Genomic DNA, 121,896 nt, shown 5'->3' on the forward strand with positions numbered 1-121,896 from the left:
ATTACTCTCCGAATATAAACTAGAAGTCCAAACACAAAAGCAATTGCTCACTCCCACACAGCACGTTGCCATTTAAATTGGTCCGCAGACAGCCTTGTCAACCAATAAAAAATAAAAAGTGCAAATACTTGCACCTGTGTCTACAGTACCACATCTAGCAAGAGCTGAGACGAATGGCCATCGAAAGGAGAGAGCTCAGTTGCACACAATCATGGATTGTGTGACCAGCATGGGGTGAAGCATGCAGGTAGACCTCTTCAATCGCCCCTCTCTACCAACTGACCTGTACATTAGAAGCTGCAAAAGTAAGATTCAAAATCACAAAACACTGGGGCACATGAGAGGCGGGGGGGGGGGGGGGGGCAGGGGGGGCCTGACATTCTCTACAGCCCCAGACTGTGCTCCGGAGAGTTGAGGATTGCCAACAAATTGCTTCTTAATTAGGCTCCGATCAGGCCGTATGTTGCAGGCCATCTCACCATGACTACAAAGCATATGGACTGCTTCATAGGAACTCCATGCCATATCACCTCCAGTGCCCTCCCCTTGACCCCCCCCCCGATTGCAGCTGCTGAATTGATAGACATTATAGTGCAACACTGCTTTTGTAATGCTTTTTGTTGACAGTGCTGTTCATTGTGCTGTGCTTGTTATATTATCTATGTTTCCATTTTCACTCTGAGCCATGAATGTGCCAAATCCAATTCCGGGCATGACCCAGTCGTGCTTGGCAAATAAAATGTTGCTGATGAATATCTAAGCTTGTATTCTGAACAATAAATAACTTTACTGCACAACAAATGACAAAGCATTTTTAGGGCTACAGCCCCCACCTCCTTAGGTCAATAATGTGCTTTGTCAGCAATCCAGTGGAGCTCAAGAGCGCATCTAACATTTTAAGGACACGTTCACATCATGAAACGCAGATGGCCATGCGTTCGGAATGCAACACGTACGAATGCACGCCATCTGTGTTTGCATGCGTGCTTGGCTGATCCCATTCACTGAAAGTGAAGGAGTCAGCCGCTCGTTTTGTTAAAAAATGCGTGCAGCATGCGTTGCGGACCGCACTGGTCCGGAACGCATGCAGTGTGAACATCAGACAATGTAGCCTATGCATTTTCTTATGTCATGCGTGTCTGCCTCCTGCACGCGTTGACGAAATCCGGACGGCAACGCGTGCAGTGTGAACGGGGCCTAAGATGCAACTGAAATTTTTTTGGGGCCTGACGAGCAAAAGTCTGGTAATTGCAGGCAGTGCACGGCAGTAGGAACGGTAAAATTGCCATGCGTTGCCTGCATACGGCAAAATGTACTAGCATTTTGTGCATCAGGCCCTTTGTAATCACTTATTAACCTCTTGATTACACAATTCTTGCTAGAAAAGTTGCAGTTCTGTATATAGTAAATTTTGTGTGTAATGGCGTTTTCTCATTTCCTTGAATCGACTAATTTCAAGTAATTATGGTTTCTATTAATTATTGTTTTTACTAAGATTTGTTTCCTAAAGCTATGTACAGATACCAATTTTTTTTAAATCACTGCTACTGTTTGGCACCTCCTGCCTGTCCTCCATTCACCATCCCTCTCCCCTCTGCATATAACAAGTGGCTGTTCAGCTGTAGCCAAGCAGAGGTCTGTACAAAAATTACCCCTAAAACTGTCATCTTCAACAATCACCAATGATCTTTACAGTAATTTAGCATTTGTACTGGCCTTTATTAAAAACTGATGCCTTTACCTGGTGTACAGGATCTTCTCAAAAAATTAGCATATTGTGATAAAGTTCATTATTTTCTGTAATGTACTGATAAACATTAAACTTTCATATATTTTAGATTCATTACACGCAACTGAAGTAGTTCAAGCCTTTTATTGCTTTAATATTGATGATTTTGGCATACAGCTCATGAAAACCCAAAATTCCTATCTCAAAAAATTAGCATATTTCATCCGACCAATAAAAGAAAAGTGTTTTTAAAACAAAAAAAGTCAACCTTCAAATAATTATGTTCAGTTATGCACTCAATACTTGGTCGGAAATACTTTTGCAGAAATGACTGCTTCAATGCGTCGTGGCATGGAGGCAATCAGCCTGTGGCACTGCTCAGGTGTTATGGAGGCCCAGGATGCTTCGATAGCGGCCTTAAGCTCATCCAGAGTGTTGGGTCTTGCATCTCTCAACTTTCTTTTCACAATATCCCACAGATTTTCTATGGGGTTCAGGTCAGGAGAGTTGGCAGGCCAATTGAGCACAGTAATACCATGGTCATTAAACCATTTACCAGTTTTTTTTTTCTAGAACTAAATACCTAGGAATAATAATTTCAAACAACTCTGCTGATTACTTCTCTGATAATATTCTTCCTCTAATGCAATACACTAAGAAGAGGCTCCTGGGGTGGCAGGGTCTCCCTCTCTCACTGATTGGGAGAATTAATCTGATTAAAATGAAGCTCCTCCCTAAATACCTATATTTACTCCGAAACTGCCCAATTTGGCTACATAAAAGCTTTTTCAGACAGCTTAATTCACTCTTATCGAGTTTCATATGGTATAATAAAACCCCGAAACTCAGCCTCAAAAAACTTCAGAGACCATGGACGGAAGGGGGCCTCGCTTTCCCAGACCTCTATAAATATTTTATCGCTAGCCAGCTTGTTACGGCCCATTGGTGGCTCGTGCAGGACAAGTCAAACGCTTCAATAGTATTAGATGCGGCTCTTCTGGGATCATATGAGGCACTTGCTCAAATACTATATAGAGGTGCGCGGGCGCCGTATCCTTTAACCATTAATATGAAAGTCGTTATACGGGCTTGGAGCATGGTTCAATCTTGGTTTTCCCCATCCCAAAATTCTTTCTCCCCGAAGATCCCACTCTGGAACAATCCCATCCTACCGCATTTCTTCAAGATCCCTGACCCAGTTATATGGATCAGGAAAGGGATAACTTGCCTAGAACACATAGTCCTGAATAGAGAATTAATGGACTTCAATACTCTAAAAACAACCTTCTCGCTACCAAATAACTACTTCTTTAGGTATCTGCAGCTGAGGCACGCATTTGCAGCGCAGTTTGGGCGAGAGCCGGTCAAGCTCCTTTCCTCTGCCATCGAGGACATAATTACAAACGAAAACCTCACAAAACCTCTTTCAGCAATCTATCAAAGCATAATTCTAATCACCGAACCCCACGTCACAGTCTATAAGCAACCTTGGCTCACAATGATACCCACATTAGATGACGAGGACTGGGAAGACACCTGGATTAAGCCATTTGAATACCTAATCTCCACAAGAGACAAATTAATCCAATTCAAAATCATCCACCAAGCTTACCTAACCCCATACAAATTAAGTAAATTTGACAAAGATGGCTCGAGCTCATGCTGGCGATGCGGTGCTGCCAGGGCTGACTTTAGTCATGTGTTCTGGGAATGTCCCTTGATTACAGATGCTTGGAAAGAAATCTGTACACTCGTGGGATCTATCATAAAGACTCATATTGCACCTGACCCTCTGACTTGTATTCTAGGCAATGTACACACTATTGCTTCCTCTAGACCTCAGAGATATTTAATTGGCCTCCTGTTATTTTATTATAGAAAAGCAATTGTGCTGCACTGGAAGCAACAGGCCCCTCCCACCTGCCAATACTGGAAAAAATTGGTTAATAACTCCCTCCACCTGTATAAGGTCGCCTACATAGCTAGGGGCTGCCCATCCAAGTTCCAAAAGGTGTGGGGGCCTTGGACCTCTAACAAAGATACTGTATAACTTTGCAAGAATGATTAGCAATTGCTGATCCCTGAGCAGACTGTACACTCTAGTCATTTAGGTTTCCACGCGATACAATTTGGAGACCTCCCTTTCACTAAGACATGACTACCCGCTTTTGACATGACCCTGATTAGACAGTTGGTACTGTTTTTGGCTCTTAATTGCTGTATATTTAAGATAAGAAATGAACTAAACTGGATCTATAGTCTATTTCCGGATTCCAATGGTGTCCTTTCTCATTGTAATAATATGTGACGTGTAAAATTATTATACATCCTTTCTTGTGGTGTTTCTTTCCCCTGTCTCCTCACCTGTGTGTGCTGGAGCTCAGGGTTGTTTTGTTTATGTTTGATATGTTTTGTTAAACTTGAAAATTTTCAATAAAAAGAATTTTCAAAAAAAACCAAACCATTTACCAGTGGTTTTGGCACTGTGAGCATGTGCCAGGCCGTGCTGAAAAATGAAATCTTCATCTCCATAAAGCTTTTCAGCAGATAGAAGCATGAAGTGCTCTAAAATCTCCTGATAGCTAGCTGCATTGACCCTGCCCTTGATAAAACACAGTGGACCAACACCAGCAGCTGACATGGCACCTCAGACCATCACTGGCTGTGGGTACTTGACACTGGACTTCAGGCATTTTGGCATTTCCCTTTCCCCAGTCTTCCTCCAGACTCTGGCACCTTGATTTCCGAATGTCATGCAAAAGTTGCTTTCATCCGAAAAAAGTACTTTGGACCACTGAGCAACAGTCCAGTGCTGCTTCTCTGTAGCCAGAGTCAGGCACTTCTGCCGCTGTTTCAAAATTGGGTTCATGCTTCCATCTGCTGAAAAGCTTTATGGAGATGAAGATTTCATTTTTCAGCACGACCTGGCACCTGCTCACAGTGCCAAAACCACTGGTAAATGGTTTACTGACCATGGTATTACTGTGCTCAATTGGCCTGCCAACTCTCCTGACCTGAACCCCATAGAGAATCTGTGGGATATTGTGAAGAGAAAGTTGAGAGACGCAAGAGCCAACACTCTGGATGAGCTTAAGGCCGCTATTGAAGCATCCTGGGCCTCCATAACTCCTGAGCAGTGCCACAGGCTGATTGCCTCCATGCCACGTCGCATTGAAGCAGTCATTTCTGCAAAAGGATTCCCGACCAAGTATTGAGTGCATAACTGAACATAATTATTTGAAGGTTGACTTTTTTTTGTTTTAAAAACACTTTTCTTTTATTGGTCGGATTAAATATGCTAATTTTTTGAGATAGGAATTTTGGGTTTTCATGAGCTGTATGCAAAAATCATCAATATTAAAACAATAAAAGGCTTGAACTACTTCAGTTGTGTGTATTTAAATCTAAAATATATGAAAGTCTAATGTTTATCAGTACATTGCAGAAAATAATGAACTTTATCACAATATGCTAATTTTTTGAGAAGATCCTGTATATGTAAATGTAATTTACAAAACACATTTCATTTTCAATATTTTATTGCAAAATCAACAACATGACATAAATTGGACATCAACATACAGATAGAAATACTGCACATAATAAAAATGCTAGTGTCCTTTTTTTTTAAATGACTGGTCATAAAAATACTCTAGACTTGTAATGTAGCAATTAACCAGTTATCTATCTAAAAAAGAAATAAGCAAGTTCTGAAATAAAAAGCAGACTTGCTAAGTGGTATTGTAGTCCCATTAGATAAAATACAGATGGCACACATGATATATGACACTTCTTAACACAACTACCTTACCATACCACGGTATTTTTCCCTTAAAAAAAAACAAAAAAAACACCAAATTCTAAATCATTACTTTTCCACAGAATTCCGTAAACTCTATTCAAAGTAAGGCATCTGGCAAATCTTCGCAGACCCTTAGTGGTCCCCATGATTGCTGTGACTACCACTAAGGAAAGCACATTAGTTTGTATGTTACAGTCACAAGTTGGTGAAAGGACATTTGTAATGAACAGTATATTGCTGCCTATAATTAACTGTTATATAGCAGTAGCCGCATAGAGCATTGGAGCTCTAGCCTACTGGATTTTCTTGAGACCTACCATAAAGTAATGCAATATATTTTATCAATGTTGACAGAGCTCAATAGAAAAGTACTATTAATTTTTAGGGGTATGTTTGATAATAATGAGACACTAAATTGAAAACTTTGAACACCAGAAGACTACTAACTTTCAAGCAGAGTTGAATGATCTCTGGCACAACTACACATGCAATAGTGACCTTACTATACGGAGTCAGTGCAGAAGGCTTTCTGAAGTCCCCACCAATGTAGGAAATTAGCATTGTCCCATTACGTCTTTTCCAACATCCATGTTGTACAATAAGCCAGAACTTTTAGTCATAGTATACACTGCTGTCTCTATTTTATTAGCATGGAATGTTAAAGTAAAGAGACCTTTAAGAATACATATATAGCCACCAATCCATTTAAAAATGAACCATGCACTAAGCTGCTTCATAACATCACCTTTGACACAAACTGTTTTTTTTAAAGTAAAAAATACTATGATTTTACATCAGCAGTCTACACTAGATTATTATCCATCTAATATAGACACATTTAGGACTAACAAATAAGTCAAGGAATGCTGTCAAAGAAAATAGAACATGACAAGCCTGTATGACATTTACTGAATTAAAAATGCTCTCATGAATTCACTTTGGACAATTTTCACTCCATAATTGAAGCTGTTAGACTATGGATTGCAGAGGACCAGGCAGCTACTGTATAACATGGGGCAATCCAACCAGGTGAAACATTACATTGTTGCCTCTATTAGCTGCAATGTGCTATTTTGTGTTTTCTGCAGTTCAATTAAGATCTTTAATTCTTTAAAGAGTAGCTATTGCGTTCAGAAGCACCAACATTAAAAGGAATGTATTTTTTTTACTCTTTATTTATTTATTAGGTTTGGAAATACAAATTCAATGTTTTAAAGCAATTTTCTCCATACACAGTAAGCACACAATCTCATCCTGCTGGGACTTAAATAAGGGAAATCCAGGTACAGAGGGATGTGGTCCATTCACACAATACGGCCACATCAGTAATCTGGGGACCTGACTTTCCTCTGGCAATGTTTAAAACCTATTTACTATAACAGTAAAGCAACAATCACTTCATCTCATAAAACATTAAGTGGAGGTGCCAGTGAAGCAATGATATAAAAAAATTAAAAGCTTATTTGAAATTTTTTATACTTATCAAATATTTTTTAAGTTTTTTTTTTAGTGCTAAACACAAGAAATAATTGAAAGAAATAAGGTCAAAATTCAAAGCACTCCAGAGTAAAAACTGCAAATTCTGAAAATATAGAGTGGAAAAATGTAACTGCAATTGGGGGTGGGGGGAGATAATGGCTGTAAACCCCCATTTCGTGCAGGGACACTGACATTCAGAAAGCATCAGAGGCCACTTAGAGGAAATCCAGTGAAAATAATGTAATAAAAAAGTGCTTCATTTTTACAAAAATTATGTATAAATGATTTAGTCAGTGCCTATTGTAAAAGCTTTCCTCTCCCTGATTTACATTCTGACATTTACCACATCGTGACATTTTTACTGCTGGCAGGTGACGTCAGTGGAAGGAGATGCTGCTTGATTTTTTGGCAATTTGCATTGAGGTTCACAGACAGGAAACTGTCAGGACCATGGTCCTCACATCACACTGTGGGAGGGGTTTCACCACAATATTAGCCATACAGAGCCCCCTGATGATCCGTTTGAGAAGAGGAAAAGATTTGTCAAGGGAAAAGGGATATCAGCTACTAATTGGGATGAAGTTCAATTTTTGGTAATACCTGTCACTAGTGACACAGGGCTAGATTGCTAGTACTTTGATGACTTTTATAGTGTGAAAAGGAATTACCGTACTCTAGCAATAGATGCAGACACTGCAGCTGGATGGTATTCAGGTGGCATGGTGCTTACAATATTACCCAATAAAAAACATATACATTTGGTGTTTACTTGCAAAAATCACAGCACCCAGTATTTATATGTTGTAAGTATATTTACCAGGACAGGTCAGATTTTATTTCTTTTATGTGTTTCTGTTTCACAAGACAACAATATACTGGTTTTACAACATGTCAATGAATGTTTAGCACAAATTACTTCTGAAACAATTATTTTTGCCAACCATGAACAGAAAGAACACTTCTGTTTAATGTTATACTTTAATTCTGTATAGAAAAAAATCAAAGCAAGAATATACACATTAGCATTTTTATCTACCAAGCTATACTGCCGTGTAGCTAAAACCCTGCTGCCTAAGTTGATTACTGCCTGCACTTCTGGGCAGTAAAACAGCCACTCATGTGATACTCTAGTCTGTACACAAACACAAAGGGGTGAGCATGGTCACATGCAGCAGGGGAATGTTGTTGCCCCCATTTCCTGGAGGGACATACTAGACCTCAGGGGAGAGGAGGTTTAGCAACACTGTAAGTAAAGATGGCTTCCTTTTTCTAAGAATTTTGTTTGTACCATAAGCTTTTGGTTACTTTGAGAATGACATCCTATGTTCCTAATAGCACGGAATTCTGCACTACAGATAAAATGCATTTGTAAAACAAGCAGTCTCATGAAAAAACGCATCTGAAGAAATTTCATCAAATATTTAAAAGAAATGTAACAAAATTCACAAATTTGTCATTGGATAAACATACACTTGATAAAGTGCAAGAGATTACATATATTATTTGCAAGTATTGATTTATTTTCAAATAGATTGGGTTTTTAACACCACATAAGCAGATATAGTTGTAGCCCTTTCTAAAATATAATTACAGCACTACCCACACTTTACAAATACATTACTGGGAACCATGGACTCACATTTTCAACACAACATTATATTTTTTTTAACAAAAATAAAATGTATTTAGCACCCATAAAATGCTACAAAATACTATAAACTGCTATAAACCGTGTAACAAAAAATAGTTATAAAAAAAAAATAGTGTCATTAAGTTGTAGTAAAACATTTGGTAAAGTAATCGTGATTTGGAAAACTATACCAAAAAGGTTTTGTACTCCCATAAATATGAGCAACATATTACAGGGATTAATGCTTAAAGAGTACCTGTAGTGAAAAAAAGTGCCCCTAGGAGATACTTACCCCGGAAAGCCTCTGGATACTAATGAGACTTCCCTTGTCCTCCTTAGCACCCCAGATCCAGCGCTGCCCACCTGGAAAGTTGTGCAGACCCACTATGGCTTCCACCACTGGGTCCCGCAAATAGTGCACTCCGTCGTTTAGGCTCTGGTGTAAATAGCCAAACCCAATCGAGTCTGTACAACTGATCAGGTGCTGCACCGGAAAGCAGCTACTGCGCTTGCATGAGACGCACAGATATTGTGGTGGCCGTTTCTCTGGGGGAGCCATCGCTGGATCGGGGCTGCTGAGAAGGATTTGGAAGTCACATTAGGCTCCAGAGGCATCCCCCTCCTGAGGTAAGTACCCACCAGGGGCAGTTTTTTCCCTACAGATTTAATTAACCTGTGATAATACTTTAGACTTCATAACTTAGTGCAGGCTTACAGATGGAATAATCAGCTTTTATAGCAGGCTACAAAGAAACTCAGGATGACATTATATAATTTATAAATACTTTCTATCTCATAACACTGGCTTCAATGGTCAAGCTGCATCATTCTTCCTGTATTCCTTATGGGCAAAGATTTCCTTAGAATGAGTAGCAGAGAAAATCATGTCCCAAGTGACACATAGGCAGGAATCTGTTTTTTCCCCTTCTGTACACTGATGTCTAAAGAAGAATTCTTCCCTTGCAGCTGGCACTTACTGCACATATTAGTTAGAAATAAAAGATGGAAGAAAATTCAGTGCCCTCCATCTACAGTTATGTATTAGTGGACCTGGGCAGAGGTAGGAAAATGTAGTTGTTAAAATCTGGCACAGACAATGGCACTGGGGGAAGAAAATCCATGTTTCTATCATGATCTCCACTTATTTCAAATTACACACCATATGTTTCCCTGACAAACTGTAATCATTATTTCGCTTAATGTTCTATAGTCCTTACCCTTTGACTGGGGGGAGGGGTATATATCAAGATGCATGCAAACTGCAGCAACATTTGCAACCACTTGAAAATTAGAATCTCTTTTTACATGCCTAGTGGTGATCAGAAGCATCAGGCATTTGCACGTGAAAGGGGCCAACCATTAAGTAACCACTTGTGTCCACTAGTTTTTCCTATCTATTGTTATTGGCAAAGTGCTGATAATGGCTAAATTGGCACTATTCAACTATTTCCTATGGCATTTGCTGCTATCAAAGGGAGGATCACATCTGCTCAACTTTTTTTAATCTAGTAATTGGGACAGTATAGTGGATAAATAACAGGAATTTTACAAATGACAAACCCTTCAAAATGAGGTACATTTTTTAACTTTTTGGCACTTTAATAAATGTGGCAAAAAGAAAAATACTTTTATGGTGAAGAAATGATGGCATTTTTCTGAAGAATGGTTTGCTTGTTCCTTTATAATAAGTCCCCATGGTATCTTCAAATTCAGCTCTATATTTGGAGTGAGTTTCTAAAAACATGTTTATCCATGAACTTATGGGAACACAAGTTCAGCAATTAAAAAACACCAAAAGTTTACACTAAATAAATAATTAGAGTTTATATTTCTGTTCTCTTTCAGATTTGAAAGTTTGCCAGGTCTGTGTCATTAATTAATAGCAGTTCCAGAAGTTTAACCAATCATCATAATAGTAAAGCTTTCCAAAAGTTTTTAGAGTGATACTGTACTGCTAGTTACAATAATATCACCATCATCAAAGAATTTCCCTGTTGACTTCTTCATCTTTCACCCTCCAATGGAAATTTTCTATAATAAACATGAAAGCAATCATAAAAGCCCCCTTTCATTCTATATGTGAATAGTAAATCTTTGAGTTATGTATATAATCATCAGTCATTTAACATCATCACAAATCTATCCACCTCTGCCACCATGTCACACCTGTCAGTTTCCCCACTTGCCAGTTGCCCCAATCAAACTTAGACAACCATCCAAATTCTGGTTGACTGGAACTGAAATATGAATTGGTGGAAGCAAAACTTTGCTTGGGTAAATTAGATTTGGAACCTCCTCAATTAACAGGCCACTGAGTAATTGATAGCTGTCCATAAATCATCAGTTTCTCAATCTGTTTTGCCAAGTTAAAAGCTTTGTTGCCTTAGATGCAAATTCTGGTTTTGGGTGAACTGGAGTTTGCATATTATGCAATAAATAATCATTGGTTAACAGCAAGCACCCTCAATGCATCGTGCACAGATGCAGTGTCCATCTACTCCTTCAGTTAACGCTTTGCCTTGCAACTGCCCTAGTATCCCTCATGAATATACTTTACAAAGAACGTGAGATGTCATTATGTAGTCGGATTCAATTCTATGTCAGTTTCAAACTTCACAAACCCCTTTTTTATGCAGTACCACATTTATATAAGCCACCTGTAAAGATGTGCCCAATATACATGAATAGATGATTAAAATATGATCTAAGCTGTTTTATTAATCAAAATGCCATTTATTTGTTAGCCTTTTTATCCAGATTTAGAACCACTTACATCATTATAAATGTGAGGTGAAATTGGTATAGATAGTCTTAAGCCCCATCTACACCATGGGACATTGTAGCGATCCGGCGGCTCGATTAGCCGCCGGATCGCCTCTTCCGTGTGCCTGCCGCATCCCGTGTGCGCCGCATTCGATTCCCCGCTCGTCCCCGCTTATCTCCCGCACGATTCCCTGCCATTGTCCCCTCGCGGGGATCGAGCAGGGAATTGGCGGTGCGGAGATCCGTCCTGTCGGATCTTATCAATCGAGCCGCATCAGCGGCTCGATTGATAAGGAGCATCGCGGCCGCATCTACGCGTGTAGATGTGGCTTTAGATTCTAAGAGTCACCTGAACTTTACCACAGCTCCTGAAGGTGGGGATAGATTTGATTGAAAGCAAGGCAACAACTGGTTGTGACCCCAGGGCAGGCCAAGGTGTTGCTCTCGCAATTTATAGCATAAGGAAAGTTTATCCATCAAGTTGAATATAATGGTATGCTTTAACCTACCTGGCAGACTCGGGTGGAAAAAAGCAGCCAGAAGCAGTAATCCTGAGTCTGACTTGGGATAGCGGCTGGAAGGTATAGGGAGACAGTGGCAGCATTTCGACTCATCTCCCTCAGGATCCAGATGCCAGCAGACATTCTTCTTCCAGTCCTCAGAGGCTCTGGATCCCTCAGGTGTGATCGCCATTTGTCGTCTGTGCCGACAGACGACAATCTCACTATAGGGTTACCCGGAGGAGAGAGGGAGAATTGGAGTGCTGGATCCCAGGGAGGTGAGTAGGTGCAGGGGTTGCTGCAGATCTCTCTGCGGTGTGATTTTTTCCTGTTTTTAGTGTCTAAAAGGTATTAGACCCTAAAATACAGCAAGGGAGGTCAAGTACTCCAGTACTTAGATGATCCACAACATTAGCACTGAACTTTATTGCCTGACATAAAGCCTTGTACTTACGGTAGTCTAAACTCAGCAGCGATAGCTGGTCAATGCTTTCTCTGCCGAGAATCCAGCGTGTGCAAATGCACCCTGAATAGACAGCAAAAGATGCAGAATGCTGGAACATTTCAGCCAAGCACATTGTTCCCCTCCTTACCCTGCCCACTGGAAGCTGCTTCATTGTGCACCGTTCTGTCTTCCTTCTACCCCCTCCATAGCAACAGAACTTGTTGCTAAGCTATAGCTTGAAATCCAATCCACTCAATCTCCTGAAGGATGGCATTTTGTAATCAGAAGAGGCCTCTCCTTTTTTTAGATTTTCTTACAATAGATGTTCCAATAGATGTCCATTAGATTCAATGTTTTTGTCTAACCTATTAAAAATTGAATAATGTATAGAACAATTAAAAACTTTAAAATAATAAGTCAATCAGAATCCCAACCTTAAGAGGCATGGAGCACCTCATGAGGGGACTTCAGAAGGGGGTGAATGGAAGAAGTGAGCATGCTCTGAGATTAAAGAAAGGAGTCTGGAAGGAAAAGGACAAAGAAGAGACAGTAGAAACTGAAGTCCCTCAGTTAGGAATCAGGAAGAAACCATGTATTGAATGGGGAGGATCAAATGTAGCAACAGAGTAATGCTAGGAATACACGGTTCGTTTCTGGTGCTCGATTCTCCTCTCGATCGTTTTTGCCGCTCGATTCTGCAGTCGATTCTCTTATCTTCCGCTCATTTTTCTTATCTTTTTCCGTTCACTTCTATCAGAAATCAAGCTGCAAAAGAATCGAAAGGGAGAGCGGACATGTCGGAAATTATCTATCAAACCATCTACTCACCTAAAAAACGAACCGTGTATTCCCAGCATAATATGCTCTATATTCTGTGTCACAACTATGACAATATAAATTACATGGTACAAAATCTTTATTTTACAGACAGATAACTGATAGAAGTTTTAACACTGTTATCTTAAAGAGGAACTGTATATAACTTATTTAATAAAACAACTTATTTTAACAATATTCATTTATAAATGTAGTCAATTGTTTTTTATTGTAAAACCTAACCCCGATTTACAGTCTTAAATCTTTATTGTAGGCAAGGTGAATCACTGGGGAATGTTTATTTCACCTCTGTGAACTGAGCAGGAACATCACATGATCAGAGTGCTCTAGAGGTCAAGCTGCATGACATCATAGCCCAGGCAGGTTACATGCCAATACACAGCAACATATAGATATAAGATACGATTCTGATGCTAACACCAAGATGATTAAGGTATAAATTGGCATCCTGAATAATTTATTATATTCTGATATATTTCATTATGGCTCTTCTTCAAGTATTTTGTAAAAGTTACATTCCCCATAGGCGTGGCTTGGTTGTCAGAAAAATTATATAGACGGAGGCATTTTATGCTTCTCAAAATCAAGAGTTTAGAGGATTTTTTAAATCCATGAAAAATAGGTGTTGTATGCCTTTAATACTTCTGAGTGTCTTTTTATTGTCTATTGAGTCTAATTTTTACACTATTGCCCATCATTAGTACTGCACACCCATATTGGCTCTCCTTTACAACATCAGCAGGTTTTACCCAGCAAACATTATTTATATCCTGAAATACTGAATACCTGAAAAATAAGTTCTCTGAGTTAATGATAATCTTAGTATTCATAGCACCCAATACAGCCTTGTTTACAGAGCTTCTCCTTGGGATTATGGGTTCACCTCCAGGCAGATGAACCATTGCTGTACTACCTTTCTCATATATTCCAATGCGTGTCAGTGTGATTATAGCGGCTTGACAGGTGACAATAATAAAGCTGTGCATGCAACAGCCAGTATCTCTGTAGGCTCACATTCAACTCCATTAATAAGGTAAGAACACTTGAAATTAAACACGTAAGGCGAGGAGGCATCAACTGCTCAAGATAAAAAACAGAATGCAGTTTATGGTCAATCTGCAAGTAAGTCAACTGGGCCCATATGCAATTAACGTTTTCTCCTAAGTTTTCTCTTAGGTGATATTTTTAAACTTGTCAATAAAATGCCCTATAAACCTCTAGCAATCAAGAAAATACTCTATTGTACTTTTCACCTACTTTTTAGTACTTTTTTTAGTTGAAAAGTGCTGGAAAGTTATTTTAAATCGAAAATTAAAAATTATCTCCTAGGAGAAAGTGAATTGCATATGGGCCCTGGAGTTTATTTTAAAGGGGACTACAGAAATAATTGCAATATCCAATACAAATCATTTCAGTGGACTCCCTGTTTGTACATAGGTCTGAGGCACTGCTTCTTTGAGACAAAGTGCAAGCATGCAGACACCTGGGGCCATATGCAATTCACTTTTTCGCCAAGTTGAAATTTTCACATCTTGTCAATAAAATGCCTTTAAGGCTGCTTTCACAGTGGGACGTTACAGGCGCACGTTAGAGCAGCCTGTAACGCACCCCCACCGCATAGCAATGAAAAATCAATGGGCTGTTCACAGTGCCACGTTGCGTTACATAGTAACGCTTCACGTCAAGACAACGTACTGCATGCAGTACTTTATACGCGGCTAAGCCACGTTAGACTGTTTGCACATGCTCAGTTCCGGTGTTTTTTTTTATTTTAGGGGCGGAGAGGAGGCTGGGAGAGGCCGCTACGTAGCCAGGCACATGGCTACTTGGCATTCACTGCACTTGCAGTGTTTACTCTTTGGTGTGGCCGCTGATTGGCTGGCGGGACCACGTGATGCGGAGAGCTCCGCTCACGTGGTCTCCGCAGCGCCTCCGACAGAGCAGGCGCACCAAGAGCTGCTTGTAACGTGGCTCTTGGTAGCGTCCTGCTCCAACACCACCAGGCGTTGCGTTAGGGGCACGTTATGTGCCCTATAAAGTCCCCTAAACGCAACGTCCTGGTGTGTAAGTATCCTTAAACCCCTAGCAAGAAAGAAAATTCTCAAAATCAACGTGATAGCACTTTTTCTACTACTTTTGGTACTTTTTTAATTGTGAAATGCTGGAAAGGTTATTTTAAATAGAAGATGAAAAAATATCACCTAGGAGAAAACTATAGTTTTCTCCTAGGTGATATTTTTAAACTTGTCAATAAAAAGCATTTAAAGCCACCAGAAAGGAAAAAAAATACTCAAAATAACTTTGATTGTACTTTTTTACCTACTTTTTAGGACTTTTTCAGTTGAAAAGTGCTGAAAAATTATTTAAAATGGAAGATAAAAAATTATCTCCAAGGAGAAAACTAAGGTGAAAAAGTGAATTGCATATGGGCCCTGGAGAGGATCAATCCATTCCATTCAGTAGATGTAGTCCGCACAAAAGGAATGACTCTTCAAATAAGATTTATTCCGAAGAATGCTTCTTTATGGTTTGACAATGAATACACATTAGTGTCTGAAACAGTAGCTGAGTCTGTTATGCTATAATTATTTGCTATGGAACATGCTTTTATGCTGACCCACTAACACTGTAAATACTGGCGATGGAAAAAGCATTTAATCGCTACCAGAAAAGTGTCCATATACTTTTCAAAGCACTTAAAGGACTTACGAGGCGAAAAAACGTAATTTTGGTCTTTACCTGTTTACTATGTGAATCCATAGGTGTGTTACAATGCGTCCTCCGTTGCATTCCGCCTCAAAAGTATCTTTTATATTCCCCCCAGGCTACGACCCGACCCCACAGCACGGGTCGTCTCCTATGCCACATTTAAGATGGCCGCCGCAAAGATCCACGGCTGCGCAGTACGCATGGCGGAGAGTGCGGCTGCGCAGCTCTCCACCCTCGCCCAGCCGCGTACTCGCTGTTAGCGTCATCCTACTGTGACAGCGGGCGCGCTCACAGCGAGGGCGGAGAGCTGCGCAGCCGCAGTCTCCGCCATGCGTACTGCGCAGCCGCGGATCTTTGCGGCGGCCATCTTGAATGTGGCATAGGAGACGACCCGTGCTGTGGGGTCGGGTCGTAGCCTGGGGGGAATATAAAAGATACTTTTGAGGCGGAATGCAACGGAGGACGCATTGTAACACACCTATGGATTCACATAGTAAACAGGTAAAGACCAAAATTACGTTTTTTCGCCTCGTAAGTCCTTTAAAGAGGAGTATGTGTGCTGGAGTGTGCCTGTCTGATTGGCAATGATAATGGGAATCGCTGTGCTGTGATGTTATGGGTGTCACAAGACTCGAGAACCACCGAGAACCACCGGAGCTGCTCTCATCAAACAAGGGATGTGTTGTGTGAAAGCTGAAAGACTAAAGGAACATAGAGCAAAAGGAACAGAGTGCACTCTTTTTTGACGCACACAGCGCCTTCCTCAGGTCAGGCTGTGCGTCATCAGACCAAGGTTCACGTAGTCAGCTACACAGAGGGAAACTTCACTTCACTCCAGGCGGTGACACGATCACACTATCCCGTTGGCCACGGTTGATTGAGGAGGTGGAAGGAATTCCCACCACTCAGCAGATAAGCCTAATACATTTTGAATCCTGTACATGCAACTCTTAGTGCATTAATTAAATTTAGGGTAATACACCAAGCAGCGCTCTGTTTCTTTTGTCTTTCCCTTTTTAACATGGGATCTTTTGGAACCTAATTTAATGATTCATTGCTTTTGTGCTGATTCAAGCTTACTGACAAATACTCCCTTATAAAATAATTTTAAGGGGCTGTTTGTGTCAACATCAGCTACTAAACCTGTAACCCTTTCCCACTGAGTACTGCCTAAATTAACAAACTTTGTCTCTCATCACTGCAATGTGATCCATCCTGGGTTGCGGGTTAGGGGGAAGGGGGAAACATGATTGGAGACCACCCTGATTAGCTCCAAATGCTGAGGCTACAAGCTTCAGTAACACCTTGGAGATTAGTGTCTGCACAACACCATGGAGGCACAGAAGGAAATGCCAATTACTCAACATCCCTTCAGCATAGCTTACTACTCTAGGAACATTAATTTATTGCTTAGTGGCCAGAAAGGATTAAAGCAGTGTGGTGTTTTAGAACTTCAGTAATCTCTCTTGAAAAATGTTTTTTTTTTGGATACAGAAATTTTTCGCTGCTGTTTATATTCCTAGTGAAAAAAAAAAGACTTTACTTCCAATTATATCACCAGACACAGAAGCAAAGGAATCTCCTGAAGGGAACCTTAACTGGGCAACAAAAAAAAGTTTCACTCACCTGGGGCTTCCACCAGCCCCATGCAGCCGTCCTGTGCCTGTGCCGACACTCCACGACACGGCTCAGTTTTGTTTTTAGCATCTGATCAGTTGCCAAGCAGTGCGCCTGCGTAGCCCTGGTCACGTGCGTCCTTGATCACTCCCGTCCCTGTGGCCGCCTTGCGCATGCGTAGTACGTGTGCTACGTATGTACATACGCGTAGATGGCCACAGTGGTGGGCACGCGATCGAGGACAGGGTTGCGCACATGCACTACGACAATGAAACTGAGCCACAGCAGGGGACCGGATGATCGTTGAGTGATGGCGCGGGCACAGGATGGCTGCAGGGCAGAGGGCTTGTGGAAGCCCGAGGTAAGTGAAACCTTTTTTTTTTGTAGCTCAGTTAAGGTTCCCTTTAAACCAAGTGATGTACAGCAATAAATGCTGTTTTGGAAAATGCTAGAAATTACCGTATGTCAGAGCTGCATTGCAGTCACTATCTCTATTTGTGGATTTAATTTACTTCTTGCGATACCATTGATTACAGGTAGTCAGGGGATTTTTTCAATTTAGAACAGACAGCAAAATAAGATTTTGCTGTAGCTCCACTTCAATGCTGTAAGATGTGTAAATTAGAAAATACAGAGTACATGGAATAACTGTCACAATGTACAATGGAGATACACGAGTCTGAGCTGAGAGCAGACATTACTAGAATTCTTCATTTAGATAAATAACTCTATAAATCTTCATTTAGACACTGCAAGAAAACACACATGTAATCCACGTGGAGGAGTAAAAGTCTAACCAAGCCTTTTTTTGACTAATAATGGGTGTTGTAACATTTGTGTCCCTTGCCGGTCTTTATTGCTGTGACTCTGGCAGGACTCTTTTTCCCACTGGAATCTACTAGGGGTAAGAGCCATGATAGCATGTAACGCTCCAGGCAGACTTCAGTTTTAGTTCCAAATCTACTTGTAACGCTATGACAACCAATGAGTATTATTAAAGACATTTACAAATACAGTTTGAAAGAATATAAATTGTTAATATGATATTCTTATTTCTGCATAGTCTAAATTTCTAAGAATGGTACTAAACAATACTGTATAAAGAAGGTGACTGCTGCTATTTCATGAATCCCATCACCGGTTTCTGTGTCTGTCCCACTACAATGCATACTATGTACTTATGATACATGTCTGTTCAGGCAATGCTACTGCTATCTAACCTACTAACAGTCTCTGTTTTTCTGTTTGCCAGCATGGAAACAACATAACCCACATATCCCCATGGTGACAGTACTAATCACAAAATGTTTACCTCTCTGGTTCCTTACATAATGCTGCCATATAAGTCTTAATTACTAGATTAAGAACCATGAAGGGAGGCAATCATCTCTCAAGATACCAGTCAGTAGCTCCTCAGGTAACATTAATCCTTGGTAGAATAAAACATCCAGCTTATAACCATTCCAGCCATGAAATGATAGAAAATGCATTAGGACAGTAAATGAACTCTTCCTTTCTAGACTGGATCATTTTAGTCTTGCCCCAAATGTCCTCCAGTGCAAATAGTGCTCCAGTTTCAAACGTCAATAAAAAATGCAACCCCCCCCCAAAAAAAATCAAAGTTTAAAAAGGCAGTTCCTGATTAAGTTGCTGGCTTTGTGATATAAACAAACATGAATGCATTGCCAAAGCCTACGAGGTAACAATAAAGGAAACTAATCCATTGCTTATCATTTACTTATGAATATTCCATGGAAGGTTTGAAAGGCTGTTTTGTAAAGGCTGCTGTGAGACAGGAGTTGTGGTTTCTTCCCATGCTACTTATGAGTATCAGTGTTATAACCCTCTGTGATAGGAGTGTCATACTGACAGAACAGCCCCTGATGTATGCGTTTCCGTGCCCAGATGCTTCCAGGGTTAATGGGATTGTCTCTAGTTGCGGCCTAACATATCTCCAGCATATTCTGGCTACCTTATGATGTATTTATATTTCTGCCTGCTGGCTTGTGGCACATAAAGGCTGATCTTAATTAAATTTGCAAACAACACTGTGGCTGGACTGGATTTTTTTTTTTTGTAGAAAAAATAATTTACTTTTTTTTTTAATTGTCAGTGCACATTTTAGAACAAAGGTCTTGTTTGTTTTTCCATGTAACATTTCTATGGTGACAAAGCATGGCACATCCATGTTTCCAAGAGTGGCATTACTGTAAACAGTCTGAAATCTGTAAGACATTTGGAATCAAAATCCAATTAAAGATGACTGTAATAAAAAAAAAAAACAACAACCCTCCCCTCTTGTGGAGCGTGAGAACTTCTTAGTGTTTCTGGCTCCATTACCCATCTGTTCCCTCAGCCAAGGAAAGTATGTCACGTTTGAAAAAAATAGAAAGACAAATGCCGCTGTAAAGATATGTCACTGCTATGAGCTGCAGTTCTGTGAGTCAGATGTAGCTGCTGGTGTCATGTACTGAGAGTACAGAGGAGCAGCAACGTCCTCTATGACTACTGTGGGAGTATAAGGTGGCGGTGCTTCATTCAGGCTGCAGACGTCATAGCTGTCTGTGATGCTCAAAGCCTGTGACTCAGGGTCATTTACTTCAGGAGCCAACTCGCTGTATGGTGGGGGCTTCAAATCATCTGCTGCAAAATCAACAGAAAAGGTTAGGAATGCATAATGTGGTAGACAGGTTAAAAATAGTAAACATACTGTATTAAAAGCTCAGAAATGTCCATAGGTTTCTAGACAGGACAGTGTTTATTAGATTATTCCTGCCCTTGTTAAAAAAAAGGACTTCATGAAGTGGCCCTGTATTGAGAATTCAATAGCAATAACATATATTAACTTTATTGTTTACATGTTTATGTCCTTCTCAATTTATCACCTGTGTTCTAGACAGCTGGTTGGCACCTATTTCAACGAGTCTGGAGATAACCAGAGACACAGATTGTTTGGATTATAGCAGTAAAGTTGCGTACACATGCAAGATAGAACTTGGCAGAGGTGGCCAGTCATGAGCCAGTCATCCCACCAGATGCCTTTTCCCGTCCATAACATGCAAACTATCGCAACCCCGAGTGCATTGTTTTCCTGCTATTCCCTCCCACCAGATGCCTCTTCCCGTCCATAACAGACTTGTTCTGCAGTAGCAGAGCAAGGTGTCTGTACAGTGTTTGGCCCACAAACTGTTTCCTGAAGAAGTGAACTGAACCCTTTGGGTTTTAACGGTTATGTGTATCTATGCACCTTAAAGAGAACCCGAGGTGGGAATTACTAATACTTTTGGGGCACAGAGGCTGGTTGCGCACACTAAGACCAGCCTCTGTTGCCCCATCGTGTGCCTCCATGTCTCCCCTGCTCGCCGCTATAGACCCCGCAGTGCTGGCGACACGCAGCGCGTCGCCAGCACAATGTTTACCTAAGCGCTGTCCGTCAGCGCCGCTACCCCGCATCGCCGCTACCCGCCCGCGTCACTTCCCTCCTATCAGCGGGAGGGAAGGGACACGGGCGGGTGCGCCGATGCGGAGGAGGCGGGGGAGCGGCGCTGACAGACAGCGCTAAGGTAAACATTGTGCTGGCGACACGCTGCGTGTCGCCAGCACTGCGGGGTCTATAGCGGCGAGCAGGGGGGACATGGAGGCACACGATGGGGCAACAGAGGCTGGTCTTAGTGTGCGCAACCAGCCTCTGTGCCCCAATAGTATTAGCAATTCCCACCTCGGGTTCTCTTTAAGGATGGGACAACACTACAGCTAAAATGAGTCTTTTGCACAGAACAGACCACAACAGAGGAACAGAGTTGTCAAGGAATCTTATGCTCTGGTTTGTCTGTTTTGTTGTGTCACAGAATGCTAAGTCCCATCCTGCACAACCAGTGGCGTAGCTAAGGAGCTGAGGGCCCCGATGCAAGTTTTACAATGGGGCCCCCCAAGCACTTTATACATAACAATTGATACGGCGCACCAAAACCTGCCAATGGCAACTACAGTGTCAGAGGCGCAAGAAGGGGATGGGGAACAGCTAGTAAATGATTACCACTATTCAAAGTATCTATAGAAGTGATTATTATGAGCAGAGGACCAATAGAGAGCTAATACTGCAGTTGAAGGAAGGCCACGTGGGGCCCCTCTGGCCCAAGGGCCCCGATGCGGTCGCAACCTCTGCACCCCCTATTGCTACGCCCCTGCGCACAACTTGTGTGGACCCCAGCAATGCTATTATGACATGTGCAATGCAACTGACAACTCTGAGAGTCTAATGCCAGGGATGCTGACAGTATAGGAGCTGTTACCAATTAAGGCACAAACCTACCTACCTAAAACCTAAGGAGAATTGGGTTTTGTTTAATTACTTTAGCCCACGGGTTGTCATCACCTTATGGACGAGAGGGATTTTCACATTTCAGCGCTTCTCCCTTTCATTCCACAATAACTTTATCACTACTTCTCACAACAAAATGATCTATACCTTGTTTTTTTCTCCACCAATTAGGCTTTCTTTGGGTGGTAATTTTTTTACTCTAAATGCATTTTAACCAGAATAATAAAAAAAAATTAAAAATTCGGCCATTACAGTTTTAAACTAAAACGTTCTAGTGTGGCTACAACCCACACATTTTATTTGCCTATTTGTCTCGGTTATTGCAACGTTTAAATTATGTCCCTAGTACAATGTAGGGTGACAATAATTTGGAAATAAAGGTACATTTTTTTCAGTGTTACGTCCATCACTAACTACAAGCCCATAATTGAATTGTGTGGGTCTTTTTTATTAAAATTAATGTATGTAGGTGTAATTTACTATTTGGCCACAAGATGTCCTCTTGCAGTATTTCCCATTAGCGTACTTTACGTACGCAAATAGGAAGTAATGCGTGGATGTGATACATTGGAAGTTACAAATGATCGTGGCATCTCATTGATGCCGGCGATCATTTACATGGGGACTTAGATTAATGAATCTAGTGTTCCCATTCGTTCATCTCCCCTCTAACGGGCGGCAGGAGTGCGCGGCGGCACGATCGTATGCACGTTGCCTACATCTAATGAGAATTATCACTGTTTTTGAACAAAAACAGTGATCATTCTCGCTGCACAAGCACGGATTGGCTCAGGGGACTTCTGTCCCTTGCCACCAATCCCCCATGTCTCCGTGACCATGGCCATTGCGCATTTCTGCACACATGATCGTGCCCACCCGTGCGAAATGCACGGACGTAAGTCTCATCTTCCTGCAGCTGTAGCAGCAGCAGCCGTCCGTGCGGCTAAAATCGTTAAAGACACAGAATATGAGGTAAATAAACCTCAGCCTGGAGGTCTGTTTAAAGTAATGCATGCCATGATACTTAGTGTTTTCAGTAGCGGAAATGCGGTTTTCAGTAATCCTTCCCAGAATAAATAGGAAATACCTTAATTTACCAACTAAATAAGTTCTTTAAGTGTTCAACTATGTATCCCCTTTTGATTCTGCATGTTTATAGTTGTGCTCTAACCACTTGTTAGCATACAGGATTTGGGTCTGATTAAGGCAGAATAACCGAGAGCTTACTCTTATTTTTTGTAAGTTAGTCAATATATGCTATCATCCTGATTCAAAACGTCTTGGTTTTACTGATGGCTAACATGGTATAACAATCTACTGCTACTACTATGTTCGAAGTCAAATAAAAAAATCAAACCTGCAGAGACGGCCTCATAAGGTGGCGGCACTTCAAGCTGGCTATAGGATGGTGCAGGAGGTAGGGATGCTGAAGGTTCTCCTATTGAGCTGTCATCTTGAACACCATACCAGTTGGCCCACACCGAAGTCTGTAAAATGATAACAGGAACAGAATACAGACAATTACAGGTTTGTTTGTGCTCTCTATTTTAAGAAACAGTTGCAGTTACAGTATGCAGTTCCAGCCAAAAGCAACTAATTTAATTCTGTTAAAGTAATGCTGCTGTGTAACATTAGTTCTTTTTGGAACTTTAATCAAATCCTAGCCCTAAGGAAGTATGATGGCACAATAACCGATCATCCAGCTGCAATTTTATTCAATTATATACCCAATATCCGCAATGGAGATCAGGAAAAGGATATTGTTAACCACATAAAACTTCCCAAATTATCCAGGGATGATTATGGCTATTAAACACTGAGATTAATTCAAAGATATTGCTATGATTAAACACTTAAGGGATGCAAGTTCCCTGGCTCACATGGCCTAAAGGTCATCATAACTGAAATGAAAAATTAATGGAGGAATAATATGTGTATAAACAGCACTTTGGATTCACTATACAGGCCTTACATATCAGCTAAACCTTGGTTTCCTGTTATGCAGACCGTTCCTGGACCCCCTTGAGAGGAAGTGGCCCTGACAAATTGTCTTCATCACTACAATAATACAGGCTGTTAGTGACTTGTGATATTCAGCCAATTGCCTTTAAGTCAGCGATAATTAATATTAATGAGGTGAATGGCAACAGAGCTCAACTTGCAGCCAGCATTTTTAAAAAAATTTTTTGTTATGTTTAGATTTGTAGTGTTCAAAAATTAACTAACTCGCCTTTTTTTTGCTAATAAATCTAAAAAGACATAACTTTCCATTAGAAATGGGCCTGATCATATGATCACTGCTAATTTATATAGCCACATCCAAGGGACATTCCAGAGCTATTGGCTATTTGAAATTATGGGAAACAAACACTGTGGAGGACTTGCCATCCCAAACCTAATACCAATTATAATGTACCCTCTTTGCTTAAACACAAGGAATTTGAGCTGCTACAATAGTTTTTACTAAATTAGGAATTGTACAGTAAAAACACTTGTCAAATCATGGATGCTAGTTTGTCTCTTACACACAGAGAGGGCTGACTTAACACCCAGGTTCAAGCAAGGCAAGTTTATTAATGATGCAATTTCTGGAATGGAAAGGAATAGGGTTACTTATTTGTTCTGTTTTGGCTCCTCGATACTTCCTGTATTGCAGGCACTCTTATTGTGATTTTTTCCCCCTCAAGGAGTGGTTTATTTGGTTATAACAATATTGCCTAAAGTAATAAAATATTTTGGAAAAGAAAACCTCAGGGTTCTACTGAAAACCACACTGTGCTTGTGTCCATCCCTACTACTACCTCCTACCCAAAAACTAAATCAGAGGAAAATAACCCTACCTTTGGCTCAAGTAAGACCTTCTTAGAAATGAAATGCTGCCTATATACAGCTTCTACAGTATATTTTATTTCTTCACATTTAGGACTTAAAGTGGTTCCGAGGTGAACTTTTACACATTGCATAATTGTGTTCCTTTCCTATTGTTTATAGGGCATTCCTCAAGCCAAATACTTTTTTGTTTTTGTTTTAATACTCTAATTTCCTATAAACTAAAAAAGCCACGCCCACAGGTTTTCAGAGAGCCTTGGCAGTAGCAAGGGCTCATGGGAGCTCAGTCTGGGCAGGAGGAGGGTGAGGTGTTACTAGCCATTGATTTCAGAGGCAGAGGGGAGGAGAAGAGGGGATTAGGCTGATGGCTCAAGATACAGATAAGCCTGCATCTGTGTAATGTTTACAAACAACATGGCTGCTGTCATTGTATCACAGGAATAAATAATCATATTCTATTAAAACTGTTTGCAGCTAGATTTGCTGTGTAAACCATCTAAACTTTAGATAAGATATATAGACAAGTTACTCGTTATAGTTAGTTTTTCATCTCGGATCCGCTTTAACAAATAATAAAGAACTAGACGTGCAAAATGGCACTTTACAGAATAGCTTCACCACCTTCAAGGTGTGTAACGTCTACGGTTTTAATGAACATCTGCTGATGAAGAAAAATAATTCTCTCTGCCCGATGGAGTATGACCTTAAACAACTATCAAATCCAACTCCCCTGGATAAATTAAACTGGTTATCTTAGAGAGCCTTTACAGACTTAAGTAAACTGCTTGCATTCCTGTTTTAGTACTTGAATAAAAGTCAAAACCTGATTGAGCAAGACTTTGTCAGATAATTTCTTTACAAGGATGCAAAATATAAATAAAAGATACCAGTGATAAACAGAAAAATGTCTCAGTCTGAAAGATTTATACTTGTAAAATAACAATGTTATATACAAACTGTAGAGGTAAAAAGACTTCTTCCACAATCACTAATTCAAAACTAAAATAACATTTTCAGGCCTCATTGATGACAAAACCTTTAGATGGAATGCAAACTGGTGGGACCCCTTCCATTCCACGAGAACCTGCTGGCCCACACTTCTTGCCACTACTTAGGCAGATGGCAGTCCTACTATTGATGTGAACCTTGTGCATGAAGATGGTCATTAATTGCTCCTGATTTTGTTTTGCACCAGTTAAACAAAACTGTTCAATGCAATGTATGAGTTTCTATGCAAAGAAATCTTGATTAATCTCTTCATCAGTCTGATCCCCATTGAGCTCCGACACTTTGCTGTTACGTAGTTATCTAGCCAGGTCAACATCTGCAAGGAGTTTGTATGTTCTCCCCATGTCTGTGTGGGTTTCCTCCGGGCACTCCGGTTTCCTCCCACATCCCAAAAACATACAGATAAGTTAATTGGCTTTCCCCTAAATTGGCCCTAGACTACAATACATACACTACACGATACATACACATAGGACATATGACTATGGTGGGGACTAGATTGTAAGCTCCTCTGAGGGACAGTCAGTGACAAGACAAAATATATACTATGCACAGTGCTGCGGAAGATGTTGGCGCTATATAAATACTAAATAATAATAATAATAATTATCTAGGTTAAAAAAAGACATGTGTCTATCAAGTTCAACCTCACTAACTATCAGCCTGGCTGGATCAAGGTTATGTAACACTTTTTCCCCACATATTGAAGCCTACTTGGGGGAATCCTTTATGTGCACGGTTGGCTTGCATTTGTATATTAAAAAAAGGGGAAAGGGGGGGGGGGGTTATTGCGTTTTTTGGTTACAATCGTTTTTTTCATAGTGGTTTATTGGAGGTGAAAGGAGTGTGTAATAAGCACTAATTGTTTAATGCAGAGACAAACAGGTATGTAGGAGAAAAGCTGATCATCTATTGATAAGAACTGTATATTTAATAAGAATAACATATGCTGTAACTCTTTAAATTTTTGGCTGATAATTAGATGTATGCTGTATCTCACTAAACATGTAAGGGCTCTACCCTAAGGAGATCTCTGGGAGGGCCGGTGCAGTAAGAGCGTAGCACTCTCAACTTTGGCTGGGGGGGGGGGGGTTTGCCGTGACGACGGGGAATAGGTTAAACACAGCGCATGGAGGAATCTCTAGTAAGCTACGCCCGTCACTAAGGCAACCCTGAGGGTTGTGACTGAAGCTGGTGGGTGGGGTCACCATGACGAGAGCATATCTATGGACATGCTCTGACGACTGCCCTCTGATGAATAGGAGGGAAGGGCGCCTGCGTGGCGACGTCACTCTCAGTAGGGAAGCGGAACTTCCAAGCAACCCGCACGGCCCATTGGAGGAATCTCGCCGTGGTATAAACATCCGTGTCAGGGGGGAGGGAAAGAGGGAGGAAATGGATCTCGGTAAAAGGTCTTTTAGGAGATCAGAAATTGGGCGCGCATGCTTCTGATGAGTCGCAGACAGCGGCGAAACTAGTCAAGCGCGCGGCAAATAACAGGAGACATTGAGACAGAGGGGGACGCGAGGGGAGGCAAATTTACCAGTGCAACCAAGCCCACCCAGCGGCCAACGAACGGGGTAGAGCCCAATAAAACTCTGTGCCAGTTAACCACGTCTACGCTTGTGAGTGCAAATTTCTTTTATTATTAAAAAGTTTTTACGGCTTTACGCTATGGTAGTCTCGATTATGATCTCTTTTGAGGTGTGATGATCCTATGAAAAGGTGGAAATAGAGGACAAAGATTGCTTTAAGAGGCAGGGGGCGGCCAGATGACCCCATAGGCGCTAGAGACCCATCTAACGGTGGGTCACATTAATGCGGTGAGTGTCCACTGCTTGGAGTGTGGTGGTGGTATCTCACTGAAGTGGAACTGTGCCAGCTAACTGCTGAAGCAAGATTGTTGAGTCTACAGAACACTGAGACAATTCCTGTTGTTTTATGAGAACTGTCTATCTATAGGAACATCAGTGCGCAGCTTTATTATGAAAAGTGTGGATACCATAGTTTTTGGGTAGCGCACCACCGGCTAATACACCATATTTTAATATCGGCGCAGTATTTGTTTCTTTTTGGATCAAGGTTATGCCTTCCCATGTCTAGTAGTCATAGCTGCAGATTTTGTTTGCAATTGACTACTTCCAGTGGTAAGATATTCCACATCTTAACCACTCGAAAGCTGCGTACATGCTCTATACTAAACTTGCCTGAGGTGGCCATTCGTGGCAGCCCTAACCAAGAATCCAGCATGTGTACAGGTGTCCCCCAGGGCTCATTTACAGACCCGGAATGCCAGATCTTTAAAATACAGTGATCCCTGAGTGCATTGTTCCCTTTTTACCCCTTCACCCTGATGCCAGTCCATAGAGCAACGCACCATCGCCATTACATTCTTAAAACTCAATCACTTGCGATTGCATTTTTCAGTTCTTAGTGTGAAAAGGTTGTTACGCTGCTAGCAATAAGGGCCAGTGATAGTCTAATTCAGGTGTCCCCAACCCTTGGTCCGCAGGACGCTGGAAGCCAGTTCACGGGCATGGCCTCTCTTTAGTTTCATTCATGCAAAGCAGTGCACAGTTGAGCGTCATCAGGTTGCACCGCCCTCTCATTACAGTTGTGCTGCCTCATCCTCAAAACAGCACTCGATGCTGACGCACTTCAGGATCCATACGAAGTATCTTGCAACACATCTAATGGCTGCAATGAGAGGATGGCAATTGTTGGGGTGGTTTGGGGAGACATCTTGGACCAGTTAAAATGTGCTTGTGTGTTGGGAGGCACAATTCCATGTCCCTGTGCCTCTTCTTAACCCTCAACTTTTTTACTTCCCAAACACCACCATCCCCCTTCTTCCTCAAGAAGCACCACTGCCCCAACACAAACACAGCCATTAAGATCACTCGCACACCACAAAGGTCCCCCCGAAAACCACCACAGCCCCTGAAATAAACACAGCTGTCTGAACCACCTGCCCCCCCCCCCCACACACACACACTGAAAAGCAGTCCTCTGGCCGAAAAAATGTGGGGACCCCGATCTAATGCATGCAAGTACAAATTTGGCTCTCCTGGCTATACAGAACAAAGAACAAACAAACCATGCTTCTGTGTAATAAACTGCTCTCAGGACTAAGACCCACTAGCAATCACGGTAAGCAATTGCAAACACTAAGAGCCTAAGGACACAGTGAGTGCCGGTTCACACTTGGAACGCAAAACGTGAATCACAATTTTGCATCGATTTGTGTTTTGATACCAGTTCAACAGAACAAGAGTCACAATGCAATTGCCCCCATCTGGACTGCATGCAGAATATTAAAAAAAATGACATGCTTTCCCCCGGTTTCCTCCCACATCCCAAAAACATACAGATAAGTTAATTGACTTCCCCCTAAATTGGCCCTAGACTACAACACATACACTACACGATACATACACATAGCAAATATGACTATGGTAGGGACTAGATTGTAAGCTCCTCTGAGGGACAGTCAGTGACAAGACAATATATACTATGCACAGTGCTGCGGACAGGGTCGGACTGGGACACTGGGGGCCCACCGAAGAAATTTCAACCTGGGGCCAACACATCCCATGATTGCGGTGAAAAAAGGGCGTGACCATGCACCGGAAGGTGGGCGTGGTCATGATGTATTATGGACAGGGCCAAATATACATGATTTTAGCAGCATTGTAATTCAGAGACATTGCTGCCCAGCAAAACTTTGCATAGAGTCCCCTCCTTCAATATAAAGTAATGTCCTTCTTTGCAGAGGTTGCGACGGCAGAGGTTGCGACCGCATCGGGCCCTTGGGCCAAAGGGGCCCCGAAGGGCCCTCCCTCAACTATAGTATTACCTCTCTATTGGACCTGTGCACATACTAATCACTTCTATAGATACTTTGAACAGTGGTAATCATTAACAAGCTATTTCCCATCCCCATCTTGCACCTCTGACACTGTAGTTGCTATTGGCAGGTTTTGGTGCATCATATAAATTGTTATGTATAGAGTGCTTGCTGGACCCCATTGTAAAATTTGATAAGAATAACATATGCTGTAAATCTCCAAATTTTTGGCTGATAATTAGATGTATGCTGTATCTCACTAAACATGTAAGGGCTCTACCCTAAGGAGGTCTCTGAAAGGGCTGGTGCAGTAAGAGCGTAGCGCTCTCAACTTTACCTGGGGGGGGGGGGGTGTTGCCGTGACGACGGGGAATAGGTTAAACACAGCGCATGGAGGAATCTCTAGTAAGCTACGCCCGTCACTAAGGCAACCCTGAGGGGTGTGACTGAGGCTGGTGGGCGGGGTCACCATGACGAGAGCATATCTATGGACATGCTCTGACGACCGCCCTCTGATGAATAGGAGGGAAACACCACCATCCCCCTTCTACCTCAAGAAGCACCACTGCCCCAACACAAACACAGCCATTAAGATCACTCGCACACCACAAAGATCCCCCCGAAAACCACCACAGCCCCTGAAATAAACACAGCCGTCTAAACCACCTGCCCCCCCTCCCCCCCCCCCCACACACTGAAAAGCAGTCCTCTGGCTGAAAAAATGTGGGGACCCCGATCTAATGCATGCAAGTACAAATTTGGCTCTCCTGGCTATACAGAACAAAGAACAAACAAACTTCTGTGTAATAAACTGCTCTCAGGACTAAGACCCACTAGCAATCACGGTTAGCAATTGCAAACACTAAGAGCCTAAGGACACAGTGAGAGCCGGTTCACACTTGGAACGCAAATCGTGAATCACAATTTTGCATCGATTTGTGTTTTGATACCAGTTCAACAGAACAAGAGTCACAATGCAATTGCCCCCATCTGGACTGCATCCAGAATATTAAAAAAATGACACGCCTTCCCCTTCCTTCTAAACCAGCCTCTTTAAACCTCCATTTCCCCCCTACCCTGGTACTTCCAGAAGAGCTGAGCTGTCCACCATGGGGCTTCACCATTCAGACACCACCAGTTAACATAGTTCTTGTAGAAGGGGGGTGCTCTGCGAGTGAATATTGTAGAACCAACAATTTCCGTTTTTTTGGAGGTGTTATGTGTAGCCCCTGATTTCATGTGCATTTAAAGTGAGCTGAGCACCATTGTTCAGCACCCAGGGCATCTTAATCGCACATTAAGAATGAATGCCAACAATGTTTCTCATCATCTCATCATTATTACCTTTTTTTTTACATTGAAAAGTTTAGCAGAGGTTTTATTAGCCTACTTTCAACCACAGAAATTTCAGGCACCTACGGACTAATGTAATTGTTGTATTGCAAACCTTAGCAAGAGTAAACAATACCTTTCATCAATAGAGGGTTGTGAGTAATTAGAACAACTGCTCCAAGGAGTTTACAGAAGTCACAGATTTTCACATTTCCCCTCTGGATAAAAAGGGCAGCTAAATGGATCGGTGGGGGCAGCTCCTATAGCTATTAGAAACCAGGAGAAATTCCGTTGGAGAAAAGGGTGCTTTGTTCCCTTTAGGTCAAATGAAACTAACTTTTTTTCCTGAGTTTTCTACTAGGTGATAATTTCACAGCTTGTCAATAAAATGTGTTTTAAATCACCCACAAGCCAGGAAATATTAAAAATAATTTTGATAGTACTTTTCACCTACTTCAGTGTTCTCCCAAGGCTCTTTTAACTGGGTGTTCCACCCGGCTAGTTTTGGTGAGCACCCGGCTGTCATCAACTCACCTCCTCTATTCTGTGAGCAGAGTTGCGCAGAGAAGCACCGGCCCAGCATTCTCGCACTCGGCTACTTTTTCATGCTACACGACTACTTTTTCATGTTACCCGGCTGGAAATAATTTCTGGGGAGAACACTACTTTAAAATAACTTTTCAGAACTTTGCAATTGAAAAAGTACTATAAAGAGAAGTTGAAAAAATACAGGATCCTCTCAAAAAATTTGCATATTGGGATAAAGTTCATTATTTTCTGTAATGCACTGATAAACTTTAGACTTTGATATATTTTAGATTCATTACACACAACTGAAGTAGTTCAAAGCCTTTTATTGTTTTAATATTGATGATTTTGGCATACAGCTCATGAAAACCCAAAATTCCTATCTCAAAAAATTAGCATATCACGAAAAGGTTCTCTAAACGAGCTATTAACCTAATCATCTGAATCAACTAATTAACTCTAAACACCTGCAAAAGATTCCTGATGCTTTTAAAACTCCCAGCCTAATTCATTGCTCAAAACCGCAATCATGGGTAAGACTGCCGACCTGACTGCTGTCCAGAAGGCCATCACTGACACCCTCAAGCAAGAGGATAAGACACAGAAAGAAATTTCTGAACGAATAGGCTGTTCCCAGAGTGCTGTATCAAGGCACCTCAGTGGGAAGTCTGTGGGAAGGAAAAAGTGTGGCAGAAAACGCTGCACAACGAGAAGAGGTGACCGAACCCTGAGGAAGATTGTGGAGAAGGACCATTTTCAGACCTTGGGGGACCTGCGGAAGCAGTGGACTAAGTCTGGAGTAGAAACATCCAAAGCCACCATGTACAGGTGTGTGCAGGAAATGGGCTACAGGTGCCACATTCCCCAGGTCAAGCCACTTTTGAACCAGAAACAGCGGCAGAAGTGCCTGCCCTGGGCTACAGAGAAGCAGCACTGGACTGTTGCTCAGTGGTCCAAAGTACTTTTTTCGGATGAAAGCAGCATTTGCACGTCATTCGGAAATCAAGGTGCCAGAGTCTGGAGGAAGACTGGGGAGAGGAAAATGCCAAAATGTCTGAAGTCCAGTGTCAAGTACAGGTCAGGCGCTTCTGCCGCTGTTTCTGGTTCAAAAGTGGCTTTATCTGGGGAATGCGGCACCTGTAGCCCATTTCCTGTACATGCCTGTACACAGTGGCTCTGGATGTTTCTACTCCAGACTCAGTCCACTGCTTCCACAGGTCCCCCAAGGTCTGGAATCGGTCTATCTCTGCAATGTTCCTCAGAGTCCGGAAATGGTCCTTCTCCACAATCTTCCTCAGGGTTCGGTCACCTCTTCTCGTTGTGCAGCGTTTTCTGCCACACTTTTTCCTTCCCACAGACTTCTCACTGAGGTGCCTTGATACAGCACTCTGGGAACAGCCTATTCGTTCATAAATTTCTTTCTGTGTCTTACCCTCTTGCTTGAGGGTGTCAATGATGGCCTTCTGGACAGCAGTCAGGTCGGCAGTCTTGCGCCCATGATTGCGGTTTAGAGTAATGAACCAGGCTGGAAATTTTTAAAAGCCTCAGGAATCTTTTGCAGGTGTTTAGAGTTAATTAGTTGATTCAGATGATTAGGTTAATAGCTCGTTTAGAGAACCTTTTCATGATATGCTAATTTTTTGAGATAGGAATTTTGGGTTTTCATGAGCTGTATGCCAAAATCATCAATATTAAAACAATAAAAGGCCTTGAACTACTTCAGTTGTGTGTAATGAATCTAAAATATATGAAAGTCTAAAGTTTATCAGTACCTTACAGAAAATAATGAACTTTATCACAATATGCTAATTTTTTTAGAAGATCCTGTATATCCTAGGAGAAAACTAAGGCGAAAAAGTGAATTGCATATGGGCCTAAGTCTCTTTAAAAGTTTGATAGTTTGACATTTGAATTTGCCACTGGGGATTATCAATTGTCTGTAGATCTGACTGATGAGAATCCTAAGTAGGATCCAGATCAATGTATCATTGTAGAGCCCCAGTGGAACCCATGGGGTAGTACTACATTGCTAAAAGATAAACATGAAAAAGCCTGATTCCAATGTGTTCAAATGTATATTACCACAGTGCTTCAAGGAGAAAGTCTTATAAACTATATATAAAATGACACAAAACTGCAGCTTTTTGGCAAGTCATGTCTGCCATAGGTCTTAAGACGAACAAATTAAGTTTTCAAAGGAAAGTAAACCTACTGTAAACATTGGTTATTTTGTGGGACTGATGCTGGGCATACACAGCTTGATTTTGCTGCTCGATTCTCCCACTCAATCGTTTCGCCGCTCGATTCTACAGGCAATTCTCTTATCTTCCGCTTGTTTTTCTTATCTTTTTCCATTTACTTCAATCCGGAATCGAGCGGCGAAACGATCGGGCGGGAGATCGGACATGTCAGAAATTATCATGGCTCAAAATCGAGCCGTGTATTCCCAGCAAAACAATGAAATCTCAAGACTATAACTACACAGGGCCGGGCCAAGGCAGAGACGAGGGAGGCTCCAGCCTCAGGGGACAGTGTAGGAGGGGGGGGGGGGGGGGGTGCACAACACACTCAGCTATCATTCCCCTATTGTATTTGAAACAGAGAGGAATAAGAAAAGGGGATACATGGCAGTGACTGCAAGGCAGATTGAGGTGTGTGTGTGTGTGTGTGTGTGTGTGTGTGTGTGGGGGGGGGGTTGGGGCGCCTCTTAGTCTAATAGCAATCAGTAGTGATGGCTGGGGTGGGAGGGATGGAGGGGCGCACTTTGGTGACTCGGCTTTGGGTGCTGGAGGACCTTGTCCCAGCTCGGTCACTACATTCTTAAGGCGAAATATACCATGCAGTGATAGAAAGATCTCTCTCTGTTACAGGTCATGGAACTAAAATCATTCAAGAATGGCTAGGGACAAACATTGGTCTGTTCTATATGAACTTTTATGACTTCTGATCGGAATCCTATTGAACTGCTTTGAAAAGAACTGAAACACGCTGTCTGGAGAAGTCACCCTTCAAACCTGACACAGCTGGAGCAATTTGCCCAGGAAGGGAGGGTCAAACTAGCTCTGTTGACAGGTGCAGAAGTCTAAATGAGGACTACAGGAATCACTTACAGTATATGCAGTGACGACTATGCAATGAAATATTAGGTTACTCATTCGCCCGTCAGCAGTTTTAAGTTGTGGTGCGACTGACTGGTATAGATTTCCTGATTTATTTCGTATCTTCACATATGCTGTATGCAGTTTAGTACAAAATGATTTATTTTTATTGTTATTTGTTACATGACTGAATATTTTTAGGCACTAACGAACAGGGTTGACTCCTGGCTAAAATGCGGTCAGCACTGTTTTGTATGCTCTAGGGCACTATTTCTCAACATTTCATTGGTATGTACCCCTTTTAAAACCTTGTACTCACCATGTACCCCCTAGCATAGTAAACATTCTCACAAGTACCCTCTGATAAATATATATTTAATCATAATACATGATAATTGGTTCTAAACAATTTCCAAGCATTTACTATTGCTTTTAAATTTGCTAAACACTAATTTGGTGTTGTTTAAATAAGATTTATTATTTTCTAAAACTCTAAATTTGTTATTCTTTGTTATGTGCATCAAGCCCGAGTAACCCCTGGAACCATCAGAAGTACCCCCTGGGGTACGCGTACCACAGGTTGAGAACCTAGGCTCTAGGGTACATTTTAAATATTTTTCATGAGCTAGGGAGTTGTCTCAATATCTATGAACACTGTTAACTTTCTGATACATTTTGTTAGTCTTTCTGTTTGTTAAGCAGCCAATTTGTTTTGTTGTGCATAGATTTTACAATTAAAATGTCAGCTTTACTAAGCAAACATAGATCATATTGTACATGACTAAGCCCAAATAACTCTAGTTATAGAAACAAATAAACTTTATGAATCATCCTGGGACTGACCTCTAAATTCCAGAGATTTTTGTTTTAGTATATATTCAATATTTACAAGAAACAAAGTTATAGCGCTACAAAAGCAGTCATTACAAAAGGCATTTTATGAGATATATTTAAGAAACTCAGGAAGCACATTTATTCTTATAAGGAAAGTCTTCCTTTGTAAGGTTGATGAAGTACACCTAGATTCTGTAATGAATAGCGGAGATGCCGCCGCGCGGTCTGGCGGCAGGGCGGCTGTCTCCGCGTTCAGACCGGCGGTTTGTGTCTGGTTTGCCTGGGCCTTCTAGTGCACACAGATGGAGAGCTGCGCGCGCCAGAAGACAGGACCTTTATGCCAGCAGGAGAGGTATCAGCTGATCAGGACGATCAGCTGATCCCAGCGGAACTCCTGATTGGCTGAGTGGCTGGGTGCGGCGCTGCGGAGCACTGTAGTATATATAGATCTTGCTTGTCAGTTGCTGGTTGTCTGCCGTTGCGAATACTTACGTGTGAGCACTCAGACCTCAGTCAGATCCTACAGTGTGTTAGAACCAGTTGGAACTGGGAATTCACACTTAGCCAGATTCCGCTCTTGATGTTTACTTTGTCATCACTGTGTTATACTTTAGACCAGTTCCAGGGTGTTGAGACCAAGGACCTCACACCCAAGCATAGGATTACTGTGTTATACTTTAGACCAGTTCCAGGGTGTTGAGACCAAGGACCTCACACCCAAGCATAGGATTACTGTGTTATTACTGTGTTATACTTTAGACCAGTTCCAGGGTGTTGAGACCAAGGACCTCACACCCAAGCATAGGATACTGTGTTATTCTTTAGACTAGTTCCCGGGTGTCGAGACCAAGGACCTCACACCTCAGACTAGGATTGTGCTTGATATCTGTTATGATCTCTGGCTCTGTTGACCTCTCTCTTGCTTTCTGATTCGGTACCTTTGCCTATCTGTCTACCAGTTGCCAACCTTGCCTGTACCCGGTTACCGAATCAGCCTTCTGTCTCTGTACCTTATCTGCTCGTGTGTTGCCGACCTGGCCTGTCTGACCCTTCTGACTGTCACTCATCCCTCGAGTGATCAGTCTGTCTGTACTACCCGTGACACTAATCCACCAGGTGTCAGTTAGCTGCAAGGACCTCCTGCTCCTCAGAGAGTCCTTCCTGCAGTTCAGCCAGTGGCCTCTACCCCATAGGAGTCCACTGGCTGCAGTACAGTCTGATTCCCAATCCATCTGGGAATCCTTGGCTGCAGTACAGTCTGATTTCCAGTCCATTAGGGAATCACTGGCTGCAAGATTATCTCTATCTCCTCCTCTTAAAGAGATAGTCCCTGCACAGCCAGAGGCCACCTGCTCCTCAGGTGGTCACTGGCTGTAGTAGTATCTGTGTCTCTCGCTCCACGGGAGATAGCCTTACAGTTGCACCAAGCACTTACACTTCATTAGGTGTCCAGAGGTTAGTCATACTTGTATTATTGGTGATTCTGCAGATCATCCATAATCAGGTATACATCTGTATTGTTGGTGATACTGCAGATCATCAATATTAAGATACTCCCTGTGTGCTGACACCATTCGTTACAGATTCATTATTTAATATGAAATGGGAAATATGTCATTGTCCTGTTAAATGTGGAACCATGCAATGCATTTTGGTAAACAACCTGCTTTCATTTAAAGTGTATCTACCGGCAAAACTAAAAAACTGCCTGTATGGAAAATGTTACACTCATGAAACTAGCAGTGATCCTGAAGGCGCATGGTCCTTTTTATCCTTTGTTCTTTCCACTGAACATCTCTTCTTCCCCAGAATCATAGCTGATATCTATTGAGTAATATAGCAATGAGAGCCGCGCTTAATTGAAATATCCGGTATCAACAGTACTTATCACTGTGTGAGTTATCACAGCTGCAAGCAGTGTCCTTTGTCCAAGGTACATAAAATCAAACATATAAGTTCTGCTGCGCTCCGTAGTACATCGAACTCCTCCTGCGGTGTGGTTCGTCCCAGTCACTCAATAATACATGAAAAGTAAAAAGAGAGGCTTCACATAGCGTGTAAAGTACGCACACTCAAACACCCAGTGCGAAACACTCTCAGGACTGGTGAGAACCGTCACCTATGGGAATAAATGAAGGGAGCCTGCGCACCCCCTCAGGGTTCCTGCTTACCCTCTCGCTTCTTGTATCACAGCGTATAACAGCAGCCTTTGCTTCCCATCAATCACGTCCTATATTCAACAAAGGCTCAACATAGTGTAAAACAGTATTTTATTGAATAAAATGCCCTGCTACAAAACTACGTACACAATTCAAACTTGTTTCATAGCATATAATAAATCCAATACTCGCCGTCGGTCACCGTCCTGCAGCTCCATACGGCCAGTCACAGTGTTATTGCTATCGGTAGCGTGCGTCCGGAGCTAGGACGCACGCTACCGATAGCAATAACACTGTGACTGGCCTACAGAGCTGCAGGATGGTGACCGACGGCGAGTATTGGATTTATTATATGCTATGAAACAAGTTTGGATTGTGTACGTAGTTTTGTAGCAGGGCATTTTATTCAATAAATTACTGTTTTACACTATGTTGAGCCTTTGTTGAATATAGGACGTGATTGATGGGAAGCAAAGGCTGCTGTTATACGCTGTGATACAAGAAGCAAGAGGGTAAGCAGGAACCCTGAGGGGGTGCGCAGGCTCCCTTCATTTATTCTCATAGGTGACAGTTCTCACCAGTCCTGAGAGTGTTTCGCACTGGGTGTTTGAGTGTGCGTACTTTACGCGCTATGTGAAGCCTTTCTTTTTACTTTTCATGTGTTATTCAGTGACTGGGAGGAACCACACCGCAGGAGGAGTTTGATGTACTACAGAGCACAGCAGAACTTATATGTTTGATATCTATTGAGTGATGTAGCATCCACTGGAACTCACTCCCTTAACCTTCCCAAACTATTTGTTGCCAAAATAGGAGGAGCATGGTAACTATCTAACACCACACTATTGGGGAGGAAGAGACCTGTGAAACAAAAAAGAGCAGGCTGACATTAAAAAGACCGGTTGCAGGATCACAGATATTGTGACAAAGCACGCCAATCCCGTCTAATCTGCCACCATTACCATTCAGGTAATAGATGCATCCGAAGGCTTGAAATAGGGTAAACAGACGTCAAAAGACTGGTCATGCCTCTGCTGACAGTGTGACAACCCACCCACCAATCCCGTCTTACTAGGCCACTGCTGCCACCAATGTGAAAATCCAGCACCGCAATCCCACCAATATGAAAATCCAACACCGCAATACTGATGTTCACAGTAAAACTGCCTCCAGAAGTCTCCAGTGAATGAGACCTGCATGGCAACTGTGGCCTAGTAAGACGGGATTGGTGGGTCGCTTGTCACATTGTCAGCAGCGGAACGACCAGTCTTTTTACGCCAGTCTGTCACCGTATTTCAAGCCTTTGGATGCAACTATTCCCCGAATGGTAACGGTGGCAGTTTAGACGGGATTGGCAAGCTTTGTCACATTATCATCTGTGATCCAGCAACTGGTCTTTTTAAAGCCAATGGGAACCGCTTAAAAAAAAAAGGCAGATACTTAGAGGGAAGGCTCTGGGTCCTGTAGCGCCTTCCCTCTCCTCTACCGCTGCTCTGGTTCAGGCGGCAGCTCCTCCGTTCAAATCCCCCGCCGCGGGGGACTTCAGAGGCAGGCACGAGAGAGGATGCTCGTGCGTGCGCAGTATGGAGGACTCAGGCTCCCGAAGACTTCCTCTCGGCGGCGGAGATAGCAGCATTTGACCGAATTGGTTGAGTGAGGCTACGGGTGAGCCAGCGCTGGTACGGGCAATGGAAGAGGAGAGAGAAAGCTCATTGGGACCCAGAGCCTTCCCTCTCCTTAGGTAAGTATCTGCCTTTTGTTTTTTTCAAGCTATTGGCTTTAATGTCAGTTTGCTCACAGTCATTTAAGCCATCGGATGCGACTATTCCCCGATGGTAACTAGAGTAAGTTAGATGGGATTGTGGTGCTGGATTGTCCCATTACTATGCCTGGAGAACTGTTTTAATATACAGGCAGGCAATATAGAACATAACTAACCACCTTCAATTGCACAGTTACAAAAGAAAATAAAGTTTGGTGACGCTTCTACCTCAAAATAGGTCACAAGCATGTACAAAAGAAAAAGCATTCAGAAATTTTGGCACCAGGAAATATTGATTTTAGAATATTGGTAACATTACCAATAATCTACTATTGTACATTACGGATAGTAGAATATTGGTAATTTTACGAAATACTCAACTATCACGTTCCATAACCTTACTCTCACACTAATTAGGTCTGGTTGACACTAAACGATGAAGCCACATTAACAGTGGTGTGTTACGGTTTAACGGCGCTTTGTAACGCAGCTTACGACACTGCATTGCACCACCTTTGTGACGTTCACAGTGCGGCGGTAGCACTGCAGTATAACGTGTTTTGGTATGGTAGAGTATTGGCCTGGCGCTTTAACTGATCAGTTGTGCTCCAGCAGTGCATTGTGAAAAAAGCTTTTAGTTGAAATGAATGTAAATGTGAACTGACCCATAGGGAACCAATGGATATCTCCTTCACCTGGGCAATTGTCAATTGTCTGTTCAGTTCGTAACTAACAGCAACTGATTCAGTGTAAACCAGCCCTAAAGATCCTTTCACACTGAATAAGTTGTTGTAAGTTATAACTGAAAGCACAACTGATGTGCAGATCAGGTAAAGGTAATGCCCATGTTTTCCTAGCAAAGAACATTTCATATTTCTATGAAGGATATTTCATTTTCACCTATCAATATTTACTATTGTAAAATGGCTTGAATCACACACATACATGTATCACATCAGATACACATGATTAGAACTAGGTTACTCAGCATTTTGAAGGAGGTTTGCCCTAATTAAAGGGACCCTGAGCAGACCTATTAAAAGCAAATCTGCACTTACCAGGGGCTTTCTCCAGCCCCGCGTAGACCGCTAGGTCCCTCAGTCTCCTCTGGGTCCTCCGTGGTCCCTCAGCCAGTCCTGTTAGTATGGCGAATTCAGGCGAAGTCGTCAGCTACTGCACCTGCACACGATTCATTCACGCGCCCATCGCCGTAAGCCCATGCGTGGTTCAGTCTTATGAGAACCGCGCAGGTAACTTATGGCGACGAGTGCGTGATCGAGTTGGACGTGCGGAGAGGCCATGCAGGCGCAGTTGCTCACGACTTTGCCTGAAGTCGCCGCACTAATGGGGTCGCCAGCGGGCCTATGGACGGGACCCAGAGGACGCCTCAAATAAGTGCAGAATTGTTTTTAATAGGTCTGCTTAGGGTCCCTTTAAACCTCAGACATTTAGTTTGGTATGCTCCTTACTATTGAGGCCTTCAGAAAGAAGACTGAAGCAGCTTATAAGTCTGGTAAGGAATTTAAAAAAAATAAATCTTAAAATAATGTGAAATCAGCTGTTCTACTGACCAGAAAATAGTGTGCAATTGTGGGACTTTCAAAACAACTACAAACATGCCCAGGTCTGGAGATCCAATCAAGCTTACCCTAAGAGCAAATGGCAAGATGCTAAACAAGATCTCCAAAAAACCTAAACTGTGATCATGGGACCTACAGCAGGTTCTTGCTCATCTTGATGTGAATGTGCATGCTTCTACAATCAGAAAGAGACTGCACAACTTTAACTTGCATGGAAGGTGTGCAAGAAGCAAAACTTGGCTCGCTAAGGAAAACATCAAGGCCAGACTCAAATTTGAACACAAACACCAGGACTTGTAAAATAATGTTCTTTGGACAGATGAGTCTAAAACTGAATTGTCTGGACACCAGAACAAAGGACATGCTTGGTGTAATACAACTATGAAGCATGGAGGTGGAAGTGCCATGTTTTGGGGATGCTTTGCTGCAGCAGGATCTGACCAGTTCAGCATCAATAGAATCTTTAATGAATTCTACCATGTATCAGGGAGTACTGGATGACCATGTGAGATCATCTGTACAGCCTCATACTCACTGCAATGACCCAAATAAATGGATCCAGCGACGTCTCCCTCACGACAAGCATCCAGCGATTCATCTTCTTGCCTGTGGGTCACGCAACATTACACAACGGCACAAATGAGACTTCCAGTTATTGTGGTACTTTGCGCAGTGTCATAGGGGATCTTAAAGATCCGCCGCGACGGTCTTTCATCGCCGCGCGACGGTAATCATGCGCCTGTACCCACGTCGCAACGTCGCGTAAACAACAACTCTCAGCTCTAAAAAATAAATAAATCACAGATCGTTGGGAAAATCGCCATACATACCTGGGGCTTCCTCCAGCCCCATCCACAATGGATCGCTCCCACACCGCCGTGCTCAGCTGTCTCTATCGCCAGTACCGGGTCCAGTCACATCAGCCAGTCGATGCAAGCACGTTGGAGTCAGAGGGAGTCCCTGCTCATGCGTACATCTGGAAGTGACTGGACCCAGTACCGGCGATAGAGGCGGCGGAGGATTGTGACATGGAAAGGATCCATGCGGATGGAGCTGGAAGAAGCCCCGGGGTATGTATAAATCTATTATTAGTAAAAATGTCCACAGCGCTTATAAAGAATTATGATCTTTATTAATATAAAAATAATGCCTTGACCCTAGGCTAATAAAATAGCACCTTCCCCTTTAAATACAAATAGCATGCAACTCTCCACTCACACAGTTCACACAAGTTCACTGCAGTGAGCATTCATGCAAAAAATATAAAAATTGGGATCCCAGTAAAAGGTCAAAAGTCAGGTTAGTACCTCCAGTTCATGCACATTTGGCTTTTGAATGTGTAAAATCTCACAATGTGAGTATATTCCGTGTCTCTTATGCAATACTTTAGCTCTATGGTGGATTAATTGCACATTGGTAATGGATATCTCCTTGTTGTCACTGTTAATATTAGTTCAAGCACATTTGGGGAGTGATTGAATATGGGTTAGTACGGATATAGTCTGTATACTGCACCAGTTACTCCTTCCGTAAGCGGATCCTCTTGTTGCTACCTTCCTTCCGCCTCCAATCTCACTGGCTTCGTGGTGTATAGCGGGGGAATCAGCTGGTAGTGTTCAAATAGATGACAAGTCCGTATATGCACCGCTGCCGTCCTCTGCAGACGAACGGTCTAACAAGCGGTGATCTCGTTCCACGCTGGTCTGGGCAATCCCACAGTGATGTCACTGATTGCGTAGTTACGTTAGGACACTGACGTTTCGGGAGGTAACGCCTCCCTTCTTCAGAGCTGCCCATCAGATGCCTCCTCCAGCTTATGAACGATCCTCCTACCACTAGGATCCGCCCACTCTTCCTTTGTAGCAACTTGCTCTGCGAAGCTCTAATAGATCCTTTCAGAAATTGTGTATACGTATCTGTATAGTGGACCGCTTCCCTTTCTGATCAGCCATAATGTGCAAAACACATTCAGATGGGGAAAGAAGGGAGAAAATCTTCTCCACATTATAAAAAAGGAAAAAATTTTTTTACCACAGATTCTATTTATTGTAAAAAAGCATAAAATTCAAAGTCGCAATTTAACCCTTTCGGAGTCATAGTGTCCAATGAGTATATCCACAAGGATTCAGTACGTGATAGTTTTTTTATATAGTCCCCACCTCTCCAATCTCTCTCCACTTTCTGTAATCCGCAAAAAGTCGTACCCTGTATTGAGCAATTGTGGAATTTCTGATAGTGTGCAGATAAAGGGTGTTTCTCATTCCCCTTCTCCATGTTGTAGAGATGTTCCCCTAATCTCTTTTTCAGGGCTCTTTTAGTTCTCCCTACGTATTGTTTTTGGCAGGGACAACATATCATATAAACAACTCCTTTTGTGGAGCAGGAAAGATTTCCCTTAATAGGGAATGTGTTTCCACTGGAGGATGAGGATATTTCCTGTGTTACTCTCATACCACAAGTAGCCACACACATACCACACTCCCCACATCTTCTAAATCTATTTCCTCCATTTCTTAATTGTGGATTTGTAACAGTAGGTGCTATCGTTTGACCAATGTTAGAACTTCTCCTGAAGATAACCTTTGGATGCTGTTCAAGATATCCATTCAAGTATTCATCTTCTCTCAGGATATCCCAATATTTATTCACTATTGTCTTAATTTTATACGCCTGTTCACAGTAGTCAAACAGAAATGCTGGTGAATCTGCAGACCAATTCTTCCCATATTTCTTCCCTGTTATTAATTCTCCTCTATTCACACTCATTGTCTCATTTACAGCTTTTTCTAAAGCCTCATCATCATAGCCTTTTTCTTTAAAGCGATTGCTGAGAATTTCTATTTGGTTATCCAAATCTTCAGGTTTGGAACAATTACGTTTTAAACGTAAAAATTGTCCTTTTGGCACATTGACCAGCCATCTGGCCAGATGGCAACTGTTAATGTCAATGAAACTGTTACAGTCCACTGGCTTAAAAAAAGTCTTTGTGTGTAGTGCAGTACCCTCCAAAAATACTGTGAGATCCAAAAAATTTACACTATTTATACTGTTTTCCATTGTGAATTTGAGATTATACTCATTTAGATTAATATCCCGAAAAAAACTTTCTAGAGAGGTAGAATCCCCCCGCCATATAAAAAATGCGTCATCAATGAAACGGCGCCAGAACACGAGGCCCGCGTCGGGGCACATGGACCACTGGTCGAGAACACACTCCTCCCAGTGGGCCATGTACAAATTTGCAAACGCCGGCGCGAACCTCGTGCCCATCGCCGTTCCCGTGTACTGTAAATAATAATTTCCATCAAAATAAAAATAATTATGTTTTAATATAAATTTCATAGCTTCCAATATAAACCCTATCTGCTCCTCCTTTAAATTTTCATCCTGCAATAAAAAGTGCTTGGCCGCCTGTAGGCCTTTCTCATGTTCAATTACTGTATATAATGAACTCACGTCAATCGTACAAAGTATATCTCCTACTTGCCATTTAAAATGTTCCAATTCTCTCAAAAAATGTCCAGTATCTTTTAAATATGCTGGTGTCTTAGCAACCTGCTTTTGCAAAAATCCATCGACATATTGGGATAGGTTAGCACTTAAAGACCCTATCCCCGATATTATGGGGCGACCTGGGGGGTTCTCTAAGTCCTTATGCACTTTAGGTAGATGGTAATACACTGGCAGTCTAGGTTTGTCTACCAGTAAAAATTCATATTCCTTCCTGGTGATTATTCCCATACTTTTTCCTTCGTCCAGGAAATCTTTTAATTTCTTTATATACATGGTGGTTGGATCCCCCCTCAATCTTTTATAGGTTTTAACATCTGTTAGTTGTCTATAAGCTTCCTTTATGTAATCTTCCGTGTCCTGTAGTACTACCCCACCCCCCTTATCTGCTGGTCTGATGATTATTGTGTTGTCATCTTTTAGGGCCCTCATGGCTTTTCGTTCCCCACATGTTAAATTATCCCTATATTTACTGTCAAAGTTGGTCCTTTTAATTTCTTGAGAAACCATTGTTTCAAATGTGCTCATTGCTTTACTATATTCATATGTTGGAAAAAATTGTGACTTTGGCTTCAAATCAGTATGGCAATATTTCGATTCCATTGTGTCCTGCTCTTTCATATAGGTATTCTTAGCGAAATGCTTTTTCAAACACAATTTTCTCATGAATCTTTTTAAATCCACAAACATATTGAATTTGTTATTATTCTTCGTCTCCGAGTCCCTTTAAGAAAATTAATGCTGCAGAGGGACTGGACCCTACAACATGACAATGACCCAAAACATACCACGGAATCCACCAAACGCTGACTGAATACTAAGAGTCCTGGAGTGGCAGAGTTAAAGCTCAAATCTTAATCCCATTGAGATGCTGTAAATGATTTGATCTACTTACATAACACATGTATTGTATTGTCCATATTTTGATTTCAGTGAATGTTATGTAGTAAATGAAGAGAATTCTGTTCCTGGTGGGAACCATGTCTTTTGCCCAGAGCTGAGGCTAAATCCGGATGTCATTTCTGCCCTTTTTTTCTTTTCTCCTCCAATCGCTGAGTCACCTCAGCCTTGCTTGTAAACACAAGTGAGAAGGGATCGTGTTTCAGATAAGCAGCTAGGCAAGGAAATAAATGGAAGAGGAGGAATATATTATAGATAAAAAGAACCCCCACCATGCAACTGTTTGGCACTGACTACTAAAGGGCCAGTGCTATGTGTATGTGAATGTTGCGGATGTGAACAATCATTCATAATGCGATCACGCATGCGAGTACCCAGAACAATACTCATGCGCAAACGATCGCATACTCGCGCACGCTGCACCACAAAAGCAATGCACACCGGGGGAAACAGAGGTACACGGCAAGCCCGGCACGTGCCACGGACCGTGAGACCCGCAGGACGCAGAACGGCGAGACGGTAATCATGACACTTACTCACTGTTGTGATGTGTCTAAAAGCAGTGAGGCAGACCCACAAGCAAAGAGCAGCTCGAAAAACAGCACCAAATCACTAATTATGTCAAAATATAAAAAGAAAACCAAAAACCTAACAATTCCAGATAAATATTAAAAACCGTTAAAACATCTACCATTCGGTGGAGTCTGGTGTGTGTGTGTGTGTGTGTGTGGGGGGGGGCGTGGAGGAGAAAGTACACTAGCTAGTAATACAATAATTATAAAAAACAAAATATGTTAATCCAGAGAACATCCCCAAAAATATTATAATAAAAAAATATATATATATACACAATAATGAACCTGTACCTCCAGGAGAACAATAATGCATCGTGGGGGTTCCCTTTGGCTGGTCAAATCTTTAGGTACTCCCTACATTACTCCTTAACTTTCTGGACTTCTCTTTCGGGTTTATTAGTGCAGTTGTACAGCGCACCTCTCTGTCCTTCAGGGTTTCTTTGCTTTACTTTTCATTGCAGCGTGTAATTTTGCTGGCACTATCCTTATACATTTTATAGGTCACTGATTTGTGGAGCACCAGTCCCCCTCATCATTTTATTATTTATACACTGTTTTCACATCACATTACCCTCCAAGTATACAATTACTAATACATTTTTCGTGACATTTTAGTAGTGTTTTTGGTGGTACCGGTATATGCTCTACATCTCTCAACAAGGACCTTAACCACTTAACATCTCAGTAGTTTTCAGCTTATGCATCCGAGCAATGTTTACCTCCCATTCATTAGCCTATAACTTTATCACTACTTATCACAATGAACTGATCTATATCTTGTTTTTTCCGCCACCAATTAGGCTTTCTTTGGGGGGTACATTTTGCTAAGAGCCACTTTACTGTAAATGCATTTTAACAGGAAGAATAAGAAAAAAAAGGAAAAAATTCATTATTTGTCAGTTTTCGGCCATTATAGTTTTAAAATAATACATGCCTCCATAATTAAAACCCACGTATTGTTATTGCCCATTTGTCACGGTTATTTCACCATTTAAATTATGTCCCTATCACAATGTATCGCGACAATATTTTATTTGGAAATAAAAGAGCATTTTTTCCGTTTTGCATACATCACTATTTACAAGCTTATAAAAAAAAAATAGAGAGAAATATTTCATCTTTACATAGATATTTAAAAAGTTTAGACCCTTAGGTAAATATTTATGTGTTTTTTATAGTAATGTTTTTTGTTTTTTTTGTTAAACATTTTATGTGGGCATTTTTGGGAGGGTGGGATATAAAAGTGTTTTATTTGGGGAAATATTGGTGTATTGTAATGTTTTTTGGCATTTACTTGTAGTTTTACTTTTTGGCCACAAGATGGCAATCTCGATTTTGTTTACATGACGTCACTCTAAGCGTACAATGTACGCTTAGAGGGACACAGCTTCAGAAAGAGCGAAGCTTCCGAGAGAAGCTGTCGCTTTTTCAGCGGGGGAGAGGAATCAGTGATCGGGCTCCATAGCCCGATACATTGATTCCGTGGCTACCGACTCCGCGGCCGGGAGTGCGCGTGCACGCGCGCGATCGGCCGCGGGAGCGCGCCTGTCCTCCTTGACATTTTTATACGTCAAGGAGGACAAAGTGGTTAAGGCTACTTGCAGACCAAGACGTTGCATTAGGTGCCACGTTAAGGTCACATAACGTGCACCTAACGCATCGTATGGTGCTGCAAGAGAGGACGGTAGAGTGAGCCGCGTTAGGCGGCTCTATCCCTATAAGGTCTCCCAGAGTGGCGCTGATTGGCCGGCGGGACCACGTGATGCGGAGCGAGACACTCCGCATCACGTGGTCCCGCCGGCCAATCAGCGGCCGCCAGTGCAGTTAATATTAAGTAGCCATGTGCGCGGCTACTGTAGCTGGCTCTCCCCGCCTCCTCTCCGCCCCCCACTGCGCATGTGCAAACAGTCTAACGCGGCTATAGCCACTCTAACGCCGTAGCATGCTGCACTTTCCCGACAACGTGCAGTGTTACATGTAACGCAACGTGGGCTGTGTGAACAGCCCACTTGTGTTACATTGCTGTGCGTTGGGGGAGCGTTACAGGTGCACTAACGTGTAACGTCCCTGTGTGGAAGCAGCCTTATTGTCCTCCTGGAGATACAAGTTCACTATTATGTATGTATGTATGTATGTATGTATGTATGTATGTATGTGTATATATATATATACACACACACACACACACACACACACACACACACACACACACATACATACATACATACATACATACATACATACATACATACATATATATATATATATATATATATATATATATATATATATATATATATATATATATATATATATATATATATATATTGATGTGTCACATGACCCAATGCTGGCAGCTAGGAGTTGCAAGAAGTGAAAAGGATGGCGCTTGGAGAAACCATAAGCAGTTTCTGATGCTCACCTTAGTTAGTAATGCCCCAAATGTGTCCTGCCAGGCATGGATAGTGTAATGTTAAGGGCTTTGTTTCTGACACAGGCGACCTGTGTTTGAATCTCAGCTCTTCCTGTTCAGTAATCCAGCACCTATTCAGTAAGGAGTCCTCAGGCAAGACTTCCTAACACTGCTACGCGCCCTAGTGGCTGCAGCTCAAGCACTTTGAGTCTGCCAGTTACTGGCATTTGTCTTGTCTTGAGACTGCCGGATGCCTGAGTTCCAGTTAAACAGGACCCTACTGTATGTAGCTTTTTTTTAGTACTTAGTACAACATTTGAGTGAAATTTGAGCAATGTTATTCTGTGAACATTCATATCATTTATATGCATCAGTAGTTCATTTTTTACCTGTTGAAATTTTCTGCTGTTCTGGTGTGAAGAAACGCGGAAAAGCCGCCGTCTCTCAAGGTGAGGCGGCTGTCTCCGCGTCCAGCATGGCGTCACAACGCGGAAAAACCGCCGCATGCCGCATAGGCAGAGCGGCGGAATCCACATTGGGAACAGCGGAATCCGCATTGGAATCGGCGGAATCCGCATTGGAACGGGATACATTGCAAGACAGTTCTAGTGTGGCTGGGACTGATAGTCCACCAGGATTCAGAGTAACACGCGCGCGCGCACAGAGACAGAGCTTATATAACAGCCAGAAGCGAGTCAGCTGACCAGGCTGGTCAGCTGACATTTTCCACAACTCTCATTGGTCCAGCAATTAGGGAGGTCCTGGAAAGGTCCTTGGGTATATATACTGCTGGCTGTTCACTTGTTTCTTGTCTGGCGTTGCGATCACATACATGGGAGCACCCAGATCCGTAGTCAGATCCGCAAGTGTGCCGGGACCAGCTGGAGCTGTAATCCTACACTTAGCTAGATTCTGTTGATAGCTAAAGTACTAGTTTGATTGTGATTATCTGTTATGACCCTTTGCCTGCCTGACTATCCTCCTGAACTCTGATCTTGCACCTCGATATTTCTGATACTCTGTTGCCGAACCCCGGCTCGTTCCTAGACTCTGCTTCTGCCTCCTGATTTTGTACCTCGATATTTCTGATACCCAGTTGCCGATATCCTGCCTGTACTTAGACTCCGCCTTTGCCTCCTGACTTGTACTTTATCCGTGTGTGTACGACCTGGCTTGTCCAACCTCGAGAACCGACCTTACTATTGGAGGCGGTTCCCCGTCCTGTCAGTGACACCTCCTCCTGAGTGTCACTTTCAGACCATCCTTCCTACTGTCAGTCTGACTCCTCCCGTCTTGGAGAGCTCAGGTCTGCGGAAGGAATCTGTGCAGTACTCCTTGCTGCACTGAGGTCTAGTCCTCTAAGTGTTACCGTTACACCAAACACTACACTCTACTCAGGTGAACAGAGGTTAGCGAGTATATCGGATTATCAGTGATACTGCAGATCACTTATAATCTGGTATACATCTGTATTCCCAGTGATACTGCAGATCACTTATAATCTGGTATACATCTGTATTCCCAGTGATACTGCAGATCACCGGTAATCAGATCCTCTCTGTGCTTCACCGATCGTTACATCTGGTTTTCTAGAATGGCAAAAAAACCTTTCTGATAAGTTATGATTTAAATGCGATTGGAGGCCTCTACCACTCACTTTAATTACATTTAGCCTACAAACTCACCAAAAGCGGCTGCAGAGAATAATACACTCCCACAGACATCAAGTATGAATCCATCTCCATGTAAGCTGGCACAGGTGCTTACACTGCATTCCTTAGTCAACACAAAAGCTTTTTACCGCATATACCCAAATACAAGTCAACCTCGTGTATAAGGCGACCCCATTATTCAACCCTCTTAAGCTGGAATTTTTTATTGACTCAAGTATAAGTCTACCCAGCAAAATTTATTGCTGCACTTGGGGCTCAGGAGGGGGTTAATGACCGCACTGCATACAGTATTACAGCCATTAACCCCTCCTGTTCCTTAAATGCAGCCAATACCTCCACCAGGCCCTCAAGTTCTGCAATTATTAAATTACTTTTATACAGCCCAGTATCTCCAACCTGCCCCTTTCCTTGTTAATTGTGGCCAGGAGTTTCAGACCTGTGTTTTCTTGACATTTCCTTTCCTCAAAGTATCACTTACCATGGGGTAAATTGCTGCAAATGGGAATGTCACTATTAGTACACACATTACTTAGTGTGCTCAGTGTTGCCTGTGACTCATGTATAAGTCGACCCCTATATTTTAATGAAGAGAATCAGACCATAATTTCTAGACTTATACTTCAGTATATACAGTAAGTATTATTTTCAGATGTCTGTCTGAACATAGCCTTGGAGTACTGTTGGGATCTATGTGCTGGATCAGCTCAGGATCTGAAGAAAAAAAAATCATTTTTTATTATTTGTCACCAAGTCTGTCATTATTAGCTTCCGTAAAAAGAAATTAATGTTTTGTTGACTTGTAAGTGACCCATGAGCTGTTAGCCTGAGTGTCTGGTTTATGTAATGTGATTAGGATTTGTTTGGGATTACTGCAGATCCCAGAAGTGATCTCATATCATCTGCAGTGTTTAAAGTAAATACTGCTGGATGCATCACTATTCTCTTTGATAGTTGATGACTTGCAAGCACAATTTTTTCTTATTACCTTTTTTTTTATCAAACGAACATACAAAAATCACCAACATGAAACAATTCCAATATAAAGAAAGTCAGGACAGCTATAATTAGTGACACTTCAACAAATATCTATTCATACAATGTCATTTTTATAGTAAAGACAAAAACAAAACCAAACAACAAAAACATCAGCCTCCAGGGTAGTGTCATAGAAGCAGTGGTGTCCAAAGTCCGGTGCTGTGTCCGATTGTTCTGCCTGGAAGCTGCCTTCTGCAGTGGGTTATGCACATGCTCAGTGGGAATTTTTAATGAATTACATCAAATGTCTCCACAGCCACACCTTCTACAGTCCCCAAATTTTGAGGGTATGGAGGAGACCCCGCAAACTCCCTCTGTGCCAAATTGCAGCCCCCAAACCAGGGCTGTGGAGTCGGAGCAATTTTGGGTACCTGGAGTCGGAGTCAGTGGTTTTAATAAACGGAGTCGGATCATTTTTGAACCAAATCCATAGCCTTTGTATAAAATTAGACTAAGGAGTCGGAGTCGAGGAGTCGTAATTGGAGCAATTTTGGTTATCTGGAGTAAGAGTCATTGTTTTCATAAACTGAAGAGTTGGATGATTTTTGTACCGACTCCACAGCCCTGCCCCAAACGCCGCTGGTTTCCGAGATAGGGTTGTTTGATCTATTTCGGGAACTGGTGGACTTTTGGGGGTTGCAATTTGGCACAAAGGTAGTTCGAGGGGTCTCATCCATACCCTCAAAATTTGGTGAGTGTAGGATGCATGGCTGTGGAAATATAGCCCGCAGCATAACATAATAGGAAATCTCACAGTACAGCATCGTACTGCGCATGCGCGGCAGCTCAAATTTACAGGCAGCTCGATCGGACCCAGCACTGGCCCGCCGAGCCTTTTCCAGTGGCCCCCGGGATGTCCATACCATTTAAGTACTTGTGGCCTGCTGGTTGTTGTTGCACTGCCTCCCCGTTGCCTTCCTGTACAGGTAATCTAAATTTGTTTGTACTCCCATAGTCATTACTATGGGACTACAAAAAAATGGCTGCTGGTCTCCACATTTGCAGACATATTTTTGACAGCGTATGCCTTTTAATGTAGTCCTGTAATAACTGCTGTAGGACTACATGACCGCAGGAGTCCGATTTGAGTTGGAGGAGGTTAGGAGGCAGAAGTAGTTAGTGAGTGAGTGTGAAGAGGAAAAAGTACAGAGGGGGACAGATGGAGGCACCAGATGGAGAAAAGGCACAGAGGTGGATCGAAGGAGACACCAGATGGAGAGGTGGAAGCACAGAGGGGGACAGAAGGAGGCAGAAGGAGCACGGGAGAGAGGAGGCACCAGATGGAAGGGAGAGGGCACAGAGGAAGGTAAATTGGGCACACAGGGAGATTGTAAGAGTCACAGATGGGGAGAGAGCAGAGGGGGACAGAAGGAGGCACAGTGAGACAGCAGGGGCACACAGGGAGACAGGAAGAGGCACAGAAGAAGGAAAGTGCACAGAAGTACAGGAAAAGGGACAGAGGGGACACAATAGACAGGAGCACAGGGTGACAAGAGGGGGCAAAGAAGGACATGAAAAGGCACAGAAGGGGCATATGAGGGGGCACAGAAGGAGCCACGCAGGGGGCATAGATGGACAGGGGGAGACACAAAGGGGTTACAGAAGGAGAGGCAGAGACACAGGGAGACTGAAGGAGGCACAAAGAGAGCACAGATGGCAAGGAGGAGGCACAGAGGATCAGTGGTCTGAAAGTCTATCAAACAGGCCCATTGTGAGAAATAGCGGAGCCGCCGCCACACGGGGCAGCATGGCGGCGGTCTCCGCTTCCCAGCCGGCAGGTTCCCCCACACATACGGAGCCGCCGGCGCAGAGCAGGGGGGACACCGCCGCCGCTGGCGATATGGCGGCGGGTCCCGCAATTCACCCGGCGGACTTAGGAGCGCATTCGTGCGCTGACCTGGGGCCTGGCCTCTCTGGCATTCAGAGGGTCATGCGCACGCGCGAGAGGCGACAGGACTCCTACCTCCTACGAAGGAGGGTCAGCTGACTCTCCAGTCAGCTGACCTCAGGAGGCATCCGGATTGGCTGGGTTTCTGGGCGGACTGGCTGAGTTACTCTCAGCATAAAAGGAGCTGGATGTCAGTTGCTCCTTGTCTGCTGTCGTGAATACACATAGTGTTAGCGCTCAGACCTTAGCCCAGTTTCCCAGGTGTTGTCACCAAGGACGTCACACCTTGGATTAGGATTGTATTGTATATTTACCTGTGTTTTGACTCTGGCTATCCCTGACTACTCTTTACTCTAAACGCTCTTGTACTTCTGCCTATCTGATTCAAGTTGCCGACCCTGCCTGTTTAAACGACTCTGAATCAGCCTTCTGTTTCTGTACTGTTGCCGCCTTCTCTGTTGCCGAACCTTTGCTCGCTTGACCTTTCTCCCTTCAGTGGAACGTCTCCCACTGTAGGGCTATCTCTGAGGCTTACCTCTCCGAGACGCCTGCCCTAGCAGACGATTACTGCTAGCGGCCGAGATTCCTCTCTTTGCCTGGACTGAGGATCTCACACACGGGGTTCCCATTCAGAGGTAACCACACCTCTGAGGAATCGCCGTGTGGTGGATATTTCCACGATCTTGTGATATTATTGCTGTTGTTATTGTTTATTCACTGTGTTAGGTGTCCTGAGGTTAGTTGCACTTGTATTATTGGTGATTCTGCAGATCATCAATAATCGGGTGACATCTGTATTGTTGGCGATACTGCAGATCACCAATAATCAGATTCTCTCTGTGTGCTGACACCCATTCGTTACAGAACAGCAGACCACAAATGATGGATGCATTACGCAGCCAGGTTGAGGCTTTAACCACCTCAGTTAATAACCTCGTCGAGGTGGTTAATACACAGCAGAGCCAGATCAATCAACTGTCTGGATCTGTGCGGGTCCTCCAGACGGCTGTAGCTACCATGCAATCCCCTCCAGTCACAGATCTGCGTTTGTCAGTACCTGAGAAATTTTCAGGAGACAGGTCTGACTTCCAGAACTTCCGTAACAGAGTCTTATCATACTTTGAATTGAGGCCCACTTTGTCGGGTACCGAACCTCAGAGGGTGACATTTATAAAAACTTTATTGTCTGGAGACTCACAAACCTGGGCATATGGTCTTCCGCCAGAAGACACGGCATTAACCTCCGTCCAGGAGTTTTTTAAAGCAATGGCCATCATCTATGATTACCCGGATGCTTCTATCACTGCGGAGAGGAAGCTCAAAACTCTCAAGCAGGGTCGAGATACGGTTGAGGTCTATGCGGCAGAATTTAGAAGGTGGGCTGTGTCAGCTAGGTGGGGACCCTATGCGTTGCTGGACTGCTTCCTTTCAGGTTTGTCAGACGCAGTCTCTGAATTGATGTTAGGTCATCCTGAACCGAAGTCAATCGATGATGCGATTTCTGTGGCGGTGCGAGCTGACCGCCGGTTACGCTATCAGCGTCAATCCCATGGCAGGAATGCGGTTAGGGCACTCTCCTACGTGTCCTCCTCACCTATCCCGCCGACTGATGAACCGATGCAAATCGGACACTCCCGATTGACTCGGGCTGAGAAGGAACGCAGAAGGGCTGAGAGGCTTTGTTTGTATTGTGCGGAGGAGGGTCACATTGCTCAGAATTGCCCCAAGAAGTCGGGAAACGCTGCCGTCTAGGTGTAGTCAGAGGTAATACCCTAGACGAGCAGAGTCTACCTCTAAATAAAAATGATCGTTTACTTCTCCCTTGTTCCATTTCTTGGGGGAATTTGACCACTTGCACCGAGGCCTTCATAGACTCAGGGTCTGCAGCCAACTTTATAGACTATGAGTTTGTGAAAGGTCTGGGAATTCCACTACACCCTTTGGATCGACAAGTGGTAGTTACTGCAATTGACGACTCCCCATTACAGTACAAACAGCCTCTCTTTCAGAATCTGATGTTGTCTTGCACTATTGGCGTTCTACACAAAGAGAATTTACAGTTCCTTGTACTACGCATGACAACCTCTACCATTGTCCTCGGGATGCCATGGTTACAACTCCATTCCCCGCAGACTGACTGGGCCACAGGTCAGTTGCTCAGTTGGTCACCTCATTGCCGGAGTCATTGTCTGGGGAAAATCCCCCTTGATACCACCAGGTTAGAGGGGGTCCCGATACAATACGCTGAGTATGCTGATGTATTCTGGCCTAGATCCGCAGATAAACTTCCACCCCATCGAATTTTTGACTGTCCCATAGACTTAAGATCTGGTTGTATGCCCCCGAGGGGACATCTCTATAACTTGTCGGGGCCAGAGAAGTTGGCTATGCGGGAGTACATTAAAGAAAATCTGGCGAAGGGTTTCATCCGTCCATCCCGGTCTCCAGCTGGGGCCGGGTTCTTTTTAGTACAAAAGAAAGACGGTGGTCTTAGACCATGTATCGACTACAGGGTTCTAAACAAGATCACCATAAAGAATCGTTACCCTTTACCTCTGATAGATGATCTTTTTGCTCAGATAACCAATGCCAGTATTTTTTCTAAATTGGACTTACGTGGGGCATACAACTTGGTGCGCATCAGGGATGGTGACGAGTGGAAGACGGCCTTCAACACACCCGACGGGCATTACGAGTACCTAGTTATGCCTTTCGGGTTGTGTAACGCCCCGGCCGTCTTCCAAGGGTTAATAAACGAGGTCTTCAGGGAAGTATTGGGGAAGTTTGTGTTGGTTTACCTTGACGACATATTAATTTTCTCCCCCAATCTTAGAGAGCATCGTAATCATGTAAAATTCGTGTTGAAGAGATTGAGACAGAATTCTCTGTATGCTACACTGGAGAAGTGTCTCTTTGAGGTCACACAAATCCCTTTTCTGGGTTATATTATCTCAACTTCAGGTCTCTCTATGGACCCAGAAAAGGTCTCTGCTGTCTTAGAGTGGCCACAGCCAGTGGGTTTAAAGGCACTTCAGAGATTCCTTGGTTTTGCTAACTACTACCGGAGATTCATCAAGGGATTTTCTTCGGTAGTAGCCCCTCTGACTAGACTTACCAAGAAGGGGGCTGACCCCTATCAGTGGTCATCGGAGGCCCAGGCCGCATTTAATACCCTGAAAAAACTGTTTTGCTCGGCACCTATACTGAGACATGTTAATGTCGCTCTTCCCTTCATGGTAGAGGTAGACGCCTCAGAGATCGGGGTGGGGGCTGTGCTGTCTCAGCGCTCGGGTCTGCGGGGCAAGACACATCCTTGTGCATATTTCTCACGCAGGTTTTCTCCTGCTGAGAGAAACTACGATGTGGGCAACAGGGAACTCTTGGCCATCAAGCTAGCCTTCCAGGAATGGTGCCATTGGCTTGAAGGTGCAGAACACACCACTACTGTATATACTGACCATAAGAACCTGGAGTACATTGAGGGGGCCAAGAGGCTCACTCCTCGTCAGGCCCGCTGGTCTTTATTTTTCTCGCGCTTCAGATTTGTTATCACGTACACTCCAGGTTCCAAGAACGTTAAAGCGGACGCTCTCTCCAGATGTTTCGAACCTGAGACAGCTCAGCCCGCACTTCCCGAGAGCATTTTTCCACACAAGGTGGTGCTGGCAGCCACTGAAACCTGGGAGGATTGGGCAGTCACATTAGCTGCTCATCAGCTAGATACCCCAGAAGGGAAACCTGAGGGGGTCTTCTTTGTTCCACTTCCGTTCTGTCTGCAAATCATGCAGCTGTTCCATGCCCATAAGAACGCAGGTCACCCAGGGGTCACCCGCACTCTAGATCTACTCACGAGGTGTGTTTGGTGGCCTTCATTGGCCTCTGATTGCAAGGAATTTGTCAGAGAGTGTGTGGTGTGTGCCAGGAGCAAACCATCTCGCCAGGCTCCAGTGGGTACTTTACAATCCTTACCAGTTCCAAGTGAACCATGGACCCATCTGTCCATGGACTTTATTTATGTGTAACGCCCCGGCCGTCTTCCAAGGGTTAATAAACGAGGTCTTCAGGGAAGTATTGGGGAAGTTTGTGTTGGTTTACCTTGACGACAGGATTGGGCAGTCACATTAGCTGCTCATCAGCTGGATACCCCAGAAGGGAAACCTGAGGGGGTCTTCTTTGTTCCACTTCCGTTCTGTCTGCAAATCATGCAGCTGTTCCATGCCCATAAGAACGCAGGTCACCCAGGGGTCACCCGCACTCTAGATCTACTCACGAGGTGTGTTTGGTGGCCTTCATTGGCCTCTGATTGCAAGGAATTTGTCAGAGAGTGTGTGGTGTGTGCCAGGAGCAAACCATCTCGCCAGGCTCCAGTGGGTACTTTACAATCCTTACCAGTTCCAAGTGAACCATGGACCCATCTGTCCATGGACTTTATTGGCGAGCTTCCTAAGTCGGAGGGTATGACTGTGATATGGGTGATCGTGGACAGGTTCAGCAAGATGGCCCATTTTGTTCCTCTTAAAGGATTTCCATCAGCTCAAGTGTTAGCCAACCTCTTCGTACAACACATCTTCCGGTTGCATGGGATTCCGGATGATGTGGTATCTGATAGAGGAGTCCAATTCGTATCAAAGTTTTGGAGGGCCTTTTGCCGTAGTTTGGGAATGAACCTGTACTTTTCGTCTGGGTATCACCCACAGACCAACGGGCAGACCGAGAGGGTTAATCAGGCACTGGAACAATTCCTCAGATGCTATGTGGCAGATGCGCAAACTGAATGGGTTAAATTTTTGCCCTTTGCAGAGTTTGCACACAACAACCTGAGAAGCGCTTCAACAGGCTTGTCCCCTTTTCAGGTTGTGTCAGGAAGGTCTCCTAAATTTTCCCCATTGCCGGTGTGTTCCTCTCCCTTCCCAGCCCTGGAAGATTGGCAGAAGGTTTTAAAGGAACTTTGGGGACAAGTAAAAAGAAATTTAGGAGTAGCCGTCCAGAATCAAAAGAAACAGGGCGACAAGAGACGGTCTGTTGAGTGGCACTTTTCTCCTGGAGACATGGTGTGGGTGTCAACGAGACATTTGGCACTCAGACAACCGTCCACCAAGTTGGGGCCCAGGTTCATAGGACAATTATCCGGTGGCCAAAAAGATCAATGAGGTCTCTTATGTGATTGATCTTCCAACCAGCATGAGAGGTGGGAGATCATTTCATGTCTCTTTGTTGAAACCAGCAGTACATGTGGATTCCTCCCCCCCCCCCCCAGTGGTAGTAGAGGGCCAGACAGAGTACGAAGTGGGAGAAATTTTGGATTCCCGGCTGGTGCAGAATTCTGTGCAGTATCTGGTCCATTGGAAGGGGTATGGGGTGGAGGACAGATCCTGGGTACCAGAGAGTCGCATGCATGCTGAGAAATTAAAAAAGAGGTTTCATTAGTTATATCCTGAGAAGCCGTGTAGGAAGTGTCCGGAGTCCACTCCTCAAGAGGGGGGTACTGTGAGAAATAGCGGAGCCGCCACCGCGCGGGGCAGCATGACGGCGGTCTCCGCTTCCCAGCCAGCGGGTTCCGCCACACATACGGAGCCGCCGGCGCAGAGCAGGGGGGACACCGCCCCCGCTGGCGATATGGCGGCGGGTACCGCAATTCACCCGGCGGACTTCGGAGCGCGTTCGTGCGCTGACCTGGGGCCTGGCCTCTCTGGCATTAAGAAGCAGAGGGTCATGCGCATGCGAGCGAGGCGACAGACTCTCCAGTCAGCTGACCTCAGGAGGCATCCGGATTGGCTGGGTTTCTGGGCGGACTGGCTGAGTTACTCTCAGCATAAAAGGAGCTGGATGTCAGTTGCTCCTTGTCTGCTGTCGTGAATACACATAGTGTTAGCGCTCAGACCTTAGCCCAGTTTCCCAGGTGTTGTCACCAAGGACATCACACCTTAGATTAGGATTGTATTGTATATTTACCTGTGTTTTGACTCTGGCTATCCCTGACTACTCTTTACTCTAAACGCTCTTGTACTTCTGCCTATCTGATTCAAGTTGCTGACCCTGCCTGTTTAAACGACTTTGAATCAGCCTTCTGTTTCTGTACTGTTGCCGAACCTTTGCTCGCCTGACCTTTCTCCCTTTAGTGGAACGTCTCCCACTGTAGGGCTATCTCTGAGGCTTACCTCTCCGAGACGCCTGCCCTAGCAGACGATTACTGCTAGCGGCCGAGATTCCGCTCTTTGCCTGGACTGAGGATCTCACACACGGGGTTCCCATTCAGAGGTAACCACACCTCTGAGGAATCGCCGTGTGGTGGATATTTCCACGATCATGTGATATTATTGCTGTTGTTATTGTTTATTCACTGTGTTAGGTGTCCGGAGGTTAGTCGCACTTGTATTATTGGTGATTCTGCAGATCATCACTAATCGGGTGACATCTGTTTTGTTGGCGATACTGCAGATCACCAATAATCAGATTCTCTCTGTGTGCTGACACCCATTCGTTACACCCATTTTAGATAATGCTTATCAAATTTATTGAACTTTAGAAAGAGTGCCTCACCAAAGCAAGCACACACTTTTAATTTAGCACTATGCAGATGACATGAAGTTTCTGGTGAAGCAATTCATGACATCACAGTGCTAATAATCCACTGAGCTCCAATGTAAATTGATATATTTTATTACACAAACTTCATACGTTCCTTCTGAGAAAACTCAATCTTTCACCAGACTTCATGGTAGATGTACTCCAGGCTGACATAGCTGTACTGTACAAACAAACCCTTTCTCAGAAAACAGCTTCCCTTTGCATAATAATATTTCAATAGTGAATAGCAAATAAACTGAAGGATACTCACATTTTGGCGCTGCTCACATAGCTGGTGCAGGTAAGCCCTTCCACCCACAATGACGATCTGAGCATTACGTGGGTTGCTAAGGTAAGCATCCAGTTGCCTCTGTCGGGAACGATACCAGCAGACATAGAAGAATATTTTTACGATGATAAATATTATCACTATTCTGTGGGGATGACAGAAAATTAAAACAGAGGTTAGGATAAAGGCCCTTATCCAAAACCCTTGTGTAAAGTCTATGATGTAAATAAATGCTTGCATAACACTTACAGGTATGGAAAATAGGACAACCATGGTTTGAAACTGGTAGTGCTCTATTTGATGTAATACAGTCTGACCAGATTTATGTGTACATTTATACAACATTTCTAAAAAAAAAAAAAAAAAAAAAAAAGTTTCAGGCAAGTCAATTAATAAACTGCCAAGGTTATTCAGAAAAACCTTTATTGTGCAAATGTCAGAACACCCACTCAGAGAATATTGTATAAAATGTTGTCCCCTCAATAGCCGTTATGCTTCTGGTCTATATTGCATCCTTTTACTATATGTTTCTATGTAGTACACCCCTTCCCCTCAAGCTGCAATATGTAACTATAAACACCTGCCGGTAGAGATATCAGAATATTAGAAGGCCAGAAAGATCTCTGATTCTTATTTGCTAAATGCTCGGCCAGGCCAGGAGCTATGTGTATGTAGCCTAAAGTCACATTTTACAATATTTTAAAAAGCCAGATTTTTTTCACCCACAAAATAATGGAGTGACCTGTGCCCAGGTTTTCAACAGCAATTGAAACTGTTGCTATAGAAATGTCCGAGGTGTTCTATTTTACAGGAAGTCTGCAGCATGTGAACCCTCTATTCCTACAGATCTTTCACATAGTTGACTATTCCTCATTCATATCTATTCTTCTTGCTGTATAATAAACCATGCTGCCAACGACGATCAGTTGACCAAAATATATACAGTACAACGGGAGGGTGTGTCCACCTTATGATGTCATGCTGATGTCATTTTCCAGCCAGAAGATATGCATACATAACACAGTAAGAAAAATGAGCATCTGCAGAAATTCCCCACACAGGATACAGGAGCTGGGGTAGGAATTCCCACACCTAACAGGAGACAAGCAGGGCTAGATTTGTGGGAAAACGACAAAGGCCCGTGCTTTGGCCCTTGGTCATCTGGCTGCCAATTCTGAGAGGGTGATCTGGCTACCTATACTAAAAGAATGGAACCCAGGGTGAGAGTCATTTGATTTGAAGGCTGACATATTTTTTTCCTTTTTAACAAAATCAGTTGCCTGACAGTCCTCTTGATCCTGTGTCTCTAATACTTTTAGCCATAGACCCTGAACAAGCATATGCAAATCAAGTACTCTGACTCAGGTTTTACTGGATTAGCCATATGCTAGTTCCAGGGTTTTGACTCAGACACTACATATGCCAGAAGATCAACAGGACTGCCAGGAAACTGGTATTGTTTACATGAAAATAAATATGGCAGCCTCCATGTCACTCTCACCTCATGTTCTCTTTAAAGGGGCCCTGACCTGAGTAGTCTTTAAAAATGAAATTGTGACTTACCTGGGGCTTCCTCCAGCCCACTGTAGGCCGCGATGTCCCCCTAGCATCGTCTTGGCTCCTCTCCCTTTGCCGGCTCCATTATTGTACGAGTTCGGCCTGAAGTCGTCAGGGCTGTTTCCCACTTTGCCTATACGCGTCATCACACCGGCCGGCGACGCGTCAATGCTGGCCAGTGTGAGAGTCCTGCGCTTGTGCGGTTCTCTAATATTGAACCGCGCATGCGTAGGACTCTCACGCCGGCCGGCTTGATGACCCTGACAACTTCAGGCCGAAGTTGTACAATAACGGAGCTGCCAGCTGGCACAGGGAGAGGAGCCAGGAGGACGCTGGGGGTCCTTGTGGCCTACGGTGGGCTGGAGGAAGCCCTATGTAGGTCACAATTTCATTTTTAATGACTGCTCAAGGTCCCTTTAAGGCTAGTGGTTGCCATTTAAACTGGATTTTAAGCGTCCCATTACTGCATAAGCCAAGTAGATACAAAAGTCACGTCTAAAAAAAATATAAAAAATGGCGTCTTTCACTTCAAAGAAGCCGTTACAGTTTTCAAATATGCTGTAGTGATATACAGCAAGGCCAATTGCAACAAACACAATTTTAAACTGAATGCTAACTGCAACAAACTACAGCAAGGCCCTCGTTCAATTTCTTTTTCTCTTGAGCTTTCTCTTAAGAGATAATTTTCCACTTTTCCTATAAATTAACTTATCAGCACTTGAAAAAGTACCAAAAAGTAGATAAAACAACACTATCACAATTATTTTGAGTATTTACCTGCTTGCTGAGGGCTTAAAATACATTTTATTGATAAAGTGTGAAAATATAATCTGGGAGAACACTCGGGAGAAAAAGTCAATTGAATAGGGGTTCCGGAGTAAAGTTACTCAGTGGACTTTCTCATACTTTGTTCCCAGCAAAACAACAAAAAGTTACAAATCTATTCTAAAAGAAACAGTTCATTGCAAAACCTGTCCAGCTTGTGTGCTGTAGCTAAGACATGTCCCAACTGGCTTGAGTGTCAATAAATATGAATGTAATGTTTACTGGCAGACTGTGAGCTCAATGCTCTAGCCAGGATTGCAGTATTCACACAGCTCTAAAAATCGGATTTTGCCGGAGACATAAAAAAATTGGGAGACATTTTTCAAAAGCATAAAACACCCTATTTACAATATTTATGAAAAACGATTTGTAAATGTGTTCCTTTGAATTCTGAGTAGAAGGAGGGATAAAGTTGCTTATTCTGTTAGAGATGTGGTTGAAAAACAGCCAGTGGCAATTTGTGTGCCTGTTGAATGGCGCTTTGCTTTCCTCTATTACAGTTCAGGACAAACTAATGTGCTATACCTGTGGTTGTTTGACAATCAGTAAGATATTAAAGCGGTATATAACCCTGACATAATATTCAATAAAAACATGTTTTCCTACTTGTTATATGCCATACAGTTATCATATTTTCTTTTGTGCATAAGTGTTTTTATTCATTTAGAAATTACAAGTTCCCAAAGTACAGTTTTTTTGCTCTGAGAGCTGCCTTTGCATTTTATTCATAATTGGTTTATTCATCTTGAATTTTGAGCAGAAATGCTTTCTGAGTGTCTGACTGTGTTCAGGAGTGTCTGCACCTTCAGAGAAGTATTAACTTAGGCCCCGTTCACATCTGAGTGTTTTACCAGCTATTTCGGCAAAACGCTCAAGCGCTAGCGCTTTTTAAAGCGCTAGTGCCATAATACCCTATGGGCCCGTTCTCACTTGGGTGATTTGCGTTAATCGCCGGCGATTAACGCAAATTGCCAAACGCAAATTTGTTTCCTGCACTATTTTCAGGTGATTTCCCAGCAATCGCATTTAGCGCTATAGAAGCGCTAAACGTGATCGCGGAAAAAATCGCCAAGTGTGAATGGCGATTTTTTTGCGTTAATCACCAAAAATCGCCAGAGCAAAACGCTAGCAAAAGCGCAAGCGTTTTTCAAGTGTGAATGGGCCCTTAATTGTATCAAATGAGGAATGTAAACACAAGATAACATTATCTCCAGTTTGGATGCTTCCAGGGAACTTGTAAATCCTGTGTTTAACTAATTGAATGCTGTTCTAGTAAAAAAAAAATGGTGGTATTATATAACATGCTGTAAATAATCTTTTAGAGCAAAGAAGAAATGCTGGGTTTCATTCCGCTTTAAGGTGGGCAAACATGATTAATATGCAGGGCTGTGGAGTCAGAGTGCTTTCATAAACTGAGGAGTCGGAGTCAGGAGTCAGATGATTTTTCTACCGACTCCACAGCCCTGTTAATATGTCCTCCAGATTCAATCTGTTTAAAGGTGGCCACTAATGATACAATTTGCTGAACAATCGTTTACGAACAATTCTTCATATGAACCATCAGTAATGATTATTTGGGACCACTAAAGGACAAAATTCTCCTAACCAATGCGATCAGATTGCCTGGATTGATCCGAAAATCGGATGGATGTCATGATTCTGATTGGATTGGTTAGGAGACTTTTTTACATTAGTGGTTGACAAAAGATCATTTCAAATCCTTCATGTGTAGAATCGTTAGTAAACGATCGTTCAGCAAACTGTATTGTTAGTGGCCACCTTATTGGAATTTACCGGTAATCTATTGACCCCAATATGACTGATAAACTTAAGATCTAAAAGAGACACATTGTGATTTGGCACAGAAGTACATTTTTCTCAAGTAGGCAGGAGGAAAAGTGATGGGGTAGTAATACCGGTCTAGCGCTTTACTGAATCCAGCAGTATAATGTTAGTGGAGACAGCAGGTCTATAATATATAAATATATATTATCAATCGCATTTGTACTGTAACCTGACAGTAATTGGGTAACACGGTAGTAGACGGATTGCTACTCAATTCAAAAATAGTTTTATTGGCATGAACAAGATACATACAGGTATTGCAAAAGCAAGGAGACACCAGGGACCTAAAATGGACTGAGTCCTGGGGAACCGGGTGGGATAGAGGTTCCCTGATTAATTTCTGATAGAGTAGTAATGGATCAATTGCCAGATAGGGCCGCTACTAAAGTGTGTATGGCTAACCTTATAGGTTTATATAGGTAACCCTGGTACCAATAAGTAAATGTAGTTTAACCACTTCCCAACTGAGGGGTTTTACCCCCTGACCACCAGAGCAATTTCCACCTTTCAGCGCTCCTTCCATTCATTCGTCTATAATTTTATCATTACTTATCGCAATGAAATGAACTATATCTTGTTTTTTTCGCCACCAATTAGGCTTTCTTTAGGTGGGACATTATGCCAAGAATAATTTTATTCTAAATGTGTTTTAATGGGAAAATAGGAAAAAATGTGGGAAAAAAAATTATTATTTTTCAGTTTTCGGCCTTTATAGTTTTTAAATAATGCATGCTACTGTAATTAAAACCCATTAAATGTATATGCCTATTTATCCTGGTTATAAAACAGTTTAAATTATGTCCCTATCACAATGTTTGCCGCCAATATTTTAATTGGAAATAAAGGTGCATTTTTTTCAGTTTTGCGTCCATCCCTAATTACAAGCCCATAGTTTATAAAGTAACAGTGTTATACCCTCTTGACATAAATATTTAAAAAGTTCAGTCCCTAAGGTAACTATTTATGTATTTTTTTTTAAATTGTACATTTTTTATTTATTTTTTTAATTACAAAAAAAAATAAAAAATTGGGGAGTGTGGGAGGTAAGGAGTTAATTTTTTGTGTAAAACTAGTTTATTTGTGTGTAAAAAATGCTTAGGGTGTAGATTTACTATTTGGCCACAAGATGGCAACAGTAACTTTTTGTTTCATGCAACCTGCAAGCGTCCTTCTGGACGCTTGCAGGAAGTAGAAAGAGGCTGGGAGTTTGTTATTGCTCACAATGATCGCGCTGCTCAGCCGAGCGGCAGCGGATCATTGCGGGGCTTAGATTAACGAACGGGAATGGATTTTCCCGTTCGTTGATCTCTGGGCAAGCGGCGTGTTTACGAGCGGGAGCGCGGTCAGCGGCGGGAGTGCACAAAGTACGGATTTCTCCGTCCCTGGGGGTTAAAGGATGGAAAAAGGGACGGAGAAATCCGTACGGGCGGGGGTAAAGTGGTTAAATTTAGATTGTAAGCTCACAAGGTCAGGGCTCTCTCCATTTTGTGTCTTGTAAAATGCTGTATGTTTTGCTAATTACCATACAATTGTCCATGTAACTTATTGTACTGTCTACTACCTGTATATTACCGTATGTACCAAGTCTGTATTGTCATGTATACCAATGTCTGTATATTGTGTACCCTCTTCCATTGTACAGAGCCATAAAAGATGATGATTTTCATGACCATCTAACCCAGCACCTGTAATACACCACCTTCAAGTTGTTGTATTACAATAAGTAAGGGAGACATTTAAGAATCACCTGACCACCGTCATGGTGGAAATCTTTTACTGGTAAGTATAATGCACTTCATATATAATCTAGAGCATAGTTCCCCAACCCTGTCCTCAAGGCCCACCAACAATACGTTTTGCAGACCACAAACATGCACAGGTTAGGTAATTAGTGTCTCAGCAGAGCCGATTAACTACCTCTATGGATTTTCACAGAACATGCACTGTTGGTGGGCCTTGAGGACAGGGTTGGGGAACACTGAATTCTAGAGGACTGGTGTATTCATTTCAGCCAGAGAGAGAATATATTTCAAAATGTATCTCTCTATGCTAAAATTCACATAGCAAAAATCTTATTTCCGTTTTTATAAATTGCACAAATCAAAAAATGTAAATTATTAGTGCATTAAGCCAAATTAAAAATATAATTTCAGTATGATTTTTAGAAGTTGGCCCTTAATTCTATTCATCATCTGATATTTATTGTGCTTTTCAGAGCATATGGTAAGTTGTCATCTAGGTTTAGCAAATGCAAAGCAGAACTGGATATCACTCTCAGCCATGATTAGCATTTAGGACAAAAACATTGGCTAAAGAATAGGGCAAAAAAAGAAGAGTTTACAGCATTAAGATTGAAACCATGTGGAAGTGAGAAAGACATAATGGCCCTGGCATTCAAAACACACGAATTAGTGATACTTTTCTAGTTTCCTGTAAGAAAAGTGTCTGAAAACTTTTAATTAGAAACATTCCTAGCGTCACAGAAACAGTAACCAGCCTTTTAGAAGTTAGCATGACATGAGCACTAAAATGAGAATGCTGTATAATGAGATTGATATTACTTGAATACGTCCATGCAGACAATTACTAGGAATTGTGTAGTACTTACATGTACCAGTACAGTTCCATTGTCTTCCAGTACCTTTCTTTCACAAGCACATCATTTTGGCATGTTTGTTTCTGAAGACAAAAAAAGTAAGATCTTAATATAATATTTCCAAAGGTTCTGCTGTTCACAGAAATGTAATTCACATTTACAAAATATTCTGAATACATGTAAAAATGAACTAGTCATTTAAACTCTCACTAACAGGGTTTTAAAATTTTTGCAAACCACAAACAGAGGCTTCCAGGTGTTTCTAGTAGTGTGACAGTGGTTAGAGGCAGCTACAACAGGTGTCTAACCACCCTATAAAACACTGCAATGGGCAAACTGCTGAAGCACAGTAACTACATACAAAGTTGAGGACAGTTACCAGTCTGCAGGTGCTGAATATCAGTTTCCTGATCACACTCAACCATGCCCCCATCTGCATGTGTGCCATTTTCCCTGTACTGACATGCACAGCAGTTTTGAAAGATAGCCTCAGGATCTTTTCACACTGGCGTGGTGCGGCAATTAACTGCAGCCTACCGCTAGTAAGTCTAAAGGGGCCCATACACCTAACGATTTTTGCGCCAATATACAGCAGTTTCGATCACTGATCGAATCTGCTGTGAAATCGTTGTGCAAACGCTGACAGAACGTCCGATTTTCGTCCGAAATCAATCGTTCCCGATCGGTCCGTGCGAAAGATTTCCCTCGATCGCCGGCGGGTCGGGAGTTCATCGATAGCGGCGTTTGAATGCCCGACGACCGACGCTAGCAGCAATACATTACCTGCTCCGCTGGCGCGTATCCCCTCTGACCCCGCTGCTCCTTCTCCGCTGGGTTCCGGCTGGCTTCACTTACTTCCTGTCCCGACAGGAAGTTTAAACAGTAAAGCGCCCTCCACTGTTTAAACTTCCCCGGACAGAAAGAAGTGAAGCCAGCCAGAACCCGGAGCCCAGCAGGAGAAGGAGCAGCAGGGACAGAGGGGGACTGGCGCCGGCCGGAGCAAATAATGTATAGCTGGCGGGGGGCGGCGGCAGCTCCACAGATTGTGATTGGTTTCATGCTGAAATCGAATCACAATCTGTTTGCGGTAAAGGCAGTTATACGATCCCTCTCTGATCAGATTCGATCAGAGAGGGATCTATTTGTTGGTCGATCTGATGGCAAATCGACTAGTGTATGGCCATTGGCCACCTCAAGAAGTACCCTATCTAATGCGAGCGCATAGCTACGTTATCGTGCGGCTCCTGCAACGACCTGAGGCGGACCAGAAGTCATGTAAGTCTATATCGAGGCGCGTTTTTAAACAGACGGCCGCAGTTTTATGCGTATTTTAGAAGCGTATTTTAGCAATATGCTTCGAAGGCAAGTGATCGCTTCGCCACAGGAAGTGAGCATCACTTCCTTCTTGGACAGCTGCCAGACGTGACTAACGGGGTAATCCCTGAAGGCCTGTTTTCGGCAATGCAGTCCCTAGACCGAACCGCTACCACCAATGTGAAACCGGCCTCAAGCTACTAGAACCCTGGCATGGATCTTGATGCTAGTTGTGTAACTGTTTAATCCTGGTGTTAACTTTTGCACAGTTTCTGTTGAGTTAAAAAGGAACTGAAACTGAACTCATGAGAAAATTAATGTTATGTAGTAGCATAGTATGCAGGACTGTACTGTTGTTTCATATTCTTATTTTCATTTTAAGATGGTACATTTTGACTGTGAAGTGTGCACAACAGCCATATCAGTATGATGTAAAACTTGGATTATTCAAACTTCATTGTTTTAAAAAAAAACTTCATTCATTTAGCTCCTAACAAAAAATATAATTAGCTTTGAAACTTGAGAGCTAGAAAAGTATTTCTGTGTTCCAAATATTTCTGAAGTGATTTCGGATGTAGCATATACTTACACCAGCAAATTAACCACTATTTCTTCAATTATACTACCTGCAAAGATGTTACCGCAATAAATGCACTCTCTAAATAGATTTGTTAATACAAAGAATTTGATCAGCGTCTTCCCATCGTTAAACTTTGGAAACTATAGTGATTAGAACAACAGAAATAACCACTTGAAAACTGACTAATAAATTCTACCTTCCTGAACCAAGAACATTTTCTTCCTCGGTTTAAATGCAATGGAAGCACCAGGAAATTCTTTAGCAAGTGTATTTCCTATTTTTGAAGATTATAATTTGGAACAATATATAGTTTAAAAATGCATTGGCTCATCTGATGATTGATGCAGAATTCCAGCCAAAATGTATTTTGTACTTGTTTTCACAGAGTAGGGACTCTAAAAGAAGGAATAAGACAAATACACAGAGAACATAGAGGCATGGGGCCGTATGCAATTCACTTTTTCACCTAGGAGATAATTTGTCATTTTTGATTTATGATAACTTTTTAGCACTTTGCAATGGAAAAAGTATCAAATAGTAGGTAAAAATGTACTATCAGAATTATTTTGAGTATTGGTTTGCTTGCTGGTGGTTTAAAAGGTATTTTATTGACAAGTTTAAAAATATCACCTAGGAGAAAACTCAGGTGAAAAAGGTAATTGCATAAGGGCCATGATGTGGAGCAACTGTGTCAAAGCTAAAAACCCCATTTGGGAGATGGGCCTTGACTTTGCATCCCAATAAGCTGATAAACTGGCACAGAAGCATTTTAAATGGAATAGTAAACTACAACTTTGTTGACTACAGGGCTTGTGGCACATTCTCGAGCCAAGTTAAGATAGTTCTTAGTCGAGTTCTCAGTGATTTAGTGATAACAATTACTTTCAGTTTCTAACACTGAGCGCACACATTCCCTCATTGATCACCTCACTTTCCACAATATTCTGCCTTTTCTAGTGTATTCACAAGCAGCATGCATCTTCTTATAGTAAATGTGACCCAAGGCAAAGCTACCTATTGTAAGCACAGAAATACATCAGAATCAATTTATTTCACCAAGTTTGCACTTACAAGGAATTTGTCTTGGCAGTTGCTTAAAAAAACACAAACAAAAACAATACAAGGACAGACAGTGTGTATATTACAAGTCAAGAGAACAGTATGTAAATATAATGGCAGTAAGCAAGGTAAGAATTGTCCATTTTCAGTTCTGTGCTGACTACTTTCCAGTCCTGGCAGCTCTAGCGTGGTTCTGCATGAAGTATGGCTAATGCCTGAGGAAAAAAGCTGTTCCTGCGTCTAGAGGTCTGAGTTGCGATTGACCGGAATCTTACTCCTGAAGGCAAGAGCTGGAAGATGGAGTTTGCAGGGTGAGAGGGGTCAGAGGCAATCTTGGTCACTCTCTTTCTGCACCTGCTAGCGTAAAGATCCTGCAGGGAAAGTAAGCTACAGCCAATTATCCTTTCCGCTGTTCAGATGATGCGCTGCAGCCTCCCCTTTTCTAATGCTGAGCAGGAGCCAAACCATACAGTTATAGATGATGTTATGGTGGATTCGATGATTGCAGTGTAGAACTGAACCATTAGATTTTGAGATAGGCCAAACTTTTTCAGCTGCCGTAGATGGTACATCCTCTGCTGCGCTTTCTTAACGATAGTGGCCGTATTGTTATCCCATTTTAGGTTGTTTGAGATTGTGGACCCAAGAAACTTGAGTGACTCTACCTGGATTATTGTGGATCCATTTATGGTTAAGGGGAGGTGCTGGGGGGAGATCTCTTGAAGTCTATGATCATCTCCATGGTTTTAAGAGCATTTAGTTCCAAGTTGTTTCTGCTGTACCAGGAGGAAAGCTGTCCCACCACATGCCTGTATGCAAACTCGTCCCTGTTTTGTATGAGACCAACTACTGTTGTGTCATCTGCAAACTTCAGAACCTTAACATATGGATCTGTGGAGATGCAGTCATTGGTATAAAGTGAATAGAGCAGTGGGGAAAGCACACAGCCCTGGGGTGCACCAGTACTGACCGTCAGAGAGCTTGATATGTGTTTCCTAAGTCTAACATGCTGTCTCCTGTCAGTTAAGAAATTGGTTATCCATTTGCAGATGGATTCAGGTATGTGTAGCTGGGAGAGCTTGCTGTGTAGCAGTGATGGAATTATGGTATTAAATGCAGAGCAGAAATATATGAATAAAATTCTGGTGTAGGTTCCTGGGGTGTCTAGATGCTGTAGTACATATTGCATACACATGTTAACGGCGTTGTCAGTGGATCTATTGGGTCTGTAAGCAAATTGCAGAGCGTCCAGCAGGGGATCTGTGATGGATTTCAGATAAGCCATTTTCAGTTTTTCGAATGCTTTCATGACCAATGATGTCAGGGCAACAGGCCTGTAATTTTAGATTTTTTGGAATTGGTACAATGATTGAGCTTTTAAAACAGGCAGGGACAACTGAGAGTTCCAGCGATGATTTGAACATGTCTGTGAATACAGGCGCTAATTGATTGGCCCAGAATTTCAAACATTTCGCATTCACAGAGTCTGGCCCAGCTGATTTCTTAGTGTTCTGTTTTTTGAAAAGTTTGTTTACATCGATTGGCATATTGGTAGAACATGCAAATCTGGCTGGCCTCCTGTGTTGTGTAGATGCTGAGGCACCGCAGGGGGTGTAGACGCTGGCTGGTTGGCGGATTGCTCAGTTTGCCTGTTGCAGAGATGCAAACTATGCAAATTGACTTTGTGTGTTTGGCTTTTGTTGGTAGTGTCAAACCTGCATTAAAATGTATTCAGTTCATTTGCAAAATGCAGGTTGTCTAGTGATTGTGGAGGCTTTTTTCTGTAGTTGGTAATTTCATGTAGAGATTTCCATATTGTGGATGAGTCGGCCGCGAAACATTTTTCCTCGAGTTTCTTAGAGTAATCTTTTTTTGCGTCGGTAATGGCTCTCTGCAGTTTGTATTTCGCAGCTTTGTAGAGGACTTTATCGCCTGAACGATATGCCCTTTCTTTATCGAGGTGCAGCTTTCTAAGATGTGATGTAAACCAGGGTTTATCATTATTGTACCTGATGTATTTTTTTGTGGGGATACAAAGGACAACATAGGAACCGCATTAAAATGAAATATCTTGCTAATACTAACCGCTGACAGTAGCTGATGGATGAAGTAAAGGGGAGAAAAAGCGGGAAAGATTTGAAACTGTCTGTTTTTTACTGTTCCACTAGGATCTCTGGATTATCATCATAAATAGAGATAGTAAGAGTAAAAATCTCTTTAATCAGGTAGCAAACTGCAATGTACACATTCTCATAAAATCTCCATTTCCTGTTTGAAATGTCACTGATGCTTCAGGCTTTCCACTGTTGTGCAGCCTTATCATGAAGGGTTTTGACCTTTTCAAGCAAGGCTCTGTTGAGAGTTAAAAGTGTCAAAGGTAACTGTCATTTAGAGGAGGGGTATCTGTCTAACTGGGACAATGACAACAGTAAAAAACAAGCCCTTCTTAACTCTTACTAAAGTCACCCGAAGCTAAAAAGAAAAACTGCCTCAAATAATGTAACTTTGTTTTGAGAGGCAGCTTTGCTAGTTTAAGTATACTAAATGGTATATTTCCGGCAAACCAAGGGGGCAACTGTCACATTTTTCCTATTACTGCCTACAGCACATTTTTTTTATTCTGTTGTATGCCCGCACTTTGCACAAGTTTCATTTCGTGGCTAGTAATGTAAATGTTCAAAAAATTGCCCTAGCTTGCAAATGTTTCCTGACCTGTCTGCCCCCTCACAGCAGCTCCATCTTGCTCAAGGGTCAGCCTTCTAAGGATCTCTGACTCTGATCGCGCTTACATGGTAATGTACAGAACCAATATTAGAAAAAAAGTTGTCTGTCCAACTACTGTGTTTCTCCGAAAATAAGACAGTCTTATATTAATATTTGCTCCAAAAGATGTGCTATTGCTTATTTTCAGGGGATGTCTTATATTTCTATCAGAAAGTGTATCTCAGCAGAACATTTCCTGTTCCTTTGTACTGTGCTGTTCGTGGATTTGAAGGTATGCTACTCTACTGATCAGGCACCTGCCCTGTCACCCCTGCTTATATATAGCTGATAACCTTGCTGTATGCTGGGATCACAGAACTGGTGCCCAGTCAGCACTGCACCACTGTGTCACTGTCCCCGCTTGCTGGCTGCCTCTTCATTAACTTCCGCTAGGGCTTACTTTCGGGGAGGGCTTATGTTTCAAGCATGCTCAAAATTTCAGCTAGGGCTTATTTTCAGGGAAAGAGGGTATTTATGGACCCAACTGTACATGCTAATATGTCTTTTTAGAAGAGGGACCTTCTAGAGAAGAGAATCTTGGGTTAATTCCAGTGACAACTTGGAAGATGCATTTTCTGCATTATTACAAGCAAATTTTGCAAATTGCAAATAGTCTGACCAATATTTCTGATTTTTGGCAATAAAACAGCGCAACTACTGCTCCATCCAGAAAACTATAAAACCCTTGGAACTAGGTAAATATACAATGAAATTCGCGGATAAGTGAATCCATGGCTTAAGTGGCAGAGGTAAGGGTAAGAGATGACCCACAGGTGAAATCTGTGAACTCTTACTTCGAGCACACACATTACAGTTTCTGATAAAGGCTTTAGCATCTTCTGCCAAAGAAGGCCACCAAACATGTTGTTTCAATAACCTGATGGTCTTCTTTTCCCCTGGATGACCAGTAGTTTTGGTTTTATAAAAAATGTAATGTCTACAGCTGAAGAAACGGGCACAAAAAGACAATCAACAGGTTTTCCCAGAGGTGAATCAATATGACTGGATTCCAGAAGTATAGCTAAATCTAGAGATAGAGTAGATCTATTTAGGGCTGTGACCACACATTTGCTAGACAAAATATACTTGGGCACCTCAGATTAAAGTGAACCAGAGACTAAGCACTGCCATGTATTTTACCATATATATCAGTGGAAACATTAGAGAAAACACCTACCCTGCTCTCTGTTTCATTATTCACTGCTAAGCCTGCTTGTTATCAGCCCTGATAAAATCCCCGACTGAGCATTCAGTCTGGCTTTGCTCAGGAATCATTATGGCTGTGTCATTATAGCAGAGCCAAAAAGGGGCAGGCTTGGGCTTGACGACGTCAGAGAAGACAGACTCAGCTAAAATGATTCCTGAGCAAAGCCAGACTGAATGCTCAGTCGGGGATTTTTATCAGGGCTGATAAGAAGCAGGCTTAGCAGTGAATAATGAAACGGTAGGTGTTTTCTCTAATGTTCCCACTGATATATATGGTAAAATACATGAGGGTGCTTCGTCTCTGGTTCACTTCAAGAAGGAAGAGTTTCAAAAGGGCAAGAGAAGACATCTGCCTTGACATTTTTTTGTACATGTTGGTAAAATTAAATCTAGAGAAAAACAGATTTTTGACCATGCATCATATAAACACTCGGTTACACCCAGGCTTTTAAGTGCCCAAGATATTGGAACTGATATGTTAGAAAGCAGAGGAATTACAAGAGCTTATGTATCTACGTGTCGCTGGTGTGTTGGGTGCAGGGTGAGCCGAATGACAGTTTTCCCAGCTGCTTCAAAACTCCCTGGCGATGTTAAATATTATTCTCCCTCCGAGTTGTCGCAACTCGGATGGAGATGTAATTCGGGATCCAGCAACCAATGGAGCCCCGAATTACACTTCCATGCCCCACGCAGCATTACATTGCTGCAGTGCGGTGCCTAGTTTTGGCACTCCGCACTGCGTAGTACCATGCACTGAAACAACCTGCTTCGCCACCAGAACCCAAAAGAAAAATACACAGGATAGGGATAAACAGGCAGTCCATGTTCTTACATGTAATCAGATGGCTGTCAATGTACAACAGGCGTAGACCAGACAAGCAAAGGGTCATACACAGATAATCCAATCCAAAATTAATACCAGTGGATAATCCACAAAGTAGTGGAGTACAGGCAATAGGTCAGTCCAGGCCGCAATCTCATAACAGGGTCAAAAGGCAAAGCAAAGATCGTACACAGTTTTCCACAGATATTACACCCATCAGAGTAGCACAAGGTAGCTATCGCTATCACCGGCAAGGATACAATGATGAGAGCAGGCTTCAATAGCAACAGAGGATTATGGAACCAAAATTGTGACAGCCCATTGGCTGTTCCTATGGTACTGCAGCCAAGCCTGCAGTACCCATATTAAACCACTACAAAAGCCGTCTGAGCACATAAGTCAAGGGACAAGATGTGTGCCCTTGCCTATAGAGCCTGTGATGTCTACACACAAATAAATGCATGGCCCCTGAAAGTGTCATGCTGGCCCAACCCAGAAGCGGCTATGGGAGCATGACGGGGCATGCGCGTGACCGAGCCGCCCTTGTGCGACAAAGCACCACTTTACTTAAGTACCAGACCATCCAGCAAAGGACTGGAGCGGCCCTGGGAGATTGCGAAGGACCAAAAAACCTGAAGAGGGCTGGAGGAAGCCCCAGGTAAGTATGCATTCTGAGACACTATTCATCTCAGGTTTCAGATTCAGTTCAGATTCCAGGCAGAGCTCCTCTTCGCTATCCCAGTTTGTACTAGCATCATTAGAGGGGGGTTGAGCATGTGCTGTGTTTTCTATACCTGGGCCTGCAGCACTGCAAGATGGAGGATGCAGGTCAGCCACATGTAATTGCTGCTGACGCGTGTCACCATTTTGGGGCTGGTGATCTGACTGTGAGGTTCTGCTGTCAGTGCTGGCTAAGCTCTGGCAGAAGAAGGCAACCCCTCTCAACCACTGTGGATCCCTATGGAGCAAGCAGTCACACTGCTGAGAGGGTGGCGCCATCGTGATCCGACTGTATGTACTACTCAATGGTCTCCTAAGCGTCATTTCCTTTCGGTTTGCCAGAATGAGGCTTTGATGCCGGGGTCCGGGCAACCTAGTGAGCAGATATGAGCACTTCAGGGAGCTCTATGACAAGGCTGTGAGTGGTTTGAGATTGATGTGCCTGGGAGCTTGGCAGAACAGGGTCCTAAGCCACTGCCATCTTGGCTCTGCCACCCTGGAGCTCATCTTTAAGGTGAGTTGTGCCAAAACTGAACAATACAATAAACTCAGAGCATATAATTATCACCTATAATCATTGAGGACTTCTCATGAATTTCATCCCTCCTCCACATTTTGGCCACTATGCTCCAAGCCTTCAAACCTTTACGTGCATCCATAAAACTTCAGACAAGCATACAACCTGTCATAGTTGCCCTTAAGATACCAATCCAAATCTGTAGCTGATGTCAAAACACTCACTACCTCATCTATTTTGTAAAGGCATGTTTCTTCCCTAGTGTTTCTTGTATATGCAGAATAAATTATTTTATTGTACATGCACCTGTATCTGTACCTGGATGTTTTTATAACATGCATAAACTATGTTTGCAGTCTTGGTTTTGTGTTGCTAAATGTTCCGATTGTACTGTGCTATGTATGCATTAATTGTACCCTCTGTTGTCTGTATTGTACTCTGTACAGTGCTATGGAAGATGATATTATATAAATAAAAAATATTAGTAATAAGAATTGCATTTTCCAGGTAGGCTTCTATGGGCAATATACTGTACATTTTATCATATGTGAGTTTAGTTTTATCATTTATTTTGTGGGGTTGGAGAGTGAAGACAACTGGAGCAAAAATAAATCTGCTGTCCGCTGAAATCAAGTTAGATTTATTGCTTCAGTTCCTAGCGAGTAAGACGGCCTTTCACAAAATATTACAACACTGTATTATTTAATGTATACTACCGTATATCGTTCTAAAACATAAAATCCACCAGTTTTTTTTGTTGTTTAGGCAGAAAGGGTAACAGAACAATGCAATGAATGTTTCAATATACTCTATGGCTGTGTACAGTATTACTATACTGTTCAAAAATATTTCCTGGCCTCTCTATGGTAACCAGGCACACTTAAAACACAGCTCATAAACTTTAACCGTGCTTTAAACAAGAAACATCTGCTTTAAATTCTGTAGAAACGTCTTGCTGAAGCTGGTATCACATGTATAAGAGCAATTCTGTTATATGCAACACTTGAAGCAGATCTTCACTGTAACTTCTGGTCTGTTTTAAATTATAAAACCATGGTTAGCAGAGGGGTATGAGTCATTTTACATATCAATCTCAGAAAAGGGCAATGCCAAAGAGTGCTAAAATTATCGAGTTATTACATTTATCTAACATGCTAGCAAGGCCGTGCTCAAGGTTCTACAAGCTAGACTGAAGCAATGTACACAGCGAGAACTGCCAGATGTGCAAGCTGGCTTTAAAAGAGGGAGAGGCAACAGAGACCAACATGCAATGGAAAAAAAAAAGACGTTTCAGGACGCTTTATCAACTTTTCAAAAGTCTTTGCATGAGTAGATAATGGTAAATTGTCAGATCCTCATATAAATGTATTCTGCACACAGATCATCTCATTTGCCTTGTGAAGACAAGACATGTCTATCCAGCCTACAATTATGCCCAGGCCTTAATGCGCAAGGTATAGAGACTAAAAGAGGGAAAACAATAATTCACCACAATAATAGAGTGGTCAAACACTCCAAATTCAAAAGACAGAGATCAATATCCAATACCAGGGATGAGGCAATACCAATGATAGATAACCAGCCAAGGGTCACACACACTTGAGATCCAATCAACCAAAACCAGGGAGCAGGCAAGAGAGAATCCAATTCCAGGCAAAAGGGTCAGTCCAGGCAGCAATCCAATAGAGTAGGCAATCCAGCAACAAGGGTCACAGCAGAAATTTAGCAAGCTAAAACACCCAGCTACTAGCCAACAAGAGTGAACAAGAGCTAACACTAGACCTGGCAAGTGCACACACTCACAGCCAGGTATTTATATCAGCACCAGCCAATCAGAGTAGACCACACAACCATAGCACCAATTAGCAGTATTTCCTGACAGCCCTGGATTGGCTCCATCTGGAGCAACAGCCACACCTATCATCTACAGTGGCGAAGAGTATAGGATGGGCACGTGGACACAAGCGACTGACTCAATGCCAAGGATGATGCTCGGAGCCGGGCCGGAAAGTGCCTGAATCACCACAGGAGCAAAGGTTAGTTGAGATCATGACAACATTACTAGTACTGGTTTGGATGAGTCACATGCTGGAATTATAAAGGCTGACCAGATTAGCAAAATGAGATATGCCAACAGTACCACTCTGAAAGTCAGGAATAAAGGGCTTGTAGACAAAAGTAAAAAAAAGAAGAAGAAGAAAGTGCCAAAGCTGGTTTGCTTGCTATGTCATCTACCCCAATGAATCATCTGCAAACAGTTTAGGAAGAAGTAAAGGTAGTAACTGATTTAATTTTCCTGAGATCAAAGATGGTGACTGCAATCATGAGGCTTAAAGTGTACCTGAGATGACAAATATTGAATCATTTGTACTTGCCTGGGGCTTCCTCCAGCCTCCTTCAGGCCATGGGCTCCCTCCCTCAAACCCGAACCGCTCCTGACCTTTTTGGCTCGTAACCCAGTCACGCTCTGTTGCCCATCCCAGCCAGAAATGTTCTGTGCCTACGCAAAGTTACTGGGCCAGCCAGCGGAGGACAGCAGAGTCTAAGATGGATAGACAGCGTATGGAAAGCTATGAACATGCCCTTACAACAGCTGAGAGAAGCAGTGACTCACAGGACACATCTGGCGTGCAAATGTACATGGCCTCACAATGGGTCAAATGCCACTAAACAAATGAGGAGGTATTTTTCTTCTTTTTTTTTCCACTGAATAAATATTTAAAGTACCTTGCTAGCTAGGTATAACAGCCAGCAGAGTGGGAGTTACTTCTCAGACACAAAATAGATCCTCCAACAGCACCCACCTGGATTTATGTGTATTTTTAGAGCACTGACATCTTCCCCAGCACTTTACAAAGGTATGTAGTTACGTCTCTCAGAACAGTTCACAATATAATTCCTAGCATAGTCACAGTCTACAGGTGCCCAATAATGATACAATCTAGTGGCTGATCATTTCTGATTGCCGCGGTTATCAACTGGTCATGCCCATTAACGGCACCACTAACCAATTAGATCAGATTGATGGGATCAACCGAAAAAAACAAATTGATACAATTGATCGAATTGGTAAGCGGGAATTAGGGCATTAATGGGCACAACCTATCATTTTTGATCGATTATCGCAGCGATTGGCCAATTATTGTTCCTTTAATGGGAGCCTTAATGTCCATTGGGCAACCAGTATGTTTTTGGGTTGTGGGAGGAAGACAGAGTGCCGAGAGGAAACCCACACAAATATGAAGCAAACATCCAAACTCCATGAGAGATACTGTCCTGGCTCAGATACAAACCTACAATCTTGTGATTTTCATACAGATTAACTTGGGTCAAACTGAGGTAGGATAACTATATAGGAAAAGAGGAATTGGGCGAAAAGTGTTTAATTGTATGTTATAGCAGCACGTACTTCCTATTTTTTTTAAATCTTTTTATTGGTTTAAAGACAACAACAAAACAAAAATAAATGACAGTGTGGATCAAAAGGAAAGCTTACATTACAGAGATTACTGCAGCATATATAATCGGCTGAGGATCAGCAATGTAACATGGAAAAGGCAGTTTACTAAAACAAAACAAGAGATTTTAGCAGACATCAAACCAACAAACTTTTCTTGGTAAACCAAATACCTTAATAAAATGAACAGACAACACAGTAAGGGTAATGGCAGACTGTATACAGAAGCATAGTAAAAAGCAGGCTTCAAGTTAGAAGGCATTAGTGATGGGTCGTTCGCGAACGAGCCGGCTCTTTGCTGCGAATGACAAGAGCTGGTTCTCAGTTACAAAAGAGCCGATGCCTCAGCCGCCCCACACAGCTCTGATTTGCTGTGTAATAAAGGGCGCTGAGGCATGCTGGGAGATGTAGTCCTCCTCTCGCAGCTTGCAGGAGTGTGTGGGGCGGAGCAGAGCAGTAGCAGGAGGGATTGCACCAGTCAGAGAAGCAGTCTAGAGTTGTCATGGAGACGGGGGCGGGGCTTTTACTCCGATTCTGAGTGGTATCTAGTGATATTTAATGAAGAGCCGATTGAGAGCCGTAAGGGAGCCGATTCAGAAGAGCCGATTCTCTGAGAAGAGCCGGAATTCCCATCACTAGAAGGCATGCACCAACCAAACATCAAAGAGTGTTGATAATACTGGGGGTGATATGAGGCCTGGTCGAGACCGATTCGGAGCACTTGAGCCAGGGATCCAATACTTTACTGAATTAAGAGTGTGCTCCCCTTAAAGGGAATCTGATGTGAAAATAAACTTATGCTATATATGATTTGTATGTGTAGTACTGCTATGAAATAAAACATTAGTAGCACAGAGACGAGTCTCATACTGTTTCCAGTACAGGAAGAGTTAAGAAACATTATCTATGCAAAAGAGCTTCTGTGAGCTCTGGACTTTACAGTCACTTTCAGTGCTAAGTGAGCTTATACAGTATAAGGGAAGGTCAGAGTTAACAAGATTATCCCAGACAGCAAGTGGAGATTCCGTGGTTTTCTTTCACTCTGAAGTGATATTTTTAGCATAAAAGAGGAAGTCTCAGAAGCATTTGTTTATGTGAACCATATGGGAGATTTCCTTCTATTCCCAATAAGCATACCTTAAATGAAATGACAAGGAAATGTAGCTTCTCCTCCAAAAAATAGAAGTATTTTAGACTGGGTGGGTGGGGGGGGGGGGAGTAACAATACATATGCTTAAAGGTACCAAGACCAAATCCACACCTCCAGCATTAGAAGTATCGAGGCATTTACACAGACTTACTGGAGTATAATATATTTCATTGTACAAAAATATCTGAATTAATTTGTCCCATGAACAAATAACAGTTTTCATATACTGTAACTTTCTTCGGCTCAGTCCTCCAACTAGATCTCTTCCCCCCAGTCTGACCACATATTCATAACCTTGCTCTCCCTCTGATTATATTTATCTTCAATCAGTTAAGAATCTAGCACCCGACTCTCTACCTTTAAAGGGACCAAGAAAGCCAACTGTCCTCCAAACTGGGAGGAGCCAGCATGTCGGATTTGATAATACCTAAAGTGAGCCCAAGACGGAAGCTGGAAATCAACGACCATCTGAGACCACGGCTTAAAGTGGTCATGCAAAAATAAGTGATTCCTATACAGCATAATCTCGTTACAGTAAACCCCAAGCGACCAATAAAAGTGGTTTACTATTTCAGAGGTTTACTATATCAGAAATTGCCCTAGAAATGTCCCAGCATGCCCTGGTACATTCTCTGCTGCAAAAGAGCAACTCTGTCCTCCCATTGGAGGTACAGTACAAGCACTTGCACATATGGCGGATTACAAGATTAAGTATACCCTAGGGCTGCATAGCCAGGCTGGACAAATTGCTGGTACAGTATCCAGGGCTCCTTAAAAATGTCGGCCCTCACTAAACAGAGGCAGCCACTCGCTTCCTTTGAGTGGATACCTTGAAACACGTGATTTAGTCAGCTTTATGGTAGGGCCGCCCTGGCCGGTGGGGAGAGCCGCATTTAAGGTGGCCAGAAGGGGGAGGAATAGAGTAAGAGGGCACTTAATCTGCAGCCCGGGAGAGCAGCATTACGTGTGGCCAGACCAAAAGAAGAATAGAGCAGAGGGGCACATGATATGCAGTTATAAGTAAGAAATTTAAATCTGACTTGAGTATTTACTTACTTTATTTACTTTAAAGTATTTACTTTAAATCTGACTTGATTTTACTTCACTTCAGGTAAGACCTAAATTTCCCGATTTATAGTCGAGTATAGAGGGAAATACTGTATATGCAGTATATATAATTAATTATTTTATTTTTCTAAACTTTTAAAATATTTCTCAAAATCCATACAATGTATTCTCATACTGTACTATGCCAGTATTCTCTAATGCCTGGTACACACAATGCAATTTTTCATCAAATTGACGGTAGAATCGATTATTGCTGACAGGTTAGATCTGATTTCCGATCGTGTTTCTGATTGATTTTGTATAGAAGTGATTGGAAAATCAATCGGAAAAACGATTGGAAATCAGATTGGACCTGTTAAAAATTATCGATTCTACCGTCAGTCTGATGGGAAATTGCATCGTGTGTAACAGGTTTAAGAAAGAGCAGCAGGTATCCAATCACTATCGCCTGGCCACTGCCATCCATTAGCTTAAGGACTACAAGGAAAGACAAAGACTTGAGTCAGCCACCCGTGGTTAGTAGACTGATGGTAGCAGTTAAGCTAAGTACACTTGCATTTTCATAGTCCAAAACAGTTTTGATTATCACTACAAGTGACAATCTAGCACAGGCACAATGTTTTACCACGTTCTTCTTTTATTTTGGAAGGATAAAATCAAATCTGTCCCCATTTATACAGTTAGGGCTCATTTCCACTACTTAGGCTGGGACCATTCCTCAAATTGCATGCAATTTAGTTCAATACGAAATCGATGGTAAATGCTTTTCAAAGGTGACGCACAAGTTAATTTGGAAAGATGTGATTTTTAACCTTAATTTGCTTGCATTTGAAAAGCGGAGTCCATGATGCATAAAATCTCAAAAAGCGTGCGATTCCAATCAACGGTATATAGTAAAAGCAAGAAGTTTTGGATCAGGATGATACAATTTATTGGCCAACTTAAAATATATAAGAGTAAGCTTTCAGCTTTTGAGCCTTCGTCAGACTGAATCATGTATTCTTAACTACCTAAGGACCGCATCACGCCAATGGGCGTGAATGTGGCGGCAGCCCCTGGACCACCTAACGCCATTTGGTGTCAAGTCCTGGAGCTGCAGTTTAGCACGGAAGGCGCGCATGCGTGATCGTTCCCTGCCATGATCAGCCTGCTAGCACACTGTTTTTAGCCGAAAAGGGAATAAAACCCCCTTTGTTTACCTTTGTACAGCGATGCGATCTCCTGCAGCGCTGTCCGTGGGACACTCGGCAGTCCCTCAGAGCGGCTGGGGAATGAAGCCCTCTCATAGGTTGATGCGTATGAGAGGCGAGGAAGAGGACGTATGGCCGGTTTAGGACAGGAAAGGAAGGAGGGAAAAGCCTCTCTTTTTAATGAAAAAATAAAAATAAAAAAAAGGATCGCCGCAGCGATCAGAGACCTCCTAAAGAGTGTCCAATAAAGGACAAGAAAAGGAGGAAAAATTCATTTGTGTGGTGGATGTTATGGCTGTGCAGCTGACAAAACTGCACAGCCCTGTATTGTGAAAAATGGCCTGGTCACTAGGGGGGTGTAAGCCTGTGGTCCTGAAGTGGTTAAAAAGACAGCTACTGTACATGTTTTAAGCAATCAAAACTTGACATATGTTACATTTTTTAATTATTTTTGTTATTTGATATGTTTAATTAAATAATTGTTTTTTTACAGATATTTAAACCAAATTTGGTTATAATTTATAAAAATGGCAGATCTCTCAGACTTTCAAAGAGGCCAAATTGTTGGTGCTCGTATGGCAGGCGCTACTGTAACAGAAACTGCCCGAATGCTTGGCATTTCAAGAGGTACTGTCTCAAAAGTAATGACTGCATTTGAAAGAGAAGGAAAAACATCCTCAGCAAAGCACAGTTGTGGCTGAAAGTTGAAGTTGTCTGAGAGAGACCGTCGGACTCTAAATCAAATTCTTATAAAAGCTAGCAAGACCATGGCTCCTAAAATCACTGCAGAACCGAATAAACACCTACAGAACCCAGTTTCCACAAAAACTGTTCGTTGGGAGCTGCATAAATCTGAACTCCACGGAAGAAATGCAATTAGAAAACCCCTGCTTTCAAAGACAAATGTTTCAAAGTGTTTAGAGTGGTGTAGAAACCAATTGGTCCCTCGAGCAGTGGAAAAATGTGACTTTCTCTGACGAATTGTATAAAAGAACAGGGGGAGCATAGCACCACAGAAATATTATGATAATATGCCTAGGCGTGCTATGGGCTAAACCAGGGGTCGGCAACCCGCGGCTCCGGAGCCGCATGCGGCTCTTTTCCACCTTCGCCGCGGCTCCTAGGCGGCTCCGGTGTCAGTGGCTGACTGGCTGCGGCGCGCGTGTGACGCGTGTGCTGTCGCTGGCCGGCAGCCTATCAGAGAGGCCGCCGGACCAGTGCAGTGCAGGGCTTCGGGCGGCCATTTTCCCGTAGCCCTGCAGTGTAATGCAGGCAGGCAGGACATGACGTAGGAGGAGGATCGTGGGAGTTGCGCGCCACAAGGTCGGGACAGGAGGACATCGTGACAGGAGGTCTTCTGACTAGGTGAGTAAATGGTTTTTTTTTTCAGATCTGCTAATGAGCTGTGCATATGGGGGTCATATCTGCTAACGAGCTGTGCATATGGGGGTCATATCTGCTAACGATCTGTGCATATGGGGGTCATATCTGCTAACGAGCTGTGCATATGGGGGTCATATCTGCTAACGATCTGTGCATATGGGGGTCATATCTGCTAACGAGCTGTGCATATGGGGGTCATATCTGCTAACGATCTGTGCATATGGGGGTCATATCTGCTAACGATCTGTGCATATGGGGGTCATATCTGCTAACGATCTGTGCATATGGGGGTCATATCTGCTAACGATTTGTGCATATGGGGGTCGTATCTGCTAACGATTTGTGCATATGGGGGTCGTATCTGCTAACGATTTGTGCATATGGGGGTCATATATGCTAACGATTTGTGCATATGGGAGTCATATCTGCTAATGATTTGTGCATATGGGGGTCATATCTGCTGAAGGATTGTGCATATGGGGGTCATATCTGCTAACGATTTGTGCATATGGGGGTCATATCTGCTAACGATTTGTGCATATGGGGGTCATATCTGCTAACGATTTGTGCATATGGGGGTCATATTTGCTAACGATTTGTGCATATGGGGGTCATATCTGCTAACGATTTGTGCATATGGGGGTCATATCTGCTAACTATTTGTGCATATGGGGGTCATATCTGCTGAAGGATTGTGCATATGGGGGTCATATCTGCTAACGATTTGTGCATATGGGGGTCATATCTGCTAACGATTTGTGCATATGGGGGTCATATCTGCTAACGATTTGTGCATATGGGGGTCATATCTGCTAACTATTTGTGCATATGGGGGTCATATCTGCTGAAGGATTGTGCATATGGGGGTCATATCTGCTAACGATTTGTGCATATGGGGGTCATATCTGCTGCAGGATTGTGCATATGGGGGTCATATCTGCTGCAGGATTGTGCATATGGGGGTCATATCTGCTAACGATTTGTGCATATGGTTTTGCGGCTCCCAGTTTTTTTCTCTTTTCGGAAACGGGTCCAAGTGGCTCTTTATGTCTTAAAGGTTGCAGACCCCTGGGCTAAACAATACTGATAAACGAAAAAAAGAAGAGCTAGGAGCCCTGCAAGCACCACACTAGACTAATAAAATGGAAAATAATTATAAATTCATCTTTGTTATAACATCAAAATAATAAAAACATCTAAAAACAACAACAACATGGGTCTGGGGTCCCAAAAAAGGTTGATAATACACTTGCACTGATAATTTACACCATGCACTGGAGCACCATTCATATTTATATTAGTACTTCATGAAATTATCAGTGCAAGTGTATTATCAACCTTTTTTGGGACCCCAGACCCATGTTGTTGTTGTTTTTAGATGTTTTTATTATTTTGATGTTATAATAAAGATGAATTTATAATTAATTTTCCATATATTAGTCTAGTGTGGTGCTTGCAGGGCTCCTAGCTCTTCTTTTCTTCATTTCTCTGACGAATTATCGTTTACCTTATTTCCGACCTCCGGCCTAGTGTACGTTTGGAGACAGCCAAAAGAAGCATTTCATCAAGACTGCCTTCTCCCAACCGTAAAACATGGCGGGGGTTCTGTGATGATCTGGGGTGCTATTTCTTGGAAATTCGCCGGGCCAATGATTTCCCTTCATGGAAGAATTAACAGCCGAGACTATTTAGGAATTTTGGGCGACCAAGTTCATCCTATGGTTCAAGAACTGTTTCTGGAGGGGAATGCCCTCTTTCAAGATAATAATGCCCCAATCCATACAGCAAGAATTGTTAAAGAATGGCACGAGGAACATTCTAATGAAGTTGAGCACCTCATCTGGCCACCACAATCCCCAGATCTCAACATTATTAAAAGGGAGGGTTCAGGGACGCTGTGAAAAAAACAAAAATCCAAATCCACTTACCTGGGGCTTCCTCCAGCCCGTGGCAGGCAGGAGGTGCTCTCGTCGCGGCTCCGCAGGCTCCCGGTCTCCTCCAGTGGCGCGCCCGACCTGGCCAGGCCGGCTGCCAGGTCGGGCTCTTCTGCGCTCCAATGTGCGGCTCACTGGTGCGCGCTGACGTCATTGGACGTCCTCCGGGCTGTACTGCGCAGGCTCAGTAGTTCTGAGCCTGCGCAGTACAGCCCGGAGGACGTCCGATGACGTCAGCGCGCACCAGTGAACCGCACATTGGAGCGCAGAAGAGCCCGACCTGGCAGCCGGCCTGGCCAGGTCGGGCGCGCCACCGGAGGAGACCGGGAGCCTGCGGAGCCGCGACGAGGGCACCTCCTGCCTGCCACGGGCTGGAGGAAGCCCAAGGTAAGTGGATTTGGATTTTTATTTTTTTCACAGCGTCCCTGAACCTTCCCTTTAAGCATTTATGGTCGTTATTAGAGATTCAAGTAAGAAGTTGATTTCTGCCACCATCGTCTCTAAAAGAGCTGGAGGGTGTTTTAACAAAAGAATGGGCTAAAATTCCTTTGGAAACAATTCACAATTTGTATGAATCATTACCTCAGAGAATTGAGGCTGTAATTGCCGCAAAAGGTGGGCCTACACCATATTAAAATACATTTTGTTGATTTTCAAGGTGTTTGCATTATTTTGTCCAACCCCTGTATATACATGCAAGATCAAATGGGATACATGGATTTTTTAGGAAACATAAATACATGTCATTTTGATGCCTTAATTGAAACAAAGCATTCAAACAGGGTTTTGAGAGGTTGTTAGGTGATATATTACAAACAGATACGCCCTTTTGTTTACTCAATGCTCACACGACTGAGACTCTGCCTGGCACAGAGGCATCATAAATTCCTAATTCAAGAGGTAGCTGCAAGCAGAATGGATGTAGTTAGTTAGTCTGGGCTGAAAAAAAATTATGATATTAAAGAGAACCCGAGGTGTGTTTAAAGAATGTTATCTGCATACAGAGGCTGGATCTGCCTATACAGCCCAGCCTCTGTTGCTATCCCAAACCCCACTAAGGTCCCCCTGCACTCTGCAATCCCTCATAAATCACAGCCGTGCTGTGAGGCTGTGTTTACATCTGTAGTGTCAGTCTCAGCTGCTCCCCCGCCTCCTGCATAGCTCCGGTCCCTGCCCCCGTCCCTTCCCTCCAATCAGCAGGGAGGGAAGGGATGCAGGCGGGGACTGGAGTTATGCAGGAGGCGGGGAGATCAGTAGACTGACACTATAGAGATAAACACAGCCAGCTCTGACAAGCTGTTTGTCAGCAGCGTGGCTGTGATTTATGAGGGATTGCAGAGTGCAGGGGGACCTTAGGGGGGTTTGGGATAGCAACAGAGGCTGGGCTGTATAGGCAGATCCAGCCTCTGTATGCAGATAATATTCTTCAAACCCACCTCGGGTTCTCTTTAAATATCATTAGCATAAGCATTAAATATCAATAGCATTTTAACATGTGTGTCACTCAATGGATATAGTGAGTCATCTGCAGAGAAAAATTAGCAATTTTTGTAGACACAAGGTCCCTCCCAAAGTGTCAAAGTGCATGCCATTTCATGCATTTTTTTTCAACTATACAGTTCAACACAGGACAAAAAACATCCCTGAGTATTTCTTGAGATAAATGCATGAACCTAACTACACATACATTTTTCATTTTAAAAAAAATACATAAATTTCATGCAAAATGCAAATGCATCTGGAAAATTGCTGCATGCAAGCTTATTTCACACATGCAAAATGTCCACAGAATAAGAATTATTCCATATACGTTTATGTACCATGCGTTCTAATGCAACTTTGCATGCGGCAAAAAAGCATGTCGTGGAAAAGGACTCTTGAGGTTTGTTTTCTACACCCTATTTATCAATTATTAATTGTGATGTACGGTCCCTCCTTTTTTGCTTCCATTTTCTGAGTACCAGAATGAAGAAGGCTGACTCTTTCAGAAGCTGAAATTCAGGGATCTGATAAAAGTTTTAATGGAGAGTATTTTATTTTTGGTAGGCTGCTAACAGGATGTGTTCTATTTTAAGCCATGGCAACAGTTACGAACATTTAAACATGGGGCTGTATTTGAAATGATAGGAAAAAAAATAGGTTGGATTTATATTCCCTACACAGTGGCTCAAGAACAGACACTAACACAAGAATTGTTCATTTTACCACATAAACTATATTCCAATGACTATATAAGCAGTGTGAAGTAATTTAATGTTTTGCATAATGTGTGAAACAAGGGAGACATTAAGCAGGGAGTTTTGGCACACAGGTGCCTGTCATACATCAGCTGCCCCATAGATTGCAATTTCAATTTGTACCTAGGGGGTGCCGGGTGTTTAGACCAATGATATAACCTAGCTCAATGAGCGGCGGAGATGGCACAGACGATATGAAAGGAGTTGAGCTGTATGCTGTAGTAACCAAACTCATGTAGCAGCCACGGGGGCACTGGGGACCATTGTTTGGTGCAGGCACTAAGGCAAGACATTGGTCGCTCAGCAATGACACAGCCAAGCTCATCAAGCATCGTGCTGCATTGCGATTGGCTTCAGGTGAAGTCTGCTGTTAGAGCTCAGATTTATTTTAATTAGTACAAATGGTTTGTGATGAAAGATCTAGTATTACTATAAATACTCTGATGAATAATACAAGTATACTGTAGATTCAGAAACTCCAGGACATATGTGGGTGTTGTTCTTATGACCTCAACAAAGGGGGAGACAGTTTTTTTTCATTGTGTAGTACTTTCCCTTTATTACAAAGAGGAGCTTCACCGCATACAAATACAAACTTTGCCAAATTTCATGCGTTGTTCTTATTTAAATATGTGACTAATGGAAACATTGGTAAGGAAAGTATATGCATAAAGGTCAATTGCATAACCACATTTTTGTATCTATTTATATCTTGTCATGTTAATATTGTGTTATATAAAAAAATGTCTCTTCTCACCTCCTATGGAATGTGTGGTATGTACCATCTCATGTCCTCTGCCAGAGACATGAGAGCTCTGACAGTATCTTAGCTGGTAGCACTGCACTCCTCTGAACAGCAAGCTGTGAAGGGTTACCTGGGATCTGTTCCAGCCTCTCTCCCATCTTACATGTAACAGCCCCAAGTGCTGCCACCACTATTGGGACAAGTTAGTAACTTTTAACATTCTCTCTACTTCCTTTGTCAGACTCTGGTAAATATCCAGCTGCTCACACTCCCCTTTCCTCATCTTGCTCTCACTTGACAACACAACATCTATTACCACATCTGTCTTATGGACCTCATCTACTATATACAGTGGTTTCAAAAGTATTCGGCCCCCTTGAAGTTTTCCACATTTTGACATATTACTGCCACAAACATGAATCAATTTTATTGAAATTCCACGTGACAGACCAATACAAAGTGGTGTACACGTGAGAAGTGGAGCGAAAATCATACATGATTCCAAACATTAAAAAAAAATTACTGCAAAGTGTGGTGTGCGTAATTATTCATCCCCCTGAGTCAATACTTTATAGTACCACCATTTGCTGCAATTACAACTGCCAGTCTTTTAGGGTATGTCTCCAGCTTTGCACATCTAGAGACTGAAATCCTTGCCCATTCTTCTTTGCAAAACAGCTCCAGCTCAGTCAGATTAGATGGACAGCGTTTGTGAACAGCAGTTTTCAGATCTTGCCACAGATTTTCGATTGGATTTAGATCTAGACTTTGACTGGGCCATTCTAACACATAGATATGTTTTGTTTTAAACCATTCCATTGTTGCCCTGGCTTTATGTTTAGGGTCGTTGTCCTGCTGGAAGGTGAAACCTCCGCCCCAGTCTCAAGTCTTTTGCAGACTCCAAGAAGTTTTCTCCCAAGATTGCCCTGTCCATCCATCTTCTGTCCATCCATCTTCCCATCAACTCTGACCAGCTTCCCTGTCCCTGTTGAAGAAAAGCACCCCCAGAGCATGATGCTGCCACCACCATATTTGACAGTGGGGATGGTGTGTTCAGAGTGATGTGCAGTGTTAGTTTTCTGCTACACATAGCGTTTTGCATTTTGGCCAAAAAGTTCCATTTTGGTCTCATCTGACCAGAGCGCCTTCTTCCACATGGCTTGTGGCAAACTGCAAATGGGACTTCTTATGCTTTTCTGTTAACAATGGCTTTCTTCTTGCCACTCTTCCATAAAGGCCAACGTTGTGCAGTGCACGACTAATAGTTGTCCTATGGACAAATTCCGCCACCTGAGCTGTAGATCTCTGCAGCTTGTCAAGAGTCACCATGGGCCTCTTGACTGCATTTCTGATCAGCGTTCTTCTTGTTCAGCCTGAGTTTAGGTGGACGGCCTTGTCTTGGTAGGTTTACAGTTGTGCCATACTCCTTCCATTTCTGAATGATCGCTTAAACAGTGCACCGTGGGATGTTCAAGGCTTTGGAAATCTTTTTGTTGCCTAATGCTGGGCATACACGGGTTCGATCCGGCGGCCGATTAGCCACCGGATCGACTCCCACTGCGTCCCCGCTCGTCCGCACGTCCGCCAGGATCGATTCACGCTTGTCCCCGCCGGCGCTTATCTTCCGCTCAATTTGCCGCTATTGTCCGCCCGCGGGTATCGAGCGCGGAATCGATCCCCGCGGTGATCGGACACGTCAGATATTATCATTCGAGCCATCAAGCTCGATTGATAAGCCTCCCTCGACGCCATCAGGCTCGATTGATAAGCCTCCCTCGACGCCGTGTATGCCCAGCATAAGCCTGCTTTAAATTTCTTAATAACTTTATCCCTGACCTGTCTGGTGTGTTCTTTGGACTTCGTGATGTTGTTGCTCCCAATATTCTCTTAGACAACCTCTGAGGCCGTCACAGAGCAGCTGTATTTGTACTGACATTAGATTACACACAGGTGCACTCTATTTAGTCATTAGCACTCATCAGGCAATGTCTACGGGCAACCGACTGCACTCAGACCAAAGGGGGCTGAATAATTACACACACCCCACTTTGCAGTTATTTTTTTTTTTAAATGTTTGGAATCGTGTATGATTTTCGTTCCACTTCTCACGTGTACACCACTTTGTATTGGTCTTTCACATGGAATTCCAATCAAATTGATTAATGTTTGTGGCAGTAATATGGCAAAATGTGGAAAACTTCACGGGGGCCGAATACTTTTGCAAACATATATATATATATATATATATATATATATATATATATATATATATATATATATATATACATACATATATATATATATATATATATATATATATATATATACATACATATATATATATATATTATATACACATATATTATACACACACACACACACACACACACACACACACACACACACACACACACACACACACACACACACACACACACACATATATATACACAGTGGTGTGAAAAACTATTTGCCCCCTTCTTGATTTCTTATTCTTTTGCATGTTTGTCACACTTAAATGTTTCTGCTCATCAAAAACCGTTAACTAATAGTCAAAGATAACATAATTGAACACAAAATGCAGTTTTAAATGATGGTTTTTATTATTTAGTGAGAAAAAAAACTCCAGAACTACATGGCCCTGTGTGAGAAAGTGATTGCCCCCCTTGTTAAAAAATAACTTAACTGCGGTTTATCACACCTGAGTTCAATTTCTGTAGTCACCCCCAGGCCTGATTACTGTCACACCTGTTTCAATCAAGAAATCACTTAAAGGGGAACTTCAGCCTAAACAAACATACTGTCATCAAGTTACATTAGTTATGTTCATTAGAATAGATAGGTAATATAATCTCTTACCCACCCTGTTTTAAAAGAACAGGCAAATGTTTGTGATTCATGGGGGCTGCCATCTTTGTCATGTAGGCAGCCATCTTTTTGGTTGAAAGGAGGTGACAAGGAGCAGGAGACAAAGTTCCAACTATCCTGTGTCCTGATTACCCCTCCAAGCTGCACGTGTTAGGCTTCAAATGTCAAGTTCAAAATGTAAAAAAAAAAAAAATTGCACCAAAACAGCAGAACGAGAACAACAAAATCAGAAATCCCATCATGCTTTGCACAGCACCAGGGGAAAAAAGCCCGGGCAGTTTTCTTCTGTGCAGCTAAAAATGAGGCTTGTATAAGAGAAACAAAGTTCTGATGCTGTGAAACTGTTAAAGAAACACAAAGCCTTTTCAGTGCTGCTGAGTCGATTTTTAGTCCGGAGGTTCACTTTAAATAGGAGCTATCTGACACAGAGAAGTAGACCAAAAGCACCTCAAAAGCTATACATCATGCCAAGATCCAAAGAAATTCAGGAACAAATGAGAACAAAGTACTGTAATTGAGATCTATCAGTCTGGTAAAGGTTATAAAGCCATTTCTAAAGCTTTGGGACTCCAGCGAACCACAGTGAGAGCCATTATCCACAAATGGCAAAAACATGGAACAGTGATGAACCTTCCCAGGAGTGGCTGGCCGACCAAAATTACCCCAAGAGCGCAGAGAAAACTCATCCGAGAGGCCACAAAAGACCACAGGACAACATCTAAAGAACTGCAGGCCTCACTTGCCTCAATTAAGGTCATTGTTCATGACTCCACCATAAGAAAGAGACTGGGCAAAAACGGTCTGCATGGCAGATATCCAAGGCGCAAACCACTTTTAAGCAAAAAGAACATTAAGGCTCGTCTCAATTTTGCTAAAATAACATTTCAATGATTGGCAAGACTTTGGGGAAAATACCTTGTGGACCGACGAGACAAAAGTTGAACTTTTTGGAAGGTGCGTGTCCCGTTACATCTAGCGTAGAAGTAACACAGCATTTCAGCAAAAGAACATCATACCAACAGTAAAATATGGTGGTGGTTGGTCTGGGGTTGTTTTGCTGCTTCAGGACCTGGAAAGCTTGCTGTGATAGATGGAACCATGAATTCTACTGTCTACCAAAAAATCCTGAAGGAGAATGTCCGGCCATCTGTTTGTCAACTCAAGCTGAAGCGATCTTGGGTGCTGCAGCAGGACAATTACCCAAAACACACCAGCAAATCCACCTCTGAATGGCTGAAGAAAAACAAAATGAAGACTTTGGAGTGGCCTAGTCAAAGTCCTGACCTGAATCCTATTGAGATGTTGTGGCATGACCTTAAAAAGGCGGTTCATGCTAGAAAACCCTTAAATAAAGCTGAATTACAACAATTCTGCAAAGATGAGTGGGCCAAAATTCCTTCAGAGCGCTGTAAAAGACTCGTTGCAAGTTATCGCAAACGCTTGATTGCAGTTATTGCTGCTAAGGGTGGCCCAACCAGTTATTAGGTTTAGGGGGCAATTTCTTTTTCACACAGGGCCATGTAGGTTTTAAGTTATTTTTCTCACTAAATAATAAAAACCATCATTTACAACTGCATTTTGTGTTCAATTATGTTATCTTTGACTAATAGTTAACGGTTTTTGATGAGCAGAAACATTTAAGTGTGACAAACATGCAAAAGAATAAGAAATCAGGAAGGGGGCAAATAGTTTTTCACACCACTGTACACACACACACACACACATTATATATATATATATATATATATATATATATATATACATATATACACATACATACATACACACACACACACACATGCATACACACACACTGTACGACTGATTGAACTATCCATCTGGAAGCCCCAGAGGAACTTAGGGTGCCCATACAGGTATTCCTCTCTGTTCCGGTTGACTTACCAGTCAGATATTAGCTATTAGAAGAAAAAGATCATAAATCATCGATCGCGATCAGAAATGGGATGACATTTTATAGCCAATCATTTTAGATGAAATCAATCTGCAAAACAGGCTGACCACTGGTAAGGAAATCAACCGATAATACGAATGCTTGTAGTCTTTCATTTCAACCTGTCCGATCCCTATTATGGGATTGGAAAGCTGGATGTATAAGAAAATTGTAGTGGTAATAGGCACATTTATTCAAATAAGGAAACATTATATTTATTTTAAGACATTCGCCCCTTACTTAATTCACTTAATTCACCTTTTCTCCTAAGGGTGCCCATACATTACTTGATATTGCAGCCAGATAAACCTCCCGATTCGATAATTTTATTGAATTAGAAAATAATTGGTGCCCCAACATTGCTGCCCAATTGAACTTTGGATCGATTTCTGGGCAAAAATTGGTAGAATGGATCAATTTGGAATTGCGGGAAAATGTCAGTTGCAACTGACATTCAATATTGCAACTGATATTTCAATATTGCGAGTACCAATGGACCAAGTGTATAGTGTTTCACCCTCCTCTACCCCTCTGTCTGCACGATTCCTGGCCTCCTCCAGCATTCGCTGTCACTCCAGCTCCTGTTCCATGCCATGCTGGCTGTATATTCTGATCTATACTGTATGTTATGATCTTTAGGTCTTTTTGATATATGATTGATTAATAAAAATGTTTTTTTGAATACAGATTTTCATGTGTTTAATGATTGTTTGTGTTCGGTCGGGTCATACCTACCCTCTCCCTTATCTCAAACTGTTCTGTTATGATCTTTATATATATATATATATATATATATATATATATATATATATATATATATATATTCCAAACAGCACAAAATTAAATCAACGCTTCAACAGGCTATCTATTCACATATAATAAAATGCTATTTACAATTTACTCATGCAGCAAGAACATCAGTGGGATGCACATGGACAGATATGGATGAATGAGTGGGATGCAAACAGAATGAGGATGTCACGGACTCTAGTTATAAATGTCTATTTTTTCCACAGTTATACCTACTGGACTGTTTTTAACTACTGACAACACTCCCACGATTACCGGTACTTCTGACAGTAATACTTTCTGCTATAGCAATAGCTGGCCTCTGCACAAGCTGTATTTTATAAAGCACTTTATGATTTCTAAGCATTTACCATCAGGAGCTATATAAACTGGATGTGTCCCACTGACCTACATACCACAGAATCACAGAACAGAAGTTTGTAAACGAGGGTTCTGCTAGACAGAAGGGAAAAGCAACAGATAAACACCCGAATGTGAGACATCCAAGATATGTTAACACTGCAGTAAACAGTACACGGTATACAGTAAACGTGCCCATACACCCATCGATTTTTCAATTCTATTCCCAGCAGATTCGATCACTCTGATAGAATCAGATGGGAATCAATTCCCTTATATGTTCAATCGATAGAATTTCAATCGATTTTGAAAAAAAAAAAATTAAAAAAAAATCGATAGAAAGTATAGATTGGATAGGATAGAAAATCTAGGTTGATCAGGGGTATGGCAGGAGCAGTTGTAGATTGGCGGCTCATAGTGATGAACTGCATGGAACAGTGCAACACTACAATTCAATAGATTTACAATAGATTCCTTGCTATTACAAATTGGTGTGCTGTGTGTGGTAGAAATTAATTCCTTTCTGACAGGAATCGATCATTTTGGAACATTGGGTGGAAATCTATGTGTGTGTAGCCAGCTTTAAACATTTTCCTCGTACCCTTCAAAAGACACATGAATATAGAATTGACATACATATTGTATCATACATCTAACAAATATCACCTTAAAGCTAACCTGTGCAAATTTATGTGAAAAAAAAACAACAAAACAACCAGACGACATTTGCCTCTGGATCTTCCAGATGCTGTCGCTCTCCACCTCGCTGTTCCAGCACTGGGACCATTTGAAGGTCGGGACCAGCCTCCCGTACAGGAATGAGTATGGCCACACTGCGCAGGACCATCGTTTCGGCTTGGTGGAAAAAGCAGAGCCCGACTGTGCTTGCGCAGTGCGGCCACACTCCAGTCCAGCGACAAGCCCTTGTCAATGGGATTCCAGCTGGAGCGGTGAGGAGGAGGGGGGCAGGGGAAGTCTCTGGCTTATCTAGACTAGAGGCTTCCCTCTACCTTGGTAAGTACCCATTGGGATGCTAATTTCACTACAGGTACACTTTAAAATATATGAAAAAAGGTACAGAAATCTGCAAAACAACTATAGTGAATGATAGGCTCACCCACTTGGGGTTCCAATTCAATATTTAGCTGTTTCTCTGTGACATAGCAGATAAAATGTAATGCTTATAAATAAGTCCATGCACCTTGGACGTGCCAACAGTAGAACACCATATAAACTCAAAGGCATACTGGTGGGAATATCAGACTTCAAGAAGGATTTGGGAATACTGGTTGATAACAAGATAAGCAACCATATTCAATGCCAGGGTGTAGCAGGTAAAGCAAATTTAATTCTGGTATGCATAAAATAGGAAATAAAATCACAAGATGCAAGTATAATCTCACTAGACATCTCAACATGCTGAAAGGAAGCGATTCCCAGCTAATGGAAAATTATCTATGGAACCCACAGGACCCTTAACCTGCTGGGCGGTCTGGACGAGCTCAGCTCGTCCAGTACCGCCGGAGCCTGCCGCTCAGGCCCTGCTGGGCCGATTTGGCTCAAATAAAGTGCAGCACACGCAGCCGGCACTTTGCCAGCCGCGTGTGCTGCCTGATCGCCGCCGCTCTGCGGCGATCCGCCGCGAGCAGCGGCGAAAGAGGGTCCCCCCAGCCGCCTGAGCCCAGCGTAGCCGGAACAAAAAGTTCCGGCCAGCGCTAAGGGCTGGATCGGAGGCGGCTGACGTCAGGACGTCGGCTGACGTCGATGACGTCACTCCGCTCGTCGCTATGGCGACGATATAAGCAAAACAAGGAAGGCCGCTCATTGCGGCCTTCCTTGTTTATTCTGGGCGCCGGAGGCGATCGGAAGAACGCCTCCGGAACGCCCTCTAGTGGGCTTTCATGCAGCCAACTTTCAGTTGGCTGCATGAAATAGTTTTTTTTTTATTCAAAAAAAACCCTCCCGCAGCCTGCCTGGCGATCTTAATAGAACGCCAGGCAGGTTAAAGCAATTACTTGTTTATTTTTGTATCTATTGATTGTTTTGAAGTAAGACTCTTTAAAGAGACACTGAAGCGAAAAAAAAATGATGATATTATGATTTGTATGTGTAGCACAGCTAAAGGTGCCCATACACTCGTCAGATTGGCAGCAGATAGATAAGAAATGCATCTGATGATCTATCTGATGCGTTTTTAGAACATTTTTTACCAGGATAGAATTCCAATAGATTTCAGTTTGAAATCTATTGAAATTCGATCTGATGGCATTTTTTTGCCATCAGATTTCCATTAAGGCCAATGCAAACTGATAAGCAATCTCATCAGATCGACCTAAATTTTCCACCCTGCCAGTTCGATGGAAAACCATCGAAATCGATCGAAATCGGCCATCGATTGGCCAACCGATTTGCAATCGATCGATCGGGATCGATCGGCCAGAAAATCGGCTGAGTGTATGGGCCCCTTAAGAAATAAAACATTAAGATCAGATACATCAGTCTAATTGTTTCCAGTACAGGAAGAGTTGAGAAACTCCAGTTGTTATCTCTATGCAAACAAGCCATTAAGCTCTCCGACTTAGTCGTGGAGAGGGCTGTTATCTGACTTTTATTATCTCAACTGTTCCTGGACTATTTACTTTTTCTCTGCTAGAGGAGAGGTCATTACTTCACAGACTGCTCTGAAAGAATCATTTTGAATGCTGAGTGTTGTGTAATCTGCACATATTATAGAATAATGCAATGTTAGAAAAAACACTATATACCTGAAAATAAAAGTATGAGAATATTTTCTTTGCTGCTAATCTTCTAGTAATTATTCATAGTACACAACCAATTCATTATATCATATTCTTTTTTTCGCTTCAGTGTCTCTTTAAGTATTAATAACTTGTGAGGCCACATATGGAGTATGGGATACAATTTTGGGCACCACACAATATGAAGGTTATTGACATTCTAGAAGAGGTACAAATAAATTAAAGGTGGCCATACACTGGTCGATTTGGTCGAATCTGATCAGAAAGGGATCGTATGGCTGCCTTTACTGCAAACAGATTGTGAATCGATTTCAGCATGAATCCGATCACAATCTGTGGAGCTGCCGCCGCCGCCGCCCGCCCGCATACATTACCTGATCCGGCCGGCGCTTGTCCCCCGGTCTCCGCCGTCTTCTTCTCCCCGCTCAGCTCCGGCTTCACTGAACTTCCTGTCCGCGGAAGTTTAAACAGTAGAGGGCCCTCTACTATTTAAACTTCCTGCCGGGACAGGAAGAAGTGAAGCCTGCCGGACTTGGAGCCCAGCGGAGAAGGGGCAGCGGTGACAGCGGGGACACGCGCTGGTGGACAGGTAATGTATTGCCGCTGCATTGCGTCAGTCGCCGGGCATTTGAACGCCGCCATCGACGCACTCCCGATCCGCCGGCGATCGAGCACAATCTTCCACACGGACAGGAATGATCGATTTCGGTCGGAAATCGATCGGTCAACGTTTGCGCAACAATTTCACAGCAGATTCGATCACAGTGATCGAATCTGCTGTATATCGGCGGGAAAATCGTTAGGTGTATGGGCCCCTTTATAAGAGGGATGGAAGGTCCTGCTTACTAAGATAGATTGGACAAACCGAGATTATCTAGCCTAAAAAAAGACAACTGAGAGGTGAGCTAATTAACGTGTAAATAAATCAGACTGCAATGCAAAAGCTTGGCAGATGAGCTTTTTGTCTCGAGGCTTTTACAAAGGACAAGGAGACTTGATCTTTGTATGGAGGAAAAAGGTTTTTGATATCTATTTAGAGAATACAGAGTGGTTAAAAATGTGGAGTATCCTCCCACAAGAAGTAGTTATGGCAAAGTCTATGGCCCAGTGCACACCAAAAACCTGTAGCAGATCTGCAAAATGCTAGAGGTTTTTGAAGCAGATTTTAGAGCGATTCTAGGCATGTTTTCTAAATATGCCTAGCGTTTTTTGGAGCGTTTTTATGTAGCACATTTAAAATATTGTTACAGTAAAAGGTGTTACTGAACAGCTACTGTAAAAAAAAAAAGTCTAGAAAACAGCTCTGATCTAGCGTTTTTCAGAGCGGTTTTACACTTTCCTATACTTCAATATTGAGGCAGAAACACCTCAGAAATCTAAAAAAAATGCTGCAACCCCCGAGTTTGCGTTTGTGGAAAAAACGACCCGCTCTCGTGTGCACCAGCCCATTCACTTTCATTGGCCAAGCAGTGTACCCCCTGCAAGCATTTTAAAAAACGCTACAGATCCGCTCTGGTGTGCACCAGCCCTATATCTGCATTTAGGCATGGTGCACACCAAAAAGCGCTAGCAGATCCGCAAAATGCTAGTAGATTTTGAAATGCTTTTTCTTCTTTTTCTGTAGCGTTTCAGCTAGCATTTTGCGGTTTTGTGAAGCGTTTTTGGTGTAGTAGATTTCATGTATTGTTACAGTAAAGCTGTTACTGAACAGCTACTGTGACAAAAAACGCCTGGCAAACCGCTCTGAAGTGCCGTTTTTCAGAGCGGTTTGCGTTTTTTCCTATACTTAACATTGAGGCAAAAACGCATCCGCAATCCAAAATCTGCAGCAGCCCGGGAGTATGCGTTTCTGCAAAACGCCTCCCGCTCTGGTGTGCACCAGCCCATTGAAATACATTACCCTAGCGGATCCGCACCCGCAAGTGGATCGCAAACCGCAGCTGGTGTGCACTAGGCCTTAAAGAGGGTTTGGATGCTTTCCTTGCATTGAAGGCCATTCATGGCTATAATTACTAGGTAATTCCAGTCAGTGTTGATGCAGGGATTTTATCTGTGTGCCACCTGCCACCCATTTTAAAGCCATTGGGAATCCACACCTAAATAAAAAAAAAGTCAGATACCTAAGGAGAGGGAAGGCTCGGGTCCTAATGAGTTCTCTCTCCTCTCCCGATGCCCTCGGTGCTGCGCTGGTTCCCCCGTTCAAATCCCCCGCCGCGGGGACTTCGGAAGTCTTCAGGAGCCGAGTCTTCCCGAAGACAGGCGGCTCCATACTGCGCACATACGAGTGCGTCATAGAGGCCCGTCTTTGGGAGCACTCGGGCTCCCGAAGCATTTCCGAAGCCTCCCTTCGGTGGGGAAACAGCGGTATGTGACCGAAACGGTCGAATACCGCTACGGGTGGAGCCGATGCAACAGCGGGGACCGGGAGAGGAGAGGGAATGTTCTATGGGACCCAGAGCCTCCCTCTCCTTAGGTGAGTATCTGACTTTTTATTTAGATTTCGGTTCCCATTCACTTTAAGACTAATTGGCCAGGTCTCATAAAGGGTTTTCACCTTCCTCTGAATCAAATGAAATATGAGATGGTGCAATTCAGTCATACATATTATTATTATATATTTTTTTTCTAGTTGAGCTTGATGAAAAGAGGTCTTAACCAAACTAACTATGTCATTTATCTGTTTCAAGCTGGAAATGATCTTTAATACAGGCATCTGCTTTACAATATACCTCACCTCTTGAATAACTCGAAGAAGCCTTAACTGATCCACACTGTGCTATTAAGACTTAAATAAAACTGGAATTGTTTGCCTAGAGAAACCAGAATTCCTTCTACCAAATCTACATATAAGTGACCAGCTGATGGCAACTATCTGCAAAGCACCTGGTTAAGTTCACATTTGTGGGTGGGTAAACCCCTGGAAAACCATACGGTAGGTTTCTAGGCATTTGCAAGGTGGATGTGTGTGGGTATGAGACAGCTAAGTAAGTAATTTAGCTGTCCATTACTATTGATCATCATTCTGTAATTCATATATGAAGAATCACCACAGTCCATACACACATAGACTGTTGAAAGAGGTTTCTCCAAAGCCACCCCTATCTGTACCCAGGCCCATGGGGTTTACACAATTTGCTATTTTAGGGAGTGAGAAAGACAGATATTCACAACTGAGAAGGCATAAACTGTCCATAAGTAAACTATAACCTGGATTCTATAAACAGCAGACTTCTGACTGCAAGAAATCTGGGATTACAATAAAAACACTTCTTATCTGTAGGTACACACCATACAATTTTCTGTTAGATTCTTCTGTTAGATTTACCTACAACATGGAACAAAGCTATCTGGCAGGTAAATCTAAGAGAAAATCTAACAGAAAATTGTATGGTGTGTACCTAGCAAGTCCAGCTGAGGATCTGTGGTGAGACCTGACAATTGCTGTTTACCAACAATCCTCAACCATTGTGATAATGCTGAAGCAAAAGTGTCTAAAAGCTGCTAGATACATATGTGCAAGGCTTTGTTACTGTTTTTGTTAATATTCACCACACTATATGCCAGCTTCACTTATCAATATCTGCTTACCATAACTAAAATACAGGGGTCTCAAACTCGCGGTCCGCGGGCCATGTGCGGCCCTCGATACAATATTTTGTGGCCCTCGCCGGCAAAAGCTTCCTTATAGTTCGCTTCAGTGCTCCCAAGTAATCCGCCTCTAAACAAGGGCTGCAGTGCCCCCAAATCGCCCAGGGGGCAAACCGCTGGCATTTCCTGGAAGGGGCAGAGCTTTCAGCTTCAGCTCTGCCCCTCCTGACGTCAATCGCCGCCTCTCCCCGCCCCTCTCTGTGAAGGAAGAGTGAGAGGGGCGGGCAGAGGCGGCAATGCGCCGCGATTGTGAAATTCCTTATGCAGCCCCCCAGGTAAACTGAGTTTGAGACCCCTGCCCTAGATGGAGGTGAGAAGGCATGAAAATGTATATGCTGTGTAAATCCAGTTGTACAAAATAGCAATTTCGTATGGTCTATATATCAGTGATGGCTAACCTTGGCACTCCAGCTGTGACAAAACTACAAATCCCATCATGCCTGTGCCTCCCCGAGTTATGATTAGAGCTATCAGAGTATTGCAATGCCTCATGGGACTTGTAGTTCCACCACAGCTGGAGTGCCAAGGTTAGCCATCACTGGACTATATTACTGTATATGCTTGTTGGAGATTAAGCAGTTACATGAATGGTGTCCTGCTACTTATGTGCCTACTCTAGTCACCTTTTCTCTGTTACCACAAATAAACTGGAAAAGAATCCGTCCTCTGCTCTCTCCTGTATAAAGCCCCACACACACACACTCTCAACAGCGGTCTTTTAGGCTCTCACAACTTTTCTTGTGAACCCCCGCCCCCTAATCTATTTATTTTTTAGGTATTTCACAAGATCAACAGTTCAAGCAGCTGATAAGACTGATAAGAAGTCAATTCAACATTTGGATTGACTTCTTATAAGTCTTATCAGCTGCTTGAACAATAGCAAGAGATTTTTTTAGGCGTTTCACAAGAAAAGTTATGAGAGCCTAATGCTGGGCATACACTGTACGTTTCTGAACCGTGTATCGACCAGCTGATCCGGCCAGCTGATAATATTCAGCTGGCCCGATCATGCCGCTCCACCCGCGCCCGCTCGATTCCCGCAGGTGGACAATGGCAGGGAATCGAGCGGTGATAAGGAAGCGCCGGCGGGGACGAGCAGCAATCGATCCGCGCGCACATGCGGACGAGCAGGGATGCGCCGGCATCGAGCCGATGGCTCGATCCGGCGCATAAAACATGCCGTGTATGCCCGGCATAAAAGACCGCTGTTAAGTGTGTAAAGTACAACCTAGTTTTTGAAATTGTTCAGCAAGGTTAATTACATTGTTATTTATTTCTGCATCTCTGTTAAAATGAACCTGAGCAGGGAAAAGGAAAAAAGTTAGATACTTACGTAAGTAGAGGGAAATCTCTGGGTAGTCCAGATGTTTCCCACCTCTTCCTCGACCACACTGGTTCCATGCACGGATGTGGACAAGAGCTTGTCAGATATGTTTTTTTGCACAGGATCCGAGTTGTGTACAAGTATGGGTATACAGCGCCTGTACGAGTATAGCCGCACCTGTGCAGCAGCCTGAAGGTAGTTGTGCCTGAGCAGCTTTGTGCCACTGTGCATATGCGGCCATTCTTGCACAGGTGCAGTATGGCTGCACCTATGCACGAAGGGGAGCACAACCGCAAAATAAAAGAGGGGGTACTATTCCGTTAGCCACCAGGTGGCGTTAATTACTATTTCCCCTCCAGGCCGCCATGGATAGTAGGGAAAGATGTAACTCTGGTGGAGTTTTATCGCCACCTAGTGGATGCGCCCGGCTAACGGAAAAGAACCAAAGAGGGTCCCTGCCAGTGGCGGTTGGGTTAAGGAGGGCGTGGGAAGCCTCCGGACTATCCAAAGTTTTTCTTCTTCTTAGATAAGTATCCCATTATTCCTGTTTCTGTGATACCTATGAGAGGAGACTGGAGGTTCATTACCATGAACACAAAAAGCCAGAATATCTACTCAGTAATGTACTACGTAATGAGTATTATATAATGCCATGGCGTATTTCAACTTCACCACTCCCATCCCTGAAAGGTATAATCAGCCACAGCAACATAACAGTTGTGAATAACCATAAAGGCTAAACTAGATGGTTGATTAGCAGTGCTTATCTCATGAATTATTTCTCCTTAGCATTTTTTATCTTATATATTTGAAATCTTTCAAACAAACAAAAACCAAAAAAGGACTAAAATGAAGACAAAAACAAAAAAATGTTTGGTAAGCTGAAACAATTTATTTTTAGTGATACGTTTGAAAAGTGCTGTTGTAACGATTGGTGTAGCAACACAGATGTGTGATTATTGCGTGATCTGCAGTATCACCAATAATGCAGACACTATACCTGATTATTTGATGATCTGCAGAATCACCAATAATACAAGTATAGCTAACAGATATACTGAGTGTATATGCTTGGTGCAACAGTACTGAATAGTTTTACAAGACCTCACCAGAGGAGCTGGTGGGTACTATCAGAAGCACCTCACCAGTGACAAGGGCTCACTGGTGAGTAGAGTGGTCAGACAGGCTAGGATCAGTAACAGGCGGGCATAGACAGTACTAAATCGGCAGGCAATAGAGTAGTAATATACAGGCAGAGCCAGCAACAGAATTAGATGGGCAGAAGTACAGAATCGATAAGCAGGAGCAGAGGTCAGAGGTGAGCCAGAGTCATACACAGAATATCAAGTAGTAACAATTAGTACAATAATCCTAGTCTTATGTGAAATACCTGGTTTCCTCCCAGATCAAAACACACCGGATACTGTCTAAGGTCTGAGCGCTCACACAGAGTATTCGCAACAGCAGACAAGTTGCAAGTGATTCCCGAAGGCTTAAGAGGCAGAGGAGACCCCACGGCCGCGGCCACTCCAATCAGCCAAGCCGTGAGTCTCCTCTGACGTCAGCCGACCGGCCGGTCAGCTGACGCTCTTTCTCCCAGCATAAAGGTCCGGTCTGTGCGCGCGCCTGCACAATACAGCATCCCTAAGAGCAACAGACAATTCCGTCCTCGGCGTGCTACACGCCGGAGGAACGGGTGAACCACCCGCCACGGAAACCGAGGCAGCTGCGGAAGTCCCCGCAGCTGTCTCTTCAGGGAACATTACAGCTGTAAAGTTATTTTACAGATAAGTTGAAAATGAGTAAGAAGAGTTAATACAAGAAACAGGCTTTGGGAATCAACTTCAATAAGTTAATTTTAAGTTGCGCTAAGCAACTATTAAAATATAGGAAACAAACATTCCCCTAAGACTGGCATTACTTACCTTCAAGGGGCTTCTCCCTAACCCCTCTTTCATTATGCTGGCATCCATCGTCTTTGGAAATGCACGTTTACAGTGTCCACTGCCGCATTGCATGCAGGGAGATTTAGGGGTTGTTCACATGGGTGTTTTTGCAGCGTTTCAGACGTGGCGTTTTTTGGGATCTACCACCCACTATTTGGGATCTACCACTATTCATGTGAATGGGAGCGCTTAGAGCTGGCTTTTGCAGGCTTTTCTGAAAGCCTGGCAGTAGATCCCAGCGTTGCGTCTCGTTTTGAAAGCAACATGTTGTATACGCCGGAAAACAATTGCAGAGACCTGAACTGCTAGCCTTGAAGGCTTCCCAAAGGCCTTCAATAGCTAGCGTCTAAACGCTGGCATTTAAGCGCTGGCTTTGGAACATGGTGCAGAGCGAAATCTTGGCAGAAGCCTGTGTGAACCAGCCCTTAGTCCTTCGATGTGAGTATGACTCCTGGCGGGAGATGAACTCCCATCAAAGGACTACATCTCTCGAAGGTAAGAAATTCCTGCCACAACCCCCCACACATGGTACACTCCAGTTACAAGACTTATATATTTTGGTGAATAGGTGTTTAGTGCCACTTAAAATCTACTCCAGTCACAACTCATAGGGCCTGATTCACAAAAAATATCTCTTAGGGGGAGGTATGCTTTATATATTTTCATATGAAATGAGCGGACAAAGTTGGGTGATGTCAGCATATGATATGAATCCATTTATTTATTCATGTATTTATCTTGAATCATGCTTTGGTTCTTTAAATATTTGCTTCCTGTTTTTCTTTAAATAGGTGCTTAGTACACTTTAAGAAAAGATGAATATATTGGTGAGGGAGCCAAAGTGAACTTGGCTGGCTGCTGAGCTGATCCTCTGCCTCTATTGCTTCCTGCATCACTGCTCTCTTGTGAGATTCATTTTGACACACTATCTTTCCCCATGAGAGAAACTTTACAATATATTCTAGTCTATTCTATAGGCTGAAACATCAAAACAACTCCTTTTACACAGTGACAAGTGTGGGGGCATGCTGGCCTTGCTAATTAAGCAGCATAATCCTGTGACTAGTATACTCGCCATCAAGAATAATGTTAATGAAGCAATCACTGATCCGGTAGAGCTAAACAAGGATTTCCATCATTCTTAGCAGCAATGATATGCTTTGAGAATAAATTACAGTACTATTTGGAAAAACTTAGAGACTATATTGGAAAGTTGAAATTTCCCCAGTTAAATCCTGTTCAATCTTGGGCCCTTTATAAAGGTTTTATGGAAGAGAAGAATATGGGAGCTATTTTGAAAGTACAAACAGGGAAGACAAGTGATTTTTTTCATCATTAATACAATATTAGCCCCAAGTTATATCAAGTTTTTGGAGAAGCAGAGGAACTCAGTGCACCACCTCCTGCAATGTTAAAGGCTTTGGTTATTTTCATTCCTAAAAAAGATAAATAATTACATGATCTAATGAAACTTCATTTCATAACAGGCTACCTGATTTAAAGACTTCCAGTGAAAAAGACAGAGCCTGTAATAACAGGCTCTGTTGCATGAGGACAGATGGGGAGGGGGTAGGTGTTTACGGGTTATATACATTATGTGTTCTGAAGTCTTCGGGCAGAGAGAGCAGCTCCAACCCCCCCAGCAGTTCGGTGGTGGCCATGTTTCTGAAGACTACCGAAGGTCTTTGGAAACTTCTGCCTGCGTCACTGCGGCCTGTCCCCCAGCTCGGCAGTGTCATTCTCATTAGTGGCTGAGGACAGGCCGCGGCCACGCAGGTGGGCATGCAAGGAGCCCTGGCAGAGATTTGAAAAAAAAAATTGCCTGGGCCCATTCTGGCAGGAAGGAGGAGCAATCGTCTGCTTGGATGGATGATGTCAGGACTGGTGAGTATTTTGCCCCTCAAAACAACCCCCCCCCCCATCCTCCATCATGCAGACAGAGCCTTTTATTACAAAATCTGCCTATTTTCGCAAGCCTGGCCTCAATAAAAGCATTACTGACCATTTTCTGTTAAAAGGGGTTCCAATTTAAGGTGGAAGTTAACTTCCCCAAAAGTTAGCACTGCACACACTCAGTGTGAAAACACAACTATATGATCTTTTCTTGATTAATATCATCATGAAAACAAACCATATTGTCTACTAGCATTGAGAAAAAAAATTTCAGATAAGGGAGCATAAACTGTAATGGATTGCGGAGACACCGCCGCGCGGTCTGGCAGCGGGGCGGCTGTCTCCGCGTTCAGACCGGCGGTTTCCGCACAGCAGCATGCGTCTGGTTTGTCTGAGCCTAGTAGTGCACACAGATGGAGAGCTACGCGCGCGCGCTAGGAGGCAGGACCTTTATGCCAATAGGATAGGGGTCAGCTGATCAGGACGATCAGCTGATCCCAGCGCAGTGGGTGATTAGCTGAGTGGGACTGGGCGGCGCTGTCAGTTGCTGGTTGTCTGCCGTTGCGAATACTAACGTGTGAGCACTCAGACCAGTCAGATCTCACAGTGTGTTAGAACCAGGAGGACCTGGGAATTCACACTTAGCCAGATTACGTTTGTGTTATACGTTAGACCAGTTCCAGGGTGTTGTGACCACGGATCTCACACCCAAGCTTAGGGATACTGTGTCATTGCTGTGTTATCATTTAGACCAGTTCCAGGGTGTTGTGACCAAGGACCTCACACCCAAGCTTAGGGATACTGTGTCATTGCTGTGTTATCATTTAGACCAGTTCCAGGGTGTCGAGACCAAGGAACTCACACCCCAGTCTAGGACTTTGTTATACTTATATGTTATGACCATTTGCTCTGTCGACCTTTCTCTTGCTTTCTGATTCGGTACCTCTGCATATCTGCCTACCTGTTGCCAGACCCTGCCTGTACCCGGTTGCCGAATCAGTCTCTCTCTCTCTGTACCTGATCTGCTCGTGTGTTGCCGACCTGGCCTGCCTGACCACTCAAGCTGTCACTCTCCCTGAGTGCTCAGTCTAACTGTATTAGCAGTAACACCATTCCACCAGGTGTCAGCTGCAACCAGGACTTCCGCTCCTCAGAGAGTCCGCCCTGTTAGCAGCCAGTGGTCTTTTACCCTGGCTGCAGTACAGTTTACCATCTGATATCATTATCCCTGGTTACCAGGTCCTCACTATCAAGGAGATAGTTTCTGCACTGCCCAGGGCCACCTGCCCCTCAGGTGTCTCGTGGCCGAACCGTTTACATCTCCCGCTCCTCGGGAGTTAGCCTTCAGTTCATCTAGCACTTTACTCATTAGGTGTCCAGAGGTTAGTCATACTTGTATTATTGGTGATTCTGCAGATCATCCATAATCAAGTATACATCTGTATTGTTGATGATTCTGCAGATCATCAACAATCAGATTCTCTCTGTGTGCTGACACCAATCGTTACACTGTTATTTTTTATTTTACAAATATTGCTAAATCCTCCCATGCAACACCAATAAAAGAGACAGTCCAGAAGTTACCAGTATTAGTTGGTTTTGGCCAGAAGAAGAATGGAAACCATTTTTTGAAAGACATTTCTGTTGAGCTCATGTACTTCTGTTGACTCAAATGATTCTGTCTCTAGGAGTTGCATAAAACTGTATTCCACCTGGATCCTAGCTGTAAATTGGGCCATACCCGTGGGGCTACTGGAACACAGATGGTGAGATAATGCTCCTGGAAAAGGTGGCATACATTCTTGGTGATAGCAGCCACACCTTTCAGAGTACTTGGCATGCTTGGTATAATTATACCTTTCTAAAGGAGATGAGTACAGTACATCTAATTTCAAAACATGTACAACAGTAAGCTTACATCATCATTTATGTATTTAATAATACAGGTATTAACCAGTGTAAGTCAAATGTGTAAACATTTCATAATTTTTTAATTATGTAACACTGAACTAATGTTGCTTATTGTTGTCTTCTTTCTGATAAACTTAATTTTTTACTCAATAAACTTCAACACAACTATAAATGTGCCCATTGTCCTGAGCAGCATTCACTGCAGCACATAAATAATTTACCCTTCATAGAGAACTTGTAGCTTTTGATTCTTTCCTGACTTCAGATACTATGGCAAAGGTACCGCACTGTACACTTAAAAGGATAAGTGTAATTACAAAGTACAGGTTTCTTAAATGCATGCGCGACTGCTGCCACACCTGCACAGTAGCACAAAGTGGTTTAGGGCCTGTTTCCACTATCGCAAATTCGCATGGGCAATACAAGTGGATGGGACTGTTTCCACTTGAAAGGATTCGTTTGCTTTTTTTCTGTGCAGAAAAAAACTGCACGGCAAGGCCAACAGAATTTGCATACCGCTATGCGATTCACATATAATGTATTTAATAGGAAATTCGCATGAGGTTTTGGTATGCAAATTTTCATGCGAATTCGCATCTGATTTCGCATGGAACCAATAGAAAACACAGGCACTGACATGGTTAAATTCACATACATAGTAATCCATGCGAAATCGGATGCAAATTCGCATGAAAATTCGCATCCGCATGCAAATTCGTTAATGCGGATTCCGCAATGAATCCGCAACGCACAAGTGGAAACAGGCCCTTACTGTGCTGACATGGTGCCACCATGTTAGTACATAAAGGGGAGCTCGGCCATGGAAAAAGTGTCTGACAAGATCTTGTCGGATAGGTTCAGAGCACCCTGCACAGCAGCGGTGAGCTCCAAAATGGATCTGGAAGCCTCTGGACTATCCGGAAGCTTTCCTCTAAGTGGGTAAGTATTTCGGTTTTCTTTTTTTATACAAGAAAAGACTTACAATATTTACAAGAATGTGGGAGGTGTACTCACTATTGTGAGATACTATAACTAGGAACTTGGAAGAAGCAGGATCTATTGGCCATTTGGCTAAATAATATACAACCTCTTAGGGCTCATAGAAAAGTGCACAAAGTGATTGTCCAGGAGTTTTTCGACCAACGATTGCGCACTTGGTAGTGTTTTACAGGTGGCGCTATAAAAATTGAACACGCTACAGATATGCAAATGGTTATTGGCTGACACAGTGGCATATAGTGGATAGCACTTTTTCTACAATTTAGATATGGGCCAGGACAACATCTGTGTGGAGTTTGTATGGTCTTCTTAGGTTTTTTATAGGTTTCCTCCAGCACTCCGGTTTCCTTCAACAGCCCAAAAGCATACAGATAAGTTAATTGGCTCCCCCTTCCCCAAAATGTACTTTTGTTTACAATAAGAGACATAAGCCTATGACTATGGTAGAGATTAAAATGTGAGCTCCCGAGGAACATCTGCGACATGACTATATCCTCTGTAAAGTGATGTAGAAGATGTCAATGCTGTATTAATACACAGTAATAATAATATTTCAGAGGAGACATTTTGATATGTTTGCACACTGTTTACCATACTTGTCTGCCCTCAAAAATTATGCCCTACAACCAGTTTCATGTAAACTGGTACATTGGCACGAATGGAGATATAACACAAAAGTAGTTGTGGTGCTTTAAAAAAGGTTTTCTTATGGCTGAGAATTAATCTTTGTAAATTAGGCGTAATAAGTAACCCATGTAGCACCTTATACACCTCCAGATAGACGGACTCTATTCTTGCCACTGCTTATAGCATGCGCTACTGCTGGTGCACACCTTATTCTTGGTTTATAGCCTGGTTTATATCCTGCAGTAGTAGGCAATACTGTTAATTACTTCGGTTTTGGATGGGGTTCCATGTTACAATACATTAGACAAGCTGGCAGAAACAGGGATGGATGGATGGCAGACAGGAGTCAGACAGGGAGTGCAGAGATCCTGGTTAGGCTGCAGGCTGATTAGCAGACAGGCTAAATCCGGCAAACAGGCAGGTAGGAAAGCAGGCAGGTTAACAGGCAGGTAAACAGGCAGGCAGGTTAGCTACAGGGAATAGCCAAAGGGGACAACATGGAAGGGGAGACCCTGGTAGGGAAAGGGAATAGCAAAAAGGGGGAACGGTGACGAAACAGCAAGGCTGACCAGGGATGGCTGTGACCAGGGATGCAACAGCAAAGAATGAGTGAAAGTGCTGGACTAGCCAGCCTTTCAATTAGTGTCAGGTGCAGTACTGTAGCAACAGAGGAAGAGACGCCAGCTCCAGGAAGCACATCGGGCTGGTGTCCTCCGATACGCGGGTAGACAGATGAGGAGCTGCGTAGGACCCGGCAACTGGAGTGTAACGAGCAATCGTTACACTCCGCCACCATTGCAGAAGAGCCAGCGCAAGAACGAGGCAAGGTAAGACACAAGCAATCGTGACACCCAGAGGTACATCCTACCGGTTGTCATCATTACAAGCATTTTATTCCCAACTAGTAGACCTAAGCCCGTTTAAAAACGGCTTTAGGTTTATTGTGACGCCGCTGCATATTAGCGTGCATGCGCGCTCACCCGCCCACCTCGCGTGCGCACAAGCCTGCCTGGCTCCCTGGCCCAGTCCTCATGTCCCAACAGCTGTCAGTGCTGCACACATGTGCAGTAGGAACAAAACACGGACACAGGGACAGGATGAGGCAGGGACACCTGCAGTTTTATTACATAGGATTCCTTCTCCTATGAGATCGGAAAAGTTTTGGAATCCATCTCACTTTCTGTACCAGTACCAACTGTCACGGGGGAAGGAAGGTGGGGGAAATAGCTCTCCGATTATAAAACAAAAACAATAAAAAAAAAAAATGGTGGAAAAAAATGGTGTAGGGAAGGCATTAAACTTGTGCAGTTTAACCTCCTTGCCAGTCTAATTCCCCCGGCAAGGAGGCAGCGCAGCACTTTTTTTTTTTTTTTTTTTATATATCATGTAGCGAGCCCAGGGCTCACTACATGATAGCCGCTGAGCAGCGGCAGCTCTTCAGCCACTCCGATTGCTCTCGGCGATCGGAGTAAGCAGGAAATCCCGTTCAGAACGGGATTTCCTGCTGGGCTTCCCCGGTTGCCATGGCGACGGGGCGGGATGACGTCACCGACGTCAGGACGTTATAGGTAATCCCGATCCACCCCCCAGCGCTGCCTGGCCCTGATTGGCCAGGCTGCGCAGGGGTCTTGGGGGGAGGGGAGGCGGCTCGGCGCGGCGGATAGCGGCGAATCGGCGGCGATCGAAAGTTACAAGCAGCTAGCAAAGTGCTAGCTGCTTGTAACAAAAAAAAATTATGCAAATCGCTCCCAGCGGGGCCTGAGAAAGCCTCCTGCGCAGGTTACCCCGAGCTGAGCTCGGGATATCCGGCAAGGAGGTTAATGCCTTTTCTACACCATTTTATTCAACATTTGGTATGTAAAATAAAATAATAAAAAATAATGCATATTCCACCCCATTCAGCACAACTAAAAAGGCACTTTGAAATCGCAGCAAAAATCACATAGTAAATGCACACAAAACAAAAATGCTCTGCATAGGGGGGCCCCGCACAGTTGGCGTGCACAGTGTGGGAGCGCTCATCTTTAGGACTTGACTAGACCCGAAGGCCCATAAAGAGTACCAAAGAGCTGTTCAACCTAGCAGGTTAAATAATTTCAACCGGGGACAGCGCTGGTACAAAAGGTACGGGCCAAGGACCAGGAAGACTCTATGGTATCCAGATCCTTTACTCTACTTAGGTAAGTATAATACCTTAAAGGGAACCTGAAGTGTAAATAAACTTATGAGATAATGAATTGTGTGTGTAGTACAGCTAAGAAATAGAACATTAGTAGCACATATATGAGTCTCATATTGTTTCCAGTACAGGAAGTTAAGAAATTTCAGTTGTTATCTATGCAAAAGAGCTTCTCTGAGCTCTCTGACCCACCTTGGGTCGGCTGCAGTGCGGTTTTCTGAAACAGTTATCTTAACCTGTCATGGGCCCAGTGCACACCAAAAACCTGTAGCAGATCTGCAAAACGCTAGAGGTTTTTGAAGCAGATTTCAGAGCGATTCTAGACATGTTTTCTAAACATGCCTAACGCTTTTTGGAGCGTTTTTGTGTAGCACATTTCAAATATTGTTACAGTAAAGCTGTTACTGAACAGCTACTGTGACAAAAACACCTGGAAAACCGCTCTGATCTAGCGTTTTTCATAGCGTTTTTCCACTTTCCTATACTTTAACATTGAGGCAGAAACGCCTCAGAAATCTAAAAAATGCTGCAGCCCCCAGGTTTGCGTTTGTGGAAAAAACGAACCTCTCTGTTTCTTGTTTGTTTAAGGTTTTTCTGCCAAGAAGTTCATAGGGTCATTAGCTCTGCTCTGTTTCATCATTTAAAGGGAACCTAAACTGCGAAGGATATGGATTTTTCATTTTAAAATAATACCAGTTGCCCAACTCTCCTGCTGATCCTGTGCCGCTAATACTTTTAGCCACAGCCCCTCATCAGCCATGCAGATCAGGTGCTCTGACTGAAGTCAGACTGGATAAGCTGCATGCTTGTTTCAAGTGTGTGATTCAGCCACTACTGCAGCCAAAGAGATCAGCAGGACTGCCAAGCAACTGGTTGTTTAAAAGTGAACATCCATATCCCTCTCAGTTTAGGTTCCCTTTAAAATACAGAGTATAATTTGTAAACTGCAAATATTATAGAATGGTGCAATGTTATAGAAAAACAGCTATATAACCAAAAATAAAAATATGAGACTTTTCTTTGCTTAGTGATGTTCTATGAATTATCCATACTACACATAAAACTCATATCATACGGTTTTTCCGTTTCAGTGTTACTTTCACCACTTTTTCCACCACTACAGTATCTCTACATCCTCTGTGACTTCATCTAAGCCAGTAGGACAGCCGTGTAGCTAAAGGAGCCCATACACTGGTCAATTTCAGCCATCGATCGACCAATTCTATGGAATTGATTGATCGATCGGAAATCGATTCGATCAAATCTATCAAACGATTTGCGGCCGATTTCGATCAATTTGATCTGACAGGATGGAAAATCTAGGGCGATCTGCTGCTGGCAGCAGATGGCCCATTTCATTCTGAAATTTATTGGAAATCTGTTCCTAGTGTGTGGCACACATCAGATAGATTCCTGTCAGATTCGACTTGACAGGCATCTGACAGAAATCTATTTGATGGTCGAATCTGCTGCAAATCTATAAGTGTATGGCCACCTTAAAGCACAGCTGTGCACAATTGGGCTTACTCCTGTGCAAAACCTCTGGCACTATCTGCTGAAGCACAAATTGGGGAAAGCCAATATATGTTACCTGAGCCAATAAGATTGATTTTTAACATTAAATATACTTTTATTTTCTCAGTTCATAGTGAAAAATTACACACTGTAGCATTATTGCAGAAGTAAATATCTTCACCATAAATTGTGACAGGAACCTAATGTAAGTTTTGTGATAAACAGTAGAAATATCCAAAGAAAATTTGTGTTTTTTATCTACAATAGGGCTTTTTATTTTTAAACTGGAATTGGTAAAGCTGAGAAATATTGGCGTCAATTCACCAGAGAGGATTTACTAAGAGAAAAAAGGTAGGTAGTTTATCTCATGAGGTATTTTAACACTCTGGAGTCAATTCACCAGTGTGAGAGGACAGAGAGAAAAGTGTTCGATAGCAGGGGATAATGGAGAGATATGCATGAGGAAAGTGTGAGAAAGCAGAGAGTTAGGTAATCGGTATTAATGATTTACATGGGATACTTTTCCTCTCTGTAAACTTGAAAGTGAAGCATTGTGGGTAGGAGGCGGAGTTTTACCACTACCTGACCAGAGTATTCCCGCCTTTTACTGCCGGATCATATCACAAATCATATCATGAGTGAGTCTGAACTTCTTCACCACCTCTGTCTCAGTAAAATTATCAAGAACTGTTCTCTCACGAAAAATACGAGGGGCGATTAAACAGACCCTCCTCCTGCGCCTTCGTCTCCTCATAATAGAAGCAAGCTCTAAGGCGTAGTGCACACCAGAGCGGTTCGGCTGCATTTTGCGATCCGCTTGCGGCTGCGGATCTGCTAGGGTAATGTATTTCAATGGGCTGGTGCACACCAGAGCGGGAGGCGTTTTGCAAAAACGCATACTCCCGGGCTGCTGCAGATTTTGGATTGCGGAGGCGTTTCTGCCTCAATGTTAAGTATAGGAAAAACGCAAACCGCTCTGAAAAACGGCACTTCAGAGCGGTTTGTCAGGCGGTTTTTGTTACAGTAGCTGTTCAGTAACAGCTTTACTGTAACAATACATGAAATCTACTACACCAAAAACGCTTCACAAAACCGCAAAATGCTAGCTGAAACGCTACAGAAAAATAAGCATTTTGCGGAGCTGCTAGCGGTTTTTGGTGTGCACCAGGCCTAACAGAGTAAGCTCAAAAGGCTCCATCTTCCACAGCAGCAGCTGCTGTGTGAAAACCACGATATCTCCAGGTTCATTCAGGGGATAAAGAGATGAAAAAATAACGAATGGCCACACCCCCTTTCTTCCCTGGTGATTTGTGATTTGGAGAAAAACTAACTACTAACTATCACTTATTTATCTCATACTTATCTCACATGTATCTCTTGCATTTCTTTTCTCTCTGTCGATATTTTCCCCTATACTTCTGGAGAATTGCTATTTGGAGATATCACAGGAGGTAAATTACCTCCCAAGAGATAAATAGGTTGGTAACCTCTGGTGAATTGACGCCAATGTGTTTTTTCTATTTTTTTTCCTATTAAAATGCATAGAAAACAAAATTGTTCGAGGGAAAAAATGCCATACAATGAAAGGCTAGTTACTCTTGAAAAAATGATGTATATTTTATTTAGGTGTCATAAGTAGGGATAACATTATTTTTGATTAAATAGGGACCTAGCTAAAATGTTAAAACTGCTCTGGTACCTCAGATTGTTGGTATAATCCTCTGAGGTACATTTACTCCTTCACCATCGCAATTTCCCCACACTCCCTCCCCGACCCCCATTGGGCTTGTTGGCCTAGACCGAACCCTCCCCTGTTACCCTTTGTATAGTCTGTCCTCCCTATTTGTATATGTACTCTGAGCAATTTAAGACTAGAAGACTGTGGTACTTTCATGTTATATGATTATTTTGTTAACCATGCTCACCCTATGTACAAAGTTTTGTATCATATGAGCTTTTCCTTCCTTCCTTCCTGTCATCCGACGTTTATGTAAAATTTTCAAAATTTTCAATAAAAACTTTGAAACAAAAACTGCTCTGGTACATAAGGTAAAAGTCTGGATGTGAAGTGGTTCAGGCCTCTTTCACAGTGGGACGTTGCGTTTGATGCGACGTTAAGGTCGCATAACGTGCCCCTAATGCAACGCATTGAAAGACTACAACTTGGACGTTATAGTACATTCTTTAGCCCTGCGTTTGGTGCGGCGTTTTCATCGCACAGTGATGGAACAAAAACGGCGTATGCGTTACATAAAAAAAAATAAAAATAAAAAAAAAAATTACTGAGCACGTGCAACGTAAACGTATTGCTAAACGCACAGCATGCAGCTCTTTCTAAATATTGCTACACGTTACACACAACGCAACGTGTGCTCTGTGACTGTCGCACAGACTTTGTATTGCTGTGCGTTAGTCTGCGTTATAAAATTTTCTAACGTGCGACTTTAACGTCGCACTGTGAAAGAGGCCTAAAGAAACACTATCAAACCAAGTGTTCTAAAATGACAATGTACAAATAATGTCTAAGCAGCTGTGTAAACATTTTCTTACTTTTCTTGTTAAATAGCAGAGGCAAAAGTTTTAATTCATTTTGTGTAGGATTTAGGTCTATGGGAACAAATCATTCTCAAAAGCGGTGGCTGCTTCAATGCACAGCCAGTGTTGTTTTTTTGCATATCAGACTAGAGTATTTTTCTCTGAAAGCAAAAAAAAAAAAAAAAGTATGAAAAGCTGTGGTGTTAGGTTTCACAGACAATTACAAATGTTTATAACAAGTTACATTTCCTCTGCTCTCTGCAGACAGCTCATTCAGGGCCCATTCACACTTGAAAGCGCAAAACGCCGGCACTTACCACCGGCGTTTTGCGTGAGTGATTTTTCAGCAGAAAAAAAAAAAAATCACTGAACACTGCGGCGATTTTTCCACGACCGCATTTAGCGCTTCCATAGCACTGAAACGCGATCGCCGGCAAAGTGCCTGAAAATGGTGCAGGCGACGCGTTTGCGTTTTCGGGCGGTTTGCGGCGATTAACGCAAATCGCCCAAGTAAGAACGGGCCCATAGGGTTTAATTACACTAGCGCTTTCAAAAGCACTAGTGTTTGAGCGTTTTGCCGAAATCACCAGCAAAACACTCAAGTGTAAATGGGCCCTCAGAGACAGGCAGCTACTAAGAGCTTTCTCACACACATACAGGGTTAACAGATGTACTGTGAGGGATTCCCCCTCCCCTCATGATTCACTCAGGGTCAGATTAGAGCAGACTTGCCCTCAGTTAGGCTTGTACACACGTCTGATTTTTGCAAACGACCGGTCGTTTGGACGTCAAATCGGGCATGTGTGCGGACGGTCGTTCAGCTGATAAGACTGGACTTGAACGATCTGCTTGACCGGTCGTTTGCAAAAATCCGACGTGTGTATGTACCTTAACCTATTTTGGTTCCTGGACGTAGAAACTACGTCCAGGAACCATGCGCGCTACCGCACACTCCCGCGGCCGATCGCGCGCGTGCACGCGCACTCCCGGCCGCGGATTCGGTAGCCAAGGAATCAATGTATCGGGCTATGGTGCCTGATCACTGATTCCTCTCCCCCGCTGAAAAAGCGACAGCTTCTCTCGGAAGCTGCGCCTTTTCTGGCCGTTCCCTTCCCGATGAGTCACTCTAAGCGTGAGTTACGCTTAGAGTGACGTCATGTAAACAAATTCATGGCCGCCATCTTGTGGCCAAAAAGTAAAACTACAACTAAAATTAAAAAAAGTTAAACATAACACACAATTACATTATAAAACTATACTTTACATCCCACCCTCCCAAAAATACCCAAATAAAATGTTTAATATAAAAAAAAAGACATTACAATAAAAAAACAAAAAAACATGTAAATATTTACCTAAGGGTCTAAACTTTTTAAATATCAATGTAAAGATGAAATATTTCTATATTTTTTTTTATTTTAAACTTGTTAATAGTGATGGATGCAAAACGGAAAAAATGCACCTTTATTTCTAAATAAAATATTGTCGCCATACATTGTGATAGGGACATAATTTTAACGGTGTAATAACCGGGACATATGGGCAAATACAATACGTGAGTTTTAATTATGGAGGCATGTATTATTTTAAAACTATAATGGCTGAAAACTGAGAAATAATGATTTTTTCCGTTTTTTCTTATTCTTCCTGTTAAAATGCATTTACAGTAAAGTGGCTCTTAGCAAAATGTACCCCCCAAAGAAAGCCTAATTGGTGGCGGAAAAAACAAGATATAGATCAGTTCATTGTGATAAGTAGTGATAAAGTTATATGCTAATGAATGGGAGGTGAACATTTCTCAAGTGAAAACGATGGAACCTGAATGGGTTAAGAGTGAAAGGAATTTGATACAGTAAACAAAAGGAGATAAGCAAGTGAAATGTATACATCATTATTTTCCAGCATATCAGGAACTCTCTCAATCCCAGGTTAAAATAACATGTTAATCGATAGTGTTCCCTTAAGTTCCCTTTTTAATGCTTACCATATATGGATAGATAATGGTCTGATTTGGCAAGTTGTCAATCATTCCCCAATTGAAAATCCAACAAGTCATAGTGATCAATTTAATCACCTCGGCCATGTTTTGATCAACAAACTGTATGAGGCTTCTTTTATACTGCAAATTGCAATTCCGATTTTGATTTTCATTGGATGCTATCAACATAAGAAAAACACAGAAAAAACACAGCATGCAGGACTTTTTTTACTCACATCAAAAATCAGAATCGCATGTAAAATTACATTAAAATCGGAAATTGTATTGTATTGTAAAAGATCCTGAAACTGATTAGAAGTCAGCACTCTGACATGGAGGTGACAGATCACTGAGAGATGTAAAGCAAAGTAATTAGATCAGTTAGAAAAAAATAATATGTATAGAGTTGGCTACTAGCAGTCCAATTATTAGCGAAGAATCGTTAAAGAGAATCTGTATTGTTAAAATCGCACAAAAGTAAACATACCAGTGCGTTAGGGGACATCTCCTATTACCCTCTGTCACAATTTCGCCGCTCCTCGCCGCATTAAAAGTGGTTAAAAACAGTTTTAAAAAGTTTGTTTATAAACAAACAAAATGGCCACCAAAACAGGAAGTAGGTTGATGTACTGTATGTCCACACATAGAAAATACAACCATACACAAGCAGGCTGTATACAGCCTTTCTTTTGAATCTCAAGAGATCATTTGTTTGTTTCTTTCTCCCTGCAGTTCTCATGCACTGAAGTTTCAGTCTGCTCTTTTTTTCTCCTGCAAACAGCTTTGCCATTGTCTGTAATTCTTCAGTATGTGAAAGCCCAGCCAGCTCAGAGGACGATTTATCCAGCTTGTAAAAGATAAGAGAGAAGAGAGAAGCTGCTCTAATCCTAAATAATAAACAGGCAGTGTGCAGAGGGGCCTGGAAGGGGGAATTCAAAGCAGAACCACAACACTGAAGAACTTGGCAGCCTTCCAGACACAGGCTGACAAGTCTGACAAGGGAAAGATACATTGATTTATTACAGAGATGGTGATAGTAGAACGTGCTGCAGTAAGCCAGAACACATTAGAATAGCTTTTGGAACTTGTAGGATGATAAAAAACAGGATGCAATTTTTGTTACGGAGTCTCTTTAAGGCGATCAGATAAATGTGATCGGAAATAACATATCATAATACATCGATTATTTCACCATCAACAGATCAGTCTGTACTTCCCATCCATCCCGATGAATTATAAAAACTTTTTTTCCACTTTAAAGAGAGTCTGAAGCCATAATTAAAATGGCTTTTTTCCTTATATATAGCAGGGGCATGTGTGCCCATGCTAAAACGCAGCTATCCCGCGGCTGAACGAGGGTCCTTTCCCCTCCAAATCCCCCCTGTGCTGCCCGGGGAGCGCTTCTGTGTGAGGCAGGGCTATGAGCTTCAGCCCTGCCTCACACGCGTCTATCAGCGGCGGATCTCCGCCTCTCCCCCACCCCTCTCAGTTTGCCTTCGCTGAGAGGGGCGGGGGAGAGGCGAAGATCAGCCGCTGATAGACGCGAGTGAGGCAGGGCTGCAGCTCATAGCCCTGCCTCACATGGAAGCGCACAGGGGAAGCAAAATCTACTACCAAGTTGATTGTGGATTTTGCAGGGGGGATTTGGAGGAGAAAGGACCCTCGTTCAGCCGCGGGATATCGGCGTTTTAGCAGGGGCAAACATGCCCCTGCTATATATAAGGAAAAAAGCCATTTTTATTAAGGCTTCAGAGTCTCTTTAAGGCCCCATTCACACTAGAGCGTTTTGCTGGCGATTTCGGCAAAATGCTTAAGCGCTAGTGCTTTTGAAAGTGCTAGTGCTATAATACCCTATGGGCCTGTTCTTACTTTCTTACTTTGCGTTAATTGCCAAACGCGCAACCTGCACCATTTTCAGGCGATTTCCCGGCGATCGCGTTTCAGTGCTATAGAAGCGCTAAACGCGATTGCGGAAAAATCGCTGCAGTGTCCAGTGATTCCGTGTGAAGCCGTGGAAAAAAATCACTCCGGCGTTTTTTGCGCTTTCATGTGTGAATAAGGCCTAAAGGCGACCACTAACAATACAAGTCTCTGAACGATCATTTACAAATGATTCTTCGTATGAACAATTGGAAATGATTGTTTAGGACCACTAATGGACAAAACTCTCCTTACCAATATAATCAGATTGACGGGATTGATCTGAAAATCGGATTGATTTTATCCATCTGATCGGATTGGTTAGGAGATTTTTATTCCATTAGACAAGACAAGACAAATAACATTTATATCGCGCTTTTCTCCTGGCGGACTCAAAGCGCCAGAGCAGCAGCCACTAGGGCGCGCTCTATAGGCAGTAGCAGTGTTAGGAAGACTTGCCTAAGGTCCCCTACTGAATAGGTGCTGGCTTACTGAACAGGCAGAGCCGACATTCGAACCCTGGTCGCCTGTGTCAGAGGCAGCGCCCTTAACCATTACACCATCCAGCCACTCCATTAGCGGTCACATACAATAATTTCCAATCTTTCATATGAATAATCATTCGTAAACGATCGTTCAGCAAATTGTATTGTTAGTGGACACCTTAAGAATCATTTGCAGTCAATTGGTAACATCAGCGGAGTTTATTTTCTGCCAATCTGGTAACATTTTCTGATTGCTCGAACAATTCCTTGTTACAAATTAGACGTTAGTGGCCACCTTAAAGGAGCCTATTAATGGAACAATCTTCTACTACATAAATTTGGTAAGCTTGGACAAAAACAAACAAAAAAAAATGGTACCATTAGTGGCACTGGGCACCTTAATGCATAAAATGTTTTCTGTACTGCAGTTCAAGAAAGCAGCGACCACCCACCTAAGTAATACAGGCTTGAAGAAAAGCCCCTGTACTTTCCCAGTGACCATGTCATTTCCGAGCACGCTTTGTCACATACACAGATCACACTCGAGCCTTGAAATCACATCATTCTCACTACACAACATAAACGGTGTGAAAACAATAATGCTACTACACTAAGGACTTGTGCATGCACAAGACGTGCAGTCAGCACTGTTTACCTTGTGCTCTCACCCCTACAGGTCACAGTGTTATATTTGCATGTGAATAGGGAGATCAGCTCCCTCCCTATAGCGATGTACACACACGGCTTCCATAGCCCCCACCCCAGCACAAGCATGCAGAACACAACAAAGGACACAAAGCAAGCTCCTGCCTATACCTTCTCTGGACATTTGCTAAGCAGCCGCTTGGCTGACACCCAGAAAGCAGAATCACGGACTGTTGTCAGACTTACTGGAAACGCTCCCACTCCAGGCTCTTTGTGCTCTCGCAGCAGCGTACAGGCAGAGAATGGCAGTTCTCTTGGCTGGGAATACACACACATACACACGCCGTCTCCTTTTGTGCCTGGTTGTTCCTGAGCTGGGGGGATCAGAGACGCTTCCTTGTAGAACAATACAGGCGGATGTTCGGCAGGATTCGGATAGTCAGTGTCTGTGTGGGCTCTTAGCAGGCAGTAGGGTGGAAGGCAGTGAGTGTGAGGGAAGGAGCTGATCACTGCACAGTGACAGTGGCTGGCAGACACAGTACCTCTGCAGGACTGGAGAGTGAGTCAGGGGGCCTGTGAGGCTGTGAAGCGTTCATCATCTGTGCTGCTCCTTTTTGTTCACGTGGTCGTGGAGAGAAGAAACCACCCTGCAAGTCCTGGCTGTACTCCTCAGGCACGCCTCTACAGCCACTGTCATGTCCTGGGCTGTGGAGCAGACAGGGCCACAGCTTACTATACAGGCTGAGAACAGTACATTCACCAGTGCTTCAATGAAAGTTTGACTTAGTCAAGTATAATTGCTACAAGTGAAACATAGAAGCTGTCATTGCTTTGCGGCGAAAAATGTTTTTGTACTGCACTATTACAGAATGCCGATAAGATTATCCCACCATTTCTGCGTGCTTGTTCCAAATGAGTGAGCAGCATACCATCCAA

The 121,896-nt window shown here is 42.8% G+C and overlaps 1 protein-coding gene across 5 annotated transcripts; it reads right to left on the bottom strand.

Annotated features, from left to right (window-relative positions):
• Nucleotides 1-16,320: 16,320 nt before the first annotated feature.
• On the bottom strand, nt 16,321-121,623 carry LOC137518577 (uncharacterized). 5 transcript variants are annotated; one of them, XM_068236639.1, is made up of 5 exons: nt 121,503-121,623; nt 66,495-66,565; nt 59,642-59,804; nt 23,190-23,319; nt 16,321-20,154 (listed from the first exon to the last, which is right to left on the bottom strand). In XM_068236639.1, exons 1-5 carry the CDS (start codon nt 121,557-121,559, stop codon nt 19,934-19,936), a joined length of 642 nt encoding a protein of 213 aa, XP_068092740.1. In that variant the 5' UTR covers nt 121,560-121,623; the 3' UTR covers nt 16,321-19,933. The 5 variants fall into 5 exon arrangements, with proteins under 5 accessions (XP_068092740.1, XP_068092738.1, XP_068092737.1 ...); XM_068236637.1 differs by having other exon boundaries at nt 16,321-20,151; nt 121,207-121,582; XM_068236636.1 differs by having other exon boundaries at nt 121,207-121,582.
• Nucleotides 121,624-121,896: the final 273 nt, after the last annotated feature.

The sequence above is a fragment of the Hyperolius riggenbachi genome, chromosome 5 (assembly GCF_040937935.1).
Source record: "Hyperolius riggenbachi isolate aHypRig1 chromosome 5, aHypRig1.pri, whole genome shotgun sequence".
Classification (NCBI taxonomy): Eukaryota; Metazoa; Chordata; class Amphibia; order Anura; family Hyperoliidae; genus Hyperolius; species Hyperolius riggenbachi.

Excerpts from the sequence above, each read along its gene's own strand:
- LOC137518577 (XM_068236636.1), bottom strand. The coding sequence starts at position 121,296 with ATGTGTGTGTATTCCCAGCCAAGAGAACTGCCATTCTCTGCCTGTACG. Across the intron at positions 66,566-121,206 it reads CTGGAGTGGGAGCGTTTCCA|AAACAAACATGCCAAAATGA; the intron begins GTAAGTCTGACA and ends TTTTGTCTTCAG. Across the intron at positions 23,320-59,641 it reads TATGTGAGCAGCGCCAAAAT|ACTTCGGTGTGGGCCAACTG; the intron begins GTGAGTATCCTT and ends ATCATTTTACAG.